The 144,179-nt window shown below is 43.0% G+C and overlaps 5 protein-coding genes, 2 long non-coding RNA genes and 1 pseudogene across 12 annotated transcripts in view; 5 read left to right on the top strand and 3 right to left on the bottom strand.

Moving 5' to 3' along the window:
• Positions 1-28,125: 28,125 nt before the first annotated feature.
• On the top strand, positions 28,126-29,931 carry LOC307078895. The gene is made up of 3 exons (XR_013812015.1): positions 28,126-28,382; positions 28,969-29,507; positions 29,590-29,931. It is a non-coding gene; the product is annotated as an uncharacterized lncRNA (long non-coding RNA).
• A 6,260-nt stretch (positions 29,932-36,191) lies between these two features.
• On the top strand, positions 36,192-38,260 carry LOC307079625. Its single transcript, XR_013812063.1, has 3 exons — positions 36,192-36,246; positions 36,373-36,533; positions 38,109-38,260. It is a non-coding gene; the product is annotated as an uncharacterized lncRNA (long non-coding RNA).
• Positions 38,261-40,573: 2,313 nt separating this feature from the next.
• LOC307079098 (uncharacterized protein) lies at positions 40,574-43,496 on the bottom strand (the record flags this gene model as incomplete). The annotated part of the gene is made up of 7 exons (XM_079741190.1): positions 43,148-43,496; positions 42,895-43,028; positions 42,160-42,307; positions 41,808-42,056; positions 41,425-41,695; positions 40,993-41,097; positions 40,574-40,633 (listed from the first exon to the last, which is right to left on the bottom strand). The coding sequence occupies exons 1-7, from the start codon at positions 43,201-43,203 to the stop codon at positions 40,574-40,576; spliced, it is 1,023 nt and encodes a 340-aa protein (XP_079597316.1). The 5' UTR covers positions 43,204-43,496.
• A 26,740-nt stretch (positions 43,497-70,236) lies between these two features.
• LOC307079486 (abl interactor 1-like) lies at positions 70,237-85,231 on the top strand. The gene is made up of 9 exons (XM_079741857.1): positions 70,237-70,338; positions 71,061-71,206; positions 73,850-74,020; positions 74,286-74,465; positions 74,931-74,983; positions 75,073-75,123; positions 76,301-76,509; positions 76,702-76,827; positions 84,757-85,231. Exons 2-9 carry the CDS (start codon positions 71,075-71,077, stop codon positions 84,810-84,812), a joined length of 978 nt encoding a protein of 325 aa, XP_079597983.1. The 5' UTR covers positions 70,237-70,338; positions 71,061-71,074; the 3' UTR covers positions 84,813-85,231.
• Positions 85,232-87,844: 2,613 nt separating this feature from the next.
• On the top strand, positions 87,845-120,267 carry srpk1b (SRSF protein kinase 1b; the record flags this gene model as incomplete). 2 transcript variants are annotated; one of them, XM_079741856.1, is made up of 16 exons in its annotated part: positions 87,845-87,917; positions 88,720-88,774; positions 109,772-109,899; positions 110,013-110,121; positions 110,209-110,296; positions 110,822-110,909; positions 111,936-112,042; positions 112,701-112,866; positions 114,645-114,670; positions 115,029-115,248; positions 115,674-116,033; positions 116,134-116,228; positions 116,629-116,736; positions 117,010-117,079; positions 117,328-117,420; positions 118,600-120,267. In XM_079741856.1, the coding sequence occupies 16 exons, from the start codon at positions 87,905-87,907 to the stop codon at positions 118,782-118,784; spliced, it is 1,911 nt and encodes a 636-aa protein (XP_079597982.1). In that variant the 3' UTR covers positions 118,785-120,267. The 2 variants fall into 2 exon arrangements, with proteins under 2 accessions (XP_079597982.1, XP_079597981.1); XM_079741855.1 differs by lacking the exons at positions 87,845-87,917; positions 88,720-88,774 and adding an exon at positions 96,041-96,111.
• LOC307079754 lies at positions 89,971-92,466 on the bottom strand (annotated as a pseudogene). The gene is made up of 4 exons: positions 92,007-92,466; positions 90,556-90,761; positions 90,432-90,448; positions 89,971-90,131 (listed from the first exon to the last, which is right to left on the bottom strand). The product of its transcript is annotated as an uncharacterized misc_RNA (transcript).
• A 507-nt stretch (positions 120,268-120,774) lies between the features above and the next one.
• On the bottom strand, positions 120,775-125,747 carry lhfpl5a (LHFPL tetraspan subfamily member 5a; the record flags this gene model as incomplete). Its single annotated transcript, XM_079741189.1, has 2 exons — positions 120,775-121,061; positions 125,345-125,747. 2 exons carry the CDS (start codon positions 125,745-125,747, stop codon positions 120,775-120,777), a joined length of 690 nt encoding a protein of 229 aa, XP_079597315.1.
• A 7,747-nt stretch (positions 125,748-133,494) lies between these two features.
• The window catches only part of kif21b (kinesin family member 21B), a 71,016-nt gene continuing 60,331 nt past the window's right edge, over positions 133,495-144,179 (top strand). For all 4 annotated transcript variants that reach the window (XM_079741854.1, XM_079741853.1, XM_079741851.1 and 1 more), the window contains exon 1: positions 133,495-133,870. In XM_079741854.1, the coding sequence (XP_079597980.1) occupies positions 133,833-133,870 (38 nt within the window). In that variant the 5' untranslated portion in view covers positions 133,495-133,832. The remainder of the gene's footprint in view (positions 133,871-144,179) is intronic.

Below are 144,179 nucleotides of genomic sequence, written 5' to 3'. Positions count from 1 at the left end.
ATTTGGTTGATGCTGAAAAGCTGGTCGATTGTACCTCTTATTACACAATTAGCAGCAAGAGCCAAACGTATGTACAAGTAAAATACCATCTTGAGGATGTTATGGAAATGCACAACCCTTCAAACGACTCATAGTGTGTTCCCAAGATACAAAGCTTTTAAAGCATCTTGGAATTTGAGCAGGGTCATATTATATTGGGTCATAGGATATTCTAGTAGCAGATGAAAATGTTAGATGTTTGAATTCCAGAAGTGTTTTGCATTTGTTTTTGTACTGTACCTAAATACTGAAAATCAACTCTTTCTTTGATAATAATGGCTTTCTTTGAGGTTGTTTCAAATGTTTATTAGACCACGTGTTAAGAGCCATTTAGGTGTCAAGAATGATCACAATGTTGCTCCTGTTGTGTAGTGTCATTGCTCTGTACTGTATTAAATATCGGGACATTTGTAATTGCTGTGTTTTAAGATTGACAATTAAACAATGAATTCCATTTTATTGTTAACTGTTTTTATTATGTTAAGAGATAAGATGCTTGAAATAAGAAATTCAAATTTTGATTAAGCAGTTTTGTACTTGTCAGTATTGATGTAACACCTTTAGAATAATGGTAACTCTCATTTTAAGCATTAACATACCCAGAACCAGTAATTCAATCTCAATAACAGGTTATAATGCCTTATTAAGATAATTCAGGAAAAAAACACTTAAATCAAGTGAAATGCTCCGACGCAAAACTGCCTGGTAAGAAGAAATATCTTGACAGACAAATAACAAGAATATTTTGCCTTGATTTAAGATATTTAATCTTTGCTAGATTTCAGTTTTTGCAGTGCAGCCAGAGGCATGACGTGACTCGCTCAGCAGGAAACATGTTCGGTGCCCATATGTTAACATTGATAAATGATAGATTCTTGAACAAAAGTGAATTCAAACTTCCACATGCTGTTGTTGGGTGTATGCATGGTATGAGATTAACTGATCATAGGTGAGGTGGTTTTTGAGACAAACATATATTATGATAGATTATCCCTTACAGCAGAAAAAGGGACTGCCATTATAAACAAATACAATATTGTGTAACATACTGGTCCAATAGAACAAACTCACCTGTGACAAGTGGCACTTTTAGCGGACACTGACGGCAAAAGCTGCAGCAGATCTGGCAATATCAGGTTCTTCCTTTGGAGAATAATAAGAAGCATTTTTTTCATAATCTAGGAGACCAACACAATTATTATGTTTGACTTAAACCAAAGCCGTTTGTTTTAACTTATTGTAAAAAAGAAAACATGAATAAAATAGCCAAAAATAATATTTACAAGATCGTTTGGGTGACCAAATTTTAAATAAATCAATGATTTTTTGGAAAGAGTCCCATTCCATTCACAATTTTGCTCATTACTTCCAAACTCATGATGTCTCTCTGCAGACACTAGCTGTTATTACATTTTTTTGTGTAGTTCTTTGTGTAACTGTTATAATCCAAAATGTTGCTGTTTTCTACTCCATTTTGTGTTGCCTTTGCTCTGCACTTTGTAGCATTCAAAATTAATTTAGAAATAGCAAAATCAGCTAGAATTAATTTACTTAGACAACAGAGGTCAAAATACATTGTAATGTTAAGTTAGTTTGACACTTACAACCTGAGGCTGCAGTGTTTCATGCTGAGATGGGTCAGGCGGTATTTCAGTGCTGGTAGCTGCAGACAGAGGTAGTACAGGCGGTGTTTCCGCAGCGCTGGCTATTGCATCAGTGATGCTGTTGGAAAAAACCGCCAGACCAAAGTTCTGCAACCCCAAAGAGTGGGATGTGGGGTTCGCTCTCTATCCGCTTGGCGGGCACGCAGTCGTCAAATACAGAGGGTGCCTCCATTTAATATGGCGAAAGAACGAGTTGTAAACTCTGAAGTCCTGGTCACAGCCATCAATTCCACAGTAAACCCAAAAGTCCGGACTACGACTGTGAACTGCATTTATGTGGCTAAGGAGCAACTTTACAGTTAAAGCAACAAAGACCACACATACCATGCATCTCCACGTAGCCATGATGAAGCCTCTGCACGCTTTCGTCAACTTCCTCTTCGTTTTGTTTCTAAGCGGTTGGCAAACACTTCTTCTTCTCTCGTGTTTAACGGCGGCTGCATGATGGGAAGGATCAGGTATTTATTTTTCTAATGACTATTTTATACTAAATTACATACATTTACATGAACAGATTTTAAGGCTCAATGCGGTATTTTAAAACGTAGTTTTAATATTGTGTGTATTTTTTGTATTTTCTGCGCATGCTCAGTTCATGATGTCAGTCATTTGCGCCTACAGCGGTTGAGGCGATTTCCGGCTGTTTCCCGCTTTGAAAGAGAAGTTCTGGGTTGGATGGGAGGCTCCTACAACTATAACCCTCACATTGGAGGTGACTGACTGTAGTCTACCAAAATGTTCCACATGCTTTGAGACCCTCCTTCTTCCTGCCTGCTACCAAGACTTTACTAAATTTAAGGAAGAATTGATTGCCTGCCTTCAAACAACTGACACGGGATTTGGATTGGTGTAATGGCTGTGCTAAAATGTAGCTTCTTTAAAAGGCAGTTCTCGTTCTTGTTTTCGTTCAGTCTTTTGGATGTACAATGAATTCCACGCCGCCTCCCTCCTTCCCCTCCACAAACAGGGTGGGGGCGAGGTGCCGGTTTGTGTTTTCAGAGGTGTGCTGTTTCACAAACACTCTCCCGCCATCATCTTTTTTAAAGTCAATTACTGCAAACATGGGCTTTTTTTTTTTGCAGGACTTGCTGCTGAGCTTGATTGCATCTTGTGAAAAGATCTTAATTTTGGCTTTAATTATATTTTTTACAGTTTCCAAGTCATGAAAAAATGTCTGGCAACAAAATGTTAGGGAGTTAGTGTTCTGCTGGTTGGGGTTAATCTTCTGAAAACAACTAAAACTTGTAACCAACTGGTAAACTTGTGGTACAACCATTCAACAGTGGAACAAACATTCAAGGTAAGTACGTTAACCTACTTAACCCTGAAACGCCTTGTTATTCAAAGACAAAACCGTGGTTAACACAAGTAGCCGCACTGTAATGCATGAAGTCTGCTGGTCGCAAGCTAGCTATCATTAGCCTTTGTCCGCTTTTGCTAACGTCAGGCCTCTGGCCGTGTATTTTTTCAGGTAAGCGTGCGTGGAAAGCGAGCCCCCCCCCGAGAATTTTCTCAGAAGAAGCTTTGGGATTTTATCAATCAAAAGGTACATTGGATGGGATTTACTGTACAAATGTTCTCACATGATCAATGCTCTTAATTGTATTTTTTTTTTATCACCATCAATTGTAATAGTGTGAAGGAACTACTGACCGAGATGACAGCGCGTGTGGAAGTGAAAGTTGGATTTTACCCTCAACTAGTGCCATCCCACCATGCCAGCCTCAGGCTTCCACTCCCATATCCAAAACTGCTGACAAAACATTGAAAATGCCAGACCCACCAGAGTATGTGTTGTACACAGATTCAGAGTTGGATATGGTGCGTAGTCCGTACTTTGCATTGCTCCACATTGGAAAAGAAAATGACTAAGCTGTCTAAGGAGCTCTGCTGCAGACTCATCCGGAACACAATCACCAGCATGGTTGCGATCCTGCATGCTAGTCCCATGGGAGAAGAAGTAAAATACCCCTCCAAAGCTGAGATGAGAGCAATGGCACAGAAGATCGTTAACTATTACCCCATGTTACGTGATGCTAACACTAATATGCCATATGTAAGTAATGTTTTTTTCTCTCTTTAAAAAAAAACAGCTATGAGTGGGATCCAAGACAACAACTTAAACATTTTTTTTTACCACAGGTTACCATCTTCACCAAAATGCACAAGAGACTTCAAAATATGAGGTCCCCAAGGAAGAGGCAAGGCTCCATGCCGCAACGAGGCTCGGCCAAGAAGACTGTTCAGGTCGACAGGGACACATGGTGACATAAGCTGTGATGCAACTGGTGAGACAAGCGGCGACCCAAGTGGTTCCAGTGCTGACACCATACTATTCGAGAGCAACGATGACCTCAGCGAGGACAACTCCAGAACAGGTATGTTCTTAAAGTTGGAAAAAAAAAAAGTGTGCAGTCACCATACTGGAGGTTTCTGTACATCCATAAAAAAACGGATTGAGACTGCATTAATGTGCTTCCCTGTTAGTTTTCAAATACTTAAGATTTAAAAAAAATTCAATTATTTTTCCCACAAAAAGCTTCCCCACTCCAGCTACCCTCCGGTGTGCAAAGGAAGCCCAACAATAGCAACCTGACTTCACTGCTATCACCCACATTATCCAGGACTGTGACAGCTTCACCAACTACATTTGCAGAGGATGATGGTAAGCCCGCCTTCACCCTTTCAGCCTGCTATCTATGATAGATCTTGATTTTTAGATTAGATTAAATTACTTTCAAAAATATATCCATCGGCTCACAGTCATCGGCTACATTGATGTTAACAATTTTAAACAAATTACTTTTTGGCCTAACTGAACTTTGACCCATTATTTTACAAACAAGCATTTCAACATGCATTGAACCTAAGTTGTGCATCATTGTGCTGTGCATGTATTTTATATTAGGGCTAATGAAATTAATAAAGTCAATTTAAAATTTCTGTACATTTTTAATACTTCATTAGGAAATTGCTTTACTCAAGCTTTTATTGCCTTTAACACTTGAGTTTGGTAGAAATATTACTTCTGATAGTGTACCTTATATGGATTTTGTGAAATCTAGTGGGGGTACTATTTACAGATACAAATAGATAAAGATACTTTTAAAAATAAAGCAGTATGATAAAAGATGATGTGTAAGAAAATGAATAGAAAACAGATTCTAATAATCCATTCTCAAGTCCAGTTAATGGTTACAGATTTGGAAGTTCTCCAGTGTTTTATTACTATGCCTAATACTGACTGCTACAATTACTATCTGCTATAATTGTTTTGTAATTGAATCATATAAATGAACTTTGATTGCCCTTCTCTGATGTCAGTGTAGTGTTTACTTTGAAATGTCTTTGTCTGACTCTCCCTTTTTCCTGTGTTATAAATTTTAGCACACAAAGACAGTCTGAAGATGCAGGCGAGGCACTACCGAACTTTTAACAACATGTACAAGAAGCCCAATGCAAGACCCAACTTCAGTGATGTAGCTCAAATATTGGACCTTGAGTGTCAGGCCAGACGGGCTTTCATTGATGCAGATGTTACAAGGGAAGAAGACCGACCCAAAAAAATCTTTGAGGCATACCCATGTTTTAAAGACATTCAAAATGTAAGTTTCTCAACTACTTTGGCATGATTGATTTGCTTTTGTCTGTCTATGCTGCCTTTTTTTAAGCTTGGTCAGTGTTTGAATAACTAAGCACAATTTTGTCCCAGGCAATGGATGAGCTGCGCCGCATCGTTGATAGCACCAACCGCAAATACACAAAGGAAATGAAAGGGAGACTTTTGTGCTAAGGTGCAGTTCTATGGCGTGTGGAAGAAAGCCCTGAAACCACCTTTCCCCTTGGATGTACGTGGAGGTAAGTTGCTGTTCTATATCAAATGTGTCATCTATGTTCAAACCATTTCATTAAATTCCATTTCTTTGTTCCATAGTGGATTTCTCTATCGCCCTCTTCAATGCACTCCCGTTACTTTTCCCCTCCCCAACTCCACCGCCAAAGCGGCTTGGAAATGCCAGTGAGGCTCTTCTTCATATCCTCAAGGTGAGAATTATGTTGGTCCTTTAACAGCCACTTTAATGTTTCCTTCATTTACTCACGTTGTGCATGTTCACACCTAACAAGGGTTACTTAAAACTTCAGTGTAACTAGAGATTAAATACAATTATTCATGCTCACAGTTCGTTTATTTCGTAAATGTAAAATTTCAACAAAGTTCAGTCCTCAACTTGAAGTAATTCATTTTAATTTCAGTTAAATAAACTAAATTTCAGTTAGTTTCAACATACATCAGTTTGAGCATTCTGTTGATATTGCACTTGATGCCATTCATTTGTTGCAGCGTGATCAGTTAATCAGTGACCGTGTTCAGTGAACATAGTCTTTTAAGCAGTTTTGATGCACAGCATGTTCATACTCTCCACCATATTGTCCTTATGGTTCTGTTCTAGCCTGGCGGGGACCCTGGGTTCTACCTGGAGAAGCGGCCTCTCTCCTCCCCGGTGCTGCTTTTTGATGGAACGACCTGCATCGTTGCCGTGGGAAACAGGCCAGTGTGCAACCTCCCCCAGGGGGATTTTTGGGAAGGAATGTTGGTGTTAATGGCATACTACTACACTTGGCACTTGACATACCCCAAATGTATTGCAACCGTCCTCTCTGTCATTCAGACCGTGGTAATTCGTGATGCCATCCACGATCAAGACGCCACTGGCGCGTATAAAAAAGCAATAGATGAATGGAACTCGTTCATTGAAAAATAGGTGAATGGTGAGAAGGATTTTGTCGGGTCAGTTGTTTTGCTGTTTGTTTGCTGTGTCCTAGCTTGTTTTGTTCATAACTTGGTTAGCATTTGAGCAAGGTTACCATTTGACCTTTCTAAGGTACCAGACTGTAAAACTAATTTTATTTCACTGACATATCACTATAGGTATTCATTCCATCCAAATTCAACAATTTTGACTTGTTTTGAAAATTCACCCAGACCTCTTTACATTTTCCCAGTCAAAGAAAACCATACAATCGAAATGAAGTTCAACTCCAACTGGAACAGATATATTTGAGAACATATAATAAAACCAAACTGTAAAAACAAAGGTAAAAACACAGCTAAAGACTACAATTACTATAGGGATAAAGAAATATATATATATAAACACGCTGGCAGCAACTTTGAACAAATATAACTAACTAACTATATACACTAAGGGCTGTCATGCCACTGCTGGAAGCAGTTCTTTTTGGAAGTGAAGCACAAAGGGACCTGACACTTCCTGCAGTACAATTAATCTGTGTCCGGTTCTGGCAACAGCAAGTCACTGTCGTCAGACGAGGACTCGAGAGGGACTACAGTAGCCCCACTGTCGCTAGTAATGATAGCAAATGCCTCCGCAAACTTATAGGACTTTCTCCTGCCTGCCATTATTTATTTGAAAAGAATAACAAATGGAACAAAAAGGCAAGAAAATACAAAATAACTAGCTAACTACTAGGTAACTAGGAATGCAAACGTTGTAAGAAGCGTGTTGTAGGATCGTATGTCTATCTAGCCAGAGTGTCTGCTCTGAGAATGTTCTCAGTGCTTCTGGCGCGAATTATGCTGACCTTCCAGTCAAACCCGGGAAGATATCTTGGGTATGCATTGGTCAATTTGGATGATTGACCCCTCTACCGAACCGTCAGAGCCAATAGAGTCGAGGGACAGTCAAATCGAGGGACCCAAATCCGTGTAAAAAAGCACCATTCGCCAATCAAAAGTATAACACTGTATAACGTTTTTTATTTGTTTATTTATTTTTGCTCTTCTTTGGCTGCTATTTCAGTGAGTTGTAGAGTGATGGGAGTGAGTAGAGTGATATCATTGGAATCGGTGGAGCCTCAGCTTTCATATAACATATAGTTTGTGTGGGTGGCATGGAGTAGCGAAATCGGCGGCGGCCAGAATGTGCGCATGCACGTTTTGCGTGTTTTGCTACGGGCTCATTTAGTTGCTTGGTGTTAGAATTGTGTTTTGTTTAGGTAAAAATGGTTATCATGGGCTTTTAGCTGAGCTTCTCCCCGTTACGTGGGTATGCACCATGGACATGTTGGAGCATGGTGGAGCTGTTTACAGCACACGTTGGTGCAGCTGCCCCCGCCCCCGGGGGCGCTCGGGTTTAAGAGGTTAACAGCTCTCGTTTTGAAGAATAATCACCGCGCCATTCGTTTCAATGGGAATCGCGACGGTCTATACTTTCAACATGAAGTGTACATATTTATAATTTGAAATTCGTCCCAGCCTTTATACGACAGATTCTATAGGGCAGGGGTCGGCAACCCTAGGCACGCGTGCCACCACTGGCACGGGGCAGCATAATCATTGGCACACTTGAAAAAACAACAAAAAAAAAAATTCACAGCACAACGCGGCAGCATAATCATTGCTACCATTTCTTTTTTGCACTTTATTCTGTTTTGGGCATTTCCTCCCAGTGCAAATATGTTTAAATCAGTTAGAGAAAGCAGTGTTCTGAAACGGGATCAATTCATAGTTTTTAAACCTATGTTGTGAGTAATAGAGAAGAAAATATTTAAAATATTGTTGCAAGTGGCCTGTATTCATCGCCTTCACATGGTTTTGCAAAGCTGTACATGTCTTAAAGATATTGATGTGGATGGTTCCAACATTCTCATATTTTCTCGTTTTTTACATTTCTCACAGTGCAAATATGTTTTTGAATGAGTTTCTGATATGTAATTATAATTTGTAAGCCCATGTTGCAAATATAACAACCCATAAAACATTTAAAATGTTGATGCGTGATTGTGGACTATATGGAAATAGTACAATTCCAGGTCTTCTGGAAATGTTTTTGGTCGCTGTGTCATAATTCAGCTTAATTTTTAATATATTGTTGCTTAAGGCACACTCATTAACGAGAAAATGTCAAACTGGCACTGCATGTTGAAAAGGTTGCTGACCCCTGCTATAGGGTATATAGCATATAACCGCGTTTTCTGAATACAGTTTAATGTAACAGTAAGCTGACAACACCGCAACTGCAAATTAACCACACAAAGATAACCATGGCAACCGGTCAAACAACACGGCGATCTGCGTGCGCATCCGCCGTGTTGATAAGCAAATAACCCCCCTATTGAACAAAGTTAAACCAAGTGAGCGTGCCGCTCACAGACACCAGAATGAAAGAGTTCACAGTAACGTTCATCAGACAGTAATACACTACTTTCAGTTCACGTTCGCCAAAAATATGATCGAGTTCATGAACTATCGTTCAATGAAGCGTTCAGGCACAACACTGGTTGCAGGTTAACCGGAAGTTTTGATTAATGAGAACATAAAGCTTTCAAAATATGTATATCATGTATAAAATGTCTCAAATAGTGTTAAAGTTCAGATTTGTCGTTGTTGGCAGTAACAGGTGTTTTCTAATCTATTCGGCGATGACGTCATGTTGAGGAGACGTGGTGGAAGGTAGCCTCAGCCTAGTACTAGAACTATGGCATCTAAGAGGTGGCAAGAACCAGAAAATAACATGTATGATGGCCGTATAATTTCAAATCTGTAAGACGTGAGAGGGCGAATGAGGAATTGCCGAGAACTGATGGCGGTCAAAGCCAATTAAATGCATGGTCAGAGGAGAATGATTGGAGGGTTGTAATCATTTAGCAACGCAGCAACGAGCGCTGGAGCTAGTCAATGAAAAGCAGTGCATACAATAATGATACTTTTATTTACTTTTACTGTTAGTGAATAGCACCGAGTTAAAGTCAACGTTTTCTTTATATCTAGTGACAGCGATTATGTCGTTGTTGCATTATTTAGAAAAGGTACTCGAGTCAGGATCGCTTTTAACTGACTTTTTTTGTCAGTTTCGGTATGGTAACTATGAAGCAAAAGGAGGGGGAATCGTGTATTCACGTGCGGCGCGATGCTTAGCAGAGCATCCGAGGTTGCCCTGCCTCTAGAGAATCTCTCCCTCTCTTCTGGGTCCTGCTCTGTATAGATATGGAGTAGGCGTGGCCTATATGATGTAGTACGTGCTCTGATTGGCTATGGTTTTGAGAGCCCGTCTCCGGCTTCCTCATATGTGTGATGATGCTGCCATCTTTTGGCCATGAGCAGTTATTACAGCTTATGTTTGGTCCTGCTCCCTAGTGGCTATGTGCGGATATTGCAGTTTATGTGCGTCAGATCGTTCAGATAAGTACCGGTAAACTTAGTCAGAAGATCTAGAAATAGAAGGCATAATGCTAGCTATGGGCTAACTTGCCCGTCCCACCTGTGAAATCGCCCCCAAATAATCCCTAATTAAATCTTACCCCGACGTAAACAGATTTCCGATTAGTTATCCCACGTTTTGACGGTAGCCTACTAGCTCCAGTAACAACATCTTTGCGTAGTGTTTATTTCTAAGCTTTATTTTACCCAGTGTGCGAAATACCCGTCAATATTCGGGGGTCCCCATCTCCCGATTGTTGCGCACCGATATACATTTTGCATTAGGCCTATAACATTACAATATTTCATGGATGCAAGCCAAGACAATCAATATTTAGCCTACACACACGGTGTGAGAGAGTTTCCTTGACGCACAATGTTGTTGGTAAAAAGCACATTTTTTACTTAAAACAAACAATAGCACAACAGTCGATTCACTTGCACAACTCCAGCCTCCCCCAATCTAGAACTCTGGCCCTCTTAAGGAGCACCAGAATGGGTGTGGCTCAATTAACCTATGAGCCACAGCTGCAGACTATTACGGCTAACAGCCGGACAGGAACATGTGCATCTTTTAAAACATGGTTTAACACAGTGAAGATGCCATTCACATCTTCACACACGGACACACAGACACAAATTTTGATGATATGGTATATATTTCAAAGCAACACTGACATAGGAAGCTGCATTGACTAAAGTTGTTTGGATGCACGTTGATTTATAACAAGGAGAGGCAAAGTTGTGCATTACAATACAAACACGACAATAATTGGCACCAATCTGGCGCACTTAGAAGAGCAATCAACTGAATAAATGGCAGGTATCGGACACGCAATCAGTGCACTTGCAAATGAGTGCCTGCAAGTATGACCGATCGAGGTGTGACATTATTTAACCATCAATCAGTGGTGTGTAATCAAATGTGATAATGACATTTATCCTGGGACAATTGTCGAGGTCAACGAGAGCCATGCAAAGGTCAAATGCATGCACAATGTGGGGAGGGCAAGGTTTTAAATTACATATTGTTATTTTACTCTATATAATTGACCCAATTTGTCTCTAACAAAGTTGACCGACTTTACTGTTAGTATGTTGTTTTTGAGAATAAATATTTTAAACCATAAAAGTTTGAGGTTAGAATACAATAAATATACAACACTAGGATTGTGTTCTATCAGGATAAAAAAGTTGAATTGGAAAAAAATAACAAGTGCTTACCGTATTTTTTCAATACCTGAAATGTGTCCCCAATTCTGGAATGAGCCATATACTAGACGTGAACACTCACAAAAATAAACAAGATAACACTTTTTGCCGGGATTTATTTGTTTTTAATTAGAGGACATTTTGCGATGAAACAATATCGAGTTTGAGATGTCAATCATGGGATATTGCCCAATATCCCGAGATAGCGAACCAATCAAATTGGAGATTCACGTGTTGCATATACTAACTATATATAATATCTATGTATTTATTTATGTATCTGTATAATCTGCTGAACACTCTCTAACTAGTCTCTCCTCTCAAGGGTCTCAAAGCGGCTTTCGTCCACATCTCCCCAACGTGACGTCATGCAATGCATTCTGGGGGAAATGAGAATCAATACCAAACCGCTAAAATACTACCTACTTTTTCATATGACATTCCATTTTAATGATACCTAACAACATTAAATATAATGGATTACAGTTTAAATCTTTATTACCAACAAGTAAATTGCACAAATTAGTTGGAAAATGAACCCTGCAACACGGCCTTTAAACTCAAGAGTTTGCAAACCCTGCTTCCTGAAATACCCCCCTGGTGTTAATACAGAACAACTGGTGGCGTGGCCTTAGTGTAAGAATACGTTAAATCATATAGACAAGATGTGTGCTGCATGTGTGAAAGGGTAAAGATACCCTTATTCTCCGGGTCAGATTCTCAAAATAATTTCTTGAGTTCATGTGCGAAAGGGGCTACAGGTGTTGCGTTCTTGAAGAAAGTAGTCTAATCCGGATCGCTTTTAACTGACTTTATTTGTTAAAGTATTTCGGTATGGTAACTACGAAGCAAAAGGAGGGGAATTGTATGGACACGCGTGTGAGCGACAAACAGCAGGCCTCTGTACCCAACTCCCTAGTATGGACTGCCGGATGTTTCTGATCTCGTTGGCTTCAGGCCCTGTTTTAGTACAGAGTAGGCGTGTCCTATGTGTCGTATTGGCTCCGCCCTCCTCACCTGTCTAAAGGTGCTGCCATCTGTGGCTGGAATAGTTATTGCAGCTTATATGTCGGGTCCTGCCCCCCTTGTGGCTATGTATGGTAATTACGGCCTAGGTGTTCGATCCTACTTCCTAGTGGCTATGTATGGTAATTACGGCTTATGTGTTCGATCCTACTTCCTAGTGGCTATGTATGGTAGGGCTGGGATAAACGATTATTTTTTCGATGCATGGACTAATCTAACGATTCATTTTTTCAGTTCGATTTCGATTAGATTATCTCCCCATTAATTGACTAATAGCAATTTATACATGTTGATTTACATATCTGAATGAAAAAAACAATAATTCCTTAACATTGCAATACATGATTATTGCCTTAAAATTCCAAAATAAAAGTGCAAAGTAATGCATTCTTAGAGGTCAGAGGTAGCATTCAATAAAACCTTGAAGCCTTGAGGCCTTGAAAACACAAAGGCCTTCCGTCCTTTCTGAACCAACAGAATTGAACATTTATGAAAACACAGGCTTAGCTTACTGGAAAAAAAGAGCATATTTTAATTCCTTATTCACATAAAAATAACAAAATATAGTAAAACACTCTGCCACTCACCATTGTCTTAAACTCAAAATACAAAAATAAAATTCTAGTTAGAGTGTACAAGAGCAAAATAATGCATTCTGATGTCTAGCATTCAATATAAAAATAAAAAGGTCACCCAGCCACCCTTTCGTAGAGCTATTGAAAGAATACAGTAACTTTTGTAAACTTGGGGGCTTTAAGCTAATATAAAAAAAGTGCTTTTCCAACAAAAAATAATAAAAGTAAATATTCAGAATTCAACATGTGTTTTTTATGAACTTATGAACACAGGCCTAGCTTACTGAAAAAAGCATCTTCATTCATGCAAATAACTGTGTGTGTGTGTGTGTGTGTCATTCAAGACAAAATACAGTCATATATTGGAGTGGAGGAATGTAAGCATTTCCACATGCTCAGGAGTCAGGCTTGCCCTTTTTTTTAGAAACAATGTTCCCAGCAACTGAGAAAAGCCTTTCAGATGGCGTTGATGTGGCAGGTATAGACAAATAAGATTTGGCTACTGCAGCCAGGCCGGGGAACCTTATGGCGTTATCCTTCCACCATGTAAGGGGGTTATTATCCCTTGGGACAGGAATTTCCCCAAAATACGACACCACCTCTTTCCTGACTGTCTCACTGTCCCCGTCACCATCCTCCTGGTCCATGTTTTTTTCATCTTCCCCCTCAGAATCTGTGCCCAACAAAGTGTCCAACAAAGAGCAGGACCTCTTCTTTGGTGGGGAGCTTGCTGAGGCTTCCTGCCTCACAGCTGCCTGTAACAATTTCTGCTTCCTTCTGATATCAAGAGCAACAGTCTGTATTTGTACATGCAGTTTGAGTGCATCATCTGCTGGAAGGAACTTCAATTTCCCAAAACGGGGATCAAGTGCAGCAGCAATGACAGACACATTTTTCCCACCCTCTTTAAATACAAACACCTGCCACCTTGACAATATCTCCTCTTCTGCTTTGGTCTGGAAAAAGGTCATGGCAGCAGAATCAAATGATTTTTTTCGGGTGGATTTCAGGAGACCGTTCAGCAGGGGGGGAGAACAGAGGCTGTGACATAAGATTAACCACTAAGGAAAACCGTGGCTTGCTCATAGGGCTTGAGCACATCTTCCAGTTCCTCCAGAAGAGTCCATTGATCGTTTTTCAGATCAAGATAGTGCTTTCCGCGCTGTGTGATTTCTGGATCTGATAGCGTCGCAACCACTGGCCATCGCTGCTCTAAAACACGTTCAATCATGTAGTATGTACTGTTCCAACGGACTGCTACATCCTGTATCAGTTTATGTTCAACTGTGCCCATCTGTTTTTGTTTAAGCTTCAGCTTAGCGGTAGCTGGCTCACTTTTCTTTATGTGTTTTACAAGGCACCGTGTAGCTGAGAGTGCCTTGTCAATCACAGGGTTCTTCATTGCATTGTTGACTACCAGTTGTAGTGTATGCCCAGCACACCGATGGGATACCACCCCAAATCTCTCTTCCAAGATTCTGAGAGCTGCCACAATGTTACTTGCATTGTCATGGACAATAGAAAGGACATTCTCAAACGAAATGTTGAATTTTTCTGCCACATTCTCCAGCCATAAGGCAATGTTTTCTGCTGTGTGGCGTTCTTCAACTGGCAGTGTTGTCAAATTGAAGGAGACGAGCTCCCAATTGTCATCAATGAAATGACAAGTTACCCCTAAGTAGGCTTCTGTCACCAGACTGGTCCAGGCATCAGTGCTAAGAGAGATTTTGGATGTGGCCATTTTAAGTTTGTTTTTAAGTTTCTCTACTGAAGTTTCATACTTCTTCTCGATCAGAGTAGTGAAATGGCGCCTACAAGGCAGAGTGTAACCTGCTTCAAAGGTGGTCAGGATTTCTTTAAATCCCTCGCCCTCAACCACAGAAATCGGCCTCATGTCTTTACAAATCATTGATAAGACGCTCTCAGTAAGTATGGCCGCCTCTTGGGGGGTGCAGGGGGTTGTATTTTTCTTGCGAAAGTAATTTTCCACACTATTCTTATCCCTGAAAACATAAAGTACACACACACATTAAAATAAATATAATAATAAACCAACAACAAAGAAACACAATTTACGATTTTTCTATATATCCACCTCAGCCTAGGCTATGCCCTTTGATTAAATATCAACAAGTAGGCTAATCAAATCCTATGTGTGTAACATAAAAGTCACTTGCGCAGTCATGGCATGACAGTGAACAGTTACTATTACGCACGCCAATATTTCGTTTAAAAAACCGTTTAAAACCAGCACTAGTCCTGGTAACTGTGCTCACTGACATGCCGTGACTTGCTTAAGCGTCATTTCACACGTTGAATACACGACTATATTACATGTAGTAATTAATTACACAGAAAACATACACTGTAGCCTAAAACTTTAGATTTCCACAATGTATTATAGCCTACTTCAACATCGAGTGCAAAGTAGGGAGTTGAAAAAAACTTACGATGCTCGGTCATCTGCAGCTGCTCCCGGGTGGCGCCTCTTCAGGTGCTGGTGCTTTGCCGTGGTGCTAGAATGGAAAGCCATCTCCATTTTGCAAAGACGACATACCACGGAATCGTTTCCTTTTGAATTGAAGAATGCCCATACTTTCGATGAACGAGTGCGTGGCGGCTTGCACTTTTGAAATTCTGGGGAGCCACTCGCGTTACTACTTCCATCCGGCGCCGCCATCTTCGTTTTGGGTTTTTCGAATCGACGCGCATTTTTCGCGTCAACGTAATTTATGCGTCGACGTCATCGATTACGTCGACGCGTTGTCCCAGCCTTATTTCACACACCTGTACGTTCTCGGTTATCAGATACTTAACGTAACATTTCACTGAAGCAAAACCATCAAAGGTGCATTGTGGGGACGTCGTGAATTTCCCAGACTACAGTGACATTTTGACCCGGGAAAATGACTCATCAGGGTTTAGATGTGTCCTAAATATCCCTTAATCATTAGCCTTATACAAGAATTACAGAAAACTGTTTGGAAGACCTGATGCATAACAGATTCCCCTCCTAATTATCATATTCTTTTCATTTACCTGCTTAAAGAAAACAGAAGACGCCATCCTTACCCCTACCCGGAACTAATAAATATGTTAAAACTAATAATGAAAAACATTTGACAAAAGGAAAATAAAAAAATCAAACATACCATTTGGATCTATTTCATCCAGGTTCTTTCCATGGAAATCCGGCAAACTTCATTGCTGAAAAGCCATCAGGACTTTACTGATTTTCGTAAGTTGCAGTGTCTTGTCTGGGAGTCTATAGAACTCATGATGAATCCGAATATCATGACCAAGAAAGTTGGCCAGTTGGCCCATCTCGGTATAGGTCATGTTTAGGACTGTAGAAAGTGTCGCAGCATGCTTCGTTAGGAGAGGTTGCATCCTTGCAACCTCTCCTTCCCTGCTTCTGTTGGACAGGATGGTCTGCGTCAAACATACCTTTGCAAGGTCTGTCCAGGCCTTTGAAGAAAGACTTTAAGTGCACTTCTGTACACCCCTTGCATTTTATCGAGAAACTGGTGCAGTTTTTGAACATCCTCTGTGAATGGCATTAGAGTGGGTGCATTCCATTTTGCTTCAGCGAGGTTCCTCAGTGCTGTTGCCGAAATGAGTGCATTCCATTTCTCATGTGCACGTCTTGGAATTCAGTAAAATGCTTCACAAGCACTTGGTTATTGGCTATTAGTCCCTGAGCTTTCAAGAGCTTGCTGACTTTTACTAAAGCATTTCCCAGTTTGGTTGCCAGTGATGGCAACCAATGATAGTTTCACTATCATAGCCACAGGTAATTTTGACAGCTTTGATCATCTGAAGGTCATTTTTAAGGATAATGAATTCCTCCAGTGTATTTAACTGCCTAACTTTCCTGGCATTGACAACCAGTCACACATTCTTTCTGACACACTGTTCATTTGTTGCCGTTATTCCACCCTTACTGAGCATGAATGAATGATGGGCCACACAAGTGGCCCATCCCACATAGGATTACAGGACAACGATATAACTACACAAAGCGTGTAGTACATAAAGAATCAAACACTATACAATACATTTCATCCAGCACAGAATAAACACACTAAATATAAATAGACATATTCCTCTTAGCCTACGCCTTTTCAATAAAGTCAGCAATCAAAAAAGTTCTATATTGGAACAGCCAAGCTAACATATCTGCATCACACATATAATGAACTTCTTTTGCATCAACTTTCTTGAACAAACTTAATCGCAAATCATGATAAATCAGACAATACAAAATAAAATGAATTTCATTTTCCATTTCATCAAGCTCACAAAAATGACACAGCCTATTCTCCACACTGGCGCCCACCCACCGGCCTGATTCAATGTGTAGAGGGCATGTGCTGCCCAACTTCCATAATGACCTTGTCACGTTTTACTATGTCTGTGACCGAATCTGGATTCATTACACTGACAACTTTCCACAGTAGCTTACTCATATGTGACGGCACAGGCCCAGTGTATGTGCATAAAGCCTGAACGCGGTTTTGACCAGGTTTGGGGTTTTTGTTGCAGGCTTGAGTGTGCAAATCCGCATGTGTCACCAGAGTCTTTCTGGAGAACAGCCCTTGGCAGTATGCAGTGCATGAAATCTACTCCCTGTGCTTATTTTGGTGGTCGTTTACAAGAAACAAGTTGCCCCTTGCCCGTCTCCATTACAGTGGCATTCTGACCATAGTTGCCTTTTTTTACAAATGACCAATTGTCTTTTTCTTTCCTTTGACCCCTTAGGAAAACTAAGCACTTTTGCCGCATCCATTTTGTTATTGTGCGCACTTTCAAGATGCCTTGAAATTTTGGCATATGGCTTGCTGCAATACACACAATGCTGTCTCTTATTGTACACCCTCTTGCCATCGTTCTTGTGGAATGCCCCAACAACCACATCGTCATTAGGGTCCTGACTTGAGCAGGGTTGTGCCTCTTCTGTGATTTGACAGTCTGTACTGCTGTTGATGTCCACATTGGGTGTTGTAATATCACATAAGATGGGACTGCAGTCACTTAGTAAATAATCAAGAGACTTGCGTGCTGTTTGTTTAAGAGGAAGGCTAGCACCACTGTCCTCTTCTGCGGTGGATTCTGGAATATACTCTTCTTCACTGGCTGAAGTACTTTCGTACAGATAAGGATCTTCCAGACGTGCGTCTTTCATCTAAAACATTTCTTTTTTAAATTTGGTATGTTAATCCCAGTAAATCAGGTACATAATAGCTTATTGAACATTTCTACAATGTTGATCCAGCCATATAATGAGAACTCACAATGATGCTTTTTGTCCGCCTGAGTCTTGGCAAAATGCTTTTATGTTGGAATTCTCTTTCTGTCTGTAACACAAGAAACATTTGAGGTCATTACGCAATTTTGCAATGAAACAGTAAGTTCAAAACGCATTGGAATATGCTGAATTAGACATGAAAATTATTTTTTTGAAAAAGTACAATGCATTGACACAAATGTTATATTACACTGCAACTTAAAGGTTTGTAGTGAAGTTAACAGTCTTTCCAAAGAATAGGAATGAAAAACAACGAGAACATCTTTATAAAGTATTGATGTTAATCATTAATTGATAAACTGCCAATAATGATTTAAAAAGTATTAACCAATAAAAGACAATTTGACAATTGCTTTTAAATTTTCTCCGACCAGTATTGGATAAAAAAAGTTAGACTAATGTTTTGCAATTTTCGAGGATCAGGGGCAGGCATTTTCAGCATCATCTGGCTCGGCTGGGTCTGACTCCGGGGTAGTTGGTCAGCCCCGAGCGTGTCTGCATCTGGCTCCTCCTAACGCTGTACATGGTACCAGCTGGATTTTCTAGGTCTGTGTTGTCTCCGTAGTTTCATCCTTCCTCTGGATCTGTCCTTGAGCCAGCGGTATCTGCCCAACCCGTAGAGGATCAGGAGCAGGCTCGACATTTTCAGCATCATTGTGTGGCTGTTGCTCCTGGCTCGGCTGGGTCTGGTCCTGGGGTAGCTGGTCAGCCCCGAGCGTGTCTGCATCTGGCTCCTCCTCACGCTCCTCCTAACGCTGTACATGGTACCAGCTGGATTTTCCAGGTCTGTGTTGTCTCCGTAGTTTCATCCTTCCTCGGGATCTGTCCTTGAGCCAGCGGTATCTGGCCCAACCCGTAGAGGATCAGGAGCAGGCTCGACATTTTCAGCATCATCGTGCGGCTGTTGCTCCTGGCTCGGCTGGGTCTGGTCCTGGGGTAGCTGGTCAGCCCCGAGCGTGTCTGCATCTGGCTCCTCCTCACGCTCCTCCTCACGCACTTCCCTTGTTTTGGGTTGAGCGGCTTTTGTGCAGTGGTTGAGGTGATACCACGTGGCACTTCCTTCCACCTGGATGGCTGTTGGTGTTGCGTTGGTGACTTTGTATGGTCCTTCTCTCCTGGGCTCGTTCCACTTTCTCCTGAACACCCTTAGGTACACTTGGTCACCTGGCTTCACCCCTCTTGGTGGTGCCTCCTCCAACTCTGGAACTCTGTGTTTCTTTTGCTGGAATTACAAACTTGTGTAGAGCAGTTAGTTGTCCAGACATAGCGTCTTAATTCAGTTTCCAACTGTTCTAATGAAGGTCCTTTATGGGGCCCTCGAATGACAGGTGAAGGCATGGGTCGACCCGTAAGTATTTCATGCAGGGTTAGATGCGTCGTTCTGTTAGTTTGCATGCGATTTTGTTAATTTTTTTCTTGAACATCCCATTCCTCTCTCCACCATACCTTGTGATTGAGGATGGTAGACGCAACCTAATCTTTGTTTGACATGCAAATGCTGAATCACTTGCTTTAGTGTTTTCTGAATAAACGCTGCCCCATTGTCTGAGTTTATTTCTGACGGAATTCCAAACCTTGGCATGACTTCTCTGGTCAGGAACTTGATTACTGTAGCCGCACTTTGGTCTTTTGATGGGACTGCTTCTACCCATCTGCTGAACCTGTCAATGATAACTAACATGTACCTTTTACCACCTATACTTTTAATCATATCAACATAGTCCATGACCAAATGTCTAAATGGTCCTTCAGGTGTGGGAATGTGTCCCAATGGAGTAGTGATTGTTTTTCTTACATTGTTTTTTGCACATACTTCACACTCATTTAGCTGGTTATCAATCATTGCTTGCAAGTATGGCGAAGAAAAACCTTGTTTTCTAATTCTCCTCAATACCTCCCCCCTTGCTCAATGGTCGAAACCATGCGCATTAAGTGATAAGCAAACTAAACCGAACAATGCCGTTGGTACAACCAACGTTGAAACGCCTAACCTTAACTCTCTGTAAACTAAAACCAATCTATTGGGAAGGAAAATCGAAGCCAGTTTATCCAAAACCAAAGGTTGATGATGGTGGGTTTACCATCAGCCGCCTTGAACCCACGCTGTTCCCAAAGTTATGCACTAAACTGAAAACATTTACATGTTTTAGTGGCCTTTATACCACAAGGGTTAAAATAAAATAAAACGCGACATGCCCCGCTCCAATTCCACCACTTCTGCTGCCAGAGCTGACATATCTGACTCCTGTTCCTCCTCCACCTTTCACCAACCGGCCCTTCCTATGATGGTTGCAGTTCGTCACTTCATGATCGAGTGAGCCAGTGCTCACAGTGACCCTGCCGAGTAATCGTGACTGTGCCTGTTTTAGGTCGTCCTCTTCTCCCATTTCTCAGATCTTTTTTATCTCACCTTTGAGCAATGTATTGTCTCTACTCAAAATTTCTGCTGCCGTCTGTACTATATTCATCTTTTTGGTGTTAAAACACTTATTAATAGAATTTATTTGAGTTTATTCTACTCGTTAGTTTAAATGTTCTATTTTATCTCTGTGGCTACAAATGTGTCCTCCTCCCCAGCGCTGCTCTCTCTCCCTGTGATTGGAATGTGGGTCCCTGCTGGGCTATTCTTAGTCCAGCTCTGCTTCTCTTTGATCACGATCTGAGTCAGCGCAGCAATGTTTAAATCAAAGAAGGTTTACACATTTACTTCAAACAAATTAACTATTCTCTGTCTGTCTAATTTATTTAAGACAGAATAAACAAAAAGGAAACGGGCCGTACAAGTCTCCGAGGTAACTTAATCCTATCGCGGCTTGAATACAGAAAGAAAACGATTTATACAACTTTTTATAGTGCATCGTAAAAACGGCCGAATTTGTTGTACAAGATGCTGAGTGGGACTAGTCACTACTCGTCTTTAATTACAAATAAAAGGTTGACCAAGCGTTTAAAGCTGGCCTTTTGCTTAAAAACATGAACGGTCGGAGTGCTCCAGCTCTGAGCTACTCAACCAGAACTTTAAAACGAGAACCCTATTTCCTCAAATAAAATGAATTCATCCACAGTAATGAATTCTTATTGACAACCCAACACTCATTCTGGGATATTGTCCTCAATCCTACAGGCCTGTCCTTATAAACCTGCGGGCCTGCTCGCACTGTCCTATTGGAACTTTTTCTCTGATTCGTTCCTCTAGAAGACAGCCACAGGACTTACAGTCGGCCTACTTATTGTTATACCACAACAATAAGTCATATAAATTTAGAACCACAAAGCGTGTTAGTCAGTACAAACCACAGACATGTATGGTTATGTGCGCGCGCACGTCAATCTCTCCCGGAGCTCCCCTATTTCTCTCTCTCTTTATCTATAACTTTGGTTCGTTTAATTGAAGAGACACTTTACCTGCTGCTCAGCGTTCGGACGGGGCAAGGACAGATCAAACAACTTTTCATGAATAATGGTAAGTCAGCTTACCTTTGATTTTATGAGTTGTAGTTGTGTGATCCGCCAGCGCCCGGTCCTCCGGCCCGGAGCTGGTGTGTCTCTGTTCTTTAATCCTGTTCGTGACGCCAAATATGTGGTAGAAAATAACCGCGTTCTATCACTTCAACTAATTAAGAGAGCAAAAGAAATCGAGGGGTCCGGAGCAAGTATGACAAAAAAGACTATCGTTAAAAAAGACAACAACAAAGCCGAGTAGTTTGCAAAGCACTGCCGATCAACAGATCCCGGCCTCTTTTTTATCCTCACGCACAAAGTTGTTTCTTGTGAGGTGTCCGCCCATGGCCGATCAATCATATATTCCTTTCCACGAGTGGCCGGCGACACTAATCTTAACCCCTGGCTTGGGGTCAGTACACTTTGACCCCATAGCCTCCGGTATTGTGTTGGCTTCTCAGCTCTCAGCTCTGAGAAGCCAACTCAGCTCTGATCAGAGTCCCTGGCACCGTGCCAAGTCCTAGATGAGAGTTCAGAGGCGCTTCTAGCTGCTTTCTACCATTAGATATATAGGTCTAATAATAATCATGGTTTGCCTTAGATTATAGTCATTAATTTCTTCCATAATAGGCGAAGGAAAACTCGAGTGTGTCACATAAACATGTTAAAACGTTACCATCCTAGAGGCGACATGCAGCCTGAGAGACGCAGCACGGCCGCTGGGGGGGCTGTGGTGCCAGCAGCTGTGAGTTCTAGTCCTTCTACGCTCAGTGAGTGATGAGGATGGTCTGAACGGTCACAAGGTCCAACAACAAACTCCTCGGTTATCCAACTCTGAGATGTTGTTGAACCTTCCTTCCTTAATGCCACATTTAAGTAAAGAGCGGGAAGCTGACATGGTGGGGCTCATTCATAATTTTCCTTGCCTATTTGGAGATGTTCCTACTCGCACTACTGTTTTGCAACATGACATAGATGTAGGTGATGCAAAGCCGATTAAGCAGCATCCCTATCGAGTGAACACAGTGAAGAGATCAGTGATGAAGCAGGAGGTTGCATAGTTGTTGGAGCATCACTTGGCACACCGGAGTTCAAGTCCATGGAGCTCCCCATGTCTGTTGGTTCCAAAGCCTGATGTCCACAAAGTCCTCCTCCTCCAGAGAGTGACTCATCTGACTGGTAGGCCTACAGCTTGAGTCCAGGTCCATCACGGTCACTTGAATGGCACAAAAATGGAGATCCGAGCTTCTCTTCTTCAGCTCATTCGGCCCCAAACTGATGCCACGTCCCGTTTCTGCACAGAATATCGTAAGGTAAATGCGGTCACAATTCCTGATTCCTATCCCATGCCGCGTATTGATGACTGTATAGATACCATTGGGTCCGCCTCCTATGTTACCAAACTGGATCTTTTGAAAGGTTATTGGCAGGTGCCACTTTCACCTAGAGCCTCAGAAATATCTGCCTTTGCTACACCTGATAGTTTCCTCCAATAGTCAGTTATGGCGTTTGGAATGCGAAATGCTCCGGCAACATTCCAACGGCTAGTAACTATAGTGCTGGGAGATGTGCCCAACTGTACAGCGTACCTTGACGATGTGGTACACTCAAGAGAGTGGTCTGCTCACATGGGCTCACTGAGAACAGTGTTCCAGCAGTTGGCAGACGCTTCTCTGACCTTGAACTTGGCCAAATGTGAGTTTGGGAAAGCAACAGTGACCTACTTGGGAAAACAGGTCGGTGGTGGAAAAGTGCGTCCCCTTGAGGCCAAGGTAGAGGCCATCACATCTTTCCCAGTGCCAACCACACGGCGGGAGTTGCGCCGGTTTCTCGGGATGGCCGGTTACTACAGAGGGTTCTGTAGGAACTTCTCCTCGGTTGCAGCCCCTCTGACTGACCTGATCAGTCCCTTAGTGTCGTTTGTGTGGTCAGATAGGTGTCAGACAGCTTTTGAAAGCTGTAAAGCCCTTTTGTGCAATGCCGCAGTCCTTAGCGCTCCTAATTTTGATGTACCTTTTTCTGTTGAGGTTGATGCTAGTTGTATTTGGGCAGGTGCAGTTCTAACCCAGATGGATTCCGAGGATTTGGTCCATCCTGTAGGGCAGGGGTTCTCAACTGGTCTCACTCTGGGACCCAAATTTTCCCATGGTCATTAAGTCGCGACCCACTTTTATAGTCCTTCAAACCAAGCAAATGTATTTTTTTTAAAGGCTTTGAAAACTCAAGTCTTTAACATGTATACTCTTTTTTTATTGAGCAAAGTCTATTTCAGAGCACCAGAGAACCATGACAACTGCGTACAGAAGTGAATGAAATAAGTATCAAACATGAAGTAACAAAATGGAGACCAACAAAATGAGATATTTGACTTCTATCTCTGCATTCAAAGAACATTCAGAAGAACCTGAGGAGGACCATGCAACAGCATGCAGACAAAAGTGAATATCAAATTGCACAAAATAAAGACCCACAAAATAAAACAAGGTCATTTCACTGCATCCAGGCCACATTAATAAGAAACTGAGGAGTACCATGACAAGTGAATGAAATAATCAAAAGTGTACAAAGTAATTATGGTCACAGAATTATATATTTCACTTCTATGTAGGCCTATTCAGAAATAATAAGGAACTTAGGAGGACCATTACCACTGCATGGACAAAAAGTATAATAAAATAAATAACAAAAACAATTAAAGATCTACAAAACAGATATGTTCACCTAACCTGTCATTTGGGGAAGTCAGTGAGACAGCTGGGCATGTGGTTTGTTCTTAATGAGAGTTTCAAAGTCTGGGAGGACAGTAGACAGAGTTACCCTCAGATCATGCTCAGTGTCCAGTCTGTTTCTCTGCTTTGACTTGAGCTGCAACAAGGTGGAAAAGCCACTTTCACACAGATAGGTTGTGCTGAATGGTAGGAGCGTTTTGACTGCAAGAGTCGCGAGGGATGGATACTCACTCATCACATCGCTGCACCAGAAGTGGGAAAGGGCTACCTCGCCAAATCTCTTTTTCATCGTCTGGTCACATGACAGCTCCACCAGCTGATGCTCTTCGTTGCTCGGCAACGTGATGCTTTCCATGTCAATGCGGAAGGGGTCGCGTATCCAAGCATCATTATCTCTGTATTTCTCAGGGAAGTAGTGGTCAAACCGAGCTTGAAGTTTAGTAAGATGCGCACTGAGGGTTTTTTTTAAATCACTTGTGGCCGCGGTTTCCAGCTGCTGTACTTCATGGCAAGCATTGGGAAACATGTCCAGTCTGTCTTTGGATAAATGATTTACCCACAGTGTGATTTTTTTCTTGAACGCAGCGATTTTGTCGGACTGTTCAAAAATATTGTGTCTTCTTCCTTGCATAGAGACGTTTAATGCGTTGAGATGCTCAAACACATCAGCAAGATATGCAACTCGTGCCAGCCAGATTTCGTTGTCAAACAGTTCAGCATATGGGGAGTTATTCTCTGAGAGGAAGGTGGCGATTTCTGTTTTAAGTTCATAAAAACGTGACAACACCTTACCCCGCGATAGCCAGCGGACTTCTGAGTGATACAACACTTGCATGTGCTCGGAGCCCAAATCTTTACACAGCTTTGAGAAGCAGCGGCTGTTTTTTGCACTACGTTTTATGTGGTTCACCACTTTGATTACATCTTTCATGGCCTCGTCGAGCACCGGCACCATATCCTTGGCCGCCAGCGCTTCACGGTGCAAAAAACAGTGGTTCCATGTCGCATCAGGTGCTCTCTCCAGAATTTGCTTCACCACACCGGAATGTTTCCCGGTCATGGCAGCAGCGCCATCAGTTGTGATTCCCACGCAGTATTCCCAGCTCAGGCCCACTAAGCTCAAATACAAATCCACAGTGTTGAAAATGTCCTCTGCCTTTGTAGTGGTAGGGAGATCTCTGCTGCAGAGAAACTGTTCCTGCACATCACCATCCCATACGTGTCTCACATAAACCGACAAAATAGCATGGCTAGCTATATCGGTGGATTCGTCCATCTGCAGGGCATAGTAGGGGCTTGCTTGGACGCGGGCTGTGGTCTGTTCTTTAATATTACAAGACATGTCCTGAATACGTCGAGCTACAGTATCATTGGACAGCGGTATGGTTTTCAACCTGTCTGCCGCTGATTGACCCAGCACCTCTCTCACCATATCCATGGCTGCAGGTAAAATAAGCTCTTCGGCTATTGTGTGGGGTTTCTTCGCCTTCGCAATACGGTGAGCTACGTGGTAAGAGGCACGGAGAGCTTCCTCTTGTTTGGAGCAAGACGCTGTCAGACACTTCTGTGAACTCTTCAGCTTCTGGAGGTGTCTTTGAAAAAACTCCACCGGCTTGTCTTTACATGCAGGATGTTTAGTATCCAAATGGCGCTTCAGTTTTGATGGTTTCATGCTCTCATTTGCAAGCACTTCATTACATATAACACACTGGGGTTTCTGTCCCTTATTATCCTCAATGAACGAAAATCCGCATTTTAAATACGCCGGGTCATATTTACGCTTCGCCATCGCAACACAAATTTAAAGTGAGCGTCAATCAAATGGTTACCATGGCTACCGCGCCTAAGCGGCTGCACGTGTCTGACGCGTGCCTTTCAAAATAAATAATTTTCCAAAATAAAAGACATGTCACATCAGATGCGCATTAAATATTATTTACTTTTTTTGACCAGCTGTCCGCGACCCATCCAGAACGGGTCTGCGACCCACTTTTGGGTCACGACCCACCAGTTGAGAACCACTGCTGTAGGGTACTTCTCAAAGAAGTTCAACAGCAGCCAGACACGCTACTCTACAATAGAGCAGGAGACGTTGGCCTTACTGCTTGCACTGCAGTTCTTTGAGGTATATGTGGGGTCTAGTGTGGAGCCTGTGGTTGTATACACAGACCACAACCCACTGGTTTTTTTTGCACCGTATGTATAACCACAACCACCGCTTAATGCGGTGGTCTCTGGTTATGCAAAGTTATAATTTAGTAATCCGCCATAAGAAAGGCGCTGATAATGTTTTTGCTGATGCCCTTTCTCGTGTTTAGCCTGTTGCAGGTGGTTATTTTGTGAAAGGGGAGCAATGATGGAATCTGGTTACATGGGGATGGTGTGGGTTATCGTCAGCCATGGGCTGACTCTTTATGGGGGGGAAGTGTTACGGCTGGGGTTTATGTATGTTTGTAGGCATGTCTTGTTTGGTTCTGTTTTGTGGTGTTTTTGTCTCCCTCCTGTTACTTCTCAGATCTACCCCTGGTTTCAGTCACCATCATTCACCCCACCTGTTCCTGATCAGCAATCAAGCTTCCCCTCACCTGATATATAGTCCCCTTTGTGTTCAGTTCGGGAGGAAGTTTTTTGGGGATCAAGTGAGGACAGGAGGATACACCACTACATCTTGCATCACGTAGGTTTTACCCGTTGTTACAACCCTAGATTAGAGTGTGCACCACCCACTGTATTTTTGGGTGCTTAGCACCTGTCAAGGGGATGGGTTTTTATTTATTTTTGTTTACTTTGGTGCCACTGTTAGTCCTCCTTGACCCCTGGGTTGCTTGTTTTTTTTTGTAAATAAACATTATTGTTTGATACCTGGTTTCACGGTTTTGTGTCATTGCACCCTCACCCTACGTCTGTTGCCTTATGTTGCGCCCTTCTAACGAGTCACCACCAGGGGGCGTAACACTGGGTAATGAAATTCTTAATTTGCAAGTTCCCTTCACACAAAATATACTTAAAATAAAGTAGATAAACTAAACTACTAATAAATTCTGTACAAAGAGCAGAATTTAGTTAAACAAAAACAGTTAAATATAAAGAAAGGTAAATATAAGATGCTGTTTAGCATGTGCAATGTTCGCATACAGCAGAAGGCCCTGAAATACATTGAAGTATAGAAGTTTGAATATATACATTGGATATTGAATATTATTAGTATTACGTATTTTAAGCACATAAGCTACCCCCGCATAGCCACAAGGAAGCAGGATCGAACACACAACCTGCATTACCTCCACTTAGCCACAAGGAAGCAGGATCAAACATAAGCTGTAATTACTATACATAGCCACAAGGGGAGCAGGACCAACATATAAGCTGCGATAACTACTCCAGCCACAGAGGGCAGCACCTTTAGACAGGTGAGGAAGCCGGAGCCAATAAGTCACATAGGCCACGCCTACTTCACATAGACCACGCTCAGAGCTATAGAGAGAGAGTTGCGACACGCTATGATCTCGCCGACAGGGTGGTCACGTGGTTCATGTAAGCCTCAATAGTTCCAAACACGCCGCGCTTTCAATGTTATTCTATGGGACGACAGCAGAGATTTCAATATTGAATGGTAAATATGAATGAAAAAACACATACAAGTATTTGTCTGACTGTTATTATTTTTTTATTGCATTATTGCATATTTGTAAATGTCTGTTTTAGAGTGGTAGGTGGACAACTGAAAGCTATTAGATACGTTTTTAAGTTTTGGGGGGAAAGCTTCACGTTCGTGTTAGCATACTGGCCTAACCTTAACTTTTACCTTATAGACGGTGGGCCGAGACGCCGTATCAGCTTTAGTTTTTGAAAATAATGATCCCCATGGAGGGAGAACCTGGATCTTTGAAGTTTTAAAGTTTATTTTTTTCTCAATCAGATTTTCCTTGTTGGCACTCGTAATTCTTGCACATTTTTTCATAATCATAGTTTAAAGTTCGTTAAATTTTCAGGCAAACGCGGCAGCCTACTATGTCAGTGGAACCAATGGCACGCAGCGCTACAAATCACGTGATGTTATTAAACCAATCAGACGGAGATGCTAGGAACAGCTGTTGATCTAAACATTTACCTGGTGGACACATCACGAAATATTATAAGCTAAATAAGAAGCTTACACGTGTGTGGGTAAGTATTAATGTTGTTGGAAAATGCTAGCTATGTGCTAGTTATTTGTATAACCTTTGCGAGGCGGCGTGAGCTTCACGCGTGAAGCGTAGGAGACCTGAATCTATATTTCAATATCACTGACTATTCTCATCGAGTTTATATTAACATTATTCATGTCACACGATGTGAATAACCCAAATTGTTGGAGGTTAAGCTGTGGCAATTTGGCAGCTGGCCAGCGTCATTAAGAGCTTGTTAAGCCACGCACTCAGTATAAGTGTGTGAGTATAAGTAACGTTACTTGTTATTATATTGGTGTTGCCGTTATACCCAGAGAGAGGGATAACAGAAGGAATTTAAATGATCTAAAGACATGGTTCTCTGTGGTATACCCCAGTCAGCAAATTTCAAACAGTGAAGTAAACCCCCCTGAAATGTTGTTGAGCATAATGGCATGTTTTAATAGTTAGGCTAATAATGTATTGATTCATTAGATAAAAATGGACCTTTCTGTCTAAGTTTAAATTGTATTTAAACCAGCTTCGTGCCATATCAATTATGTGAAAGATGAATTCAACTAATGGAGTAACAATATTTCCACTAGGTGATACTCCCATGGCAGACAATGAGAAATGGTGCTCAAACCATACACTGTTGGTGAGTTAACTTTTATTCTAATATCTAACTGTTAATAAATCAGAATGCTTGGTAACATATTTACAGAAACAAATAACATTAACATGAACAGTACTCTTGTTTTCACCATGTGTTCTTGAACACGGCACTGGTTGATGAAGGGTGTTAGCCTCTCATGCTGGCCCTGGAACCACTAGTCATCTTCAAATGACCTATTGCCACAGTTTGTGCATTGGCACAGGTTTGTACATGGCAGCTCATGCATTTTGCAAGTGCACCTGCCCTTAACACAGTTTGTTTTTTTACAAGAGCAGTGCACCAGTTCAAGGATTGCCTCTGGAGCTGGGGGAAGGGTCATCCAGTCCACTTCTAAGAATTCTCCTGCCATCTTCCAGCCATGACATTCAGGGGCAGGAATATCAGGCCTACAGTCAAGGCTCCTTCTGTGGACTGCAGCCTGATAGTTAGCACGCTGGATGTGCTTGTCCAAGCAGTCTTTGTTTGGAGGTAAGTCTCTCTCAGAGCACTTTCCTGACTTGAACAGCTTAACTCTTGCCTTGTTAACATCCATACACTCCTGATCATACAGGTCACATGTGAAAGCCTCCACTGCCTTGCAGAACTCTGGGGATGGAGAGAAACTTGTTCCTAGTTCTCTAAACAGGGTGATGTATTGTCTCTGGGAAATGAGCTTTTTATATGCTTTGGTTTTCCCCACCCCATATATAGCGCTCACAGTGTCACATCCAGAGAATGCATGCAGACCCACAAGCGCATCACATTTGTCTTCCCCGAGGTGGGCATGAAGCCTATTGATGTCAATAATATGTGGATTTCTGCCTTTGACTGTGTGAAAGTACAGGTGACCATCAATTTTGCTGCAGAACCCAAGAGCCAGCACAAAGACATCGGTGTCTGGGCTCTTGATTACCAGGTCACTGCTGTATTTTGCTGCATGCAACAAAAGTCTGGTGTCTGCTTCCTCCTGACTTGTCTCCAGGTCTTGAACCCGCAGTATTTGAAGTTCGTTTTTGCTTCCATTCATCTTTATAGCATGACATTTGTCCCCATGCCCAATAATGACTGTCGTGTTTCCTATTATTTTTTTTGCAGATGTGCTCCAGTGATGGAAGAAATACTCCAACAAGTTTTCTTTATTTTGCCCACATGCCAGGAATTTTCTCCACTGTTTTGGTGTTTTTTGATCATCACCATATATTTTAATTTTTTGATAGCCTTCTTCTGCTCGCCTGTTTCGCTCAGCATGTTTGATGCTATGGTGTTTGTATGTGTCACACACAAAATGGAGCTCTGTTGACTTGGTTTCCTTGGCTGAGTTGACCAGTGTCCTCAGTACATGGTCAGCATATAGGCCAAATGTTGGCTGTGGCTTTAGCTGCTGCACCAGAGCCTTTCCAACAACAATTAATCTGGCAAACAGGTTTCGGTGTGATTTCAGTGCGATTTCTTTTCCTTTGATTTTTGTGCTTGTACTGTGGCCAGTATCTTTGAACGTTTTCATTTTCATTTTCTTTATAGGGTCATGGAATGATCTCTTTGTCGTGGCAATCCTTGTCTCACAGAACTCAGTGAGAGCTTTCATACCTCTTTCTTTCGCCACCAGTAAATCTCTGGCAACACTGTCTGGTGCTTGTTGGCCAGAGGAGAGTTGTTGAAGAGGCTGTAGCAGTCTCTGTGGTAGCCACAGTTAGCTGGAATAGCAGCAGGTTCCTGAAGTTTGAGGTTCACAGTTAACTTATTTGAAAGGACAGATAATGAAAGCACACATAATAAATAAAAAGATATATAGTCAAAGTTAATTTCCATTTTCAGTCTCTTGGCAAGCCAAAGCCAGCCATATAACTACTATATAGTATGACGACAAACCTGGGTTCTAAGATTAAATCTCAGCACTGCCTCTTCTGCCACAGTACTCTCTCTGGTACCAAGGTCTTTCCAGAGAAACAAGGCAGCAATAAATTTCCTCCATCCTGTGTCTGTAAACGGGGTTACAGGACCATCTTTTTCCGAAACATGCATACAGCACTCCATTGTTTGCTAGCTAACGTAGTTTCAACAAGAGAAATGAAGTGTGGCTAATTGCGAAGTCATTTTTGTCGGATTGACAGGTGGAAAGAACTGTACTCCGATGCCGGTACTGACAGCAGTTAAACAAAATATCCCTGGTAACCGCCAGCAAACAAAGAAAAAACTTAAACCCCCGGGAAATTTCGAGGCTTGTCATTGGACAATAACTACAATGACATCATACATGTCGGACCCCGAGCATAGCTGCCCGCTCAGTTTGCCGGAACCAGTAACTCAGACAAAGTTACCGATAAACAAAAAATGTGCAAGAGGTAAGAGTGCCAACAATTTTTGTTTAATTTGTTGAAAAATGAAGATGTTGTACACAGAAAATTACGTCCTCCCTCGGTGGGGATCGTCTGAATACACGTAATCTCCCCTTGGCCCACCATCTATTACATCTGTTTTTAAATCAAAGTATTCAAGATGTTCTACCATGATCATTTAAAGATATAAGCCACACAAAGTATCAAATATATTAAAGAATAACAACTCATTACGCTTGGATGAATGAAATTGTATTTTTTTATTAAACAATTAGTGTGACAACAAGAACAAGTGATTGCGATTGTGTGAACAGATTCAACAATGGACACAGCAGGGAACACTATATACTTAGGGCAAACCATTAACATATAACGTTGCAAATATACTATACTTTATGCAATTACAATACTGATAATAGCCCTGAGCAAATTCAAAATGGGTTTAGGAGGGAGGATCCTCGTTTGGTCATGAACTAACCTATTCTCAAAAGTCGGGGCATAAGTGGTTGAGGAACAGTTGTTACCCGCTCTGTGATCTTCAATGGTGTCATGATTCATTGGTTACAACTAACATTTTATAGATAAATGGTCATACCATGGTTAATCAATTTGGCACTAAGAAAGAGAAACAATTCAGTCAACAAGAAGTTAAAACGAAAAAGCCATACAGGTTAAATTGACTGCCCATCATAATCAGCATTGTTGAAGCGGCGGCATCTGTAGGGCTTCATGTGCTGAACATCACCCTTTCCACGATATAGTTAAACAAACACTGTTTTTTCTACTAGCTATCGCATCATAAAACCCGTCCTTAAATCAACCTAAATTATCCTAGCAATCCAACATAAATAACTAACTAACTAAAAGTTAGATTCACTACTGAACTTTGTAATTGTTGGTGTAGATACCATCACACGGCGAAGTCGAGCTAACAAACCAGCAGGCAATCGGTCGTCTACCAAGATAAAAATATATATAATTACGCTGTGCATATACAAATAAATATCAGTATATTCCTCATAAAGGTCCTGATACAATATAGACAGCTGAAATTTCAAAAGAGGTAGCTATTTAATCAATTTACCCCTGGAGATACCTTCACAGATGGCGAAGTTGAGCTAACAAACTAGCAGGCAAACGGTCGTCTACCAAGACAAATATATATATATATAATTACGCTGTGCATATACAAATAAATATCAGTATATGCATCATAAAGGGCCTCTGATACAATATAGACAGTTGATAATTCAAAAGAGGTAGCTATTTAATCAATTTACCTCAGAAGTTACTCGGCGGCCAGCAATGGAAATGAATGATCTCCTACGCCGTAAAATGGTTGTTTGGAACTATTCGAGGCTCCATACCCCGGAAGTAGGCGCTACAACGGAGTCCAATGGAAGTGTCGCCACTCTGTTATATCTACCACTCTGACCACGCTTACTTGATACAAACGGGGAGCGGGAGTCAGATGAGGTCAGAGACATATGGCAGCCCCGTTCAGAGCCCCCCGGGGCTGTAAGATAGCTCTGCGGTATTTCTCTCCACGCGTGTTAAATACAATTCCCTCCTTTTGCTTCATAGTTACCATACCGAAAATACTTTAACAAATAAAGTGAGTTAAAAGCGACCCGGATTTAACTACTTTCTTCAAGAACACGACACTTAGGCGGTTTATTTTTGTTGTCTATTTTCTGGAACGATGGCTGGGAGACAGGTGAGCAATTTTATCTATATATTTTATCTATAATATTTTCTATATTGAATGCGTTCTAAATCGCCTTATTCACTACGAAGGCTAGTTATATAATACAGGGAACCTTACAGGGTATGCTGTAAAATTTGTTTGGCTTAAACAGAGTCTTAATGTATCCTATACTTTGTCTATGATGGCGACTTGCAGCGAACGTAGCAGACTAGCTTCCAGCGATCAAGAGTCTGATTCTTTATTATTTTTTCCCACCATACAAGCCCTTTTTAAACATGCACTGTGATTCTGAATGTATCTAGAGTTTACCCGGGTGAGCTGTAGGCTAAGTATTGGAACACGTGTCCCGACTCTAGATTGTCTTTACCCAGGCTGCAGCCCATTCTCAGGGTCAGCCTGGTGTGTATGGAGGACTAAAAGTGCCACAATTAAATAAATAAATACACCATTAAATAAATAAATACACCATTAAATAATTCCTTAAATGTGTCATTAATTAATTAAAATTGGAATTAAATACATAAATGTTTTATTAAATGTGTCATTAATTCATTAATTAAATACTATTTAATTAATTTACATTTACATTTCATGATTTACATTTACATTTCAGGATTTACATTTACATTTCATGATCCTGTGTTGCAGTGCTTCATGAAATGTCAAACTGTCAAACTCGCCCATCAAAGTTGGTAGGCGGATCCTAACGCCTGATTGGTTACCCTGCGCATCAAGTCAAGGCAAATCAATTCCAGATAATGCATTGACGCAGAGCGAGTGAACACATTCGGTTTACAAAATGTCTAAAAGCTGCCCGGAGCTGCTGCGAGAAGCCGCTAATTTAATAGAAGAGGCTCTAAGCAGAACTCCTCCGGCTCCGACGGCTCAGTCACAGCAGACACCTGCTGCTCCATTACGTACACCCGTCCAAGGTAAGCTAAGTAATTTCATGTTAGCCGGGTGTGCTACTAATCACAGCAAGGGCTAGCTAAATTTGCTTCGTGTGTAATACGTTCGTTGTTAATGGTGGGAGCATAAAACTAGTTCGCTAATCGGCTAAATAGTGTGAGCTGATTTTTGGCGGGAGCGTGTCTATGTTCCCCGGGTCCTATGTTCCCCGGGTCCTATGTTCCCCGCTTTGTATGAGACAGGGGAACATAGGACCCTTTTTTTAAAAAAAAAAAAAAGGGTCCTATGTTCCCCGCTTTTCCCAAAAAGGGTCCTATGTTCCCCGATATGTATGTGACCGGGGAACATAGGACCCCTTTTCTGAAAAAGGGTTCTATGTTCCCCAGTTGCGGCGGGGAACATAGGACCCTTTTTTCTGAAAAAGGGTCCTATGTTCCCCTGTCTGGAAGACAGGGGAACCATTACTGGACCATTACTTCCACCATTACTGGAAGAGGACGTCTGGTTACGGGAAACCCATTTGATACCTGTTCCACTGTTAAATAGCGGCCCAAATTGGTGGGCGCTATCCTGGTAATTTCTCTGCACAATTTGATTAGCTAAACATTTGTTTAGCCAATTCATGTAAAACTATGAGGGTTTTGATTGACCCGACCCTATATTTCCCTATCCTCGAGCCGGGTCGGGCCGGGCCTTTGATCGAGCGTTTGTGTTTTTTTTTAATCATTGCTTTATTGGCCTAATCTGAGGAGAAATCTATGCCATAAACAGAAATATTATAGGCCTTTATTGCACGGGTCTTCTCAATGCCGTGGAACGCTCCGTTCACTTGCATGGGTAGTGGTCCGGTAACTTCAACCCCAGCGTCTTCGGTTGCTAAGCGACGTCAACGTCTTTGGCAGACTATTTCACTGCTGATCAACACTACGAATGCTGGTAACGAATAATTTGTAAAAAGACACACCATGTGAAGTTATTTTTTCGTTTTGGCAAGTAGCTGTGGATTGTGTAATAAGCGGGATAATGTATAGAACGTCGCCGGTCATTATCGAAAATAAGCCCCTTCAGGGCGAAGCAAGACACCTCCGCTGCACGTCGGTGTCCTGTTCGCCCTGTCGGGGATTATTTTCCCAATGATGACCGGCGTTCTAGATTCATTATTCCTTACATATATATTTAGCAGAGTAGGCCTACGTAACTAATGTGTACAAAGTTACACATGTATTAAAAAAATGTCGGGTTGAAATCGGGCTCGGGCTCATAATATTACATAATACAGAACGTGCTCGGGTCTATTTGGGCTATAGAACCCCCTAGCTCCGTCGTAGCATCCCAAGATAGAAGTTGAGGCTGCTTTAGCTGTCTGGTGACCATTTTTATCTATGTTGCAGCTGAGGTAGCAGAGATGACACTTTTGCTACATATAACGCCTGGCTCCGCCGTATAACGGCGGAGCCAGAAGAAATATCACGAGACGACCAGCTCAAGTCCAAGTGAGTCGAAGAAGCTATACACACACTGTGTGTTGTTTGGCTGACCACAAGGCGGATAAAGTCCCAAGCGTACAGCTTAAAGCGGACCTTCATACTTCAGGACTTGGAGAGCACAAAGTGACATTTTCAGGTCAGTGCGAAACTAGGCATTTACCAAAACCAAAATAAGTTTGTACTGTCCGGCTCGTTGAAATGATTTGCAGTTCTACTCAGCATTTCTTTTTATAGTTATAAATATTTCCTGTTCATATTTGACTCAAACTTAATTGATTTTCATAGTGTGAATAATAGTTATCACAGGCTTATTTGAGTCAGTATGAGTTATGATTTTTTTTTTTTTCTCCAGGGAATGACAGCGATCCCATGGTCATAACAAACAAGTTGATGGAAGTATTTCCGAAGCTCCAAGAAGGGGGAGGCTTCGAATTTTTAAAAATTGCAGGATCTACACGGAGTCGAAATCTGGCATTGGTTCAGTGTCCCAGCACTGGATACACGCTTGCCTATCTAAAGGATCCAGCTTCGATGATTGGACAGGCTACAATCTTCATTCGTCCGCTTCAACAGGATCTACCCTTCGATTGTGTACATACATTTACAGAGACCTAGTTCAATACATAATCAAAACAAAGCTTACTGGTGACTTTCAATCATTAATTAAACGCTATTTGTTGTTGTTAGGAGAGCTCAAGTTCTGCCTCTGGTCCAGTCATCCCCTGCATCACCTGTCAGAAGGAGGTTCCCTTTTCAGAGATGAAGCTGCACAGATTGAGCTGCAATGGGTATGTACTTCCTAAAGCAATGCAAGGGTCGCATATTAATTTTTCTTTGGGAAAATGTCTCTCTTAAGAGTCTTGTGCACACAAATAAGGGAGTATGACCATAATTTAAATTTTGTTAACTTCAAGGACACCCATGCAGGAATCAGAGAAAGAACAAGAGGGAGGCCAAAGTGATAGTGAGACCGTCAGTGACAGTGTTCCAGTGAGGCCTGGAACATCAGCTGAAAGTGCAGAAGTGCCAGCAGTGATGGTCAACGAGGAGCTGGATAGTAAAGAAGCAGACAGCGGTTTGTGTCATCACGATAGGGTTGCTATAACTGAGCAACTGAAACAAAGTCAATAGAAAAATAACACGATATAATTAGATAAGATAATACAGTTACAGACAATTAACCTCTTAAACCCGAGCGCCCCCGGGGGCGGGGGCAGCTGCACCAACGTGTGCTGTAAACAGCTGTAAACAGCACCACCATGCTCCAACATGTCCATGTTGCATACCCACGTAACGGGAAGAAGCTCGGCTAAAAGCCCATGATAACCATTTTTACCTAAACAAAACACAATTCTAACAACAAGCAACTAAATGAGCCCGTAGCAAAACACGCAAAACGTGCATGCGCGCATACTGGCCGTCGCCGATTTCGCTACTCCATGCCACCCACACAAACTATAGGTCATATGAAAGCTGAGGCTCCACAAATTCCAATGATATCACTCCCATCACTCTACGACGAAAACTCACCGAACTAGCAACCAAAGAAGAGCAAAATAAACAAAACAAATCAAAAACGTTATACAGTGTGATACTTTTGAATGGCGAATGGTGTTTTTTATACATGGATTCGGGTCCCTCGATTTGACGTTCCCTCGACTCTATTGGCTCTTACGGTTCGATAGAGGTGTCAATCATCCAAATTGACCAATGCATACCCACGATATCTTGGGTATATCCAGCAGTGGCATGACAGCCCTTAGTGTTTATAGTTAGTTAGTTATAGTTGTTCAAAGTTGCTGCCAGCGTGTTTATATATATATATCTCTTTATCCCTAGTGATTGTAGTTTTTAGCTGTGTTTTTACCTTTGATTTTACAGTTTGGTTTTATTATATGTATTTCCCAAATATATCTGCTCCAGTTGGAGTCAAACTTCATTTCGATTGTATGGTTTACTTTGACTGGAAAATGTATAGAGCCCTGGGTGAATTTTCAAAACAAGTCAAAAATGTTGAATTTGGATGGAATGAATACCTATAGTGATATGTCAGTGAAATAAAATTAGATTTACAGTCTGGTACCTTAGAAAGGTCAAATGGTGCCCAAATGGCACCATTTAGTCCGCCTGGACCTACCTGTACTAAAACCTCTCTAAAATCACTTTATTCACTTTATTAGCATTTATCCTGGAACAGGGTACTCATTAGATGTTGTTATATGTTTCCCTAAAGGTTCTGGGCTACTATCCCATAGTTTCAAGGTGGTATTCACTCTAAGTAATGTGTTTTCTCTAGGCGAAAATTTAAAATTGACATTTCTTACTATGTTCTAGCAGAATTTACTCTGACACAGTAACATCTATATTGATTCTGACACTTCTGCAGTCCCCTCACAGGTGTTACCTTCTTTTTGAAACCAACTTTATTCATATAGCCCTTGTAGTTGTGGAGGCATACTCTATTCATTTTGGGCATGTCATTTCGGGCAGGAGGCCTGTGAAATAGGCCTAGGGCTTAACAGGTTAATAACATGCAACTGGGTTATATTTTCTAACTGTTCCTATATTTAAATTTTGTTCAGAATGCTGTTTTGCCGTTGTCTTGGATGTCTCTCTGGAATAGATAACATTATTGTTGTTGTTTGTTTAGAATGGAAGCTTATTGAAGAACCGTCTCAAGCTGCCAAAGTTTTCAAAGAGAATCTGCTGAAGGAACATGCATCTGGGACACCACTTCGAATGAAGATGGATGTAAGGGACTCTGAAGAGGACAGGGAACGGGAACTTCTCTTGTTCTATAAACAGCAGCAAGAATGGGCATGTCCACTTCATTGTACTCTTGTTGGTAAGTAATATAAAGTTTGTAAAATAAATGTATAAGTAAAGTTTATACCACTCAAGTATCTTATATGGAATTGTTAAATGGGAGAATGGAATCCAAACAACTATATAATTGATGACCACTAATGAAAATATACCATGCACAATATTCTCCTGTAATCTGAAAGAATCAATATTAAGGATGCTATTCTAGAATTACAGCCAATAGAATATTGACTATTTTTTCCCTTGCTTGTTAAATGTTAACTTATCCAGTTACCTGTATTAGTCAGCCACTGTTTTTCCACTGTGTTATTCTCAGTATTTTATTTCAGGTGATGCTGCTGTCGGAGAGGGAGTGATGAGGTACTTTCTGACAACGGTGATATCCAAACTCCAATTTGGGTTCAGTCTAGATCTTGGTAAGTCTCTTACTATTTGAAGGTTAATATGTACTTTTAAAAATGTATTTAAGTGGTTTAATTGTTGTGACTTTATCCCCTGCTCTCTTGATATTTTACAGGAGGAATGGGCCGAACACTGCTGTTTGAGGGTGAACCTGACCATCTTGTTCCAGCAGCATCAGAGGCACTCATTGAAAGCAATCTCTTCCGGGTTGCAGGAAGGATGTTGGCCCACAGCTTTCTGCATGACGGTCCCCATGTCACAGGATTAAGTCCTGCTGTGATTCATGTACTGTTCAATGGGGATCCTGAAATGGCAACTGTTGTTACAGAAGACTGTCCTGATCTGCACATCAGGAGTATCATAAAACTGGTATGTAACATATAAGAAACTTTGTCTTGCAAAAAATATTGTTTGGGCAAATATAATAACTTGTACGGTCTTGATTCTAGCTTGAACAAGAAGAACTCACACCAGAACAGAAGGACACAGTTTCAGATCTTTCCATGTCTTGGGATCTTCCAGCAGTCACCAAAACAAATGGGAGATGTCTACATAACAAACTTCTACTCCATGCAGTGAGTTCCTGCTGGTTAAGTCACATAATTCATTGCTGTAGTTGTTGAAATTATAGTTATAATTATAAGTGTTGTAAACTCTGGCTTGTTATGTTATCACTGGCAGAGATGGAAAAGGCCAAATTTCAGTGGTGAAATTCATGCTATGAATACTTAATGATATTTAGTCTTTGCCTATTGTCATGTTAGTTCTTCAAAACCACCATTCAATGTATATACAGTTTTAAAAAATCACACTACAGTAAATTGAGAGCAGCTTAACAACACATGTCTGGTTATGTGAATTTGCTTTTTGATAATCTACTTTAAAAAGGTGATACAGTCAAGAGTTCACCACTGTTAACTTCTTTCATTTACAGTTTTTAAACATTCGCAATAGACACAAGTTGCTGAAATTTAGAAAGTGGAATTCCCCCATTTATCCATTAGTTATGTCTTAAGCAGAACATTTTTGTCAAGTGTGCATGAAGCACCGCATATTCTCAATCACAGGCAAACTGGGACTGTAGACAGGACAACTAGCACTCTTTAACTTGTCATCCAGGTAGAATGTGATTTGTTGCAAAATGAAGGGAAAATACACATGTAAATAGTGGCATACATTATTTTAAAATGTGTAAATGTCTTGTAAAGGGTTGCTATATTCTGTACTAGAGTTTGAATGGATTTTATAAAGCACTTTATTGTGCTTTTATGAACATTTTCCCTACTATGCCAACTTTTGTAAAATTTGGGTTGAGGATTTGGACTGTAATATGGGTCGGTTCTGTCTCTTAGGTCATTGGGAGGACCATGCGCCAGATCAAACAGTTGAGAAAGGGACTGAAAGATGTGATGGTATGGCCCCTGCTGACATCTAGGCCAGATGTTGTCCCACTTATTTTCCCCAAAATGGCTGAAATGCAGTTCACACCCCAGGTAAGTCAGTAATTTAGTTATATTTGTCACTTTACTTGATGAATTTACATGTATTTTCAATGACTGAGCTGGTTATTTTTCCTTTTACCAAGAATGTGATCTGCATATTCCTTCACCAAAATAAATTCTCCCTTTTAAAATAATTACGGTTTGTGTTTTCTTTAAGATGCTCCTACAAAAAATCACATGGCCAGTTGAGGACAGTGATGATGAAGACTTTGACTTAGAGTCCACGTGCCGCGTCACTGGCTTTCTAAGGTTGTTCATTGAAACAGGTATAAACACCTTATTTGGCTAATGCAATGCTCTCTTTACAAATGCTTCTATGTCTCATGGATAGATGTGATCAATTAGAACTAAATGTCTTGAATCCATTTTATGACTTTTAGCTTCATCAGGTACCCTGGCCCAGCTGTTGACATTCTGGGTTGGCTGGGAGATGCTTCCTCCCAAACTGAGAGTGGAGATTTCTGGGGGAACCCTTCCTACGTCCTCCACATGCTTCGAAACACTAAAGCTGCCAGCTCATTTCAAAACCTACATGGATTTTGAGGAAGCACTTGTCTCTGCCATAAATAGTGCACAGACTGGATTTGGACTTGTTTAATTTTTATGTCATTTTTATGATGTCATTGAATGCACTGTTAAGTAGGTCAGGTCAATTGACACAAGTTCAGTGTCTTTGAAAACTAATAAACAAATAAAACACTGGGTTGGACATCAGTCTGCTATGATTCTTGATAAAACTTGCACAGTCTCTACGTATAATCTAAGTGCATCAGTTAAAGAAACTGGAGCTGGCAAAATGGCAACCTCTTCATCTGAGAGCTCACGGGCCAGCTGAACCTCAGGGACTGACACAGTGCCTCCATGAAGACTGTGAGGTCCGTTCCAGTCGATCCCATACTCTTCAGGAACCTGAATGGAGGACAAGCATGATCAATCTTGTACTTACAACTAGTTTGACATGTCATTACACAAGGTAGTTAAGATTGTTATTTTTGGTCACCAAGTCGTTGAGAAATTAAATGTTGCCTATTCAATTGTTGTTTTGTAAAATAATACAGTTGTGCATAGTATGCACCATAAAAATTACAGCTCAGAGGTTGATCTTTGAAAGCTCAGGAGACTGAAGAAACTATAACCTATGTTTCATTTGAAGTAGCACGTTTAGCACAATATCTTATCCCATTATTCCTTTGGGGAAACAGACAGTGAAGTGTTCAAAGTTGATTGTTCTTTAACCTCAGTAGGATCCTCCATAGGGCCTTGCTCTCTGTATCTTCTCCAGAGTTGCTGTGGCGACTGATTCCTTTCAGTTCTAAGACCATGAAAGTTCCAAGCATCTCGGAAAGAGTCGAGGCTTTGCTGAATTAGTGGAAGGAAGATCCGGTGCAGTGCGAAAAGATGGACTTCATTGTCTGGATTCAGTGTTCCCTGATCTTGCAATGAAGTGAAAATCTGATAGAAGAGGTCCAGGGCATGTTCATAAACATCTCTCCACATCCTCTCTATTCTGTGTTTAGGATAAAATTGACAAATTGTTAATTTACGTGACATATGCTAAAGAAGTACATTAAACTGGTACGTTTGTTTTGTGAGCCTAGTTGTCAAACATATTTATTTACCGCTGATTGTGGACACTTCTGCCTGTGATGTGTGAATTCCTGTCGGTACCTCTGCTTCTGATCATGAATTCTGCTACATCTGCATTCTCCCCCCCTTTATCAGACCGTACCCTTGATGGCAGCCCATACTGCTCGGCAGCGGCAATAAAGCTCTGTAAGACCGTCTGAGCACGATTATTGCCAGCCACAGTCAGGTAGACCACTAAACGACTGAATCCATCCACCCCACCATGGACAACAAATCTCCACCTGTCAGCCAATTGTGAACACATGAAAAATAACAACTTTATTGTAAAGCAATTCTAATGAAACATCTAGAAAGATGCATTGTTTATCTACTTATATCACTGACCTGATGAGCTTATGGTGGCCATCTATATGCCACAAAGAGTTTGGGCCAGGAACAGAATACTGTCGTCGTCTTAATACACGCAGCCTTAGACGTCTCATGTAGACTCCCTCTGCATCGACTCTGCGTAAAGACTCTTGCAGTCTTGAGACTGAGGGGAGGAAAATAAAACGAATAACCACACACTCACTGGCTACTTATTTTGAGGAAATAGTGGTGTCATAATGAAAGACATGACGTGTGTATTTTCTATTTTGGATTTTTGAATGATTTTTTGTTTAAGAAGACTCATTCCCCCTGGGTTGTATGCAGTAAGCGAGGTGTGTTTATTTACGTTGCATGTCATGTTAATTAGGTTTGTTGTCCCGTTGTCATGGCGACCACTGCGGTCCAAAGAAAGTCCGGTTTTCGCTACGGCTAGGATACTTGTTACAACTGTATTTGTGTTATCGCTCCTCCAGTGATAAGCCAGGTCTTGATTTTAAATACAGGGCTTTAATGATCGTCAACCCGTGAGAACCAGGTCAAGAAAGAAGATATAAATGAACAAAAAATAATGCTGTATGAATGTCTAATAAAGCTTGCGTCATAACATAAATACAACTAATCATCTGACACTGGAGGTCTGCAGCCAGACCCCTCGCAACGTCTTTCCATAAGCGGACTTCCTTCACCTTTCAAAGGGCAGAGCTCTGTATTAAAAATAAATGTAAATAATGCTCATATTAATATACTCACTTGGAACACGCACACCTCTTGCATTCAGATGACCGCGCATTAGCTTGTAGCCGGTGTTTGGATGTCTTCTGTGAATTTCACTTACAATACGGTCTAACTCCTCATCACTCACAGCTGAATAGAGGTCTGTCTTTCTGCACATACAAAATATCAACATCAAGTAATGTTACCTTAAACATAATATCCTTTCTGAGTGGATGAGACCAGCAATCCCTAAACTGAATTTAAAAAAAGAAAAAAAAAGTGTAAATACCTTAAACCGTTTTGTTTCATGCGCCTCCTGATGGTCCTCTTTGACACTCCGAACATCGCTGCAATTTGACCCGCGGGTAAGCCACTAAGAACTTGATGCTCCAGAACTGCACTCGGTATGTCAAACGCCAAACGCCCCGGTCCCTGTGTGTGTTGGGCCTGATGCTCCCTGGTACCAGAGAAGCGGTGGACTACTTCTTCTAAATTTGCAGTCACTCTATAATCAATATCTTGGTCAGAAAGTGCGGAAATAACTCCAAGAACTTCAATAAATTCCTCTGCTTTACTCGCTACATGCTCTGGGTCAGCAGGTCCTGCTTCCACATCCTCTGCTAAATCTAAAACGTCTCTCACCAACTCCCTAGAAAGTTCATGAAGATCCTCCATCATCATCATCATCATCATCTTCTTCTTCTTCTTCTTCACACTCTAGATAAAGTTTAAGTTCAAATCAGTTTGACAGTTGAACAATTCCTCTTCTTCTTCTGCATTACCGCCACCTACTGGTATGGAGTGCTCCATTTTCTTTATCCAAGCACTCTACTTCAGACCAAAGCAATGGATCAGACTCGATTAGCGTTAGCCCCACCCACCGATTTTGATGGGCGAGTTTGACAGTTTTACATTTCATGAAGCACTGAAACACAGGATCATGAAATTTAAATGTAAATCATGAAATGTAAATGTCAATTAATTAAATAGTATTTAATTCCAATTTTAATGAATTAATGACACATTTAATAAAACATTTATGTATTTAATTCCAATTTTAATTAATTAATGACACATTTAAGGAATTATTTAATGGTGTATTTATTTATTTAATGGTGTATTTATTTATTTAATTTTGGCACTTTTAGTCCTCCATAGGTGTGAGCCTAGTCCGAGTCGGGGATGGGCATATATTGAGCTCGAAAAAACTTTTCTAGGAAATTTGTACTCATTGCGCGTTCCGCGAGCGTCCTGCGGCTCGCCAAGCTGTAATCTGTGGCTCGCATGGCATAAATAATAGGGAGATATGACCACGTAGCCAATAGGTCTACAGATAGCCTATTTCATGAAAACACTAAAAACTAGCAGGGCTTTATCATGTAGGCCTAACCCATTAAAACCAGAAGTGTGTTCTTTTACAAATAATTCATGAAAATACCCAAAACAGTGGCATTGCAAGGTGGACAATAGATATTTACAGGCATACTATGTAATTCTGGAGAATGGTTGACACTTTTTGTCAAAATCAGTGAATATCTCATGATATGCCACCTATCAGTACTGTATGTGTGCCTAAAAAAAACCTGGGGGGTATTTCAGGAAGCAGGTTCAGTGCAACTCAAGAGCCAGTTACTGTGGCAACACACGCCGTCTAACCTGTCAGATTGTCCTCTGCATTGATGTATGCCTGAAAACGAGGGAGGCGTCTGATTGGCTACAGAGAGTTCCTTGTTGAAAAAAATGCATTTGTGAATCCAGCGACGTCAGGAGTCTCAGAAATCCACATATAAATCCAGACCAGTTCACATACAAATGCAAACAAGTTCACAAATGAAAAGCGTCTTGTAAATTCAAGTTTAACAGTTTGTATATAAATGTAACAACGTCCAAATACATTTTTGATGAAAATTGAAATATTTATGGATTTATATTACATTTATTTAAAACAAGACACATTTGTGTTACGTATTTTAAGCACTTAAGCTGCCCCCACATAGCCACATGGGAACAGGATTGAACATATAAGCTGTAATTACTATACATAGTCACAAGGGGAGCAGGACCCAACTTACAAGCTGCAATAACTACTCCAGCCACAGAAGGCAGCATCTTTAAGACAGACGCGGATGCCGGGGCCAATACGTCACATAGGCCAGCCTACTTGATACAAACGGAGCGGGAGTCAGATCAAGGGGTCAGAAACATATGGCAGCCCGGAGTTACTAGATAGATACGAAGGCCCTGCTGTTTGTCGCTCACACGCGTGTTTATTACAATTGCCCTCATTTTTGCTTCATAGTTACCATACCGAAATACTTTAACAAATAAAGTGAGTTAAAAGCGACCCGGATTGAACTACTTTCTTCAAGAGCACGACAGTGTGTGGATCAGAAATGTGTTTGTGAAACTTATTTTTGTTTTTATTTTACATTTATGTGTGCATTGAAATGTATTTGTGAGAAGAGTAATTTATATATAAATCGGAAAAATATATTTGTGAATCCTTCTCTGTGCATTCATTATTAATGAGACTGTTCTGACCCCATAGAATATACCTGATGCTTTGTAGCAAAGACAGCCTCCAGACAAGTTCTTCAACTTGGAGTATTTCTCCTCAAGTTGACTGACAATCTAAATAAAGGTTTTACATAAAGAGTGATGTGAAGGGCTGTCCGCAATGTTACGTATTTTAAGCACATGGGCTACCATACATAGCCACTAGGAAGTAGGATCGAACACATAAAGCTGCAGGGCGTTTTTTTTGTCTCGAGTTTCCCATCTATAGAACCCTGGAAATTACCTGCAAAAAAGGAAAAAACCAAACAAAATTTACACTGAATTTATAAAATCAATATATCCTTTAAATATGTGTTATAATAACGAACCAAGTTATATCAAAGCATGCATGCTATTCATTAAAAACTAACTTGCGACATTGCATTGTACTTTTTTTTTTTTTTTTTAACTTTTCATCTAGTCTGTAGAAGACATTGATGCTTGTAGGCATTGTAAATAAAAGTATTATGTGCTGTTACGTACAGTGATGGGCAGTAACGCGTTAGAAGTAAGGCGTTACTGTAATCCAATTACTTTTTTCAAATAACGAGTAAAGTAAGGGATTACAATTGCAAAAATAGTAATTCGATTACTTTTACTTTCCTGCAAGCAGCCTGCGTTACTACGTTACTAAACCGTGATTTATTTTTGCCATAGACAGTAAATGAATTTGGGATTTTGCCGTATTTGCTTTGTGAGACTGTCTCGTGACAATGACGTCGCCTATAGCGGCGCGACGTCTAGAAGTAAACAACAGACACGAGTGTGCAAGACATGGCGTGCGGGAGAGAGAGCGAACATGGAGCATTTAATTCATGGAAGTTCAGACATTACTTTGAGTTTGACTCGGTAAAAGATGCAAAAAACATTAACATCCGCTGTACACTCTGCGTGGGAAGAAAGATTTTGTCTACAGCGAAAAATTCCACGTCAAATCTGAGCAAGCACCTAGCAAGCCGGCACAAGAATGTGAAATTCAATGACACCCCGAAATCCCGACATGACCGCTGCAGCAACAGAGGGACCCTCTCCTGCTAAACAGGTGAAAATAGACTTAAGAGCGTCAGCGACAGGACTTAGTGCCGCTGAACTGAAGAGGCTTGTCACTCGCTATATTGTCGAGGACATGTTGCCCATTTCCACTGTAGACTCTGATTCATTCCGGAGCATCCTAGAAAAAATACCAACCAAAAGCGGTGTCAAGCTGCCGCAGAGAAAGTCATTTGCAGGATACCTTGAGAGAGAATACAACATAATGGAGGGTAATTTGAAGGCTGCACTCGGAGATGTAGACTTTGTTTCCACTACTGCTGACATTTGGACGAAGAATAATAAAAGTTTTATGGGAGTGACGGTTCACTGGATTAATTCCACTTTACAACGCAACAAGGCCGCGCTAGCATGTAAGAGAATGAGAGGAAGGCACACCTATGATGTAATTGGAGCAGAGATCAAAGAAATTCATTCATCATATCAACTGCATAGCAAAGTTGTTGCCACTGTAACGGATAATGCATCAAATTTTGCCAAAGCATTCAGAGTATGTCAGCCCTGTAATTTGGAGTCTGAATCTTAAAATGATGAAGCAGGTGATGACGAGGAACCAACTTTTACAGATGTAGTAGAAGTTCTTTCATCTGGTGATGGACAGTTTAGCCTCCCTCCACACTACAGATGTGCATCACACACAATTAATCTGATTTCAACAAGCGATGTTGACAAACATCTAAATTCCTGTGCAGACACCAAGGCTGTAAATAGGAGTAGTATTGCAAAATGCACCGCTCTCTCGACTAAAGCAAGTCAATCAACATTGGCCTCTGAACAGGTGGAGGAAGTCAGCCGCAGGAAGCTAATAGTACCCACATCCGTAAGGTGGAATTCCCTGTATGAGGCCATTTCCAGAATCATCACAATTCCAATGAACGAGCTGAATCCCCTGTGTGTAAAACTGGGAATCAAGTGCCTTAATGAAAGGGAGTACCTATTTTTGCAAGAATACTGCACTGTGATGAAGCCCTTGACAGTAGCACTCGACATCTTACAAGGGGATGAGTGCACCTATGGCACTTTACTACCAACGCTCACAAGCCTGATGTCAAAGACACTTGCCCTGAAAGATGACCTCTCCAGAATGACAGCCAGCTTTCCAGATGCCATTGTAAAGGTAAGATTATTGTTTAATAATTGATTTGGGTGGTTTTGTTAAATTTATTATACCATTCATGGTGGGCAGATGTTACACTTTGTTTGTTTTAAGCAGTAAGTACTATTACTAAAATGATAAAAGTTAAATATCAGTTCAATATCAGGGATATTGATCATCATTAATCATAAATATTAATCATAACATCAACAGAAGATTAAAATAAAGATCTACCCCTATCGTTGAGGTTAAAAATAACCTCAACGATAATTAAATCTCATACAGTATTGATAGGGCATGAGATGGTTTAGGTCAGTTAAAATAGCAGATTATATAGAAAAATAAATATATTCTTGTTTATATCGTATTGTATTTTACAGGCCAACAAGATTCGTTTTGATCCTGTACTGGATAGCCAAGAGGGACTTCTTGCAGCGGCCACTTGTCCCAAGTTCAAACTTAGATGGCTGAGAGATGAGCGTAGGAGAGAGCATGTGAAGGAGCTTCTGATAAGAGTGTCGTAAAGTTGCTCCTGCAGCGGACAATGCTAATGTGTCCCAACTGCCAGCCAGCCCAGCTGAAATGGACTTTTTTGATTTTGAGAACCAACCCACATTCTCAGCATCAAAATTACCTGTGGCTATGATAGTGAAACTATCATTGGTTGCGATCACTGGCAACCAAACTGGGAAATGCTTTAGTAAAAGTCAGCAAGCTCTTGAAAGCTCAGGGACTAATATCCATAACCAAGCGCTTGTGAAGCATTTTACTGAATTCCAAGACGTGCACATGAGAAATGGAATGCACTCATTTCGGCAACAGCACTGAGGAACCTCGCTGAAGCAAAATGGAATGCACCCACTCTAATGCCATTCACAGAGGATGTTCAAAAACTGCACCAGTTTCTCGATAAAATGCAAAAGGTGTACAGCAGTGCACTTAAAGTCTTTCTTCAAAGGCCTGGACAGACCTTGCAAAGGTATGTTTGATGCAGACCATCCTGTCCAACAGAAGCGGGGAAGGAGAGGTTGCAAGGATGCAACCTCTCCTAACGAAGCATGCTGCAACACTTTCTACAGTCCTAAACATGACCTATACCGAGACGGGCTGTTACGTATTTTAAACACATAAGCTACCCACACATAGCCACTAGGAAGTATGATCGAACACACAAGCTACCCACACATAGCCACTAGGAAGTAGGATTGAACACATAAGCTGTAATTACGGTACATAGCCAGTAGGAAGCAGGATCCGACATATAAGTTGCAATAACTATTCCAGCCACAGAGGGCAGCACCTTTAGACAGGTGAGGAGGGCGAAACCAATACGTCACATAGGCCACGCCTACTCGGTATTAAAGCAGGAACTGAAGCCAACGAGATCAGAAACATCCGGCAGTCCATTCTAGGGAGTTAGGCACAGAGGCCTGCTGTAAAGTCCTGATGGCTTTCGAGCAATGAAGTTTGCCGGATTTCCATGGAAAGAACCTGGATGAAATAGATCTAAATGGTATGTGTGATTTTATTTTCCTTTCGTCAAATGTTTTTCATTATTAGTTTTAACATATTTATTAACTTGGTCGGTTTTCTAGAGAAGAAGTTCTGGGTAGGGGTAAGGAGGATTCGTGCTGAGAGGAAGAAAACCGTTCATCCACTCTTCATGGTATGTGTCAGTAATTAAATGCCAAAAAGAGGTCGTTTTGTCTTTATAGTTTAGGTTTGTTGAGGTACTTCCTGTATAGCTGCTGAGGTTTGCTACTAGTGTAGTATTCAAGGTATGGTGTCCTCATAGTGTTCTATTACAAAAAAGTAATTATTTTAATAATTAGGGCCTTAGCCCTAATTATTCCTACCGTCGCACCGTGGTTTAGACCAGTGGTTCCCAAACTGTGTGCCGCGGTACACTGGTGGGCCGTGAGGCAAGTCCAAGTGTGCCGTGGGATTTTGTGACAACCATAGCCTACTGCAATATAGTATACAACTAGACAAAAATAATCATTTTAATTTACTATATCTGAACCAGAGGCAGCAAGACCGTTTGTTGGATTGTGTGAAAGTGTCTGAAAAGGCAATGGAGGCTAGTTACATGCTAGCGGAGCTTATTGCAAAGCAAAAAAAGCCTCACACAATAGCGGAGACACTCATCCTCCCTGCTTGCAAAATAATTGCAGGTGTCATACTGGGTCCAAATGCCGCAAATGAGCTATCCAAGGTGCCGGCATCTGATAACACAATCAAAAGAAGAATAGATGACATGTCAGAAGACATTGAACAACATTTAATAGAGAAACTGCAGGGGAGCGGCAGATTTTCTCTTCAAATAGATGAATCGACCGACATAAGTGGGGCTGCCCAGCTCCTGGCAAACGTCAGGTATGTTGACGGTGACTCTATTAAAGAGACTTTTTTCTTCTGTAAAGAAATGGCAAGCCATACAACGGGAGAAGAAATATTCAAGGTAACTGATAACTACTTAAAAGAAAACAATCTGTGCTGGAGTATTTGCGTCAGTCTGTGCACGGATGGTGCGGCATGCATGACGGGGAGAGTGAGAGGCTTTATTGCAAAGGTAAAAGCACAAAATCCACAGATAGTGACCAACCACTGCATTTTGCACCGAGAGGCATTAGTTGCCAAAACCATGCCCCCGGAGTTGACTGAGGTGCTGAATCAGGCTGTGCAGATGGTGAATTACATCAAATCAAGGCCCCTGAAATCTCGCCTTTTCTCCCAGCTGTGCGCTGAGATGGGAGCCGACCACCAAAGCCTGATCCTCCACACAGAGGTACGATGGTTGTCTGGGGGGAAAGTCTCGTAAAAAGTCCCGTTTTTATGAGCTTCGGGAAGAGCTTTTGGAATTTTCACGTGAACACGCTGTCCCACATAAGGACAGGCTCGCGGATGAGAGCTGGTGCGCCAGGCTGGCTTACCTTGCAGACATATTTGGGCATCTCAACGAGTTAAACGCCAAGCTTCAGGGCAGGAATGAAAACATTTTATCATCCACAGACAAGATTCGGGGCTTTATGGGCAAACTGACCCTGTGGCGCGAGGCTTTGGAACAGGGCTCCATGAACATGTTCCCGCTGGCATCAGCTGCGCCACAGGCAGCCAGTGAGCGCGCTATATATGCCGAACACCTTCAGACCTTAAAAGAGAGGTTTGAGCGCTATTTTCCACGTGTGCCGGACATCGAGGACAATGACTGGATCCGAGACCCATTCAACCAGGAGTCCGAGTCCTCAACCGAGAAGCTCACTATGAAGGAGAGAGGAGAGCGCAGAGCTCCGTGCGGACCGCACGCTGAAACTGAAATTTAGTGAGCTCACACTCGATCAGTTTTGGTTGGTTTGTGCATCAGAATATCCAACCATCTCCCACCACGCTATCGACCAACTTCTTCATTTCCCCACCACCTACCTGTGTGAGTTGGCGTTCTCCACTCTTGTTTACATGAAGAACAAGACCAGGTCACGGCTCTCTGTTGAGCAGGACTTGCGAGTGGCCCTCTCCTCCGTGCCACCAAGGATTAAAAAAATCTGTGCGCCCCGACAGGCACATGTGTCCCACTGATTTGTTAGTAGGCAGAATATTTACAAAAAAAGCCTGATTCTAAATGTTACAGTTATAATTTGTGGGTCAGATTCAGGACCATGCAGCTTTCTCATGGACAGTTCTCTGCTGAATTTCTGTTTCCTTTGCCTCACCTGTCTGGTTGAAATGGGTGTGTTTGATTAAGCCCAATTTGATAAAGTTTAAATATTTTTGTGAAGTATTTTGAGTAGATGATCATGAGTAGAATAGTTGTCTTTGTCACATCTTATTTGGCATTAGTAAATAATTATAAACTTAACAGATAAACAGATGATATTAGTGATAACACGTGTTATAAGGCTATTTTGCACAATAGGTGTGCCTTGAAATTTTTATTTGTCCTTTGGTGTGCCTTGGGCACAAAAAGTTTGGGAACCACTGGTTTAGACTACCAGGACATGTTACCAATCGATTTTCTGAGCTACAAGCAAGACATGCTTGTCCTAAAGCTCTTTCTGGTAAATACCTTCTGTTCTATTTTAGGAGTATATATCTGACATTTGATCAGAATCAGCACAAAGAACAGCACTACAATTACAATATTGGACTGTCTGTTCCACTCTGAACTTTTTTTGATTCACAGAACATATTACGTTAGTATGTGAAAGACTTAACACTCAAACATGAATTTCTAAAAATCAGCAGACAAAACTGTATGCATGAGAGAGACAAAAAGAACAAGAGACAGAGTGCTCTGGCTTTGACCATCAAGAGACTAGAGATACGGATAGACAAGAGGTGAAACTGAAACTTGTATCAGGTAAATCGGGGATGTAATTCTGTGACATCAAAGTACCTCAAATGGATCATTAATCAGTTCTATAATGTTCAGATATACTAACAAAATAGAAATAAAAAAAATAGAATCTAGAGTCTCTAATCGTTGAATTGATTAATTTAAATGTTTTAAAGCATTCTTACAGCATTGTTCTTTTTTGTTTTTGGTCTGTATTGTTATAGTACATTTGAGGTATCTTTTTAAAAATATTAAATTAGTGCAGCAGATAAATGCAATTTTCTGAGGAATGGTTCAAATGGTGATACAAGCACCAAAATTTGCAAGCATATACCTTAAGAGCCACTCTATTGGAAAAGCACGTTAGCCATGTAAAGAATTCAAGATGGCTGCCAAGATGGCAGCCGACGGACTGGGTCTAATGTTTAATGTTTATCAATTTGGATTCAAAATGTGTATTTAATCAAATAAAAGTGTTGCATTTGTAAAAAAAATAATACAGCGAATGAGGTTTTCAAGTAAATAGTTAACTGAAAGTTAACTGACATAGTAAGCTAGGTAGTGTTGTAGAAAATAACCGAGTTCTATCACTTCAACTAACTAAGAGAGCAAGAGGAATTGAGGGGTCTGGAGCAAGTATGGACTTTATCGCTGAACAAGCAACAACAAAGCAGAGTAGTTTGCAAAGCACTGCCGGTCAACAGATCCCGGCCTCTTTTTATTCTCACAAACTAAGCTGTTTCCCATATGATATGTCCGCCCACGGCCAGGCAGTCATAAATTCCTTTAAGCATGTGGTCAACATCAACTAATCTAAACACTAGGTTGAGGTCAGCATGCCTTGACCCCAGAGCCTCTGGTGTTGTGTCAAGCCTTAGCTATGAATCCAGAGGTGTTTTAGATGCTTTCTACTATAAGATATATAGGCCTAATAATAATCATAGTTTGCCATGAAATGTAATCATTAATTTCTTCCATATATTCTCCCTTTTGGGACCGTTAAGATCCCAACAAAGAGAAAGCAGTAATACTTCCCTTTTTACTTAAACTATCACTAAGACTACGTGCCAGGCCTTTAGACCAGATTAGCACTACATTTGGTTATCAGTAAAAAAACCTCTAAGCATGTTCAGGGCTTTCAACCTGCAAAATTCTCAGCGATTTCAGCTTGTTTTTTAGGTAAAAAAGATTTACCAAATGTACTATATTATTTTAAGATTTTGATCCCTGCAATACGTTCATATGGAACCATAAAACCTTCTAAATCATAACACACAATGTTCCACATTCAGCATGCAATTATATCAAATGTGTACCTAGAATTCCCACATAGTAATCATAACATAATATTTTCAGCATGCATTGAAAATTGGCATTTCCAAAATATGTGACATAATAATACACTCAAAAAATATAACATTGTCTGCAGTCTTGCATGAATTTGAATGCCTCTGGTGATCTTCATGTATTGGTGTGCTGGATACATGTGGGGGGTTTTGGACATTTTGAATGGCTCAGGTGATCTTCATGTATTGGTGTGCTGGATACATGTGGGGGATTTTGGACATTGTCGTAGTTTCTGCTCCTGTTCGCAGTCATCAGGCCCTGAAGCCCATGAGTCCAATGTTCATTTGTTCACTCTGTCTGCAAAGGGTGTGGCTCACATGGAGAGGTCACCAGTATGACCTAAGACCTCCTCCTGGTGTCCGATTTTCACATTCCGCTCTCCTCTCTAGTTTCATTCTGATCTATCTCCCCATAGAGCTCCCAATCATCTGACTCATCTATGCCAGTCACCATGAGGGCCATTTCCTTAGAAAGCCTGTATGCTATCAGAGATCTGACTATGGGAATACAACAGCAGAAAATCACTCCTATCACAGTTAGTACTATCAAAAGCACTATACCCAATTTGGCTAGCACCATTCCCCACATACCAAACCTCATTTCTAGCCATCCAAACATCCTTTACCTCCTTTCTTAGACGTTTTAGGTTATCCATCACGAGTGTGAATGATCCATCTGGAGCAGTGTTATTTGGGATGAAGGTACAACACATTTCACCTATAAGAGCACAAACTCCTCCCTTTTCTGCTAAGAGCCAATCCAAGACTTGTCTATTTTGCCAAGCCACAGCGCTTGTGGCTGTCAGTTGTCTGCCTAAAGCATCATCCGTGTAGTTAAAGGCCCCATGCCATTAAAATCACATTTTTCCTATTGTTTGTTAAATAACATAGGTCAGAATAAGTTTGTGACCTGTGGTAAGTTTGAAATCTACGCAGTTTGTCTGCTGTATGCAATAGCCAATGAAAGGGAAAAGACAGAAGAAATGAGCCAATCTGGATAAGGTGACACTGTTACGTAGCGTTGTCAAATTATTATTCATGGCCCTGCCCACTTTGTTGGTTCGTAACCGCCCACAGAAGTTTTGAAGGAGTCGCGATTGAGCTAGTGCTAATACGTGTGCGTAGTAACAGGCTAGTTACAGAATTTTGAATGCAATGGCAGAACGACATCGAACCTGTGTGTTATGCCAAGGCAAAACGTCCGCATTGCATCTCCTGCCAAAGACAGAGGAAATAAGGGAGACATGGTTGCAATTTATTTTTGGAGAAATTCCGAAAAACTGGAACCAGATTAGTGCTGTGTTCGGCGCATTTCAGAGACGATGACTTTGTCAACTTCGGGGAGTACAGCAGTGGGTTTGCATCAAAGTTGGTTTTGAAACCTGGAGTTGTGCCGTCACGGAGGTTGCCCACTTCTCCAACAGCAGTAAGTAATTTTATGTACACAATGAAATCCTATTTAAAAAGTTAGATGTAACTACATGATCTATATGCCCATTTTGGACAACACTAGCATGAACAGTCAAAGTAGCACGTGCAGCTAGCGCTAACTTCATTTGATGGTAGCCGCCTAGTTATACTGATATGGTTGACACGTTTCGACCGTATAGGTCTTGGTCAGACCTGATGAAGACCTAGCAGCTATACGGTCGAAACGTTGTGTATCTAATACAATCACTGGAAGCAGAAGCGACAGTGTGCGGGTATACTTTTTCTTATTATCTGACGGACTCTTTACCATGCACCTGTACAGAGTTGGATGTGCTTGCACTCTCTACTACTATCAGCGAGTTATAGCCATTAGGGATTTTCTGCCCATACACGGTATCAAAATTTGTATGTATGTGTATCATTTCTGCATAGTTTTCTTCATGTCAGCACAACCGTCTTGTAGTTATGGTTACCAAACTAATCTGGCAGCTATCAGGATAATTTGCCTGTAGATGAGGATAACTTGTAGGCTAGTCTACTACTCAGATAAGTGAGTTATTTTATTACAGTGTAAGTTAACATCTATGTACAATTTTCCAGGACTTTATTCATTTGGCTTCAGGACATGATTTAGCTTTATGTATTACTTGGTGTCTAATTGTCTCTTGTGTGTATCATGTCATTTAGAGCACACCAGGAACATCAAGAACATCCAACAACCATACATCTAGCCAAACAGACCCACCTATTCTGTCATCCAGGGGCACACAGCTTTCTGTTGGTACTTTAAGCAATCATGTGAGAAGCAGAGGTTTGTGATTTCATTCATTTTTCAACTGCTCATGTGCAAAGTAACTTCTGTTCCGATCATGCAGTGTTGATAATGGTGGCTAAACCAAGTAAACTCAGTTCATCCACATGTCATATTTATACAATAGGGTTTGCAAAAATCGAAATAGTTCATCCACCTTCTAGTAGATTTTATGAACTAATTTAAACTTCAAATGTTTGCTACGGTCTGTGTACTACTATCAGCACAACTTGCCAGCCATAGTATATACACATAATTACTCTACTCATTTTTTAACTCTACACACCTGAGGTAATCTATAGCTAACTGGATGGCCTCTGTTGTTTTCTTTCGTAAATGGTGTAACAAAACAGTAATATGCAGTAATATTCCTTAGGCACACAAACTACAGCCTGCTCTGTAAGTGTGAGTACAACTACCGATGATGCACCTTGGGGACCCTCGACCTCTACGCCAATCAAGCCAACGCCAGCTAAAAGACCGTTGACTGACTACCTGACTACCTCCAACCAAGTTTTGACTGATTTTTTTTGTTTTTGTTTGTTCATTAGGTCTGTCTAAGAAATTGGACAAGGTGTCGAAAGAGAAGGACTGTGACATTGTTAAGAGCTGGCGGCGTGGCATCAGCAACCATGTCTACTGGGCAGCAACATCATCATCCTCCGGGGCTGAAAAACTGGCTTAATGGACCTCATTAATTAACCACATTCAGAACATACACAGCCACGACAACCCAGCTTTCCCCAAATGCCTCCACCCTGTTCGCCGAACAAGAGATCGTAAAAAGTGGTTTCAGCCAGGTGTGTAAACCTCCATTTTATGTAATGTTGTTTGACTATCTTGCTTGTGTTTCTCTAAAAATAACATATATCTTTCTTTAGGCACCAAAGCCCTCTATAAAGTGGAAAAAATCCTTACAAACAAGAGGGTCCTGACTGATGTGGAAAAGCTGAGCTCAAAGTACCAGACCTCAACACTGGAAGCTTTCCACAGTGTTATTTTGCGTTTTACACCAAAAAATGTGGTTTTCCCTTTTATTGGGATGTTGTGCAGGTATGTTTACATATACTGACTAACAACATATACTTTCTTACACTGCAACAACACAGACCTAAAGATATGTGTAGATATCTTTGCTGTGGTGACTATGTGGTTTTTGTTTGATAAAGACCTGATGCAACCAGTGTTCTGCTATGACAGTTTTATTACCACACCCTATTTTCTCCTTCACTGTACCTGGCAGCCATGCATTTTAATGAGAATGCTGGCCGTTCCCAAGCGAAGACAAGCTCAGGAAGACTGAGGTACAAACTCAATTTCCCAAAAGCAAAAAAAGGAGCGGATACGGTGAAAGCAGTAAAAACACAACCAACATACTGTAAGTTGTAAGAAAATATTTATTGATGTATGAAACACTTTGTACATTGTTACATGTAGAGTTTACCTACATTGTATTTCTTTTAGGCTATACCTTCAGCCTGATGCATCTCCTCTTTGAAGAGGTAGGCCCTAACCCCCTGCCCTACTTGGAGGAACGTCAGAAGATTCCTGTGCCCAGTTCCCTATCGTCCCAATACGAACGTCCACCATTAGAAGATGCTATTGCGGCCTATGTATCTCGCTTTAGAGTGGAGGAGGTTTAAAGCCAAGACATTGGCCTTCAGCATCAGGGAACTCCCTGCGTATGTGTTGGACCACACAAGAGGGGATGACAACACGTGTCTTCCTGCCAAGATATCCCCAGCACCAGCTGACAAATGACCTGTAGGCCAAGTACCTGCAACGGCTGTCAAAAAGCAGAGGACATTCTTGTTTATGTACATATGGCCAAGGCTGAACTGTATATAGTGTGTGAGTTATATATGACATGTTTAGTCATGTGTAAATAGAATAAAAAATTATCCTTATTTGTATTGGTATTATTGGTAGGTACAGCTCCATCACTTTGACTTTCACTATACAAAATAGTGTATGAGCTTGGTAGACATGTTTGAATATGCTGATGTGCCGTAGTGTAGCCATTTTTTCATCTCACTTACTCATTGCCTCTAACTTACAAGTTCCCATAATCACGTCGATAAATGTTCAGGGCATTTTGCTGGGAATATCTATTGAGACAAACTGGATCTAGTCCTGGGTGGAGGGTCATGCATAATACTGGTGGATCCTCGTCTTCCATTATTCTTACAACCTGTGCTATCAGATATGTTTGATTAATATAATTGATTTTACAGTATAACCAAAATGAAATCCATATCACCCATCGTGGCACTGTCTTACCGTTGGTGTCTCCCTGCAGCATACATTCTCCACCTCTGTCTGCATTGTAGAGCAATTCCCACAGGTACACCTGAAGCAAAAGGTAGGCAATGTGTTTGGCAGCCATCAATAATGAAACACAAATTAGGCTATAGGCCTACCTAATATAAAAAAAATCAGTCTGATTATATGAAAATGAAGATGCTGTAGGTCTTTGCAAATGACTAAATTGGCCTACAACACATCTTTGAATGCCAACATAAAAAATAATTATGACTCCTAAGCCTAGGCCTATTTGAATAACCTGGTTGCTCTGTTAGAATGTCTATCAATAAAGCAATCACTAACAAGCTATTTGATGGAAAGGGCTAAATGAAAGTGTGTAGGCCTAGTGGTTTAATAAAAAGCACAAATTTGGTTATCACAGCACGTCGTGGTCCACCGATGTCGTTGAACACTTTTGGTATGTATTTTCTTATCATCTTATCTTATGTCGTGATGACGTGATGATTAGAAAAGACATACTGTGGCAACCCGTTTCCCTGATTGTCAATACCCGGTAGGAATCACACAGGAATCAAGGGTTAAAGCCGCAATCGGCGTTTATTTTGAAGCCGTGCAACACACTAAGTACGATAATGCTGTGCTAGGGTCTCCGCGAGCCTCGTAGTCTCTGGCGCCTTCGTGTCGTCCTTGTCTCCTCCCCTTTTAGAGGTCTGTGCCCACGTGTCCTCCCTCTGGCCAGGTGTCCCTCATCCGGCTGATGGGGTTGAGGGTTGTGCTGCTCTCTGTCGCCGGCTGGTGGATGGCGGTGGTACACGCCTTCCACCACAAGCCCCCGGACCCTCCCGGTGGGGGTCAGGATGCCACACTCCTTCACCGCTTGATGAAGCCCCCGGTTGGCTGGGTCCCAACCCAGGCAGGCATCCCGGCGTGACAGGGCATCAGCGTTGGTGTGCTCCTTGCCCGGTCGGTGGTCCACCTTGAAGTGGAAGTCCTGGAGGGCCAAGAACCACCTCGTCACCCGGGCATTGGTGTCCTTGGCGCTGGCCATCCATTTCAGGGGGGCGTGGTCGGTGACCAGGGTAAACTCCCGACCTACCAGGTAGTACCGGAGCTTACCCACGGTCCACTTGATGGCCAGGGCCTCTTTCTCCACCGTTGAGTAATTCCTCTCGTTGGGCAGGAGTTTCCGGCTGATGTAGGTGATTGGGTGCTCCTCTCCGGCCCGGACCTGGGACAGCACTCCCCCCAGCCCTACTTCCGAAGCATCTGTGTGCACAATGAGGGGGAGAGAGAAGTCAGGGGTTATGAGCATAGGGCTTCGCGGAGGGTCCCAAAGGCCTTCTCGGCCGCCTCGGACCACCGGACTCGGTCGGGCAAGGCCTTCCGGGTCAGGTCATTGAGGGGGCTGGCCAGCGTGGCGAAGCCGGGTATGAACCGCTGGTAATACCCTACCAGCCCTAGGAACGACTTCACCTGCTTTTTCGAGGTGGGGCGGGGCCAGTCCCGGATGGAGGCCACCTTGCTCTCCTGTGGCCGGACGTTTCCCCGCCCTACCCGGTACCCCAGGTAGGCCGTCTCCTCCAGCCCGAGGCGGCACTTGGCCGGGTTGGCGGTCAGACCGGCCCTCTGTAGCTCCCCCAACACGGCCCGCAGCTGCCGGAGGTGGACATCCCAGCTGTCGCTGTGGATGATTATATCATCAATGTAGGCGGCGGCGTAGGCCCGGTGAGGCCGTAGGAGCTGGTCCATCATCCTCTGGAACGTGGCCGGGGCCCCGTGGACGCCAAAGGGGAGGACGGTGTACTGATATATGCCCCCCGGGGTCGCGAACGCCGTCTTCTCCCGGGCGGTCCGGGTCAGCGGCACCTGCCACTACCCCTTGGTTAGATCCAGGGTAGTGAGGTATCTGGCTGGCCCGAGTCGCTCGATCAGCTCGTCCACCCTGGGCATGGGATAGGCGTCGAACTCTGAGACCTCATTCAGCCTCCGGAAGTCATTGCAGAACCTGACCGTCCCGTCAGGTTTGGGCACGAGGACGACTGGGCTGGACCAGGCGCTGCGTGACTCCTCGATGACCCGGAGCTTGAGCATTTGTCCCACCTCCTCCTGGATGGCCTCCCGCCGGGCTTCTGGGATCCTGTAGGGGGGGACTCTCACCGTTACCCCTGGTGCCGTCCGGATATCGTGGTGGGTGACCGTTGTTCTCCCTGGGACCTCCGAGAACACGTCCTGGTGTTGCAACACCATCTCATCGAGGTCCTGCTTCTGGGCCGGGCTGAGGTCCTCCCCTACCGGAACCACCGGGAATTGGCATCGGGCCGCCAGCGCCGGGGGTGCCGGGTCTGGCGGATCCACTCCCCCCCTCCACTGCTTCAGAATATTGATGTGGTACAGCTGGGTGGGCTTGTGTCTCCCGGGCTGTCGTACCCGGTAGTTCACCTCCCCCACTCGTTCGACCACCTCGTATGGCCCCTGCCATTTGGCCAGGAATTTGCATTCCGCCGTGGGGACCAGGACCAGCACCATGTCTCCTGGGCGGAAGGTGCGCAGCTGGGCCCCCCTGTTGTAGACCCTCGCCTGGGCCTGCTGTGCTCGCCGTAGGTGGTCCCGCACGATGGGCCACACTCTGGCAATGCGGTCCCTCACCTGCTCTACGTGGTCCAGCGTGGTGCGGTGGGGGGACGGCTGGCTCTCCCACGCCTCCTTGGCAAGGTCCAGGTTTCCCCGGGGTCTCCTCCCGTACAGCAGCTCGAACGGGGAGAAGCCGGTGGAGGCCTGGGGCACCTCCCGCACGGCGAACAGGACATGGGGCAGCAGCTGGTCCCAGTTCTTCCCGTCAGCATCCATGGCCTTCCTCAGCATCTGTTTCAGTGTCTTATTGAAACGCTCCACGAGTCCGTCCGTCTGGGGGTGGTACACTGACGTCCGGAGCTGCTTGACCTGGAGGAGGCTAAGCAGTTCCTTAATCACACGGGACATGAAACACGATCCCTGGTCTGTCAGGACCTCCCTGGCTATCCCCACCCGGCTAAACAGAAGCATGAGCTCCTTGGCTACCGCCGCGCGAAGGGGTAGGGCTTCGGGGTACCTGGTGGCGTAGTCCACCAGCACTAGGATGTACCGGTGCCCCCGGCTGGTTTTGGGGAGGGGCCCCACGATGTCGGGGGCTATCCGGTCGAACGGGGTTTCTATGATGGGCATGGGAATCAGGGGGTTTCTGGCCGTGGCTCGAGGGGTTGCCCGCTGACACTCGGGACACGCCTGGCAGTGCTGTTCTACGTCCCTTTTTACCCCTGGCCAGTAGAACCTCGCTAAAACCCGGTCCCGGGTTTTGTCCATGCCCAAGTGGGCTCCCAGGAGGTGTGTGTGGGCCATAAAGAGCACCTTGCTGACATACGGACGCGGGACCACTAATTGTTCCCTCACCCCTCCCTCTCCTGCCACTACTCTGTATAGCAGCCCCCCCCTGGTGCTGAAGTGTGGGTGTGGTGGGTAACTCACCGAGTCCCGTGCCTGTCCGTCGTGGGCCAAGACGTGGCTCCACGCGTGTTTTAGCGCCTCGTCTCGGAGCTGGGCAGTGGCGAACTGGCCGGGTCGGGTCGAGCCTTCCCCCCTTTCCGGCAGGAAGTCCGAGAACTCGGTGAGGGGGGAACTCTCCGGCGCCGGTGGGTCCTCACGCCGCTCGGATCGGGGACCCCGGTGGAGAGGGCCCGTTCCCAGCCGAGTCCTGGTCTTCCTCCGTTCGCCCTCCGGGGGAGGACGGGAGCCTGGTAGCCCCGTAGGCCTGTCGCGCTCCCTTCAGCCCTCTGCGGGGTGGTTCTCTCCGGCTCCGGCGTTCGCGCGCGGGGTCCCATAGCCGGTGGAAAATCGGGCAGTCCCTCCCGATCAGCAGCGGTACCGGGAGGTGGGGTACGATCCCGGCCCGCGTCGTGAACGTCCCGTGCGGGGTCCGTATGACAACGTGGCAGGTCTCGGGTGTCCCCGTGCACGCAGGCCACCTCCATGGGGACCCCTTCCTTCCCGCCCGCCAAGTCGGGGCGGAGGAGAGTGACCAAGCTCCCGGTGTCAACGAGGGCCTGCGTGTCCCGGTTCATCACCCGCGCCGGTATGGTCGGGCTCCCTGCGCCCAGCAGGTCGCCAGCATGCAGGGCCGGTTCGCCCCCGGATCCGCGTCGGCCGACGGCATCGACACATCTCGGTTCCCCGGGCAGTCGCGAGCGAGGTGGCCGGGTTGGCCGCACCCGTAGCAGCGCCTCCACTCGCTCCTCTCCTGTCTCCCGCTCGGCGGGTCGGGGATGTGTCTCGCGGCCCCAGCCGCGGGTCCTCGCGGGTCTCGGCGCGTCGTGGGGTGGTCCCGGTTCGGGCGCCCTGTTGGGCCACCTGCCAATTCTCCAGTCGCCGGACCAGGTTGTCGACGGTGTCGGGGTGGTGGTGGGCCATCATCTGTCACGCGTCCGGCGGGAGTCGGCGGAGCGTGTGGTCGATGATCACCCGATCGATGGGGCTGGGCCCATCCCCCGCCGTCAGCCACCGCTTCACCAGCCAAGTGAGCTGGGCGATCTGCGTTCGGACAGCGCCCCGGTCGTCGAGCCGCCAGTCGGCGACGCGTTGTGCGCGGGCCGCGAGGTTGTGGCCGTAGTAGGCCAGGATCGCCTGCTTGAGGGTCGGGTACTGCCGGGCGGCCTCCGCCGGTAGGTCCTGGCTCGCCTGCTGGGCGGGCCCGGTGAGGAACGGGGCCAAGATATGGGCCCACTGCTCCTCCGGCCAGCTTTCCCTCTGGGCGGTCCGCTCGAACATCTCGAGGTAGGCCTCCACGTCGTCGTCGGGACCCAGCCTGGAGAGCCGGCTGGTCGGGGCGGTGGCCGAGGTGGCGGTCGCGGCGGCGGTTGCGGCGGCGGTCGCGGCGGACTGCTGGGTGAGCCGTAGTACGGCCTCGCGGAGCAGGGCTAGACTCTCCGCGGTCTCCCACTGCTGCTGCTGGGCGGACGTCGCCGCACTCTCCTCCGGGTTCTGCATGTCGGCTGAGGGGGGTTGCAGAGGGGGTCGTCAGATTGCCCGCATTCTCCACCATATGTGGCAACCCGTTTCCCCGATTGTCAATACCCGGTAGGAATCACACAGGAATCAAGGGTTAAAGCGGCAATCGGCGTTTATTTTGAAGCCGTGCAACACACTAAGTACGATAATGCTGAGCTAGGGTCTCCGCGAGCCTCGTAGTCTCTGGCGCCTTCGTGTCGTCCTTATCTCCGTTCCCCTCGAGTCAGTCCTCCGCTCCCCTTTTAGAGGTCTGTGCCCACGTGTCCTCCCTCTGGCCAGGTGTCCCTCATCCGGCTGATGGGGTTGAGGGTTGTGCTGCTCTCTGTCGCCGGCTGGTGGATGGCGGTGGTACACGCCTTCCACCACAAACCCCCGGACCCTCCCGGTGGGGGTCGGGATGCCACAATACCAAAAGTGTTTGAACAGGTAGCCTGATTCCGGGAAAGTTGAGTGCATTGGCCTATTGTTGGCCTACTATATTATACGTAGCCTAAATGTGGATAATACCGTGTGATTTTGGAATATTACAAAATGCATTGGGTTCATAAATGATTTGGAGGTGCATAAACTTTTTCGTAAATAAAAGGTGGGAATAGGCCTGCACTCCGTTTATTCGCGTATAGCCACAACTAAGCCCTGTATGCCAGTTAAGTTAGCTCACATTACCATTCTGAAACGTCCATCATTGTACGTGTTTGTGGTTCTTGGTCTCCTTCAGTCTCATCTTCCGACTCTGGGTCAAATACGTAGGGCAAAATTCCTGCCATCGTTTTTGGTTTTGCTGTGCCTCGGTAAGCCTGTGGACAGCTGCTGTCGTCCGATCAGAGCAAAGCGAAATTTAAATATTGAATATTCATGAGAACAGCGATCCAATCAGAGCAACGCTCATTATTACATGACTATTCATGAGAAAAGCAGTCGTCTTTTCTACCAGGCTTTTCAGACATGCTAGAATAGTTTGAAATAAGCTATCCAAGGCATTTCCAACACAAACAATGTTACAAACTCGATCAAAGGACATTAAGGATTATAAAAAAATGAATGAAATGGGTGTGGCATGGGATCTTTAAGACTCTGTTTAAGCCAATCAAATTTTACAGCATACCCTGTAAGGTTCCCTGTATTATATAACTAGCCTTCGTAGTGAATAAGGCAATTTAGAACGCGTTCAATATAGAATAAAATTGCTCACCTGTCTCCCAGCCATCGTTCCAGAAAATAGACAACAAAATCAACCGCGCAAGTGTCGTGTTCTTGAAGAAAGTAGTTCAATCCGAGTCGCTTTTAACTCACTTCATCTGACTCTCGCTCCCCGTTTGTATCAAGTAGGCGTGGTCTATGTGAAGTAGGCGTGGCCTATGTGACTTATTGGCTCCGGCTTCCTCACCTGTCTAAAGGTGCTGCCCTCTGTGGCTGGAGTAGTTATTGCAGCTTATATGTTAGTCCTGCTCCCCTTGTGGCTATGTATAGTAATTACAGCTTATGTTTGATCCTGCTTCCTTGTGGCTAAGTGGAGGTAATGCAGGTTGTGTGTTCGATCCTGCTTCCTTGTGGCTATGTGGGGGTAGCTTATGTGCTTAAAATACGTAATACTAATATTCAATATCCAATGTATATATTCAAACTTCTATACTTCAATGTCTTTCAGGGCCTTCTGCTGTATGCGAACATTGCACATGCTAAACAGCACCTTATATTTACCTTTTATATTTAACTGTTTTTGTTTAACTAAATTCTGCTCTTTGTACAGATTTTTTTAGTAGTTTAGTTTATTTACCTACTTTATTTTAAGCATATTTTGTGTGAAGGGAACTTGCAAATTAAGAATTTCATTACCCAGTGTTACGCCCCCTGTTGGTGACTCGTTAGAAGGGCGCAACATAAGGCAACAGACGTAGGGTGAGGATGCAATGACGCAAAACCGTGAAACCAGGTATCAAACAATGTTTATTAATAAAAAAAAAAAGCAACCCAGGGGTCAAGGAGGACTAACAGTGGCACCAAAGTAAACAAAAGAAATAAAAACACATCCCCTTGACAGGTGCTAAGCACCCAAAAATACAGTGGATGGTGCACACTCTAATCTAGGGTTGTAACAACGGGTAAAACCTACGTGATGCAAGATGTAGTGGTGTATCCTCCTGTCCTCACTTGATCCCCAAAAAACTGCCTCCCGAACTGAACACAAAGGGGACTATATATCAGGTGAGGGGAAGCTTGATTGCTGATCAGGAACAGGTGGGGTGAATGATGGTGACTGAAACCAGGGGTAGATCTGAGAAGTAACAGGAGGGAGACAAAAACACCACAAAACAGAACCAAACAAGACATGCCTACAAACATACAGCATACATAAACCCCAGCCGTAACACCCAGTGCAAACTATGTTTCCATTGTGTATATGAATATAAACGATCTTGTACCTTGTGTATCTTTTCCTTTCAACAACCAACAACAACCAATACAGCGCGAGGTTCGTAGCCATAGCCAAACGAACTGCAAACATAGTGCATCCACATCACGTTAAGCACATTCTGGCGCATAATGTGACGCATGAGAGATCCTGACGGGGATCTCGTGCATTTCGCGATTGCTTATTCTCGTGACCTAAAATACAGCGGCCATCAAGGGGTGCCGGCGGCCCACATTAGTGGACCGGCCCACATTAGTGGACCGGCCAACCGGGAAACCCCCGATCGCCCGATGGCCACTCTGCCTCTGCATTCAGCTACATTCTGTTGCTTTCAGTATGAGAACCAAGGAGCTTCATCAGACCCATGTTAAACAAGCCCAAGATACAGGTACAAGTTGTTGTGGAGTGAAAAGGGAATGCATCTTCTCAAAAAACAGTTTAAAGATAAGTCACATTTTCATGTCATCTTTGGCTATCCACCCGATCTTGCCTATGATCTTTTTGAGGGTATAATCCCAGTGGAAATCACTTGTTTAGGAGTGCTTATATCCATAAAGCTGTTCACATTAGCTGAGCTGAACAATGCCATTCTGAAGTTTCCCTACAAATGGACTGAAATGGCAAACAAACCTCATGTAGTGTCACAAACTTTCTCCAGCAGGAATACAGTGGGGGGAAACACTCATGAAAACTTGAGCTTTCTCTGGTTCTTACCTTTTTTGTTTGGATCCCTTGTCCCTGAAGATGAGTCTACACGGCTCATTCTCATGGATTTGAAGGATATCACAGAGCTTGTTGTTGCACCTGTGCATAGTGATGAATCCCTGGCTTTTTAGAAGGTAAAATCCTAGAGCACAGGCAGAGATACAAAGAGTTGTTTCAGATACGAAGATTCTTGTTGCTACAAGAATGTGAACCTGTCATTAGCCTCAAAACATCGGATGATGATTGCTTACCACAGGGCTCTCAAGTCTCACGCATTCGGCGTGAGACACACGCAATTCAACCCATGCCCACGCTCACATGCCACACTTCGTATTTCTCACTCAGAGAAATTACCAGGATAGCGCCCACCAATTTGGGCCGCTATTTAACAGTGGAACAAGTAGGAATCAAATGGGTCTCCCGTACGTAGGGTAACTAGATGTACTCCTTTGCCCGGACATGCCCTCTTTTTGAGACACTTTTAAAAAAATGTGTGGCGGTATTTCAAAATCGTCCGGGATTTTATTAAAGCCTCATGCATGTTAACATTGAATTTGCTTTGCATTTCTCTGGGTCGTTCACAAACTAGTTAGGCTGCGCCCTCCCCTATTCAGCTCTGCTTGCTTTGCATTGGTGGAAGTGAGTAGGGGGAGTGGTTAAGTAGAGCCTTCAGATTGGACGGTTTGACTTACTTAGTTACCGTCATGTTTTGTATTTATTTTTTTACCATTATTGTTTTATAGGAACAAACATTAACACATTTCTCCTAAAGGGGATTGATAAAGTCTATCTATTGAACAGAAAGAAACACTTGGTCATACTTTACACACTTTACCACAGCATTGACCTACTGAATGCCACAGATATATTTTAAGCATTGGACTGAATGCCACATAAATATATTATGTTTTTGCACGTTTATAACGTTTAAAAGTTCAGGGAAAAGTATATGCCTCTACTGGTGTTGCTTAAGCCAATAGCCTTTTGAGGCAGTGTTGTTTCTGAATATTAGTGTTAAGGGCTAATAATGCTTACTATCATACATTAGTCACCATGTCTGTGGACACATTTGTATGCAGTCACATGTTAATATACCCCCCCCCCCCCCCCCCCCCCGACAAAATCTCACTGATCACAGTTCAAACCTTGAGAGCCCTGTTACCATAAGAGCGCTCCATGTTTGACCAAGCCTGACCTAGACGTCGCAGCTGTATCCACTCTACCAGTGGACTTGCTCAAAGAGGAAATAGCACAAGAAATCAGGCAAAGGTTCTCAGACACACACGAGGTTCACCTTGCACAGTGTGTGACACAAAGGGAATAACTACAGGAAGGGTATCATACTGGCCCACAGAGTAGTAGGTGGATTGCCTGAGTGGAGCTTATGGGAGAAATTAACCTTTACTTTTTAAATAAGAACAACTTTCCATTTATTCACTTGCTTTAATGAACGACAGCAGTGAAATGACAATAACCAAACATGTCATGAGCAGCTGAAAGTGCCGGTAGGTTTACATCTAAACAGTCATTAACTTCCTGTTCCGCTATGTGCAACAACATAGAGGTCCGTAGTGCAACAACATAGAGGACCGTAGTGCAATATTCCCTACTTTTTATATTAAGTATGAGTATTATCAGGCCTATATATAATATAAATTCATAGGAGAGCCTCACACGGCGCCAGAGAGTCTGGGGCCAAGGCGTACTGACGTCCGCCTATTGTTTAGATTAAATGTGGATGATGACCACATACTTAAAGGAATGTATGGCTGACCGTCCTTACCATAAAAGGAGATCTTATGTGCATGCTGAGGGCGGTCATACCATATGGAAAACAGCTTCGTTTGTGAGAATAAAAAGACCGGGATCTTATGACCCGGCAGTGTCTTTGCAAACTTCACTCGGCTTCGTTGTTGCTTGTTCGCAGGTAGCAATAAAGTCTCTTGTCATACTCAATCCGGACTCCTCGATTCCTCATGCTCTCTTAGTTAGTTGAAGTGATAGAATTCGGTTATTTTCTGCCACAAGCTCTGTGGTTGGTAAAGAGAACATTATAGAGCAGGGGTTTTCAAAGTATGAGAGAGTGAGGCCCCCCTCAGAGAACAAATTTCAGCTGAGCCCCCCCCCCCTCATTTTTTTTTCTAAATCCCTGCGTTTTGAAAGATCTTTTAATTAATTTACACATTTTAAACATCTCTGATCATATTTTAAACATCTCTGATCATATTTTAAACATCTCTGATCATATTTTTTTGAAACATTTTAAACATATTTTTGAAACATTCTTAACATCTTTGTGTGTTTTTAAACACATTTCTTAAAACATTTTAACATCTTTATCTAAGCATGTTTTTGCTTAACGTTTTTGAAATACATTTGAACATCTTAATCTGTAAACTGCCAGTTTAGCCTCCTCTTTAGCTCACCTCCACTTTAGTGGGAGCAATGAGTTTGCGTAGCTGTGTTCGAAATCGTTCCCCATCACGGATATAGTGCACTATATAGGGTGCTCGCCATTTTGTAGTGGTGTTCGAATTCTCAGTGGTAAATTTCACGCACTATAAAGTGGACTTAAAATACCCAAAATTTGAGTGAACGTATGATGTTCCCTATATGTTACTCCCGTATACCACAATGTAATGCAGTCATGTCTTTTCCGGAGGAGAAGAAGCTGAATAATAACGAAAACGAATACATTTAATGATGGAGTCTCCAGCTTTCGTTTAGAAATGTCAACAATTTATTTGGGATTTAACATAGAAAATGTAACATTCAAAATGAATAAAAAAAACCTTCTTCCCTAACCCAACCTCTTCTCCTGACAGCTTTTGAGTTGGTTACTGTAGCGCAACCTATGTACAAATCATAGTCAAACTCAAAAACAAACCTCTGCCCAAAAGTGCATTAGTTGTCAGTGTCTATGGAGGATGATGCGTTAAAGAATAAGGCTTCTCTTCCTTTTTATGAGGCCTGCCACTTATTGGGAGCGAGGTTCAGTATATGGCATCTAAGTTGGCTAATGCTCCAGCATGTTTGCAGAAATGTGTGATCTTGCTGAGAGACAGACACAGGTTTTCCTTCCACTCCTGCAGGGATGGCAGAAATAAGAATTATGATAATGCAACACTTTTCTCACTATATATTTGCTATTATTACATTATGAACTATTATAACATTATGAGCGGTATCAATAAGGTTCTTAATGTAATAAGTTATTACAGTATTACATTATGCGCAAAGCCCTTATTACGTTATGCGTCCGAGATTTTATTACATTATGAGCCGATTATTACATTATGAACTTTTATTACATTGAAATTATTACGTTATGAGCCGTTATTACATTATGAGTCTTTATTACATTATAAGATGCAACAGGGTGCCAAGGGAAGCCACCGGGCCCTTGGCTTCACACATTAGCACGTTTGGATTTTATCATATTATCGTATAAGCAAGTGCAGTTATGGAGGGTGGAGATTTAGAGTAGGCCTATTTAGTAAAATTTAACCAAACTGCCACATGGGCAGCAACTAAAAGTTAAATCTGACGGCAGGCCAGTGCCGAAGCTTCAGCTGTATGTGGACAGAAAGAAGAGTGGTTATCGCACTTTCAATGAGGAGAACTATGTCCGCACCGAGTGGCTAGCTGGTAGCGCTAAACCTCAGCTACTATTTTGCTGGCCATGTCTTCTTTTTGACCAAGATTCATGCTCCCTGAACAACCCCTGGGTCTCTTATTGATCTTTGTGTTATTATATTTCTAATTGTACCTTGATTGCCTGGAATAAGTTGCGTTGGTCTATCAAATGAAGTTGTTTTATTGCGGTTGTTAACGCTGAGAATAAGCCCCAGGGACAGCAGGGCTCACCTGGACAGGTGCGGCTGTGGTTGTTTATAGCCGCTTGTTCTGGGCTGTCCTTTAAGTAGTGTTGTATGAGGAACATTGTTTAGGAGGACTGTGTGTGTGTGTGTGTGTGTGTGTGTGTGTTTGAGAGAGAGTGAGTGAGAGCGTGAGAGAGCGTGAGAGAGCGAGCGCGTGTGTCGTGTCGGTCAGATTACAGGTGTGTGTAAATCCTGGTAAAATGACCAGGCGCTCAAATAGCTCTTGTAGTTACATTAAACCCCCCCCCCCCCCCCAGCAGACAGTCTGGAACCGGTGTGGGGGGAGAGAGAGAGAGAGAGAGACAGACAGAGAGAGAGAGAGACAGAGAGAGAGATACAGAGAGAGAGAGAGAGAGAGAGAGAGAGAGAGAGAGATACAGAGAGAGAGTGAGAGAGTGAGAGAGAGAGAGAGAGAGAGAGAGAGAGAGAGAGAGAGAGAGAGAGAGGGAATGCACAGACAAAGAGGGCGACACACAGACATAAAGAGAGTCCTATGAAGAGAAGGAAGAGACAAGTATTGCATTTCCCTTAATTTCTCTTTTCTGTGGATCTCGAGGTAAGGACATTTATATCGAAGCCTATTTCATTCAAAGAATGTGTCACGTAATGACTCTTTAATTTAAGGACTGTTTCATTTATTAACAGTTATAGGCAGGCCCGCCGCTTCCTATACGCAGAGTAGGCAGAGTGCGTAGGGCACAAAAAATTAAGGTTTGTAAAACATAAAAATAAAAATAAATAAAAATTATTACATTATTGAACTAAAAACTATAAATTAGTTATGAAGAGGCCCACCGTTGTTTTTTCTTAATTGTATAACCTATCACTCAATTTCAGCAGCGGCCCTGGTTATAGGGTGACCCGGTATCCTACTTTATACAGGATTTTTGATTGGCTCTTGTTTTTTTCAAAAGTCAAACAACTGCAGGGCACTTTTCTAAATCCTGAAGAAAGCAGGGAGGGCTGTCATCATTGGGCTGTGTTTGATGGCCATAGAGGTTAACCTGTACCGTATAGCTGAGTGAAGCCACGTATGGCTGGGTGAAGCCCCATATGTCTGGGAGAAGCTCCGTATTGCTGGGTGAAGCCGGTCCATGGCGATTCTCCCAACTTTTGGGGATTACAACTACGTGAATGTCAAAAGTTAACAGGACTTGTATCAAAATTGGTATTGGTAATGAGTCCCACACAAACATAATCTCTGTCTGACATTAGGTTTGTTGGGATCTTGTCACCCTAACTGTTTCATTTGAAGGACGGTTTTCCTTTCATTGATAGTCGAGTGTCCAGTCATGAAGGAGCAGAAGTTGAAACAGGAAGTTAGCAGTATCCAACAGGAAGCTCCAAGTGCTCGGCAGGCACTGCTCGACAACTTCACCAACCTACTGAAGGTTGCCGATTACTGCCATACAAACTACCTACAGGTACTCGTACTACTACTAGTAATTATATTAGTACTATTACTACTGCTAGTACTACTTGTACTACTACTACCTCCAATGCTACTAATACTACAATACAAACTACTTAAAGGTAGGGATGTCACGATAACCGATACTAGAACCGATACTCGGGATGTCACGAGTACCAAGTCAATGTGACAATTCTAGAAACTTGTTTTTCTACAGTATCGTAGGTACCGTAAGTACCGGGGATGCAATTTCTCCGGACGTCTCGTGGGCAGCATATACACCTACAAGTGTTGTAGTCTGCCGTTAAATGCCAAAGGAACACGGAAGATGGCTGCAGCGGGTGCGACAGATCCACCTCGACTGGTCGAAAAAAATAATAGAGAGAATCGTGTCTGGAAGTACTTTGCCTTTGAGGTGGATGATATGGGATTAATAATAGATTCTCAAAAACCTATATGCAAACGGTGCCATCGAGGCCATTTTCAAACGAAAGGAGGAAACACTTCCAACTTATTGAAGCACCTCAAAGACAGACATCCAGATTTATTCCAAGAATTCAAGCTGAGTGAGTCTCAAGTCATGTTAACCTTACAATAACACCGTATCCTGTTACGTATTTTAAGCACATGGGCTACCATACATAGCCACTAGGAAGTAGGATCGAACACATAATCTGTAATTACCATACATAGCCACTAGGAAGTAGGATCAAACACATAAGCTGTAATTACCATACATAGCCACATGGGGGGCAGGACCCGACATATAAGCTGTAATAACTACTCCAGCCACAGATGGCAGCACCTTTAGACAGGTGAGGAGGGCGGAGCCAATACGACACATAGGACACGCCTACTCGGTATTAAAACAGGGCCTGGAGCCAACGAGATCAGAAACATCCGGCAGTCCATACTAGGTAGTTAGGCACAGAGGCCTGCTGTTTGTCGCTCACACACGTGTCCATACAATTCCCCTAATTTGCTTCATAGTTACCATACCAAAATACTTTAACAAATAAAGTGAGTTAAACGCTATCCGGATTAGACTACTTTCTTCAAAACCGCAACAATCCAAAGTGTTATCTTTGTTATCCTTATCCTGAAATTCACAGGAAAGAATTTACCGTGTAGCCCCCTTTACTGTTTGCATACACACATAGCGCCACACCACAAACAACCACCACACACGTCAGTTTAATCCACTTCATCTTCTTCCAACGCAACGCTTACGTTCATTATTTTATAGTGGTGCAAAGGATCACGGATTACCCGTGAACTGTACGGATCAACCCTCACGTTTCCGGACGCAAGTGATCCGCAAATCGGCTGACGATGCAACAACAAAAAAGTTGTGCGTTCACGTGATCGGCGCATGTTTAGAGGACAATTCCAGTATTAAGCACATTGAGCCCCCTTTCTGGTTTGTCTAGGATGAAATATAGTGGTTGACACAGAAATGTTGACTATTGGTCCTGTCTCATGTATTTGGCTCATTTCAAATCGCCCCTGCCTGCTTCACAATGGCTGGCTACGGGAATTTACAAACCTGTCCTTAAAATGACCCTAAACGTTTGTTCTCAGAAATGTGCAACTCACCGAGTGCTAAGTGGTGTTCATTGATGTTCCATATCAAGTATCGTAGCGAAATACAATTTCTGTCGTGTTTTATGTGGCATTTTGTAAATCCCATTGAAACGGAAACCGGACCGGAAACGGACAGGGGTTTGTTTATGTTTTGTTGTCTTTTTGCTCGGTTCTCCATCTTAACCGTAGGGCTAGAACCGAGCGAAAAGACTACAACTAAACTTTCCGTTTTCGGTCATCGAGTAAAGAGTCCATTGATTTCCAACAGAAATCAATGGAAGAAAATGCCAAATAAAACACGACAGAAACTGTATTTCGCTATGATACTTTTTCTTTTTGTGAATGCAGGTCTTCTGTGATTCCTTTTGACACAGATAATTATTATTTTTTTACTATCCATGTTAAAAAGAAGAAGGAATAATGCCTCAGACTGCACTTTATTTTGTTTTAAAATATTTTGCGATTTAATTTATACATTGGATGGATATCTTGAGTTGAGTTTATATTTTATGTGGACACAAGCTGTTTCAATATATTTACTATCCGTGTTTAAAAAAAGAAGGAATAATGCCTCAGTTTGCACTTTACACTGTTTGCCACCGTTCTTTTTTTGTAATGTTATAGTGGTTTATTTGTATTCTTTACTTGAAGGCTACATGCCAGTGCCACTGTTTTTTGTAATGTTTTTAATTACTGAGTGTGTGTTGAAGTACTACATGGGATTTATTGCTTTGTTTTTGTGTTTTACCTTGGTATCGAATTTGGTATTGAGAATCGTGGAATTTCACTGTTATTGGTATCGACTACTAAATGTCTGGTATCTTGACATCCCTATTTACAGGTACTGCTACTACCTCCAATACTGCTAATACTGTAATACCGATTACTAACAAGTACTGGTACTACCCCCAATGCTACTAATACTGTCATACCACCTAATTATAGGTAGAAGTACTACCTTCAATACTGCTTTTACTGTAATACCAACTACTTACAGGTACTACTCACATACTTATACATAATAACGACATACATTTCAGTGTGTTTCTCTCTCTCTTCCCCCGGGCCACAGTCGGGAGTGAGCAGCAAGAAGGCATTGGAGGAGACCAAGAGCTTCGCCAGCCAATCGCTGGCCAGTGTTGTTTATCAAATCAGCACTTTGGCCAATAGCCTGCTTGGTTTGCTTGATGCTCAGACAAATCTGATTGGTCACATGGAGTCTTCCATCAACCTAATTGGTCAGGTAAACTGTAAGCACCCACAACAACTTTCTCATAGATTTGTTTAAAATGATTTAAATTAGTAAGCACAAACAAATAAACGCAAACAAATTAACACATCTACAAATAAACATGTCCGTGTAGCTTTGTCCCCTACTACACACCAGCTACACTGTGGCTTTAACATGTTAAATTAACCTGTCTACAGATGGACATATATCTACAGATAGACACTAAAAGATGTATAGAAGACTGATAATGATGATGTTTGGATGTACGGACGGTCAGACTGTGGAGATGCACAGGGAGAAAGTCGCCCGGAGAGAGATTGGCATTTCCACGGTTATGAAGCGAGTTCCCCGTGGAGCAGCGATGACCCCGACGGACCCTGCGGTACACCCCCCCACCGAGTACCACCGCCGACCCATCGACTACTCAGTACTGGACTCTGTTGGCCACCAATACACAGTAATGCACAGTAATGCACAGTTATTCAGAGTAACACACCGCTATACGCTGTTATACACAGCTATACACAGTTATACACAGTAAAAGACAGTAATACACATTCATTCATCCATTTACCATTGAATACAGTTATATACACCTTGATACACAAAATGCTCAGTAGACAGCTGTACACAGTTATAGACAGTTATAGACAGCGATACACAGTTGTACTCAGTAATACAGTTATATTCAGCAATAAAAAGTCATACACAACAATACTTACTGGACTGGACTCTCTGTGACACGAATACACAGTAATACTCGTTAGCACTCGTTAACACAAACACAAACAGACAGAAGGGGTGCTTTGTGAGCGTGGGAAAATGCCTCAACAGGAGCCTCAATTCATTTATTCAATGAATCTCTCTCTCTCTCTCTCTCTCTCTCTCTCTCTCTCTCTCTCTCTCTCTCACTCTCTCTCAGACACCAGGGAAGCAGCATTCCGGAATGATTCGTAGAACTGGCAGCTCAATCAGGTCAAATGGTCTCTCCATTCTCTCATCTAATTGGTCTAAGTACTGGATCGAACCGGATTTCATGTATTGCGTGTACGTGTTTGGTGCAGGTCCTTCAAAGCTCCTGGACCAGTGATATGTCCACTCCCTCCGTCTCTTGGGTCAGTGTGTGTGTCTGTGTGTGCTTGTGTGTGTGTGTATAATTAGGGGTCCTACAAAAGAAAGTAGGAACCCAATTGTATTCGTTATTATTATTATTATAAGGGGTCCTACGAAAAACTTAGGAACCCTTTTGTATTCATTAGTATCATTATTTTTTCCCTGACAAATTCGTCCATAGCTCAAAAGATGCTAGTTCAAAAGCAGAAAAATTGGCAGGCTTGAAGAACTCGCAAAATTAGTAAGGGATAAAAAGGATGGGCTATAGGTGGCGCTATAATAAGCTTTTGAAGTGCAACATACTCAACAGGCTGCCATTTCCACTTGGAAAGTGCAATATGCATGAAACTTGTTATTCATGCAACATTTGTCATGATGAACAACTTGCAAGGTCCAACCCATATGGTCAGACCATTTGGATATAGTGCAGTGTACTTGACCAAATGCCAACATTACAACAGATTTGGTGCCAGAAATGGTAAAAGCTGCAAACTCGGCACAAATGCAACAGGTGACTGTGGGACTATATGGTGATCAATTCATAGGATAAGGCGAAAGACAGCAGAGATATACATTTTATTGTGAAATATAAGAATATCTCTGTTTAAACAGCTCCAACAATGTGTCAAAACACGTAGGCTCGGCTTTCAAATATTGCTACTAAGAGGAGATTCCATTGTATACCAATGCCAAATTTGAAGTCTATGTCTGAAAAAAAAAGGATATATTTGTTCGTAGTTGCCTTTCCGAACCGCGGCCTCTCTTCAACACAGGTTGAGCCTTAAAGCGGTACACATGTCATTTTGCAAACGTCAGTTTTGATGATGGGTTTCGAAAAAGTATGCTTTAGAAACTTGGTTGGTGATTACCATACAAACCAATCTCACCATAAATCCTTGTACGGTAGACTTCTATTTCTCAAAATATACTCAAATCTGCCTTAAACAGTCTATGTGCATGTAGTGTAGTGGTACTGCATCAGATTCATGAACAAGGGGTCGCTGGTTCAAGTTCAACATCAATCAACAACCCTGTGGGACATGGCATGAAATCAAATAATGTTTACCATCATGTCATTAGGCCACCACCATACTCGTCATACAATAGGACCCCGTCCTGGTTGCTTTAAACTATATTTATTATTATTATCTTGTACTTTAATTACACAATTTTCCCCAGCTTTGGCAAGCCTGAGGAACCACCCACTGAGAGTGACATCATGATGAACAAGGCCCCGCCCACAAACAACAATGTCACAGGGATACCCGTCCCTTTGGGAACTCCCTGGTCGAATTATCCAGTGGAGCCGGTGGCCCAGCCCACTTCTAAAGAGCTTCTGTCCAATCACAGCCTTCGTACCCCCTCCACGCCCCCCAGCCTTGAGCCTGGTAGGGAATAACATAAAGATACTGCAGTAGTCCTACACGTAGTCCTTCGCATAGTCTTACACATTGTACTACACACAGTACTACACACAGTACTAAACACATTACTACACATAGTCGTACGTATACTACTGTGTAGGACACTGTGTACATTTCGTGGTGCATATTGGGCAACAGTGTTTATTGTTCTCTCAGTGGAAGAGGTGACCGTATTACTGCCCACTCCGGCTACGCCTAAGCTTGAGGTCATCTCTAATTCCGCCATCGAGGAATTCAGTCCACCATTTCTGCCACATCCCGACCTTATTCAGGATGAAGAAGGTACATACCTGTCTGTCTGTCTGACTGTCTGTCTCCCTTGCCGTCTGTCTATCTGTCCATCTCTTTACCTGTCTGACTTTCTTTCTGTCTTTTACTGAATTTTTTAAACGGTTCCAATAATCATTCTCTGCAGTATCAATACACAAACACCAGCTTTGCTTCCTGGCTCTCTTCTCCTGAACAGCGAGTTAACTGACACACATCGCTACAGCGCTGACATAGAATAGAATATCTTTATTGTCATTGTAACAAGTACAACGAAAATTAAGTACAGTCCTTGTTCAGTGCAAAAACATCACATTGAACATCACAAACGTATGCATAAATAAATAAATAAAAACTAAATTATAACTATAAAAATAGTCAACTATAGTCAACTCAAGTGATCATGCCACAGTAAACTCTCTAGGGCAGGGGTCAGCAACCTTTTTGTCATGCAGTGCCAGTTTGACATTTTCTCGTTAGTGAGTGTGCCATAAGCAACAATGTATTAAATATTAAGCTGAATTATGACACAGCGACTCCAAACATTTCCAAAAGACCTGGAATTTATTTATTTCCATATATCCATATATATTGTAGCGGCGTCCAAGAAGCACACAGAGTCAGGCTTTAGTAAATTGTAGTTCTGCGTCCCATACACCGCACGACTGCAAACTACCTGTATTCATAACAAACCATACAGAAAACAGCACACCCAACAAACAAACATGTCATTCTCAGTGACAGGGGTGGCAACGATACACACATGTTAACATTCAACAACACACACAACCAATTATCACCCCAAACCCATTAACCCCACGTAACCTAACAATTACAATAGGACGACAAAGCAACAGGCAACACAAGTTCCATAAGTCCACCAGTCAGTGTGATCCCTGACCCTGCTTGGCTTGGCTAAGCTCCAATATCTGGGGGTTGTAGTTTGTGACTTTAAGCTGCACACATGCCTCAGAGTGCTCCGTCGTTAAACAACTGCGGGAGGGCCTGATCACGTATTTCATGTGTGAGAATACCTGCTCACAGAGGTATGTCGACCCGAAGACTGACAGCAGAGCCAACGCAACGTTCCGGAGACAGCTGAACTTCTCTGGTGCAGACGCCCAGCAGGCGAAGATGCAGGCTCCGTGATCTTCGACTGCTGTGGTTTCCAGTTGTTTCCGTAGCTCTGGAAACTTAGTCAACCAGAGTGTTGAGCTCTTCAGCTCAATCAGCTGCATTTCCATGTCCTGTGTATCCAACCAGTCTGTCAGGGATGAATCCAGTTCATGTCCATCAAAGCTTTCGGGCTTGATCAGGAAAGAGAACATGGGTCCGAACCTCTTAAAGTCCCCAAATCTTGTTGTGAACTCCGACTCAAGCTCGAGCATACATGCGCATATTTCAGCATTGCTGATGTTGCGCTGGGAGGACAGCTCTCTTAAGTGTCGGAAGTAGCGGAAAGTGGAGGTAGCAATATCACTTGAAAATACTGCTAACTTGCTGACAAAAGCTGTCCATGTGTCGAACATGTCCTAAACAGTTTGCCCTGTACCTTGCAGTCGGAGATTGAGCTCGTTGAGGTGTCCCGTTATGTCCGTCAGAAATATGAGTTTCACCACCTACTGCTCGTCCGTCAGCTGTGGATAGTCTTGGCCTTTTTCGGACAGAAAGGCCTTGACGGCATCGAAGCAGCCGACAAACCGCTCCAAAACCTTTCCGCAGCTTAGCCACCTGACAGCTGAGTGGAGAGGGAGATCGCTGTATGCGCTGTCCATCTCCTCGAGCAGGGACTGGAACTGTCGGTGCGTCAGTGCAGATCGCTTCACTATAAAGTTGATCACCTTCGCCACAGCAGCCATCACCTCATTGAGATCCGAATTGGACATTTTTGCACACAGGTTTTCTTGGTGTATAATGCAGTGAAGTTTCATTATGGGGTGAAACTGCACTGCATTATATGACTTTTTCTTCAATCAACCTGACAGCTCCCCTGTGTCTCCCGACCATGGTGGGAGCGCCGTCCGTTGTTATTGCGAAGATTTTGCTGATGTTGATCCCCCGCTCGTTGAAATGATCCATAAACACCGTGGCTAAGTCCTTGCCCTTTGTCGCGCCAGGCATTGGCTCAAGGCAGCAGAGTTCCTCTCTTACAGTTGAATCACAATATCTTGCCATGACTGCCAAAAGTGGAATGTCCTTCACGTCAACGCTCTCGTCAAGCGCAATGCTGAACACCACAGCATCTTTTAACCCCGCTGTTTGCTGCGCTCTGACATTTTCGGCCATTTCATCAATGCGTCGCTGGACACTTCTTGCTGACATGGGAATGTCCTTTATTCTTGCCGTAATACTTTCTTTGTTTGGCAAGCCTTCGAACAGGGCATCGGAGCAACTGAGAAAAGCTTCCATAATATACTCGCCATCCGTGAGGGGCTTCCCATGTTTTGCGATGCAATGAGCAATGCGATAGCTAGCTTCAGTGGCATGGTTTTTAGTGGTGACAAAGACTTTGAGGGCATTTGCTTGCTTCCCATACCTAGACACTGCACGCTTAATTGATTCTGCCTTATCTGCATTATCTTTGAATGTTTTCCTGTGCTTGGTCTCAAAATGACGTTTCACACTGGAGGTTCGGCATACAGCATTTTCGAAACATAAAGTGCACACAGCACAGTCTTTTTGAAAAACCAAACAAGTCTTCTGTCCATGATGGCTGAAATGCCCTCAAATTGACTTTCTTGATGGCTTGATGGATGATGGCGGCGCCATCATCTTAGACAAGTAGCCTACTGCCGCCGCTGAAATGTTAGCACTGAGGAAAGCGGCCATGCGCAGCGCAAAGCGTCCACCGTGGGAAATGTGCACGGGAGGGCTCAGTTAAGACAGACATGTCTCGCTTAAAGCCGTTTCTTTTAATTGCAGGGGAGACGAGAAGAATATTCATTTATTTTTTGCAAGGTTGCAAATGATTATGCTTCCGTACTACGGAACCCGTAAAGGGACATTGGGTAAAAAAAAAAAATTGTTAAAGTTTCTCTTGAGCTCGAGAAATAATAACCAGATACTTTCTCGTGCGCACCAGATGCTTTCTCGTGCGCACCAGATACTTTCTCGTGCTCACAAGAAACGTAAAAAAATATTTTTTTACCCCATGTCCCTTTACGGGTTCCGTATTATGCTGCAACATTACAGCGAGAAAAATAAAGAAATATAGAGAAAAATATATATATATATATATTATATATTTATTTATTTTTTGCAAGCATTCCAATGATTATGCTGCTGCGTGCCAGTGGTGGCACGCGTGCCTAGGGTTGCCGACCCCTGCTCTAGGGAGATAAATGGGCTGACATTTGATAGTCACATACTCCAAGTCTGGGGAGCAATGACGGTCTATAGCCACTGTGTGAGTGCACCAGATGTTGTTGACATAAACACACAGTCCCCCTCCTCTGCTCTTACCAGAGTTACTCGTCCTGTCCTGGCGTTGTGCTGTGTAACCTGCTAGCTGTATAGCTGAGTCCGAGATTAGTGAGTGAAGCCAAGTTTCTGTGATAAACAGGATGCAACTGTCCTTGATGGTGGTGTTGGTTGCAACCTGTAGCCTCAGTTTGTCCATTTTGTTAGCGAGGGATCTGGCGTTGGTAAGGAAAATCCTGGGAAGAGGAAAGTCAGATGAGACGCTCTGCTCGCAGCAAACTCCAAGCTTCAGGAGATCCTGCCGGCTGTAGTTGTTTTCCGCACAGAATGTAGACCGGATAGAAAACAACATGTACACACACATACATAACAAGTACCGACAGGGAAAGCACTGAAGGATTTTTGACAAAATAGTACCGCCTCCTGTCACTCACTCGCAGCACGGTCTCTCAAAGTAATTCAGTGCAGCGCCTCCACGACCGGTTTTGGTAGGGAAAGAAAACGGCAGGAGTGCTGTTCAGAAGAACTTTGGATTTGAGGCAAATTACTAAGGACGGTCAAAAGAAGCATGTTTACCAATATACAAGAACAAGGTTTTGGGTTTCATAACTCTGCACAAGCTGTCAGAAAAGGGTAGTCTAATCAGATCTAATCAAAGTTGAGTTTGATTGCATAAAACCACCATGAACAGGTAATCCATTGTCTGGGCCGAAATTTGCCACTAACCACGGTGTTTACAATCAATGACTAAGCGAAGGTTTCTGAGGAAATAAGTAAATTGCCTTCAATCAGAACACATGGCCATGGTTGCTATCTGGTGGCCACATTTCGAGTGTTTGGCTTGGTGTCATTCAATTAAATTTTCCCTGACCTTTCAATAGAGGGGTCAAGTGTCAAAATTTAACAATGGGTTTGATGAGCTTAGTGCGTTGCGGTGGAGATGTAATCGAACCCTCATCAGACACATTTTACCTTTAGCCTTGTGGGCATATTTATTATATCTACAGGCGGGAGTAACGCAGCTGTGCTGCCAATCTCCTCACATGTAATGAACTCAGACACCGGAACAGGTAGTGTAGGTCTCAGGTAACACAGAGGTAAATTCAACACTGCCCTCTAATGGACACGATGAGTAAGGGCGTACAATCGTACTACACTTAACAGGGTTCTCAAGATATCTACCTGTTTGTGTCTCAAAGTACTACAGGGCTACCAACTAATAATGATAATTATTTCAGGTGGAAATCTTCCACTAATAATGTGTTCCAGCTTTATCCACTCTAACCAAAAAGTTTCCACATTGAATATTTCACTTACACAAAAGTCTTTCTTTTCTTTTCCCTGTGGTATCAAAAATGGTTTCAAATATTGATATTTTCAAGTTATCGAAGTGTGCCTTCAACACTAGTATTGCCTACTCCTACTGTTAAGTCAAATACATCCAGACTTTCAACTTTCTGTCTGTTGTGTTGGTACAGGCCAGACCTAGGCTGGCTTGTGCTTAGTAATTGCACCACGCACATTTACTCCAATAAATGTATTATTGTAAAAACGTTGCCCTAGGCTGTCACTGGTCAAAGGAGTTTTAAAACTGTGCTGCCACCAGAGATGTTCACATGTCTTCAAAAACGCAAGCTTTGAACAAGAATGTCTCCTAACCCCTTTTACTTACAGTCAGGACACTTTGCCCACATATGTACATCCTTGTTGTAAACAAATCTGTATCAAGAACCTATGACTTCCGTCTAATATATTTTAGCCATTGAATTTTGAATGGAAAACACAATTCCATAAGGATCCTTGTTTTTTGGTCAAAAATCCTTTCTTAAATACCATATATAGATCAATTTCATCCATCTGAGCATAAGGGCGGTCTAAATTAAAACGTTTATCTAGATAAGGCCATAGGGGTGCTTTAGCAATCAACTGATATGGAGAGGGGTTAAATTACGGCAATCGTCACCAAGCTTTAGTAGTAGTTAAAGGAACATAGGTCAAGGTTAACAAGGCTAAAGTTAATCAAAATAGGAACATACAGCGATCTCTTAACCTCTAAGAAGCATAACTCCTCAGCCTGTCGAAATATGGTCATGAAAGTCTTTACGCGCATCACCAGACTGGATGGCCTAGCTGAGGCTATTTCAGTATCGTCAACAGTATACAATCAAAAGGTTTGGCCCCTGTTATAGGCTGCTTGAACTTTGATTTATATTGTTGTGTAACTTTTTACTTCATGTATAGCTGTAACTCTGCCTCCCAACCACACAATTGAGGACATTCATTTAGGAACAGAAACTTGAGTCACATGTTAGCCCCAATCCACTGGGCAGGTCCTAAGCGCCGCTTTCGTTAGCGACTTTGATGGAATACCCCTCAGCTCGCCCCTCCCTTCTGTGTTTTGTGCATCCAGTAAAAACTATCATGAACGCAGCGCAAAACCCCACAACACCCACCCCTTGCCAGTGATTGGTTGGAATACTATTTATTTTGGTTTTGAGTGGTTGGTTGTACAATTTGTTTTTGTGTACGATCTCGAAGCATAGGCTGCCTACTTAGACTGCCTACTTTTTTACAGCCAGCAGATTGTCAGGAAAGATCAGATGAATGTGAACATTTATGTTTCGGCCTATCATCACTGATACAACCTTTAAAAGGAAATTATGGCAAACTTAATATCGATTTATCTCTCAAATCCAGATATCATATCGTTATCCCGATGCACCCTGGATTTGAGTTGCCTTCTCTGCATCCTGGACCTTAGAAGTGGCTAGCTCTTCTAGCTGGACCTGAGAAGGGGCTAGCTCCTCTAGCTGGACCAGAGAGGGGCTAGCTCTTCTAGCTGGACCTGAGAAGGGGCTAGCTCCTAGCTGGACCAGAGAGGGGCTAGCTCTTCTAGCTGGACCTGAGAAGGGGCTAGCTCCTCTAGCTGGACCAGAGAGGGGCTAGCTCTTCTAGCTGGACCTGAGAAGGGGCTAGCTCTTCTAGCTGGACCTGAGAAGGGGCTAGCTCCTCTAGCTGGACCAGAGAGGGGCTAGCTCTTTTAGCTAAACCTGAGAAGGGGCTAGCTCTTCTAGCTGGACCAGAGAGGGGCTAGCTCTTCTAGCTGGACCTGAGAAGGGGCTAGCTCCTATAGCTGGACCAGAAAGGGGCTAGCTCTTTTAGCTAAACCTGAGAAGGGGCTTGTTCTTCTGGCTGGACAAGAGAAGGGGCTAGTTCGTCTAGCTAGACCCCAGAAGGGGAAAGCTCATCTAGATGGACCTCAAAAGGGGCTAGCTTTAGCTGGAAACCTGGCATAGCTCTCCAAGCTAGCTGCAGTCTGTTGTTCTGTATTTAAAAGCAGTATTGGGCAGCATTTTATATATATATATCTATATCTATATCTATATCTATATATATATCTATATATATCTATATATATATATATATATATATATATCCAAGTCCTTGTAGTACTTCTCCCGTCAAAGAGTCTGAGGACAGTTTCTGCTTAAGGAATGAACAAAAAAACAAGCATCCATTTCTGACCCTCTTCTAACTTTTCCCCCAACTTTTCCCCCAACCTCAGGTTGGTAACTTGACCTCCCGGCGATGGCATTGTCCAGTTTTTGGGATATTGCTGAGGAGAAGTCTATTAAAACTCCAGGAGTAGCAGGGATCTGCAAAATGTTTAAAGCATTAAGATTAAAAAGTACTTACTTACTTACCTAATTACTGTGGTAACTTACCTTAAGAAGAGAAATTACTGTACCAGACAAAGGCTTACAAACACTTCTGCGGTCCATAAAAAGGAACATTATAGAGTAGTGTAGTATTGGATCTTAATTTTACAATGCAATAACATAACATAAATACATCTTATACAAAAATAAAAGCAATGATATGTACATTTAAAAACCCTTTATACATGTGACACAGCTTGTTGCTGATGGAGAGATATTAGACCTATACCTATGCCTTTCTACCTGCCTGCATGTCTACCTGCTAGTCTATCTGCCTACCTGCCCGTCTATATACCTGTCTTTTCTTTCTCAGTTTCTTCCACAACTCGGAGGAATCGCATGCGTCGACTGCCCCCCATCTCCCGCTCTCTCTCTCTGAGGGGGAGGGCTCGCCCCCACGACACACACTTACTTCCTTCCGTCCAATCATGTAAGATCCTGCTTTGCCCAAAGACAATTGTTACTGAGCATGCAAGCATTTGATTGACATAAGGGTATATATTCATTATTTTAATATATATATTATATATATATACATGCTTTCCCTGTTGTGTCAGTTGTTTAATCTCCTATCTCGCCTTCCTCTCTTCCTCTAGTGATGATCCCGCCCCCTCCTCCTTATGCTCCTCCTCCTGCTCCTCTTCCTCTCTCCTCTGCTCTTCTTCCTCTATCTGCTCGTGTCCGCTTAAATGCCCGCCTACAACACCTGGGTGAGACTTACGCATGCAAGCGTGAACACACAAACACTGACCTAGGTACATGGATACATTTTGATCAAATCTTAATTCCCCTCAAATCGCTTTAGACCTGGAGCTTCCAGCCCCGCCTCCTCCTCCCCTGTTGGACGACAGCATGCAGTGATATCCCTCTGGGCGCTGACATCACATCCCTCTGGGCGCTGACATCACATCCCTCTGGGCGCTGACATCACATCCCTCTGGGCGCTGACATCACATCCCTCTGGGCGCTGACATCACACCTCCTACAGGCTTATGGTTGTTTATTTAGAACAAGATAAATATGTGTGAGTTTATATATAAATATATATTTTTGTGTGTGTGTGTATATATATATATATATATATATACATATACACATAGTTAATAAAGTTAATCATCAATAATATAGGTCATGACTGTGATATACATGTGAGATAGATACTATATATATTCAAAGATTCAAAGGTTTTTATTTGTCACTTACTCATACATGATGTGCAGTGAAATGTTAGTATACTCCGTGCTTAAGAAATAAATAAAATAGAGTAAAAGAAATGAAATATATGCACAATTAAAACTGGATAAACAGGGAGATGTACAAACTGTATTGTGCAATATGGCCATTGTTAAAGTGTTAAAGTGCAGGGGGAGGGATGGGGGGATTCTCCAATAGTTTGGTATCATTTATGTGTGTTCAGATATAAAAACACACACACACACACACAGACGTATATATGTGAATAAAATATATGCTGTTGAGTGGATTTGGCGTTAACTCATTTGTGTTGGAAACAGACGACGAGCAACAATAAACAATAGTATTGTCAGCATAACAATTATATTACAGATTAAACAAGAACATATTAAAGGGGACAAATTATGAAAACAACACTTTTCCTGGGATTTGGGTTGTTTTGGGTCTCTGGTGCTCCCACACGCATACAAACTTTGAAAAAAGTCTGTACATGATTTAAGTGAAATATGCATTTCACTTAAATCATGTACAGACTGCCATTTCCCTCTATAGAATAAATGATCAAAAAGAAGAGTCATGTAAAACAGCTCGGTTGAGTTTCCCATTGTGATGGCTCTTTAGAAAGTTCAAAGGTGGCCCCACGTTCAACATAGGCCTACATTAACCTTGGATAGTCAAGTGCCGTGTTGTCCATTATCCCTTACATAACCGCTATGTCAGTGACACAATTAGGCCTAGCCTTAGTATGGGCAACCGTGTTCCCCTTGGCTGTGATTTCGCCTTTGAATTCCTCGTAGGAATTCATAATAATACACTGCTCGCCTTGGGTGAAATACACCGCTCTCGCTCGATTCATTTTGCATGAGGGTGAGTCATATGACACGATAAACGCCCATTTTATGTGAACGCGCATTGAACCTAAAGCGGAAAACCTGGTTCGACTAATTGAATCTAAAGTGAGCGTCGTGGTACCATTTAACTCTGATTGCGAGTTGCGTCTCTGTCAAGCCAGGTTTTCCCAGGAAAGCCTGGGTATGTTCAGCGAGGTTCGTGATATACCCCCCGGTATGGTTGTTGTCGTTTTTCTAACGTTTGCCAAGCCAAAAGAGCGTTAATCGCGCGATAAAATAATTAACGCCGTTAGAATTGGTTTGCGTTAGCGCCGTTAATAACGCGTTAAACTAATAGCACTAGTTATAGTATTTCCCATCTTTGCTGAGCAAGAGTTTTGTTTGAAAGTTCAGTGATTGAAACAAATAAAAGCCTGGGCAATTGAAGTTCGGTAGGCCTACCACTGTCATGCACCTACCCCGATGTCAAGTGGACCGGGTTGAATTCACTGCGGGTCTCTCTTCTTACTATCCTTCTCAACACTCTCTGATCTCACTTAAAGGCTAGCAGCACGAAATCAAGGGATATTTAGAATACAAAAAAATGTGTGATTAATCACGATTAATCGCGAGTTAACTATGACATTAATGCGATTAAATATTTTAATCGCTTGACAGCAATAATATATCAACACAATATAGTTAGAAGAACAATATTAAGTCTTGATTTCACTTCCCTGTACCAGTTCAGCTGGCCCTAGTTGCACAGGCTTGGAGTTCAGTAAGAAGTTGCGTGTGAAGTTGTGAGGGCTCGTGAACATTTAAATGTATTACCATTATTTAATTCACAAGATGAGACAAAAATGTATACAGAATATTAAGTATTATTATTACTCTTATTATGTAGGATTGTATTTACATTTAAGATACGAAAATAAACATTATTTCCCAAAGAACTATATTTTGGCACCAGACCTGATCCTGATCCTCATGACGCCCGCGCCTAGATCAGGCAGGCGCAGCAAATAAATGTATTGGTTCCCAATGGCTCGTAAGGAGGCGCCATCGCCATCTTCTGAACATCCCAGAGAATGCAGGCAAAAACAGTTAAACCATCACACACATGTAGGGCTCTATAATCTTGTTATGGCTGGCCAGGCCAGCACTTTACTTTATTAATTTCTTTATTGTTAAAGATTATTCTATTTCTTTTAGTAAGTAGACCGCTTGGTATTTTTCTTTTGATATTCATATCGTCAGGTGAATTTGAGAATTCCAGAACAATTTCAGAACAACAAGTTCGTTGTTTTGGTTTAACTCCCAAATAGGGAAACATTTTTGTAGTATTTTAGTAGTGTAGCTTTTTATTTATTTGTTTTTAAATTTGAACTAAGGGTTGATCAAAATATAATTGCATTGCTTTGGGATTAGAATATATATATATATATATATATATATATATATATATATATATATATATATATATATATATATATATATATATATATATTAGAGTATATTGTTCTAAGGTTTTCCTGACTTCCAGTGTAATGAAGTTTAATAATTCTGGATAGATAGTAAACTGCTATCACATCCCTGAGTCAATTATGTTTATTGGTTACATTTTGCAGTGCAGAACTCACCGCATTTTCTGCAGGAAATCCATTTTCTAGTTTTATTTATCCCTCTATAAAATGTATATGAACATGTGTTGTGGATCAGTTTAAAGATCCAAATTTTAGAAATACTGTACTTTTCAGAAACACTCGAAAAATCCGTTATAGATTCACACGCGCCGCTATGGTGTGTGTGACTGAAAGGTGCGTTCAGTTCAGAGAGGGCTTTTGGAGCACAATAACACGCATGCGCTCTGAGATGCGACGCTCTATCGCCACAGTTTGACAACAGACTGTCTATCCCGCCATCAGTATGGAGAGAAAAGGTGAAGTATGACCACAAAGGCTCTTTCAGGGTTAAATACAATGGGGGGTAATTTCTCTTATCCAACACCAGTTTCTGAAAGTTTGCCGACGCGATGTTGCCGCTAAACAAAGAAAAAGGAGGACTAAGCGCTTTAGGAGCTAGCAGCTAGCCTCTCCCAATGTGCTGGGATGAGGCTAGCTGCTAGCGGCTACTAGTAGCATTCACACTGGAGAAGTCCATGCGCCCGAACTTTATGCTAACAGTATGGAAACTTGGTTGGCATGTTTTTGAGCCACCCGCTGCACGTTGCTTGTTACAAATAAACGCTAACAAGATAGTGGCTGGTTTGAACAGATATGCTGTCAAGGCCGATGTTACAGCGACATGTGTGACACACCGCACTGTGCTCGGACATCAGATCTCGTATTGACAAGCATCTGATCAGAAACCTGGACATGTGCTGTGGTCAACTGCGTGTATTCAGCCTTCACCTAAATGCTCCCTCCGATTATCTTGTTTAGTAATAGACCCATATTAGTGTCATTATATTGAAGTCCTGTTTAGAATGGAGGCTGATAAGCGGTGAGCTGGATGTTGTATGAATCGCACATGTTGGTGTGCAAAAGGCAGATAATACTAGACTTAGTATAGCTAATGGCATTGCATATACATATATAATATAGGCGGAAAGCCACCGTGTCTCAGAAGTGAATGCTCCTGCATCCCAGCCAACTCTTTCTCCATTCATTTATGCAGGTAATACGCCCTCGTTTTTGCAAAAAAGTAATTGACACTTTATCATCTCTATCCAATTTTATTAGTACTTGCAATGCAAGCGAGAAAGAAAAGGACCAAGCCAAAGAAGCCTAGTAAAAAGTAAGTCAATCTTTTTTAACATACATATTGTTTGTATCTGTATATCTTTTAATATGCCAAACAATCGTTTGATTTCAGATCAGCAATTAACATGGTCAATGCATCACACTGCGTGTGATGCATAATGATAAGGGTTGAAAACATGGTGTGTGTGTGTGTGTGTGTGTGTGTGTGTGTGTGTGTGTTATCTTATGTGTGTGTTGTATTATTATTATTATTATTTTACGATGCAGTAAAATATTTATAACAGTTAATGAAAAAATCAGCAATGAGTTGTATTGTTTTGCAAATATTGTGGATTGTAGTTACAATTCTAGATACAGTTCTTTTCATTAGACTCAATTATTTCGGGGAAGGATAGTTTAGCGGCTCCAAGTCTAAGGTACTGAGTTTGATTCCCATGTCCGCCACCTACCTTTTAGGCATGATTGGGCAAGAGGCTGACCTCTGCCTGCTCCTTAATGACAAGTATCTAAAGTCACTGTTTGCTGTACAAGTCTGCTTAATCAAAATGATAAGTAAACACAAAAAAAACTAGAGCTGTAGGTGGGGGGTAGTTCAAACCAATATCACAATGTAATAGAAAGCAATTTTTCAAAAGGCAAGGGCTGCGATAAAAATATAAAATAAAGTTTTTGTTTCAATGTTACACAATCGAACCAATCAGAGGGTCGGAATCGGGTACTTCATGTGTGCGCTACTTTACCCTCCACTCTTGTGACATGCGAGTGAGAGCAGTAGATGAAGAATAGAACTCCGTAAGGCTTGAATTTTAGAATTGGCTTCAATTCAGGAATTTAATTGGCACCGCCCCCACAGGATGTTGAATTGGAATTACAGGAAGTGGAATTCAATTCATGGCAATTCAATGAAATTCAGAGGAAATATTCAGAGGAAGTTATAAATGATCCATTATCAATTGGATTTGTTTTACTGTATTTTGATTACTTTATCAATGCAATGTAATTTGTTGACCTGATTAGTTTGATTCATTTTAATAACAATACATTACATGTAACTAGTAACTTTGCATACATTTGCAACCCTGCATGCATTTTTTTATTTTTCAAAATGTATAACGATGGCAACTTCTTGGCAAAAATTAGTTTAATTTGTTTTGATCCAATAATATTTTAAAGTAATTAAATGACATAAAGTCATGGTAAATGCAAATATCATTTATTCTGATGCAAATTTCACTGAGCAACACTATTGCATCTAATTCTAAATAGATCCTCAAACGTCTCATCTTTGAGTCTGCACCTTTCTGGTCTGAATATCTTTCCTGCAACACTAAAAATTCTCTCAACAGGTGCAGAGAATGCAGGCATGGCAAGATATTTACATGCAAGTTCAGCTAGGACAGGGTAAAGACCATGGGTTTCTCTCCAATAGACTAATCAGTAGGATCAGAATCCTCTGGAAGACAAGGGTTACTCAAGTACAAAGGGACCTCATCTGAGGCTGTGTCGGCTGGCAAGACAATTGACTTTCCATGTAGGAAAAGAGTCTTGGCCGTTTCTTTTGTTGAGCACTGCCATTCTCAGTTGCTTTCCCTTTTAGGGAGGCATAACTTTTGCAGTCAGCATATTTTTTGTCATTGCTCCTCATCTATACACCAGTATAATTTAAAGCGTGGATCAACTGTGGCAGCAACCTGGGAGCTTTCCATGCCTGAGGATTGTAGAGTTTACACAAACCTTTTATTACAAGTCATCTTCTTGTTTTTTATAACATGCCAAAGGTTTCTGACAGAAGGAATGACGAAGCTAGAGGTTAACCTTATCTCAGCCTGACATCTGTCTGTAGCCTCTTCAAAGGGTTCCAGTACCTCACAAAGCTCCTGCATTATTTTCAGCTCATATAATATCAGCTGGATGGGGCAGTGGAGCTCAGCAAGTACATCATTAGAAACATTGAGAACAGATCTCAGCGTCTTTAACTTGCTAGAGGGTGGTATTGTCAGGCTGAACTCTGTGTCCTCCCTCTAGGACAGAGGTCTTCAACAGGGGGTCCGCGACCCCTAGGGGGTCCGCAGAGGTACTGCAGGGGGGTTGCGAAAGTTTTGGTTGATTAGACATTTTTTTATATTCCCCCCCGCAATGTTTTCCACAAATTGAAATGTCTTTAAATACACATCAAACACACTAGCCGCGTTTACATGGACACTTTTGATCTGATTTCTAATCGGAATAGATCTATTACTATCATGCGATCCGAATGTACTATAGATAGGCTATGGCATTTACAAAAGTGGTTAGTGAGCGTCTGTATGGCTCTCGCGTACACCTGACACATCTGGACTGGCTGCGACATTTTTATGTATTTGATTTTAATGAAAGCCCAGCAGGAGAGAGCTTTTCTCTGCCTGCTCCTTCCATTAAGAAGGACAGCACAGCGACATCAGTTTCTCGTCCGGTCTTTATATCTACCCCCTCCTCCGCCGCAAACAATACGAATTTGGATGAGACTGTGCAGCCAAGAGTGCTGGTATGTGAGGGATAATGTACAGAACGCCGGTCATTATCAGGAAAATAAGCGATCAGCAGAAATAGTCTGCCAAAGACGTTGACGTCGCTTAGCAACCGGACAAGCTGGGGTTGATAAGTTACCGGACTACTTGCGGAGTGTTAAGAAAGACACTAACAAACATCACTACTTTTCGGTTCCACATTTGTTTTAAAAATGTCCATTTGAATAGCTTTTATGCAAGTTTACATGCAATTGACAGACATTGTTGATCTTGACAGGTATCAGTTTATTATGTTATGTTTATGAATGGCAGTGGCATGGCCACCCTTCTCACTGTACCTTGCACATGTTTAAAATAAAAACATGAATATATGAACCTGTGTATTATTTGAATATCTTAGTATTGAATGCAAAATAACAAGGTACATTTATACATGGCACTATAGGCCCAGTTTAATATAAAACACAATTTTACAGTAGGGGGTCCCCGCTCCATCTCTCCATCAGTTTGGGGGTCCTTGGCCTGGAAAACGTTGAAGACCGCTGCTCTAGGTTGTCAGTACCAAGTGTGGACTTGTGACAGAAAGAAACACATTTTTGGACCTTGTCCAGGTGATTTTTTTTTTTTTTTTTTTTTTTTTTTTTTCATGGAGCCAGTCTCATTCATGGCATCACGAACCAAGTATGCCATCTCCTCTTTGACATCCAGTACCTCGAAATCCGAAGTGTCATCCTGCTCCTCCTCCTATTCACTGCCAACATGCATTGGTGGGAAAAGGTTGAACGCTTTTATCATGTTGGAGGCATTATCTCTCACAATAAATTAGATTTTTTTTCCTGAACGATGTCATTTTCAAGAACATCATCAATTTTGTAAATGTTTTCAGCCATATGCCTCCCATTAAAACGCTGGCAGCTCAGTACTACAATCTGCATCACACAATCTATTAGGAAATGACCAGTCATTCCAAAAAATGACCTCATTGATCGGTTTGACCATAGATCAACCTTCAGGCAAATATCCTCAGGTTTTCTTTCCATTAGTTGAATCAGATGATTTTTTTATAATAGCTGAGCGCTGAGGAATACGGTCCTGGCTGGGAGCTCTTCTGGAGGGCATTGTGAAGGAGGGTTTGGCCAAATGCAGCGTGTTTTTGAAATCCTGAAACAGTGGAGAGAGGGAGGAGACCATTTGCAATGTATGTAATGACCAGAGCCATTTCACGCCGATCAGTGATCGACCAATTGCTAGAACCTTGTGTTTCTGAAGGATGACCATGCTGTTGCTGGATTCTCTGAACGCTGGTTTAAGAGTCCATCAATAATTCAGGATGTTTCTTCTGTGGGGATGAATAGTAAATTAATATTCCCTCGATGTAGATGAAGAGCGCAATGATTTCTATGCCACAATTGACGCAATTGTCTTGATTTACAAAAAGTTTTAAGTGTGCTTGTATGCTTTTAAACACATAATATCCCTTGTCTTTGGTAACACCTTACAAAGTACCTTACATAATGTAATATTTGGCTGAGTTAAATAGAACATTCATTTTAATGTTACTGTTGTGAATGTGAGTTAAAGTTGTGTCTAGGCCCGGTATCCCTGGCTCTTGTCCTTTAGTAATGCAACAGGTAGAGTAATGAGTTGCTATAGAGAATAAGAAGTATCCTATGGTAATGCATCACGTTTTTATTATAGAAATTGGTAATGTGTCATACACCGTCTTGAGTGGTGACCCCTGCACTGATTATATCAATAGCATAATACCGTCACAAGATGGATTTCAAAATAAAAATTGGACAAGGCTGAAAAACGTACATGTAGATGCCTTTTTGAAATTTGAAGTAGCCTTGATGGAGCCACAGACTGCAGCACTACAGCTCTCTGGTTTCCTGGTGTTGTACTTGGAATTGGTTCATTTAAATTAACTAGTGAAGATGGCTGTTAAGGCTTACTATACTTTTACATGTAGCTGTTATTACACTTGTCAATTTGTCAAGTATATCGTTATGAATGTACTGTATGTAATCAGTTGTAAGAAACTTCAGCTTCGACCAGCAAGTTTCAAACAAATGTCCACCATTTTTAATTGGTTAGAGTAAAGTATGATGGGAAATTGAGTCTTCTTTAATAGAATATACTTTGTAATCTACAGTAAAGCTTCATTGTTAAATCAATGCACTTAAATTAAGCATATGAATTTCTTTGAATTTCAATTCTGCTTCCTTAATTCAAACTAAAATTGTATTTCTACATCCTGATTCTGACTTCAAATTAAATTCCAAACTCAAGAATTTAATTTGAATTTTGGAGTCATTTTCAATTCTGAATTTTGCAGAAGCCTGAACTCGATATGAACAAGATCAAAACCACGAAATGACTCTGGCGACAGATGAGTTAATAGGGAAGGATATGATCAACGTGACCATGGCTTTGGTAAAGACTGGATAAACGGACTGGACTTATTTGTTGTCTCAGACCTATCTTGGGCTTGTATAGTATTTGCACTCAGACTGAAAAGAAAACTTTCGCCAGTGTGTCAAGTTCACCGAATACCACCTGACAGCAAGTTCAAAGTTGTATTAATCCAGCTGTTTTGACGTCTATTAAACTATACGATTATTATAACAAACTAGGGAGCCCTGAATATTATTATTCATAATAATAAATTTTACACAATATAGCATTACACTCATAATTAAAATACATCAGTCTGCATGTGTCCCTCCTGCCCCAGAAAATTATGGATTAAGAAGCGCTTTTTTCCTTGTCAAAGAAATGCCAGCGATTGTCCGAACAGGTGCATATCGACCAACCGACCAAAACTTGACAGCCCTTATCACATCCCATCCAGTGCTGCCCCAACCCTTGGTTATTTAGAAGTTAGCTTCACTTCACTTCCTCCTCTACAACCATCGATGTTCCATCGATGAATGATCAACGTGAAGTGGCCATCACGATGAGTGAGCTGCTATTAACTTCCATGATAGCCCAGTTATAATGACTGTGATAGGGACATGGAAGAGAAGAGGGGTCCATTTGGTCTTGTAAATGGCAATTCAATTAGCTGCTGTAATGGATTTGACTTCTACTGCAGTAATACTTCTACTGTACCTATGGACATAATTGTTCATCTTGTCAATTGCTTAATTTTTGGGGTTTCTGAATTAGTTTTGCAATTATACTTGATTTGTTGAATTATACTATTTCCATCTGGTGCATCTATACAGTTTAGTCCTCACCTAATCTTGGATCCTTTAGTCCTATTATGTTATTACAGCAATTCTGGGTGGATACGGCACAAATCCTGTCAAGAAAAACTAAAAGGGGTATAGTTGGGCTTTGTTTCATTAAGGAAGTATTCTACCGAAGAAAACATTTCCTTCCGGCTATTCATCACACCATTTACTAATATTGGTGGAGATGGTCGTAGCCCAACCAAGCTTATCATTCTCAGCCTCCAGCAGCATGATTGGTCAAAAATAATATGAAGAGAAAGGAAAAGACACCCAGAGTTTAACTTCTTTGCTATCAGACCATAGATAATCGATCCAAAGTCTGATTTGTGAGACTAGTCCCCCTGACCCAACTTACTCATGCTTTCGGTTTAATTCATATTGCATTGATTTCCAGCTTGTGTTCCTCCCAAATAAGCTCAGTCTATAACCAATAGTGTTTTCAAAAATATATATATTTTTTGATAATTTTCTATACTGAATTATTTTAATGTACTTTGGCTCTGAGGGAAATTACCATGGAAAGTCGATGGACGCATGCACATGCACAGCAAATGAGATCTTTTTCACAAAAATGTATCCTGCGAGAACTATACAGTATATGAAAGATGAGCCTCCACTGATTCCATGAGTCCAACCATAACCCTAACCCTAACCAATTCACTGTGACTAAAACTTGCAATTAGCAATGAACAAACTTGACCTTTTCTTTGTACATCAAAAAATCGTCCTCTTCTTACCTTTTGTTTTTGTTAAAGATAAGTTTGATCGCATAAAACCACCATAAACAGATAATCCAGTGTCTGGGCCCAACTTTGATACTAAACATGTCGTTTACAATCAAGGAGGTTTCAAGGTTTCTGAGAAGATAGGTAAATTGCCTTCAATCAGAACACATATTCTTCAGCACTATCTGGTGTATTTGTCAGCAGTCAACAGTTGGTGCTTTTGTCACCAAGATGATATATAACCCTGCCGTTTTAAAGAAGTTTTCCCTGTGGTATTGAAAATTGTATTGAATATCGGTATCTTTCAAGATATCCAAGTTAGAAAAACCAGTAACGCGAGAACACTAATACCTAAATGAAAGTGACTTACTGTTTTGTTCTATTATTTCATCTGTCAATTACTACCATGCGGAAGTCTAGATGTTGTCATCAAATCTCTGTGTTCTGCGGACATCTAACGGCATCACATTTCTTACTGTTCTATGCATCACTCGCAGTCGACTTTGGGACTGTGAAGTGCACTACAGCTTTCCCCTTTCCCAGCGTTGCTCCTCATCTCCCATTCCCTCTCTCCTCTTTCCCCTCATTCCTCCTGTCTCCTTCTTTCGTTCTCCTTTACACTCACACTCCTCCCTCCCTCCTACTGTATGTTGCCTCATTGGCTCTGTTTTGATAACAGAACAGTGAGTGGGACTCAGCCAGAAGACAGTGAAAGAGAACTACATCAGAGAGCAGAGAGGACGCGGGCCGAGACCCTATTCAAGCGCACTCATCTAACTTATAGCTCAGTGCCATTACAACATAGTCCTAGCCAGGTGTCCCCTGGGAAATGTGGTTACTGGACTGGATCTTCTCCATCAACACAGCTGTGGTGAAGCTAGCCAGCGGCCTCAGGTGCAAGTGAGTTGCGCACTACTGTGTTTATGTTTATGCAGGTACGTGCCCTTTTGGGTGTATTAGTACAAGCCTTTACTTCATGTTTGAAGTGTGATCTATCGCGGGGAGGGGGGGGGGGGGGGGGGAAGGTGTGTTTCTGCAAGTGCATGCATGCATTGCGCGAGTCAGCAGGCTACTGGGCTGATTTATTGATGAGCGGATCCATATTAAATAGAGCAGCACAGGTCGGCTCCTGCTGCCTCACAAGGTTGCAGGTACAAGAAAGCATGAGCCTGCAGCTGTGAGGAGGAAAATATAAATTATTAATCTGCCAAAAAACAATTCCATTCTAGTTCCCTCTTTAATACATGTAACCTGATTCATACTTGGATCGTATTATGTTCTCTTCACTTTGAGGGCTTCCTGTGATTCTGTCCTGTGTTGTTGTTTGCCCTTCCGTTATGGCTCTTACTAAAGAATCCAGTGCCTAAACACACAGTTTTCTGTCCGCTCCCAGGAGATTAAACAGAAATAGCTGATGTTGCTTGATATTTTCCCTGCAGTTTTTTCTCCCCCTCATTTCATTTTGGTCGTGTGTGCTTTCCCAGCTACAACTGCGGTTGATTACATAACCCATCACATCTTTATCTGCAGCCTGCTCTGGCTCTTTCTCCCTGTCCTCCCTCCTATTCTTTCTTTCTTGCTCTCACTCTCTTTCACCCAACACCCACAGCAGTTAATGTAGTCTTGTCTAAGAAGGGAAAGAAAGGATTTGTATGGAATAATGGAGGTCTGAAGTCTGCTAGGCTCGCCATTTCTCGCTTCCAGAGATGGGTCAGATCTTATTTTAGCCTGAAGGTCTACTTTATACACTCTGAAAACCAATTACTGGCTTTATGTTGACCGACAAAGGGAATACCTAGGATTTTAAATAATCCCAGTAGAGTGCAGATTACGTACAGAGATGCAATGTGCATTTTCTTTTGACATCTGCCTATGGCCATGTTTGTAGTGTTGTGATTGTACACCTCATCAGCTCCTATCTCCATCAGCCCTAATGGCTGACACCTGCAACTGCTGTCCAGGCATTTGCTGCTGGATTTATTAGTCTATGCTTCACATCCAGTTGGGATGGTTACTAGGGTTCGCATGTAGACCTAAATAGGTTTCCCTGTTTTCTTTGATATGTCTAGGAAGGTAGAAGCGAACCAGAGGGCATTTTGAGCGGACAAGGTTCAATAAAAGAAAGCAGTCTTGGGCTTTTCAGCAAGTGAATTTTTGCTTCTGCTTGAGTGAAGTTTATAGGGAAACCAGTCAGCAGTCAACGGTCAAAGAAACTGGCTTATTGAGCACTAAATTACTAGTTGATTATCTCAGAATTCTCAAATTAGACCATAGTACATACACTTTAGTCCTTTATTATGCAGTCTATTAATGATGCATGTAAATTATTTTCAGGGGGAGGTTAATTGTTGTTTGTTCGATTAATAGCTATCTTAAATAAGGTTTTAGTGGCATTAAAAAGTCAAATGAAGTATGTTTTGAAAGTAAGAAATTCCTTACCCAACTAATACCGAATTCCAAAACATTTACATTCTCTTGCAACTCAGCATTGTGTAATTGAGTTTTGTAGTAGGTGATATGTTTTTGGTATACAGATCCAAGTGATTTGCCACTTGAAAGCATCAAGCATTATATCATATTTTTATAATCATGAAAAAGAAAAATACATTATGTGGATATAATAAGTGGAACAGAATAATGAGTTAGGTAACTTTGTCTTACTCCCTGTCTCCTTCACCACCATTAAGTGCCTATTAATGAAGGTTCCTAGGTTATTTAATTGGCAGGAAACAGCCCTGTGAGGTACTCTTCCACATGAGTGGGAGGATCAACTGTCAACAACAGCTTTTTTTGAGAATCGACCGTGAAAAAAGGTGGACTCGGTTTTGTCTTGAGATGAACAGCAGAACTGCTGTTGTCCTCCACCTGCAATGCAGTGCTGGAATGCATCATCCAATCATGCCCCGGTTCTGAGTTAAAGGGGAGGTGCCTGGCAACTGACGACAGCCAAGGAGAGTTGTCGGTCAAACAGAGGGGGCCGGTGAGCGAGCGAGGGAGGGAGAGAATGCATGTGAACCAGAGAGAGAGAGAGCAGTGGTGTCCTGCGCTCCAGCTATCTGCCTGCGGCACAGCCTCTTAATCTCTGTTATTTTCTTCTCCGCTCATCTCCATTTTGACTCATTCTTATTCTCTCCATCCTTCATCTTCCAATTTATGTTCTTTTACTCTGTCATCTGCTGATTTGCCCCCCCACAAAAAAAATGAAATCTCTGGCATTAACTCCTGAGCACCGATTGGCAGACTACGCTTCCCTTGTGCCACTTCTTTCTCGATTTCTAGTCCCTCCTCTGATCCTCTAACTCATCTTTCCTCTCCTGCTGGACACCCTGTGGGGAGGGCTATCGACGCCCCCCTCTGTCCTCTCTGTGAACCAACGTATGGGCATCCGCGCATCTCACAGGTAGGCATTCGGAGTGTGCATGTGTCTCTTAGTGGGTCTCGCTGTACCCGTATGCTGGGGTCTCTTAACGCAACAAGCATTCTTTGGGAGACATTGAAGCTTGATTGTTGATGTAATGTGTAAGAAGTGTAATGTTTGTTGAGAGGGAATGCCTCCGCTGTAGCGCTTCCAATATGGATATGCTTAATTCAAACGCAACCAATGGCCGGATATAAAAGGATGTACAAATACCTCCGTATATGTTAAAGAAACTGTGATGGCACGTGTACATTGCGTTCTCCTTTCATATCCACAAGGTCCTGCAGTGTCATCTCATTGACTACTTGAACAGCAAAGAACCAATGTACTGATGTTATTTTATTGTTGGTTGTTCGTCTTGGTACATGCTGGGTGTTGGTGAGCAATGTGTGGGGGCGAGCAGTGCTGAAATTAGGTTCAGCCATGTCCGGTCCAGTGTGAGAAAAGAGTAGACACTCTCGAACTCTCGTTAACCTGCATCTTTGCCTGCCTCTCTCTCTCCCCGTCTTTCTCTCTCTCCTTCCCTCCTAGCAACGCAGTAGCGACTGATCCCAGACCTTTTCTGGTGAAGCAGTACGTCAGTATGACTTAGTCACACAGGAAAAGATTTATTCATAACTGTTCAATGTGTTGCATACCCTAGATCTGGGCTTACCTTGTTAATGTTTTACTTGTATTAAATCTTGGTGATGTTTATTTTCGTGTCATGCCACCCAAGTGGCCCATCCCACACAGGATTACAAGACACTGATGTAACTACACAAAGTGTAGTTTATGCACAATCACAATGCATTACACAATACAATAGTGTTGTCAAAAATATCGATTTTTCGATAATATCGATACTGAATTTTTGAAACGGTTTCGATAATCATTCTCTGCAGTATCGATACTCAAATACCAGCTTTCTTCTCTCGCACAGCAAGTTAAAAGTCACACATCGCTACAGCGCCTCATAGGCCCGCCTCATGTCATTCGAACGCGGTCTCTCGCATTGATTCGGCCCTAGTCTCGATGCACTGTGTGACGGTATTAGCCTAAAGTTAGCCAACAAAGCTAGCATGTCAGGTGCAGTACCTCCGCGACCAGTTTGGTAAAGAAGGAAAACAGCAGGAGTGCTGTTTAGAAGTACTTTGGCTTAGGCAAATTACCAAGGAAATTCCAAAGACGCATGTATACCCATATACAAGAACAAGGTTTTGTGTTTCATAACTGTGCACATGCACAGCAATAGCCATCTTTTTCACGAAATCTGACCTACTCAAACTATATATTATATTAAAGCTGAGTCTCCACTGATTCAAAGAGACAAAACCATATCACTCAGTGACTCAAACTCAAGGCAATAAGCAATCCAGAACCAACTTCCCATTTTCTTTAATGATGTCTTACCTTTGCTATTTTTGTCCCCAAAGTTGAGTTTGATCGCATCTAACCAGCATAAACAGTTAATCCAGTGTCTGGGCCCAATTTTGTCACTAAACATGGGGTTTATAATCAATGACTAAGAAGTTTTCTCAGGAAATAGACAAATTCAATGAATTATATTTGCCAAAATTGTACAATTGGTTCTCAAGATATCTACCTGTTTGTGTCTCATAGTACTATAGGGCTACCAACTATAATGACCTACTGATTATTATTTCAGGTGGAAATGTAATCCACATATGGGTCAGGGTTAGATCCAGTATCGTGACCAGTGGCGGCTCGGCTCCTTAAAAAAATCTCAAGTGGTGCTATTTTTCTAATAATGATTAAGGTGACCCATTCAATAGGTGCATTAAGCAAGACGGTATCAATTTGTTTTTAGATGATTACCTCATACAGAGATCCTTCTTGTGTCCACTAGATGGCAACTCCATTAACAAAAATGATGTACTCCACAATTAATTATTTATATTAATCTAATGTTGTATGTTGTAAAAAAGCTAAACAGGAGAAAATATGTCCATTTGAAACACGACTTGAATCTACCGAATCTGATTGGACAATGACAGTTCCTATGTCTAGAACACTGATAACTACTATTGCTGTGATAGAATTGGTTAGAAAAAATATCCCTCTTTCTCCCCGTTGGTAGTGCGTCACCCAAATTGCCCCTATACACCATCCGACCCTGATCGTGACAAAACTACAATACAGCCGCCCTGCATCGGATAAACACTAAATATAAATTGACATATTCCTATTAGCCAACGCCTTTTCAATAGTCACCAATCACAATTGTTCTATATTTGAATAGCCAAGCTCCTCTTTCCGATCCGACTTTACTGGAGCCAATCACCAAGCTGGCTCTTCCCCCTGAAGCCCTATTGGCTGGTTTAACAAAATGACGAAAGGGAAGCGACGACAAGCAGCAAATTGTGCACAGTCATTTGAACTACGCCATTTGATCATGCCTCTTGTGCTGAAGAAAATGAACAAATAGCAGTCTCCCCAGACCAACGTGCAATCTACCACTGAGCTTGGTCTGGCAATAGCCAGGTTAATATCCAGTGTTATCCAAGTCACTATGTCTATTGTATATCAGGCCTCAAGGTTATATTCAGGTCACTGTTTTTATGATGTATCAGTGATCAGGGACTGCCCCAAAATGGTAGCATTTGAAACCATTAATTATTTTGATGCTAGGTATTTTTTTCCTAGGTTGCATTAGTGTCAATAAAATGAATAAATATATAGATTTATTTGGGCTGTTGGTCTTCCCCAAAAATGTACTAGATGCACAGTGTCACATTTCAGAACAGGGCTGTCGCCACATGGACATTAGTTGAGGTCTAGTCTTTGATGAGAACACGCTTCAAAAAGTACAAACTACCTCATCACGAGCTTGCGGAGCCACTGGCTTTCGTATCCTCTTTTGGTACAACTCGACATGTTACGGTAGAGCCTCAATGTAAAACGAGTCACACACATGGTGCACCGTAGTGTAGAAGGATAAATGGAAAATTGCATTGAAGGTCTTGATCTGTGTGTTATGATGGGTGGGTATGATGGTTTTGAGCAGTGCTGGATGCTGTAGTGTGCGATATTGTGTGAGTGCTTTCATTGGAAAACAAAACACACCTCAAACGCTGCAGGGCTCCAGACATACCTTTTTCACTAGGATCACTGTGGCCCCTAACTGAACATTTTAGGGGCACAACCAGAATTTTTAGGGGCACACACCGTAAATCAACATGCCAATGTGATTTTCTCATTTGTTTTTCACTGTATTACTAATACATATTTTGATAATAGATGCGGAAATTACAATGTGCGGTTTCAAATTCAGTGTCACATTTTATTGTGATTCTCATCTATACCAACTATTTCCACATGTGCGCGCGTGCGTTCGTTGAGCACGGCAGCGGCAGTTTCACGGGAGTGCGCCGGCTTGTCGTGCCGCTTGACAGGACGCCTCCTCTCTCGCCTCTCCATTGAGAAGGCAGCTGGCGCGACAAACGCCTCCCGTGTGAAAAGCCCTTTATGGCACATGAAGTCCTGACCGGGTTCGGGTACCGCTGGTTTTGCGAATGCGAGCGAGACTTCTCTCGTGCTGGATGTTATTCAGGAGCGGAGGAGTCGACCGTGGATGATGTGCTTCATTTGCACAGCAATCTAAAGCACCAGGCCAAGCACCACATAGTTTAATTCCACGACGTTCCATCTTATGTGGGTAATTTTCCGTCAACATGAATTTATAGTGTGTCGGGTGCGGAATGTAATTCGCGCTACTGTGGGAACACGGGTCGGATGCGGTTTTAAGTATTGCAGGTACGGGCGGGGGCGGGCTTTCAAAATAAGACCCGTGCAGGACTATGACACTGGCACACTAGCCGCAGGTCCGAAGAACGAGTCAATAGTTTGCTCACATAGACGTTTACGCGCTCGATATTTAATCTCTAGCACCCTCCCCCTCCACACATTAGTCACTAAGAGTGGCCATTCCCTATCCTTCTCAAACTCATTGGGCTGCTACAGATTCCGGATTCGTTGACGCATATGAAGGTATTATTGTAGCAAAAGTCTTTAGCACCTGTAACTGCAGTTTTTGAATGCGTACACTAAAGTCACAGTAAATTTGAAGTCGTATATATTTATTTTGCATGTGTTTTCTACCATTGTAAACACAAAATAGGGTCTACGAACAGTGTTGGGAAAGTTCACTTTCTACGTGAACTAGTTCAAAGTTCAGTTCACAAATTTTAAAATGAACTAGTTCAGTTAAAAGTCAAAGTGTGCAGGGCCAATCCCTTATCTGAATGAAGATCCTCTGTCATTGGTCACATTGGTCTCTCCCTGGTGGATCTGCTGTTTTCTGCTTCCTGTAAAAACAAGATACAGGTGTGCTGTTATTTTTATGCAGCTCACCTCTGCACATCAATATAGTAATCTCCATTGGCAATACTTTATACTTCTATAGCCCAATAAACAGATCATAACAATTTTTAATATACCTTCAAAACTTTTTGTTGGCATTCAAGATCAGCTGCTTCTCAAAGTTGGCATCTCCCAGCCGGTTTCTCCTGAGTCTGAATGAGATTTTCACATGATTATGGCAAAAAATGGTTACAGTAAGGAATTGTGAACTGAGGCAATCACGAAAATAATTTGACATTTTTTTTATTTTGAAAACCAGAACTAGAATGATATCACCAAGAACTATAATTTGAGGCTGGGTATTTACTGTACTTATTACCAAAGAATAATTATGTAATATAATCAGTTTATTCCTACCTGAAAATTAGACCACCGATGCTGAAGAGCCTCTCTACTGGAGCGCTTGAGGGCAGAGCAGTGTTGTGTTTTATGAACAGCCTTCTGAGCTTTGAAAACTGCATGTATTCATCAAACCCATCTGTGGTTGGGGCATCCAAATAGGGTCCACTTCAGATTTTTGAATAGCCTCAGGTTTTTGATCAAATCTGAAGAATGACACTGCAGGATCTTTCTTGTCACATTTACCACTGGACTTGGCTTGACCTGAGTCTCTTGCAGCTGAGTCATCAGAGTTGAGGGTTTGAAATTCTCTTTTCAGCATCAATCTGTACTGCATTTGTTTCTCCTCATCTTGGACCCAGTCTAGCTTGAATCTTGGCGCCAGCATAGCGGAGAGTATGTGGTCCCTCTTCTCCAGAAGACCTGCCAGCCTTTTGCTCAGTGATTCCAAGATACTCTTTATGAGGGGTCTGCATGTAATGAGACCCTCTGCTGCAGTGGGCTTTATGCTCTCATCCAACAGGTCGTTCATATGACATTGCAACTGCACAATTGTTGGAGCCAGGTAGCCAAGAAAGATGTTCTTCTCTGCTTGGAGGGTGTTTAGTGCAAGTGCTAAAGGCCTCATCACATCCACAAACTTGTGAATGAATTCGACTTCGTGTGGAGAGAATCTGCGAAAGTCAAACTCATCTCTCACAGTGTGCAAAATCAGCTCGTCATGTAGGGGAGTGGCATCATTTTCAGGGGTGACCTCAGCCATGTTAATTTCGGCCTTGGTAATTAGTGTTGCTATGCGAGACAGTCGCTCCATCGCAAGAAAAACTGAGTTCCATCTTGTGTCATTTGTCACAAAAAAACCAATCCCAAGCTTTTCCTCCACAGCATCAGAGGCCTTTGTACTTTGCTTAACCAGGTTCCACAGAGCCGATGCTTTTGCAAAAACAGCCCTTGACATTGTTTTGTAGCGTTTTTCAGTAACCTTTTCCGTATCTTTGGCCACTAGATTCAAGGTGTGAGCCATGCACCTTCTGTGAGGGGGAGAGAGGGATGATCCAGACCTGAGAGAGGCTCAGGCTCCATCCGGTCATCTTCATCTGAGTCCTCACTGGCGGCAGCAAAGGCTGACACTTCATTGTCACTTCCAGTTTCATCAAAGTGGACCACTGTCTCTGGAACTTCAATAGCAATATCCATCCCAAAACAGTTGAATGCCTTGACAAAATTTGCAACATTGTCTGTTACTGTACACACAACCTTGTTGTGGATTTTGAATTCTTGGTGTACTTCTGACAATAATTTTGCCAACACATCATGTCTATGTGCTCCTTTAATCCGCCGGCATGCCAGTACTGCAGAGTATCTCTTAGAAACATCAGTTTTGTTTAGCCAGTGTCCAGTGATGCCCATAAATGCCTTGTTCACAGCTGACCAGCAATCTGCTGTTGTGCACACAGCATCGACCTCAGACAGTTCAGTCTTAAGTTCACTTATGTTTTCTTTAAATTTCTTGTTTAACAGTGTCTGGGTTAGGGTTAGGGTCTGTAGTTTTTTTCTCGATGGCACCGTTTTGGATGGCTGCAACCCCTGTATTAGGTTTATGAAAGCTAGGCTTTCCACTTTACTCAAAGGCTGCAGGTCTCCGACAATATACTGCACCACCAGGTTGTCCAGCTGCGGCTGGGAGATGAAAACGGAGCTGCTGTACGCAGTTAATAGGATTTGGGTCGAAGTCGAGGATCTGTCTTGACTGTCTTTGGATTTTTTATTTGCTTGCACATACCTTGAAGTCGGGTGCTTCAGTTCAATATGCTGTTTCAGGTTTGCTCTGGATGTGACTGAAGTGCGAATTTTCTTTTTGAAAGCCGGCGGGCAAAGTTTGCACAGAAATGTTAGATTGTTCCCATCCTCACCGACCTTTTCATTTAATTCATTTAAATGATCATACGAGTACGACGCCTCCTTTCTGCTTTGTCGCCTACATGCTGCTGTCGTAGCCATGCTGTTTTTTGTTTTGAAGACGCATGCGGCGTGCGTCACTGGTGGCTGTGTTGCCAGGCAGATAGGGTGTTTTTCCCGCTACATATTTAAGTATATGGTATTTTGAACATTGAGCCCCCTTTCTGGTTTGTCTAGGATGAAATAGAGTGGTTGATTCAAGTATCGTAGCGAAATACAGTTTATATCGTGTTTTATTGCACATTTAGCACATTTTATGAATCCCATTGATTTCTGTTGGAGGACTCATTGCTCGTTGGCCGGAAACGGAAAGGGGGGGTGTTCACGTTTGGTTGTAGTCTTTTCGCTCGGCTCTTGCCCTACTGTTGAGACGGAGAACCGAGCAAAAAGACTACAACCAAACGTAAACAGCCCCCCTTTCCGTTTCCGGCCAACAAGCAATGATTCTAGGAGGTATTCTAGTCCGCTGAGCTATGAGCCAGAGAGCTAACATTATGGATTGTACATATTTATAATTCGAAATTCGTCCCAGCCTTAATACTGTAATGACCTCGTCGGTGACATAACAATGTCCAGTCATGAGTACTTGAAGGAACTTTAATGTAACAAACCAGGTCACTGAAACCCGTAACCAACGGAAAAAAGCCACACTAACAACCACCGGTTACCCGGGCAACCCCCAACCCGGTCCCTTCAACGTGCAAGCCCCCACCCTCCTGTTCTCCCAAGGCCCTCCCCCAGCTGACCTGATGATTCGCCCCCACACTGATTAACAAGAAGAACATTCCAATACATGCACATAGAACAACTGGCATAACGGACATTGAAATACAATGCAACACATAATACACAAACTCTTTAAATGTCCCAGGGTCGCTACAATACCACAGATACTCTAGGGTCTATCATATAACCGCGTTGTCTGATTACAGTTTAATTCGTTTTTCACAATTAACAAGCTCTCGTTTTGAAGAATAATCACCCCGCCATTCGTTTCAATGGGATCGCAACAGTCTATTTCAACATAAATTGTACATATTTATAATTTGAAATTCGTCCCAGCCTTTATACGACAGATACTATAGGGTCTATAGCATATAACCGCGTTTTCTGATTACAGTTTAATGTAACAGTAAGCTGGTAACACCGCAACTGCAAATTAACCGCACGGTGATAACCATGGCAACCGGTCAAACAAATGTTATCTTTGCGATCCTTCTGCGCGCGCATCCACCGTGCTGATAAACAAATAACCCCCCTATTGAACGAAGTTAAACCAAGTGAGCGTGCCGTTCACAGACACCAGAATGAACGAGTTCACAGTAACGTTCTTCAGGGAGTAATACAGTACGTTCAGTTCACGTTCGCCCAAAATATGAACGAGTTCATGAACTATCGTTCAGTGAACGTGTTCAGGCACAACACTGTCCTACGAGTACGCAAGTCTGGTTTACAGGTGCACAAATCCTTTTGCTACAATCATTGCAGCGCAGTTGGTGCAAAACACATTTGCACACCCTTGTTTCATAATCTGAGAACATGCCCAAAATGTGTGCATTCGTAAACCCAAATTTTGAACTAATGCATCAGAAGTTGCACATCTGTGAAAAATTTCCTCACAAATAAAATGATATAGAACGCTATGTTGATTCAGCATTTTAATGAGCGAGCACAAGTCCATCGTTACAACTGTTCGAATCTGCTCCTGCAAGTCTCAGCTGTGGGGTTTTTTGCAGGTAGTTTTGCAACACGTCTAGGTGGTACATGTGTAGCAAAAGTGATTTGTACCCGTATGAGGCAGAGCGTCCGTGGGTGGGACAAAATTGCAGCACTAACCAATGAAAGTCGCTGGCAGGGGGTGCATTTTTCAGACTACACTTGGACCATCCAAGCAGACCATTAAAATACATAGAAGGACACTTGCGGAATTTTAATGCAATAAGTTGGAAGGAATTCAGTTGAACTAAGTAATTTAATTTGACATTATGTAAGATACCCAACTCCGTCGTGTAGGATGCCCTCTTGTCTACTTTCAAGACTCCAGAAAGTAAGAGTTTGCATGAATGGTCTCAGTGTAGGCATGTTCTCAGATTATGAAACACGGGTGTGCAAATGTGTTTTGCACCAACTGCGCTGCAATGATTGTAGCAAAAGGATTTGTGCACCTGTAACACAGACTTGCGTACTTGTAGACCCTATTTTGTGTTTACAATGGTAGGAAAAATATTTACGACTTCAATTGTACTGTTACACATTTGTGAATTTAGAGTACACATGCAAAATAAATATATACGACTTCAGAATAACCTTAAGTTAATCGTAACTAGTCAATAACTGAAAAAAATGTCTATGTATTAATAACAGGCAGGTAATATAGAGGAGTGCAAATAGTTGGTTTGTGAGTAAAGAGATGTCAAGGCCCTGGCGGTAAAATTAAGTAAAAGTAAGTGAATGAACACAGATTGATGGTTTGTGTCAAAGGACATGCCAATGCTGTGACAAAGCGGCGAAAAAAGTGGCGTGACCAAATGTGTTGGTGCCACCAAACTAAAAAGTGGCACCAGTGCCATCAGTAGACTCATAGCCTTGAGCCCTTTATATCATTACCTCTTAAAATCGATTGTTTATTATGGCAATGCATCATGCGTTTACGGTCCCCTGTATTATGCAACTAGTTCCTATGCTATTTGTTTTTCATTAAAGCTATTGCAGGCTATGTGAAATGCTTGAACCGCTGCAGTACCTGCAGTTCAGAAGAGTATTTTATGTTTCCAGCACCACGGACAGCACCAGTGTGTGAGACAGGGCTCTGCAGTACAGTTTGTATGACTGATTTAGCATTTGTGTTTAGCCTTTCTTTTCTACCTTGCTTGCTTGTGAGTTTTTCCTTAAACTACGCTTGTGGTCTCGAAGGTATTTTCCAGGGAGCTGTTGTGTAGGAGCAAGTGGGAAATTGGCTATTTAATAATTCATTCCTCCATGTCGTGATTCTGTTTATCTAAGTGTCCGATCCCCGTTGGATTGAACCATTTGGTTAATGTATGATGTTTATCTAAGTATTTTCCCGTTGGATTTAACTATTTGGTTAATGTATGATGTTTATCTAAGTATTTTCCCGTTGGATTGAACCAGGTGGTTAGTGTATGATGTAGGTCTGGGAGATTAATCTAATTTCGATCTCGATTTCGATTTTAGCGTCAAACGATCACAGAACTAATATAATAGAGTTTTCGATTTTTTAAATTTTTTAAAATTATTATTTTAAATGTCTCATAGAAAGTGCAGAACAGCTGGATACATATCTGTACATTATTTTAGATTTGAACATTTTCTTTTTGACCATTTTGTGTATCCTTTTAGGCAAAATTTCAGAGTTCTCAGTTACTGTGTTTTTGGGAGAGACATGCTGAAATAATACATCCTGTTTGCAAACTCAAAAATAATCGTTTGAATTATCGTGATTTTCAATATTGACCAAAATAATCATGATTATGATTTTTTTTTTCCATAATCGAGCAGCCCTATGATGTTCATCGAAGTATTTTCCCGTTGGATTGAACCAGTTGGTTAGTGTATGATGTTCATCTAAGTATTTTCCCGTTGGATTGAACCAGGTGGTTAGTGTATGATGTTCATCTAAGTATTTTCCCGTTGGATTGAACCAGGTGGTTAATGTATGATGTTCATCTAAGTATTTTCCTGTTGGATTGAACCAGGTGGTTAGTGTATGATGTTCATCTTAAGTATTTTCCCGTTGGATTGAACCAGGTGGTTTGATGTTGGGACACGCAGAGTCCCACGGTGGATGCTTTGCTTGGGTTCGTGCGGGCGTGGGCTTAGTGTGTAGTGTTGTTTTGTTGAATGAGATGCTACATCTCTGAGGGGGGTCCTTCCACATATAGCAATACATATTCCAGTGATTTGTAATCTATTTTTGTTCCTCCATTCTTGTTGAATACTGGACCGAGCCTCCCTGTCAAAGGTCAAGTTTGGTACTAAATCGAAATGTGGATTCTAAAGAAGAAACTATAGCCCTTTTGTGATACGAAGAGGGAATAGCATCTGAAGTGAAAGCTCTTCATCCTTTCATCTATCTTTAGGGCTGGGCGACACAAAACATTTATTAAAAAAAACGTGGGGAAATTGACGATCATGCTGGATATCATGATAAGCATGAATTCAAAATACCATTCTAAACGGTCTAAGTGAGGGTAATTAGATTTAAAGTACTACAATTTAAGATTTAAGACCATTTAAAAGGCATATATTATCGTAATTAAGTTAGACTACAACTATCTAACCATACTATCAAGATAAGTCATTATCTTAATTTCATGACAATATAATAGTCAGAATTATCGCCCCGCTGTACCGATTGGCAGATCCAATTATCCCTTTTTTTAACCATTACTGAACCAAATGAACCTTGATTCTCCCTCTGTGTCCCCCCCTCTGTCTTGCTCTGTATCCTTCTCCCACCAGGCCGGAGCCTCATGGTCGTGGAGGTGGATCTCAGTCAGGGCAGGCAGACTCTCCCCCCCCAGAGCAGGATGAGGAGATCCTGGGCTCAGACGAAGAGGAGCAGGAGGACCCAAACGACTACTGCCGGGGTGAAGGGCCTTCTCCCCTCACACACACACATCTACCCGGGGTCTTGCAGGCACGCATAAACACAAATGCACAAACACCTTTGTTGACGTTCTGTTTGTTGTGTGTGTGTCAGGTGGATATCATCACGTAAAGATCGGAGATCTGTTTAACGGTAGATACCATGTGATCCGTAAGCTGGGCTGGGGACACTTCTCGACGGTGTGGTTGGCCTGGGACATCCAGTGAGTTGACTCACAACAAGTCGTACAAGTCTAGGGGACTTCTAATTGTTTTCATGTTTTCATGATGTGTGTGTCTGTGTTTCTCAGGGGGAAGCGCTTCGTGGCGATGAAGGTGGTGAAGAGCGCGGAACACTATACAGAGACGGCCTTGGACGAGATCAAGCTGTTGAAATCTGTAAATCAACACACTAGCTCTTGGATACATTTTGTTCATAAATTGAATGTCTATATTCTGGTGCTTTATAAAGTATAAGAGAAACCCCTGTGAAACCTCAGATTCCAACGCCATGAGACAAAACATATGTTTTGGGCTAGAGCACTGGGTTGTTATAGTAAAAGTGTCTGGGTAGTTTACCCCCCCCTTGGACGTATTCAGTATCATCAACGCCGCCCAGATGGACCTCAACACATCCATACACACATGGATGTGTTCGCCATCGCTTATTCTCGCGCCACCGGTGTCATTTTGCATTATGTTGACGTAACAACTGGCAATGTCTGTCAAATTGTGTTTATTTAAAACTCTTTTCTCTAATTGCGGCCCATTGTTAGTAACGGTTACAAAAAGGAATAGATCAAATTGTTGAAGATCACATGAGACGTATTTTCACGTATGAGACGTAAGTTTCAAACAAGACAAAACCATTTTTGGGTTCAATGCTCCTTTTAAAAAAATGAATTGTTTGTTTGTGTGTTGTAGGTCAGAGACACGGATCCCAGTGACCCCAGCAGGGAGAAAGTGGTCCAGCTGCTTGATGACTTCAAAATATCCGGAATGAACGGCACTCGTATCCTTTGCAAAAAGAAAACCAGAACCTAATCACACGTCCTGCTTCTTAGTGATCTCTTTCCTTTCCAGCCATCTTGCTGTCAATACTTTCCAATCCCTTTATGAGAACTCTCGTTGTGGAAATGAAGACGTGAGTGTTGGGGAGGCTTCTCTCTTGACACAAGAGGGAAAGACGTAGCTGTGATCTATAATTGAAAGATGACCGTTAATTGTCTTTCCATTATTTTCTCCTGTCGGTAATGGCAAAAAATCCAACGAAAATCATGAATAACACTATGATGCCTCTAGCTTAAACCTTGGATTAATTGCTATGATGGAAGTGTTCATTGGTATGACCCACACAGACAGCTGGTCAATTGCCTCCCGACCATTGCTATTTTGGACCCGATATCTGTTGCAGCTGCATCTAATTACACACACTTGTTTGACTATGTTGGTGAACCGTGTAGCCAAGCCAAACCTCTGTTTCTCTTGTTTGAACATCGGTACCTCAGATCGCCTGATGTCTTTCTAGAAGACGTGCTCCATAGTATGGTGGTGTCATCTTACCTCCATGTTGAGATTGAGTAGTCCCTATTCTTGCGTTGGGTCTTTTCTCGACTGGGTGGGGGGGATCAATTGTGTTCTCATTTGTCTTCTTATTGGTAAGCGCAACAGAAGAAAGGATTGAACCTACATCAGGATAATTATAGTACAGCTACCACTGCCTCAATCACAGTGCATTAGGCTTTATAACCACCAGCAATAGAAAGGGATTAAAAACAAACTGCCATGTAGGAAAAGATAAATGCAGAATGATATCCTTGTAGTATTTGTAAATAGAACTATAAACTGCATTGACACAAGGCAGATTATCAGAAGACTGTTCAAGCTGTTATGTAGGATGCTTTCAATGGGAAGGTAAAACATTGTACAGCAGACTGGGATCCAATCGGAATTCATCTTGCCCACATCAGTATCTTGAGGGCAAACTAAAACTCTTTGTTTGAAAGACTGCCGTTGTCCTTGACTCCCGTGTTGCCAGATGTGTGCATGGTGTTCGAGGTGCTCGGACACCACCTGCTCAAGTGGATCATCAAGTCCAACTATCAGGGCCTGCCACTGCCCTGCGTCAAGAGCATCATACGACAGGTACCACTTGTTTCCCACCCAACTATCAGGCTTGGCAGGAACTGAGGTTACCTTACTTAAGAACACGTTGGGGAAGTATTCCATTCCGCTCAGAAATTGAAATGCTTGACACTCGGATTAGGGTGTGATGTTGGATATTTTAACGTAGATGTTGTCATGGAAATTTCCATAAGACATCTTTGAAAGACAAGAAGGGAGAAGTGGCACCCCTATCCACAGCTGTCCCCTCCAGGACTTTTTTCTGCTATAACACTTGATTGTGCCCGTTGTTCGGGGCACACTTCAGCGCTTCAACCTCTGTATGCTTGTCGTGGTGCGTGGCCAAGCTGCAGAGACTATTATCTTGTACTATTTTTACCCTTCATTACAATAAACTCATAGTTTATTCTGAGTTGCGTTGTCAATACAGCACAGTGTGTCTTAAGTTTTACTCTCTCTCACTCTTTGGTTTTTACAACTGACCTCTATAAACAATTTGCCACCACTTTTAGACATGACCTTAAGGTAATTAGAGATGGATAGATATTATTAAGCAGTTATGGCATGTTGCTCAAGGTGGCTGGCTATGGTTACGAGTCCCAACAGTCCAGCCACTACACTAAACTGCCCCAAGGACAGTTGCTTTGGCGAGGCCTATCGAGCGTCTTTTATGTCGTAGGTCCTGCAGGGGTTGGACTACCTCCACACCAAGTGTAAAATCATCCACACAGACATCAAACCAGAGAACATCCTGCTGACCGTCAATGAGCCCTACATCAAGAAAATGGCGGCGGAGGCCACCCAATGGCAGAAGAGCGGCGCCCCCCCACCCTCCGGTTCTGCAGGTCAGAGACTCCTCACTCTCTCAGTCCGTGTGTCTCTCTCGGGTTTTCGTCGCTGTATCTCAGTCCGTCAATGTCTCCCAAATGGAGACCTTGAGCCAGCATGGTGGTTTGTTCGGCGCATGGCTGACTTGACGAGTTATTGGGTTTCTTTATACAGCTCCCACAAGTCCAGATCCTTGCATTGCGCCGTTTTGAAGACCTGTGACCAGGGGCGATTCTAGGGTCAGAGCTTTAGAGGTGCTGAGCACTCAATGAGCCCCACTGCCACACCACCCGCCCTTTTTTCACACAAAAACAAAAAATATTTCTATTGAAAAATAACTTCATAATTTTAACATTGGTTCAACTAACTCAAAGGATTTTATGTTTTGGACATTATTTAACAATTTCAAAGACGAACAAATATAATTTTTAGAATAACATTTCTTACTCCCAAGTTTTAGGGGTGCTGAGCCCCTTTTTAGGGGTGCTTCAGCACCCCTAAAAATGGGCTAGCCTCGCCCCTGCCTGTGACTATAGTGTACTGGTAATGTCAAATAAAGTGAGGTCTGCTTTATTTTATCGATGGATCGGGTTATGTTCACTGTACACCAGAACCAGGGATGAACATGTAGGGACATGAGGAAAGATATGTTTTTATTGTCCGCCCTTGGGGAAAGTGGGGATGTAGGGGGGAGGGGAGTCATTCAATGAGTTGCCCTCCACTTTACCACCAGTAATGCTTAACATCCTTATGTTAGCTCAATGCTGTTTCTGATTAAAGAATCGAATGTAAGCGTTAATTAAGGATCCCATGAAGGATTTTATATAGCTGTTAGTGAGCCCCTTATGCAGTACTTGAAGAAGTTCAAGAAATTCAGCCTTGTTGCAGAATTGCAGCCATTACGAGCCAGTCCCACAATGAGCTTTCCACAAATGTGCCGTTTTTTAGAGGCGGGTCAAGGTGGAGGTTGGGGGTGTGGCCCTGAGCGGCTTGCGGCCACGGTACCATGCGCCCTGTTTACAGTGGATGTATTGCAATGGCGAGGTGCACACAGCTTTTGGCCGTGTTCTGTAAATATTCTTGAACACTTCGGGTGCTCCGGCGGGAGTCCTGGAGCTCTATATCTAAATAATATATTATACATAGGTACTATATCATATAATATATATATTATCACGGCCAAAAGATGAGTGCGCTCCAGACGATATTATGAATCTCAAACGACTGCGTCGGGTTCTCCGACGTCTCTGGTTCTTCCACGTCAATCTGAAGTAGACTGAACCGCGACATGGAGGAGAAATGGATTGTTGCCCGCGCTCCACCGCCTCGGCAGCGCCTCAATAGCGGCGGTGGTACCTCGTGGTGGTGGTGCCTTGTGGCAGCACCAAAGCCAAAGTTCCTTTCCCCCAATTCCCTCTCAACCATGGCTGAGATACCCCCCACTTCGAGTCTCGTTGCGGAAATACCAAAGACGTCAGAGAGTCCGACGTGTTATGGGCCATAAAACCAACAGCAGAATGGTTATCCAAATAACAAAGAAGTGTACAACACTTGCGTTACAGTTTGTGCATTCACACACACACACACACACACACACGTGGCGCTGGTACGTCGTAGCTCATTGTCTCATTGGCGGGCCAAATTCTCTGGGCGGGAAAGGCAGAGAAAGGGGAGGTAACGTGGCCCCTTATGACGACATATGGGTGAAGAAAGTGAAGTGATTTTCATGCCATGGGACCTTCAAAGTCTATTTAGTGTGGAATATAATGTGAACTCTTGTCCTCTTGTCTTGCAGTCAGCACGGCTCCAGCCCCCAAACAGGTTGGTTGGTCTTTTCTAAATATGTTTCCATGTAGCGTCACGAAGGATGAATCATTTAGCTGCTCATCTGGTTCACCAAGATAACATAAGGTGTACCTTCTGAACCCTAGATGGGTGTCACCGCAGTGATAGGACAACAGCGCGGAATTATAAGGAGGATTATGAGAATGTGTACGATTATATGAAATCATAACGTATGAATATACAAAATAGAAATAGAAATGCGAACACAGAATGTAAATGTACACATCATTGACAATTGATGTCCTTCCAAAGCTTCGAAAGGGATCAACATCGCGGTTATTGGTGTTGGTATCATTCCAAAAGCTAAAAACAGAACCCCCTGCCCGGTCCCCAGGTGGTGAAGATGTCCAAGAACAAGAAGAAGAAGCTGAAGAAGAAGCAGAAGAAGCAGGCTGAGCTGCTGGAGAAGAGGATCCTGGACATGGAGGGAGGCGCCGGGGCCGAGGAGGACGAGGAGGAGGACGACGACGAAGAGACCACAGAGGACACGTCTTCCTCAGCCACCGTGTCCACGTCGGCCACTCTGCAGGACATCGCTAACCACGCCCCTGCAGGTGACTGGCCCCAGCTAGGACGCCGAGTCTGAAGAAACGGGGGGGCTAGAGGTCTTTTGCTCAAGGCATTTGGGCAAATCAGTCTAGGCACTGCCTCGACCAACTTTATTAATGTGCCTCGAAACACGCTGATCAGAATTGGAAGTACGTAACATCTTATTTTTTAAGTACACCTCAACAGAGCAGCAACAGTACAAGAACATAATCTAGTAAAAATATGTAAAACTAATTAGCAGAAGATGTAGTGGTACCAGCCACGGTTGATTCTAGCGCTAAAATGTCGTGCAAATTACAGAAATATATGTATTTAAATAATCGGTCGAGTCATGGCTGTATGAGAATGAACCGCTGGCCGATCCTATCAAGAGTCCATGTATGCAGGACCCGGGTGAAGTCTGGTCCCTTACCTGTTCCACTTCCTCCAGACGGTGAGTCTGAGGCCCGGCAGAAGCCCGAGGGTAAGGAGCCGAGGGAGAACACGGAGGAAGGGCTCAGGATGGAGGTGAACGAGAACGGCCGCGCCTCGAGGCCAACGGGCGTTGAGGCGCAGGAGGCGAAGGAACGGGAGGACCAGCCGGAGGAGGAGGGGAAGGAGACAGAGGAGCAGGAGGACGACAAACATGACACGCACACCTGTAACGGCAAGCTGGAGGACGGGGGGAAGCCCGAGCAGCAGACCCTCCAGCCCTCTGAGCCGGACAGCGGGGAGCTGACGGGGGAGAGGAAGGAGGAGGAGATGGACACGCAAGGCACCCGAGGAGGCAGCGATGTTGACTCTCAGAACGGTACGTCAAGACATATCGCTTTCCTTGCTGTTTTGAGATAGTTACTCACCTAAAGTTCTCAATCACCTCCCTTTCCCCTTCCCGGTGTCGCCCCCTACAGGCTCCTCCTGCAGCCTACTGGTGAACCCCCTGGAGCCCCTGAATGCAGACAAGCTGCAGGTGAAGATAGCCGACCTGGGAAACGCCTGCTGGGTGGTGAGTCCTACCAGCGCCATGCCAGGACGCACAACAGCTGGTTGCTACTTGTCATGGGCTCGGTCGGATGGACCCGGTCATTATCCACACGGGCCTATTCACAGACAAAGTATTTGCTCCCAACATCAGTTTTAAGCCTTGCTTGTTAGAAAATGAAGAGGTTTAGTCATGTGGCGTTCCTATCTACAGCCAGCCTGTCTTCCTATGCTAAAGAGAGCTCAAGCCCTGTTCTCTGACCTAAGACACATGGTGACTGTTGATACAAATGGCCGTGCTGCTTAAATACTTGACCACACTTCTGCAATTTGTTCTACGTGGTTGATAAGGTCCTTACACGAGCTGAGCCCACGTTGCTCCCTCACTCTGCGTCTGTCTTGATGCCTACCTCCCCTCCCCTCAGACCAAACACTTCACAGACGACATCCAGACCCGGCAGTACCGCTCCCTGGAGGTGCTGATGGGCGCCGGCTACTCCACCCCGGCCGACATCTGGAGCACAGCCTGCATGGTGGGTCCTCAAACAGCCCCTCCATCGCGGGCTGTAGTGGGAACGTTTACATGTTCCGATTCGCAACCTCTTATTGGAGTTGTAGCTATTAATATGAATTTCAGTTGTCGGTGGTTGGGGATCAAATGGATCAATTATCAACTAAATGTATCGATACATGTGTATTGTGTAATCTATACACAACACAATGACAATGATTCTTGTCAAGTCCCAGCTCACCGTTGCTGAAACAGTACGATAGTGTACTTCATGTTGTGTTTGTGTGCCTCCCAGGTCTTTGAGCTCGCTACAGGAGACTACCTGTTTGAGCCACATTCAGGAGAGGAGTACACCAGAGATGAAGGTTTGTGCATTGTGACGGGATCTGAAGCAGTTTTCACAATAAAGAAATAAAAAAAAGGCTAGAAGTCCACAACTGTGGATGTTAAATATAACTTGTTCATAGTTTATACCAAAGTTGTCTCTGCAGAACCAGGCTGTGTATCAAAAAGCTATGATTTTGATGTGATCTCTTCTATTGTACACAAGGCTCATCCCAGGCTCCACCTGAACATAATCACTCTTAGCGGCGGTCTCTCTCTCTGCTTTCAGACCACATAGCCCTCATTATCGAGCTGCTAGGTAAAGTTCCCAGGAAGCTGATCCTGGCGGGGAAATATTCCAAGGAATTCTTCAACAAGAAAGGTAAATAATCACATGTCTTCTATCCACTGCTCCAAGCGATGTGCGCTTATGAAAACTGGCACCTCCTGAGGAGTTGGGAATACTAGCCTCATCGGTGTCCGTTGGTCCGTCTGACTGTGGCATCGGTGTGATGCTGGAGGCATTCACATGGAAGTTAAGGGAAGGACTGCCACAAAGTCTTCTGTCAAGTATCTCTGTAGGTCAAATCGTGGAGTCCATCATCGTCAATATTTCACCTTGAAACAAAGTAGAACAGAACCAATATGTCTATATGTTGTCTGATACCTTATCATGCTACTTCTACGATTTTCATACCAATACTACTAACTATCATACTAGTCATTCTACTATTTATCAGACTCATAGGCCTACTTATAATAAGTCTATCATAATACTACTTCTTAGTTATACTTCTGGTACTTTTCATGCTACTACTGGTACTTTTTTCCACCGAGAGTACCAGCTCAACTCGCCACGACTTAGTTTGGCACGACTTGGTTTGGTTCCAGGCAAGTCGTGTTTCAATCTAGAAAGAACCTCTTCAACGTGGGCGGGTCCCGCGTTCGTTATCGCACGCATGCGCGAGACTGCGGCACAAACGCGACCACGCGACACATAAACAGACAGGGTTACGCACATGAGCGTCTCCACCTCTGTCACGCTCCACGTTGTGTTCTTGCGCGCTGATCCTGCTCATGTTCAATAATCAATCACTATTGTTGACTGAACGCTGATGCTAGTATTTAAAGATGCCGGGTATCTGGTGTCGGGTTTCGAGTGTAAGGCTCGGATGTCGTGCTCATCAATATGTCTCTCTGGCCAATCAGTGGCCAGCAGCCTGTTTACGTCACGCAAAAGTATCAGTTCAGCTCTCTTGGAACCTCGACGGAGGTGAGACAAAAAAAAGTACCAAGTACCAGATACCACCTTTTGGTGTTTGAAACACAAAAAAAGGCGGGTCGAGGCGAGTTGAGCTGGTACTGTCGGTGGAAAAGGGCCATTTGAGAAAGTGCCACGTTTGATCATGAGTAAATAACTCTGAATTCTGAGCCCCTCAGTGTCTTTCACATCTGAACCCACCAGGGAACCCTAGTGACACTGCTGTACCGTGACTCCTTGACATAAGCGAAAGCTCCCGTCCTTCCCCGAGTCACCCAGGTTGTGCTCCCGTCCGTTCAGGAGAGCTCCGCCACATCACAAAGCTGAAGCCCTGGGGTCTGTTTGAGGTGCTGGTGGAGAAGTACGAGTGGGACAAGGAGGAGGCGATCTCCTTCAGCACCTTCCTGCTGCCCATGCTGGACCTGGTACCCGAGAAGAGGACCAGCGCAGCCCAGTGCCTCTCCCACCCCTGGCTCTCCTCATAGGGGAGGGGGCGCCCCCTAGAGGTCGGCTGCATGCACCACGCAGCACAAGGCCACAGGAGGTTTCGCTCTCCCGTTTCTTGCTGTCTTTAGGTTAAAAAATTTACATTACTGGAACTGACATGACTGATGGCCACTGTAGCACACACACACACACGCGCACACACACACACACACACACACACACACACACACACACACACACACACACACACTCTCTATCTCTGTATCCTGGCTGTGGATTACACTGGTAATAAAGGAAATTTAGGAGGTTTGATATAGAAAAGTTTATTTTCCTTTGGCTGCCTATGAGGATTAGACATGTTCACATCTTCCCCTTGCCTATTTTTCCTTATCTTTGTGTTGAATGAAACTATTTTGCAATATTTCATTCAAAGTCTATGTGCTGACTATCTTCAACATGGCCACCAGGTAAAATATGAATACACAATCATGGTATATTTGAACTGTACTTTGTTTGGTATATTAAAACCCATTTGTTTATATTTTTTTGTATTATAGAAAGCCATGTTTTTCTTTTAGTTTTTTGTTTATTATTTTAGTGCTGGCAGTACAGAGCTAATGTGACTAGGTGGGTCGCTAACAAGTTTGCCCTGTTCCCTTGAGATGGCCTGTGTGTGTGTTTGCAGCAACAATACATACAACTGAACATATGAAACAGAATAGTGGAAAAAAATGTGAGATGTTCAACAACCAATCTTTTTTCAACATGCTAAGTTATTTCTAAGACAACAGAAGAGACGAATCAGAACACTTGCTGTGTGGGGAAAACAAAACGAGCTGAAAAAAACACTTGGCACAATCTTTTGTGAATCTCGATCTCTAATTCCTGCATGAGGCTGCAGATGATTTCCCAATAGAGTTGAGTTCAATGGCTTTGTATTTTACACCATCTTGCATACTGCATCCACCAGCCACATCTTCAAACTATCTAGACGGGGTAAACCCTAGCTTAACTGGAGTTTGGGGTTTACCAGGTTCCATTTTCAGCTACGATAGATCATTCCATATCTGGAGCTGTGTCTACCTGTTCTGCGTGCAGCGCACCAAAGAATTGGCCAGCTGTCTCCACAACGCTGGCTTTGGACAGGCTTTCGCAGTGGAACCCTCAGTTGAACGCAGGCTTCATCAGAGGACTGGCCTCATAGACTTTTAAGATGACATGGTTTGCGGGACGACATCTACACAATTTTTTTTCACCCACCGAGATACCTTTTTAAATGGTTGCCTGTTCAATTGCAGAGGAGGAAAGTTGTGAGCTCATTTTATTACGCTTATCTTGATAACCTCGCATTGGAACAGCTGGGCGCGAGAGTTGGTTTTTGAAGGGATCCATTGATTGTTATAAAATATTGCTGTAATAATGGATTAAGCCCCCCGAAATATGCTCATGACATTTTGTTGACTCATCAGCTGCCAACTCCCCCTCCCCTTTGGTAACAAGAATAAACCATTTTCGAAATAATTCTAGTTGCAATCTTTTCTGAAATTTTATTACAGGCTACAACTTTTGTGTAATTATTAAAAAACAAGTCAAGCAATAATTCACATCAAAATCTTCGTCCCCTTGACTAATCCCATGTTTACCGAATATTTTCCGTTTTCAGAAGGCAGCTTACGCGTCATCTACGGGAAAGAAGGAAGACATAATGAGAATCACTTGAATGAAATGTGCGCCTCCTTTCAAAACCTCCTGCCCCACAATATGCTTTGAATTAAATTAATTAAATTCTAAATTAATGTGTATTAAACTGCAGCTTAAGACCCGAAGTCAAGTTGTAGAACAATTCTTCAGGTAACGCCTCTCAGCCCTACCTAGTCCATCCCATCCCTTATGACGCCTCCATGTGTTTCCCTGCTATTCCTCATTATCAACTCCCGCCCCACTCTCGCCTCTCCCCTACAGATCTTAATGTCGGACTATCTCACCCCCTCCTTAGGTCTTATTCCTCTCTAGCCCATCCTTTGCCTCCTATCCCATTCCCCAGTCCTTGCTTCCCTTCACACCCGATCTCCCCTCACCTTTGCCCTCCACCTTGAAGTCCTCGGGCAATAGCTTGTCCTGCCGGTTTCCCAGGCTGAAGGCCAGGAAGGAGAGAATGAGGGAGTCCATGATGCTGATGATGGCCAGGATGTAGGCCCAGCGCACAGTGCAGTTGCCCAGAGTGTACTTGTCCGTGCGCTGGCCGCACATGCGCTTCACCTGCTCAGAGTCCCATCCGTCTGGGTAGATCATGCAGCCAATCACCATGCAGGTGGCTAGAGGGAGGGGTGGAAACGGTAGCTGTCAATCATTGTAATCGTTTTATGATGGGAGATTGGTTGCGGATACTTTGGTGAATAAAGCCGGCAACAGCAGCGCCGCGGTGCGCATTTCACGCGCGTCAATTACGGCCCTAGCACCAATAGGAAGCGGCGTGCTGCAGCACCGTTGTGAATGTTTTGAAAGAAGCAGATCAACAAACTTAGTCGGTATAGGCTACCATAACGTTATACCAGTTGTTTTATGACTACATATATTGCCCTAATGCTCATGATCCTCTGTTTGTGCTTACAAAGACACATTCGTTCATAGTTATAGGACCTTGTATCAAGCCGGGATTTACAGCTTTAACCGGTGTGTGTTGGGCTTCAGGAAGGCAGGTGGCCTTTATTGTATTTAACATGGCAATTAGTAATAACACACATATGTATATATATATATATGTATATATATATATGGATTCATTTCGTTATTTTTTTCTATAAAGGTCCCATGGCATGCTTCCTTATGGATGCTTATATATAGGTGTTAGTGGGCCCTTAATACAGTATTTGAAGACCGTTCAGCCTCTGTGCAGAATTAAGCCGGCCGCACACCGGTGCCGAAACGGCGGGTCAAAAAGAACGCCCCCATTATTCCGTACGTACTAGCCCACACCGGCGCCGACTAGACGCGCGGCAGCGCATCGCGACGCCCGACTAGGCTTCAGTCCACTTGTTCTATTCCCTAGCGTCGCCGCCCCTTAAAAAGCGCTTTTTTTTAATGCTGTTTGGTACATCCCGGCTTGATACAAGGTCCTGTACATATGGAGATTGTTGATGCAGATAAATAATTCCACAATGCAAAAGCAATGAGCAATGAAAGTAAATAAAGTGTGTAAAGTGACTAAACCGTAAACAAAGTTCCCGACAGTACTTAAAGTAACTATTAATGTGACTATCATTGTAAGCACAAACAGAGGATCATGGGCATCAGGGCCATATATGTAGTCATAAAACAACTGGTATGATGTTATGGTAGCCTATACCGACTAAGTTTGTTGATCTGCTTCTTTCAAAACATATCACAACTATTCTGCAGCGCTCCGCTTCCTATTGGTGCTAGCGGAGGCTTTTGACGCGCGTGAAATGCGCACCACTGCGCTTCGGCGCCGGTGTGTGGCCAGCTTTACAGCCACTACGAGTCAGTCCCACAATGAGCTTTCCACAGACGTGCCGTTTTTTAGAGGCGGGTCAAGGTGGAGGTTGGGGGTGTGGCCCTGAGCGGCTTGCGGCCACGGTACCACGCGCTCTGTTTACAGTGGATGTATCGCAATGGCGAGGCGCACAGAGCTTTTGGCCGTATTCTGTAAATATTCTAGAACACTCCGGGTCCTCCAGAAGGTGTCTTGGAGCTCTTAATTTAAATAATATATTATACATAGATATCTATATCATATAATATATATTATCACGGCCAAAAAATGTGTGCGCCTCGAGACGATATTATGAATCTCAAACAACTGCGTCGGGTTCTCCGACGTCTCTGTTTTTTCAGTCCAGATCGGCGGTGGAGCCTCGCGGCAGCGGGCAGCGCTGTATTTGAAGACGTTCTCAACCATGGCTGAGATATTTCCCACTACGAGTCTCGTTTTGGAAATACCAGAGACGTCAGAGTACCCGACGTGTTAAGCCGGCCACACACCGGCGCGTCAATTGCCGCCCTAGCACCAATAGGAAGCGGCGCACTGCAGCACCGTTGTGAATGTTTTGAAAGAAGCAGATCAACAAACTTAGTCGGTATAGGCTACCATAACGTTATACCAGTTGTTTTATATATTGCCCTGATGCCCATGATCCTCTCTTTGTGCTTACAATGATAGTCACGTAAATTCATAGTTACTTTATGTACCGTCTGGCACTTTGTTTACGGTTTAGTCACTTAACACACTTTATTTACTTTCATTGCTCATTCTTTTTGCATTTTGGAATTACTAATGTAGTGCATAAACAATCTCCATATGTATAGGACCTTGTATCAAGCCAGGATGTAGCAAACAGCTATAAAAAAAAAGAAGTACTTTTTCAGGGTGCACTTTAGGGAGTCAAAGCCAAAGTTCCTTTCCCCCAACCCCTTCTCAACCATGGCTGAAATAACCCCCACTACGAGTCTCGTTGTGGAAATACCAGAGATGTCAGAGAACCCGTCGTGTTATGCGCCATAACACCAACAGCAGAGCGTTTAGCCAGATAACAAGTGTACAACAGTCGTAGCTCATTGTCTCATTGGCGGGCCGAATTCTGTGGGCGGGCAAAGCAGAGAAGGGGAGGTAACTTGGCCCTTTATGACGACATATGGGGCCAAAGCTGAAATCGGAGCGTCTGAGCTTTCATTTTTCAAAGGTGGAGCAGGATACCTAGTGGTCGTTTTACACCGAACGCCATTCCTAGCTACTGGGGGACCATAGGCAGGCTGGGGGAACTCATTTCAATGTTAGAAAACCTCATAAAGTGACATTTTCATGCCATGGGACCTTTAGTAATTGCCCTATTAAATATTGTTTGAATACCATGTAATATACAAACTATTAGTAAACAAACATTAGTATATGATAAATTATCAACTGTTAATTAACTAACTTGTTAGTTAATTAACAGTTTATTACTGCATTAACCAAAATACATTATCGTACCCTAGTTTGTATAGCTGCTGTGTTAAACAGTGTGACTCAGAAAGAAAGGAAATAAACCCAATGATCAGGGCCCGGTTTCCCGACAATGTCCACTCTTAGCGCGCTAAGATCACTCCTACGTTTAGACTTATCAAAGTTGTTTACCTCTAGAGGCGTGGTTCCCGAACAGTCTCTTAGGAGTCTTATCAGGAGACACTCCTTACGTTCTTCGTACACTGCGCTGTACAGACAGAAAGTGCTGAAATTGATTGCTCAGAGTTCGATTTTCCATTTCATGCGCAGGTGCATGCCCAGCGTTATAAAAAATGTTGCAGTCTTTGCGAATAAAACATTGCTCGAAAACATTCTAGTAGGCCTAAACATTTATTTAACCATGGGCGAACATACTAGCATAGCCTACACTGATATAGAAAATTATAAAATATAGAAAAAATATATAGAAACAGCGGAGGGCATTTAGGCAATTACATCCTTAATGTCATCCTAAATTCAAACTCAATTGGCTACGGATGCGAACTTGCAATGAACAATTAAACAACTTGCACATTTTATTTTGTGCTTGTGTGTTTCCAGCAATTATTTTTTTCATGAATGACTTAAAACATTGGTGAAACACAACACTGCCAATGTGGCTGTTCCATGTGCAACAGTTTCTAAAGGTGTGCAGTGGCGGTGACTAGCGTCAGGAGCCGAAACATCAGTACGGTAGAGAGAAAATGGTTCTACGAGCGCTTCAGACCAACCTTACCAACGAACGACGTACGAAAGAGATACGTAGCAAAGAACGTTTCGGGAAACACGCGGAATGTTAAGGTAGAGGTTACGAATGACGTCGCGTTAAGGAGGCTTTAAGAATGTTTCGGGAAACCGGGCCCAGTTGCCTCGAAACTCTACTCTTTCCCTCTGTAGAGAGGAGCTCATGTATATTTCACTTAGCAGGGAGAGTCCTCCCCTTGATCAACCATAAGCCAGAGCCATTTGTCAGATCAGGTAACTACATGGTGAAACACTATCCCTCCTAAAGAAAACACACTTTTACTTTCTGGAAGTGCTGCATGCCGTCTCAATCTCTCTTGGTACTCATATTCCATTTCTCAAACCTCCTGTGGAGTTCATTATGAGTAAGACGGATAGTTACATTTTTGCTCAGGTCACCCTAAATAAGTGCACTTCTTGAAAAGTCATATTTTCATCAACAAAAGTAAAGAGGAACTGTAACTGCAGATTTCAATTTCAGAATGAAACATATCCAGCAGCATCCTGTTCTTGTTATCTTCGAGATCTTGGTTTCTCTTCTCATCAGTGGCATCCAAAAATATGTACAGGGCTTATTGATGACATCAGACAATTCCCTAGCTGACAGAAGGCAGTCAGCAAAGCAACACATTGAGCTTTTCATTGCTTCATCTGAGCGCTGGTTGTTGCGGAGTGAACTTTAGCAGCATAATTTGTACCCGAATATTCGCCAGTAATACAAAAGATGCAGAAATTGGACACAAGACACACATAAAGACGCATACAGTCACACACCCACACAGTCACACACAGTCACATTCCAAATTTCAACCCCAAGTTATATTCAACCACAGAGCAACCTTCACCACTTACAAGAGGCCAGCTGCATCCAGGCGCAGATCTTGTAAACGCTGCCGGCGTTGAAGAAGAAGAAGAGACTGAAGCAGACGATGCTCCCCACCACCAGCAGCATGGAGATCCCCACGAAGAACATGGCCGTCTTGAAGGCCCCGGACGGGATGGAACCGAAGTCCAGGGCACTTCCTTTGCAGATGAGCTCATTGGTGAGCGCGTTGCCAATGCAGTAGTGGAAGAGGCCGAAGTATCCGGCCTGGGGGGTGTTGACGCTGTCGCCTATCCAGTAGGGCTGGATGAAAATCACCACTGTGATGACTGCGAATGTGATGGTGAACACGATCCACAGCACGCCCACGGCGCGTGCGTTGCGCACGTAGTTGGTGTGGTAGATCTTGGCTGCTTCCTGGGCGGGGAGCATGGCTGGTACTGTCTCCTCACTAAGAGAAGGTGGCTGTTACTGCCTCCTCCTCACTGATAAAAGAGGCTGTAACTTTCTCCTCCTCACTGATAGAAGAGGCTGTTACTGCCTCCTCCTCACTGATAGAAGAGCTTGTTACTGCCTCCTCCTCACTGATAGAAGAGTCTGTTACTGCCTCCTCCTCACTGATAGAAGAGGCTGTTACTTTCTCCTCCTCACTGATAGAAGAGGCTGTTACTGTCTCGTCCTCACTGATAGAAGAGGCTGTTACTTTCTCCTCCTCACTGATGGAAGAGGCTGTTACTTTCTCCTCCTCACTGATGGAAGAGGCTGTTACTGCCTCCTCCTCACTGATAGTAGATGGGGGCCTGATCCTTTCAAGAATAGACTGTTACACATTTAAAATATATTTTTTTAAAACACCCGAATTATAAATACTTCACTCTGTTTGAGAAGTGTTCCTCCAAAATAGGGGTCTTTTAGTCGCTGAGGTAGGTCCACTATTCCCAAGCTGTGTCGCTCCTCTTGCTGAGAGAGATGGGGCCACCACGGACAGATCCCTGTACTGAAACGGATTAGTCCACTGAAGCACGCCTGTTTAAAGGTAATAAGTATCAGTCTGTCCTGAGCAGCAGTGGGCTGACGGGTTAAGGAGGTCATGAATGATTAATGGTCAGAAGATACGCTCCACAAAGTGGCATCGTCCAAGCTTTGCCAGATGGCGGTCTAATGTGTGATTATTTCATTTGGAGCCACACTTGTAGCAAGTGTGGCTATGAGGAAAAGTAGGCATGATGCAAACGGATCTTTCTTTGTTTTTAAGATCATCTTTTCACACAATCTTTTAATAGGATTATGTACTGAAGAAGTAGGCTGAAAAAAGGTAAGACAAAAAAAAAACCTTGTGCTTGTGCTGCATTTACTCTAGATGACCAATAGGCTGTGCTATAACTGAGGCCTACATGATCTGGGCCTAAATGGATTGAAGCAATACATGACTGATTAAAAATTTCGGTCAATCAATCGGTTCATTAATTTATTAACAACTTGACACAAATATGAACAAATATGTGGCCTACACGATGGAGTCTTTTTTTTATATGTCATGTTTCTCTAAACCGTATGTGTTTATTGCTAATATTTCCTTCCCTTTTAGTTTCTCTGAGCGAAAGTTTCACATATTTAAAACAAAAGGCTTTATGGTTTGTTCCTCAAGTCAGATTCTAAAAATGAAACGATTGCACGTTAATATGAAAAGCAAACAATGTTTTGTGTTCATACTTGATTCAGCTACCCATATGTCTTCTTTTGGTCACATGAGCGTTATTCCACATTTTCAACGTGGATCTTTGACAATGGTTATGAAGGACCCACTGTGTATCAGTGTATGAGCGTGCATTTCTGTTTGTGTGTGTGCATGGGTTTGTTTGTGTGTGTGTGTGTGTGTGTGTGTGTGTGTGTGTGTGTGTGTGTGTGTGTGTGTGTATGTGATACTTTGTGTCAATACATTTGGCTTAATTAAGTGATGCCAACCCCGCGCTAGAGTTAGGTCGTTTATAATCAAGTTATACAGCAGTGGCAATCCAATTTACCCATGCAGAATGGAGTGTGTGTGTGTCTGTGTCTGCTTGTGTGTTTGTGTATGTGTGTTTTCGTTTTTCCTTCCTGTTTTTACAGTTTTTCTGCAGCTTGGAAAATAATATGTTTTGAAATGCTTTTATTTTCTTTTTCCCAAAAGTGTCAGATTTACTATTGCAGCAAAAAAGATTTTAATAAACATTCATGGCTAGTGCTACACCTGGGTGTTTGTGTAGTCTTTTTGTGTGTGTGTGTGTGTGTGTGTGTGTGTGTGTGTGTGTGTATGCCTGCTTATGTGCATGTTAACTGTTAACATGCACACTGCCACTCTCTCTGAGGAAAACCTCTGGGCGAACGGGGGCCTATTCAAAGCCCCTATTAAAGGACTCATTTGGACGTGTGTTATTATGTGTGTGTGGGGGGGGAGTAAGGTTAGGGTTGTGGTAAGGATAAGGATATAAGGGAAGGCAGCGGAAGTAACGTTCTGAGCACAGAGCTGCTCTTTGTGTCCGGGGTCACATTACAGGGGCCGGAGAGGGACCCTTTTAAAACGTCAATTTTTTTTATAAGGGGCCGAAAGAAAATATTATTTTAACACCGTGACCTCCATACAGTCAGTCAGGGGGAGGCTGACTAAACACGGCTGCAAATGGAGCATTCAATGGTCTCTCAATGTAGACCCTCAATGCCATTGTGTTATCCACTAAACGTGTGAAGAAAATACGTGTAAACATCCATGGCAAGTCTGACATATTGGGAGGAGGGGGGGGGGGGGGAGTGTCTCACCATGTTGTTGATGGGACTCTAACCTTTACCATGGGGAGACAGCACCCCACCCCCCATTCCTCCTTTACACCCTTTCTCTAACCAATGAGGTGTCGCCAATCCAGTTACCGGTCAGCTGGCACAGATGGCTTCCATTAGTCTTTTGATGAGTGTATCTGTGTGTGTGTGTGTGTGTGTGTGTGTGTGTGTGTGTGTGTGTGTGTGCGCGCTTGTGCGTTTGTGAGGATGTGTGTGTGTGTGTGTGGGTGTGAGTATGTCGTTATGAGCATAGTGGAGGATGGGTCCAGCACTGATATTTGACCTCTTATTCACCATCCCCCGACACACACACTCACACACACACACTCACACACACACACACACACACACACACACACACACACACAACCACAACCACACGTGGGCACAAAGTTCTGTGATGTGGCATTCATTCAATCAATGAGTGTCACCGGCCAAACCCTCCATCCCAGACGCACCCATGTCTGTGTCAGCCACTGGTTTAAAGCCTGGCCCCATCCCAGTAGGAGGTTATGTAGCCTGGGTAGGGGAGAGGCAGAGTGTGGGTCAGCCTGTGCCTCGGGGGCAGATTTCTAGATATAGGTCCTCCTCTGCTACACAGAGGCCTGTCTATCACTTATAAATGCTGCTTTCTGAGCACACCCATGCTGGAGGATGGATTTATGCTGCATGTGCTCGCTTAAGAATACACAGACGCAGCCACACACACACACACACACACACACACACACACACACACACACACACACGCACACACCTTATTGTTTGAGACACCCAAACTAAAGGAAACAAAGTATCAGAGAAAGAAGATTTCCCCCTGGAACGTAAAGGAGTGCTGGTTGGGCACACACCCTCCCTCCCTCCGGGTACACACCCTCCCTCCCTCTGGGCACACACCCTCCCTCCCTCCGGGTACACACCCTCTCTCCCTCTGGGCACACACCCTCCCTCCCTCCGGGTACACACCCTCTCTCCCTCTGGGTACACACCCTCTCTCCCTCCGGGTACACACCCTCTCTCCCTCTGGGTACACACCCTCTCTCCCTCTGGGCACACACCCTCTCGCCCTCCGGGCACACACCCTCTCTCCCGTCCGGGCCCATGTGAATGAGCTCTGGCGTAATCCGGGCCGATGAAAACGGTTTTATTACGGTGAAGAATGATCAGCTTAGAGAGCTTCAAAGCCGAGCACTGGGAATGTGTGGAGGGGATTATGGAGACACAGAGACTGGGGAAAAGGAATAGATATGAGTGAGCTCCATCTTATCATTCCCCCTTTTACCTCCTTTTGTTTTGACTTGTTGCTCGATAAATGGGGTCGAAAGCAACGGTTGAGTATTTTTATCTAAACTATAATTTGGAGCATTTTTTAATGCTTTCGATACACATATCTAACTCTTTTATTTTTTATTGAGCTCCCAGTTTTGTATTTCAGTATTTTATTGACTTCTGACCACACACATTTAATTGTTTATTTAATTATCATTTAATTATCAACTTTACATGGCTTAACTTTTCATAAATACATATTAAAGGAGACATATTATGGTGTTTACCCAACAAGTAAACATAGTATATGAGTTTCCGTAAACATGTTTTTGAAGCTGTTTGCAGGAAATAGGTTTCAGGAAAAAAAATCGTACCTACCGCTATTCCCCATATCCCTCATATTGTTTCAGTCCCTTCAGAATGCGCTGTTCGTGGTGTCTGTAGCTTTAATGCAAATGAGCTGCTGCCCATTGACCAATGAGCTGTCAGAGTGAACCACAGCATGGAGGAGAAGTGATTGTTGCTGTTTGCGGACTCCTGGAGCTCTATATCTCTATAATATAATATAAAATAATAGGTATTTATACAATAATATACCTAATTTCACGCCCAAAAGCTATGTGCGCCTTGGATGCTATTATGAATCATAAAGACTTTGTCTGACGTCTCTGGTACTTCCACAACAAGTAAAGACTCGTAGTGGGGGTTATCTCGGCCATGGTTGAGAAGAATTGGGGTTAGGGAACTTTGGCCTTGACCTTCTGAAGTCCATATTGAACTGCGACATGGAGGAGAAAGGGATTGTATTCCTGGAGCTGAGCTGCCAGACTGCCCCGAGCTCCCCCCACCGGAGCTGTCGGAATGCCGCCGAGGCTTCGGCGGCATTCCGGCAGCTCCGCTGGACTCCCTTCCAGGCAGTCACATGGCAAACTGACAAACTTGACATCTATTTTTGTATGGAATATCCCTGCTACTGAAATGCGCGAAAGTCTCCTCCCAGAGCTCGTCCGCTGGTCCACAAAATCTTAGCTATGCTCTGATTGGAGGGGAATTGGGAAGTGGGAGGTGATATTCAAATGTGCCCCCTTCCTACGTAGGAGGGGACGCCGAAACTGACTCGCTCGTTTGGTAACTGTAGGTGGGGTACTTTCAGAAATGCTTATCTAACTATTATTTTCAGCTACAATTGTTTTAAGAAAAATTATGACACAAGACCAAAAGGGATGCCATTTAAATCCATCGTGCTCTGAATCATTCACAAACATCCTTTCCACACTATCAAACGGAACGGTCAGAGTAACAAACAATTAAAAAGAACAACAAGAACATTATTTCGCAACTATTTACATGGGCTGTAAGCCTAACATTGTTTGAGTCAAATGTGGATGTTAATGGATGTTTCAGAATGTTGGTCATGGTGTTAAGCCAATTAAGATTGAGGGACTTCATTTATAGATCAGGTCAATCCTCCTCACGGGCTCCACAGCTCGGCCGCGGGGAGCCCTTCCACAGACTTCGCAGTCCGGCCGCGGGCACGCAGCCCGGCCACGGGCTCCGAGGCCGTGGGTTACTGAAACACCAATATAAGCGAACAGAGCCGCACTGTACCACAACGAACAGCGGCGCACCGCTCGGTGGAAACGACTGAGCGGTTTTGTTGGTTCTCGTAGCCTAGACTTGAAGCAGGGCTCCTGCTTATTGGTTCATAGCGCAGCCAGGGCTCCAGCCTATTCGTGAGTAGGACTTTCCTCCTCTCTTCCATTGAACCCCATGTTATTCACCGGCCGCTAACACTTTCGGGGAAATGAATGGGAGTCAACGGAGGCTGAGAGAGGAACGTCCTCCCCGAAGTAATTGTCAATAGGCGATAGGGGGTGCTAATGTCCCTTTACCCAGGGAAACGAACATTACATATACAAAGGCATTAAAGTAGTCATATTTAAGGGCATTAATTCATTACAGTAGTATGGGCAATTTACATTTTTTATTCTCAACAATGTTAAGGAGGAACTTCCTCCCTCTCCTCACTGGAGAAGCCTATAATATAATATAATATAATATCTAAATATCTATATAATATAATATATAATTTCACGGCCAAAAGCTGTGTGCGCCTCCGGATGATGTTATGAATAGACTGTGGCGGCTTCTCCGACGTCTCTGGTACTTCCACAACAACTCAAATTTCTAATACACGTGCTACTAAAGTTGCGTGATAAAACTTGCACAAATCACTACCGCAACGGATTTGTGGTCGCGCGACCAAACTCAGGCGACACCGTGACCAGAAGACCACTGTGGCGTTTGGTGTGAGCGCAGCTTTACTCTACGTTCACACCAAAAGCGACGGGTTAATGCAACTCCATATAAAGTCAACCTAGAGACGCTTATCAGGCGACTTTTGTCGCCAGAAAAACCTGCGGTGCGACATGATGAATGGCGCAGCATGGACACCCCGGTACGGGCGAGTGCGTTCACGAGGATTTAGTAGCGCGACACAACGCGACACGTCGCTCGAGCTGAAATATTTGAGGGGCGGTGAGGCTAGAAACACCATGTCAAGCTTAAACAGTTACGTTATTTCATGTTAGTGGCGCTTAAATGATTAATCGATTAATCATAATTAATATGATTGTTATATATCGGGTCTTTGTCTGTGGGGACCCCTGTTTATATGGCTACAGGCTTGCTGCTTGCTACATATCTGGGTGTTCTCCCGTTGGTAGCTAAATGCTAACAAAGATGCTTGCCTGTCTGATAGTAATAAGGGGCGAGGGAGGGCCATCAGACCTGTCACTGGAACCTCCGCGGCAGTCGTAAGGAGATTTGATTCATGATGTTTAGTCGAGCTGGCGTTGACTGTAATGTTGATGTTCTTTAAGTTTCTGGACGATTATTTCCAGTTGAAGTTCTACACAAATGTAAGATCATTTACATTTACTTTTTTTTTTTTTTACTTTTTTGAGGGTTGTTTTATTTTAGCTCATGTACCAAACAAACATTTTCTGTGGCCTTGTCCCTGCACATGGAGTGCACGTGCGTGTAACGTAAAAGGTATGTAGTCAATTAGGTCACATTCAGGTGTTTTATTGTCCTCACCATTGGTCTTTGACATGCCTATTTTCTGCGTTGTGTATTAATGTCTTCTTATTGACTGTCAGTGTGTTCTTTACACAGTCCTTTTGAGGTTTGTGTGTGTGAGAGATAAATGAGAGGTTCCTTGTATACCACATAACGTCATAGTTAATAATCAGGTTGCGTTTAGGTGTGTATTTGTGTATTTGCCATTGCAGAAGTATATGATTTATCAGATTTCTGGCAATATACGTTTTGGGCGGGTTTTTGGTTGATTGGACGGTTTTTTGTCTATAGTTGAGCTGGAAATTGCCAACAGAACAGCTCAGCTTTTCTATATATTATCTCAAATGTATTCAAACTTGACCACATTAGCTATTTGTTTAACACTTCACTTTATTTGTTTACAACCATTTTAAATGTTTTTTTTTTAAAAAAGTGTGCATGTTTACATTGTTTACTCAATTTAGACCCCATTTAGACTTCAAATCCCTTCACTTGATTTAAGCCATTTAACATTTCTTTACATTTCTTAAACTATGTGGTTTTACTAAAACATATTTTCAACCTCATTTTGCACTACAGCACTCACTGCATTTTCTGCAGCAAATGCATTTTCTAATTCTTGTCTGATATTGTGATTAAATCACTTTGCTATGCAATCCCAACGACTACATTATAAAGCAGTTTTCCTTGTGAAATGATGCAATAAACATGTTCACCTTGTTCTACCGCTAGTGCCACGTTATAGCGCATTCTGTCTGACCTTTGACCTCAACGTGTTTAAGTCAGGCCTTTGTTTCTACCTCTCCCTGGGAGCACGCTCTGTTTATAGGAGCAGTTCAACCGATCTGTCCTAGAGCCCACCTGCGGTGTTGTGAATGAAGCAACTTGTTCAGCCATCTGATTGGCGGGTTGTGCTCCATGGGGGCGGGGACGTTCCCTCAGTAGGAGGAGGCGCCTGTCAGTCGGACTGAGTTGTACCCGCCCACCTCGCCCAGTTCACGGCTGAGGAGGCTCCGTTGCGTCGTTGTGATACTGGTGTCTCTGTCTGTTAAACTGGGAGAAGCGGTTCGAAGTCGGCGGTACGGTTCGCCTCTGTGACTCTGAAGAGGATGCAGCGGACAGACACAAGACGGGGATAACGAAACACAGCGAGGAGACAACGGCGGGCGTGAAATGAAGGCGGGAGGTGAAAAACGAAACAGACGAGATTTATAAGGCGGTGTGTGTCGGCAGGTCTTCATGGCCAGCCTCTCTACCCCACAGCGGCGTCTGAGGTGCAGCAGCGAGTCTTCATCATTTGGGCACATTGATATAAATCAGATATAGCTTGAAGTTCTCCCCTCCGGCTCCAGGATGGCTCAGAGCGACTGCTCCGTCAAGGTCTCCCTGAGGTAGGTCCGCGTCTCCCTCCTCTCCCACCGCGTCCGCCGACCTCTGCAGACCATGAGCTGCTTGCAACACATAGACCTGCACGACCGATTTCATCGGCTGGTTTATTTTTTACCTTGGGGTGCTTTTGTGTTTTGGCAGCAGCAGCGTGGTTCACCTCTACAACGTGGTGGTACATCAGTGTGTTGTAGGCATCCCTGTTCTGCGATATGGGTGCTGCTCCGCACACTATTGATAAGGCAGCATGTGCCCAATGGCACAAGCATCTTCAAGAATGCGCTGTTTGTATTGGTTAAGTGGTTATTTCTATAACATATAGGTTATGTCTATAACCTTTAGGGCAAACCTTGTGAAAAGAGCGATTCTACACCGGGCAGTGAGTTGACAGATAGGCCCACAAGCACAGCTGAGAAACGGATCAAAGCCTTCATTTCTAATTTGGCCAAGCCTCTTATTTGCATTCCGCAAAATCAACATGCATCATAAATGTAGGATATTCTATAGTATCATATAGTATAATAGAGTAGAAAATAGTGTTTCCCAAGGACTACAAGTAGCCTACATTTGTAGGCTACTTTTAACAATCTGCTTTGTCTGCTCTTCTGTAAATGATTCGATCACAAATACATGTCCTCCTTCACAGCAATGTCATTCACCACAGAGACATAAGGAGACGTGGTTAGCCCATAGTAGTTTGATCAATACAATGGGGTTAATTTCTATTAAGAATCCCAACGGTTTTGGGATTCACATGTCATAGTTTGGAAGTTGATACACAAGAGGAACTGAGATATGAGTCCAAGTCTTTAACTACAGTCTTTGTGGGCGGGAGTCAGATCTGGTCTATATTCATCTAAATGACCTGAGGGCTTTTACAGCCAACATCGTGGGCCAGAGGGTAGGGCTCTGTGGTCAATTAGCCATTGAGAGAGTTTTTCTGTGTGTGCTCACACTGTCACTAAGAGGAAGTGTTTTACTGATCTGAAGCCCCCAAAAAGGGGAAGGGAAGGTAGACAGCAGCTGGTGACCGGCAGCTGACTATCACAATGAAATGCTGCGACGTGAGCTATTGATTGAAGACACAACTCGTTTGCACTGTAGTTGCAAAGCAATGTAGCGTGATTATGAGACGTTGACTGGTTAAGAAGATCTAATAACAGATATAACACACAAAGACACACACACACACACTTTTCTCTTATACAATAACACAATCAAGCAAATGGGCAAATAAAGCCACCTCCCAATAGGAGTAATACAGTAACACAGTCATTTTCTTTTGAGATAGACCAGCTCTCGTGTTAATTACATGGCTGCAGATGTGGAGCAATCCCATTCCGAGCTCTCTCCCACCGTGTGTGTCCCCTCTCTGTGGGCTTTTAGTCATGCTGCGTAAATGGCATTAAACCTCTATTTGTGCGTGTGTGTATGTTTCTGAATGTCAGGAAATGGGAAGCCCACAAATAAACAGGGCGAGCGAGATGACTTCCTGTGGAACGAGTGGCTTTTCCCGATGACCTACAAAGTCTTCCCTGAGAAGTTGTCCCTGGTGTGGAGGGGTTGGGGGGGGGGAGATGATAAGAGGGAGGGATGGTGTGTAATTGCTCCCACGTTGTGCCTCAGGGCTGATTCCTTGTGGCTCAGCCTCAGCTCAGCCAGCTTCACTTCCTGAATGCCTGCCTTGCCTTTAACCTCCACAATGCCGTTGCAACCGATGACATGACCTGGATTCTGGTGGCTGGAGAATCGGATGGGAATTGACATACACGTACATCCACCACTTATACGCCACACAAGCACACACAAACAGAACCACACCGCACACACCAAATGCACACAGAAAGAGCGAGAGAAAGAGAATGGGATTACAGCATATATCCTGCTGACCCACACTTAATTCGCTGGTTGTGTGCACTGCGGCCCGGCCAAACAAAATGGCACATCTCCTCTAAGTGGCTGTCATTAAATTGCTTATCGCTAGCTGGTGCATCAATAAAGAACGGGCTGCAGCGGCAGCTTTCACTTAGGTTATAGCCTCGAGTGACAATCACACAGGAATGTAAAGACTCTCTCATTCACCCTCAAATTTGACATGTGACCACCTCTGTCCCTCCACAAGATCCCTCTCTCGCCCTCGCTCCTTTCTTTGCATCTCATAATGACCTTGCAGTATTCCCTCGTTCTCTGCGTAGCTCCTAAGCCTCAAGCACCAAATTGGGAGCGTGACAGAGACCACGTTCTGCAGAGAGGTGTGGAAGAGCCCACTGGGGAACGGATGAGACACAAAGACCTGATCTGTTGAGGACCAATGTGCTACTCAGGTGGTGGGAACTGGGTGGTGGGCGGCCATACAAAACGCTATCCGACCATCTCTTTGGCCTTGTGCTTAGGATCTGGATCAAACGCAGCCAAAGGGTGCTGCACACGAAATGCAGATAGGTGGGAGGAGGCTGGATTCAGTGGGCCTCCCGCCAACAGGTCCTGATGCGTTCTTGACAAAACAAGCCTGTGTACGTCACCTGTATGAACCGGACATGTGGCGGGTCAAAACACACTGGCCCGTCAAAACAAACAGGAGCAGGGAGACACCAAGGGCCAGAGAGACACAGAGGGCCCCTGACTGCTGATATACAAAGGCATCAGGTGCCTGTAAAAAAGAGAAAGAAATAAAAAGCCGTTTTTATGCCAGCGGCCCCATGTCCTTTGTGGGCCACCAGTCTCGCCTGCTTCCTGTGGGGGTCAATACCTACCCCACACAGCTCCCCAGGGGGGCACTTTTTGTTGTGGTCTGATGGTAAGTGGTGTGTGTGTGTGTGTGTACATTAGTGTATGTATAAGAGTCTAAGTGGGTATGTTTGTGTTTTGTGTGTAACTTCTGATCCCACTCTCTGTGTCTACTTTGTGCGCACCGACAATTACAGGTCAGTGAAAGTGAAGGCATTTTAGCTTTTGTAGCAAAAAGACAGTTCATTCTAATCAGTGGATCTGACCTGAGTGAGGAAACTGGGCAGGAAATGACACATTGAGCACACCCAGGCTAGCCCCTCACCGCTAACATCATCACTTCCTGTCACTGAAGCTGAGCGACGTGTGGGACTGGAAACGCGTTTCAGATACGTTTTGGAGGCGAAACGCTGGTCGTCCGTATTTGTTGATGTGTGGTATATTGGATAGCTCATGCACCCACAATGGCAGCGGTATTGGCTCCCGATGTTAGATTAAGGGAGGCTTGCTAGACAAGATTTAGCAAAAATGAAAATAACAAAATAAATACACCCATAGGAAAATGTAGGCCACTGAACGGCAGCATTTCGAAATGCCACTCCGACCGATCAGCTTGATGTGTTTGGTGCTTGCAGCAAAAGATTAATAATGTAATAAAATCGACCACTTCATCCAGGGAGTTTGACCTCATTGGATACAGAAACAGCATTACTGTGGTAAATCACTAGAATTTGGAAAGGACACAGTTTTTCTAGTTCAGCCCCCCCATTTAGTTAAGCAGCATACAGTGGAGTACAGTGAGAGTACAGTGGAACACCAACAGTGGTACTAGAGAGAACACCCTCCGGTTTGACACATTGGTTAATCGACGGCAGGTCTGGTTTACTTCGTAAACTACTTCTGGCTGTCTCTTTCTCTGCCAGATGTCTTCAGTTTCTCTTTATCTACAACCAACGGAAACGTGAGGGAAAGCAGACACAGAATTACTTAAGCTGAGAAGAAGGTCATCAAGACGCATTTGTGCCAAAGTATAAACTAAGACGTTTCCGTGGCACTGTTTCATAAGCAAATCATATGGCTGTTTCTGTTTCACTGATCATAAAATGGCAGTCCTCTCTCAGCAGCTGCGCAAGTCATGTGTTGGCACTCTTAGAATAGGGGTATTAATCAAGGGTAGAAGTGCTGTGGTCGTTGGTTGGAGGTGTGGGAAGCGCTTGGAGTGGATAAGACTGCTGAAGCCATAGAGCAGTGAGACAGCTCCTATTGATAAACTGCTCCTTCTAAGTGTATTAGTCGTCACAGAAAGCGGGCTGCTGTTGCGATATGACTTCCTTAACGGCTGCCATGGGGCTATCCCCATATCCTGTTCACTTCCTGTTTTCATTAGAGCTGCTGACAAGCCAGAAGAAGTAACGGTTGTGTCTGTATGTATGTATGTATGTATGTATGTATGTATGTATGTATATATATACATATATACATACATATACAAATAAATAAACACAACCCGTTGTTCGAGCTTAAGATAACCAAATGTTGAGAGAGCTGCATACGACTGCATATTTAACACAATAACAATAACAATACCAAGAAAAATAATGAATTTTTCATGATACATTATTTAGAAGGCCATATCATCTTTGATACAACAGTAAAAGCAATGCTTCTTACTGTTTGTACTACTGAGTGTGCATTTAACACGCTAGCTCATATTTGAATTTTCGCTTGTATTTGAATCGGAACAGGTTTCACGGGCAGTAGAATTTGCATCGGCCTGTTATGAGGTCAAAACTCCTGTGAGTCTAGCAGAGGTCCTCTAAGCAATCCACTGTTGGCTGACATGGTCATTTATCAGCATTCAATTGCCCCTGTATTGTTTGGTGGTCAGGAATTAAATTGCTTCATCCCATTGCACCAGAATTTTGGCCAATTTTGGTCTTCAAATATGAACTGCAGACTGGTTAATGAACTACTCGATTTAGCGTCAATTAGCAAAGAGTTGAACGAAGGATAGGATGCTTTGCGTGTGTGCCTGTGCGTCTGCGATATGTGTGTTGGAGTGTTTGTGAGAGAGAGAGAGAGGCAGAGGAGACATTGAATAGGTCTGATGTCACTGCAGGTCTTTGTGCTTTATGCTGAGCTGGTGCGTGCGCAACACACACCCACACCCACACATACATACACATACACATACACATGCACATGTACACACATACGAGGGAGAGGGGGGCCAAGAGGAAACGAGGGAGAGAGAAAGAGAGCGAAGGCAGGGGGGAGAATGAAGGGGATATAGAGTGAAGGAGAAAGGGCGAGAGAGAGGTAGGAAGGACAGGTAGAGGATCCATGGTGGTGGCGAGTTTATTTAAACGTGATAAAGGACAGGACGGGAGGTGGTAGAGAACCGGGAGCAGTACAGACACCAGGGGAACCAGACCAGACCTGGCCTCCCATCTCTCCTATAGAAGACCCTCCTGTTGGGCACTGTGATCCCCTCGTCATGAAAAGAGCAGTTTCATGCCCTCATTCAGAAGGAGGGGCCGAAAAAAGAGGGCAAAAGATGCAGAGGACTGTCATAACCTAGGCGAGGGAGTAAACGAGCGGGTTTCTCTCTTCCGTTGTCAAAAGGCCGACTGTAGCATCTGAATAACTCCCAACAAGCTATAAAGAGCGTGTGCCTTTTTGGGTGTGTGGCACACGTACATGTGTGTTTGAGCATCTGTACCATCATTCTGTGCATAATTTGAGCACAGCTGCGTCCATTTCCCATATTCCCACAGAGGGGGGAAGACACACAGAATGGCCCTATTGTTCCTCTCTTTAATGATGTCGTATATAACACTATATAAAAGAGCACTACTAAAAGACTAAAAGTTGGGTGACAATAAAGTAGGCCTATTCAATTTTGTAATAGTTTTGAGTGTGTTGTTTGTGTTTGGATGTAAGGTTGAAGATTTGACCCATGGTTGTTATTCACCTCCTACTCTAAGTAGCTTAATTCTTCTGCTGATGTTTGTGTCTGTGGATTGGCTCTGTGTAAGTGCACGTGATTGTTTGTGCATGTGAGTTTTAGGGCAAGCGAGTGTTGGTGCAATCGAGTTTTAGTGCATGTGAAGGTGCACGTGAGAGACAGCCAGCAGGCAGAGGCTTAACAGGGATGTCAGCGCCACTAATTAAATGTGTGCAGACTTAGAACTGTCAAAGCAGAATAAGGCTTTCTCTGATGACATGGCTCATTTGACTATTTTAAGATATGTCTTTTGTAAGTACTGTCTATAATAATAATAAACGCATTCATACTTAATTATAAAACTAAGTTGCAAAATCATGTGGTCATACATTTTTTTGTAATTGTATTATAGTATTATTAGATTGTCTTATAGCTGCGTGTTCTTTTGGATTGTATTTAATAGCACTAGATACAATTCTGCTATTTTGACGTATTGCTATTTTGATTTATTAAAAATAACACTGGGCTACAGTGGAGGGGAAAAGTAGCAGTACTCCTCCCAAACACTTCGATAAACTAGATAAACCAGCCGCTACGTAACATCACTCCAGAGAGAAGCTAATCAGGGGCGAAAAAGTCGGGTGAGAACCAATTTGTTTTTACTTCTTCATTGTGTAGAGTGAATCATTGCCACCATGTTGTAGACTATCATTCAATAACAATATCTCAAACAACTGAACGCGCACACATCAGAGCCTGTCAAATGGATTTAATGCTAAGCGTTATCCCCAGTGCATGTGGTGGACAGGAGAGATGAGTGGGCTGATTCCCTCAGACAGACAGTCTGAGTGGCTGCGGTAGTGCTGAAGCTTTGCGTTGGCAATCAGAATGGGTGGCTCAGGCTTCTAATTCTAATGCTAACCTAGCCTACTCCCCTCGGGTGTCTGTCAGTCCAGCCCAGTCATAGCATCTATGTAGAAGAAATGTGAAGGCTAGACCTTGACCACGCCATAGCGCAGCAGACCTGCTGTGTGCATTTGCGTGTCTGGCTAAGGTAACTGTAGCTGTTCCTTTGTGTTTGATTATAATCTAACCTTTTTAACTTCTCGTTGACAACTGTGTGTGTTTATCTATTGGTTCGCCTGTTAACTATATATTAATATAAAAAGCTGCCACCCAGCTGGGGACATGCACGCACACACACACACACACACACACACACACACACACACACACACACACACACACACACACACACACATTGTCATGGCGTGTATGTTCATTAGTCAGGCGTGAAGAGATGAGTGTGGGTGGATGTCTGGTGAGGCCTCATCTGCTACTGATAAATCAATAGATGTCAGTCCCTTAATGCTGAAGTGTGAAGAATCATGTTTGTCAGCATGTTTGTGTTTAAGCGAGCCAATCATGTGTGGTTTTACTTGTAATACTTTTTGCTTTTGCTCTTCTCTAAATATTGTCTTTTTACGGGGGCGATAGATGCTTAGATACCAGCAAAACCTATTTGAAAAGAGCAGAAACCTTAATAATTCATTGGTTTAGTCAGCAAAAAAGATGAATGCAGATGCAAGGTGGCCCAGTAGCCACCTTGCATCTTTGTAGCCCTGGCCAGTTAAAACGCCTTAAATCTGTATTATATATGAATGTCCATTCATCCATCACTGTCCCTGTGGGACCCAAGACAAAGGAGACAGGGAAAGGCAGAGGGGTTAAAGCAGGGGAACAGAGCGGGGGGGGATGACCTAGAATCAGCTTCGGTGGTGCGGACTGAGTTGTGTCTCGCCAGCAGTGAGCTCCTTTGGATAACGAGGATGTAATTGGACAGTAATAAGGTTCTTATGACTTCTAGAGTGACCAGCACACTTCACCAAGGCACCTCCTCGCTATGCTCTTCACAGATTATAATATCCTCTTATATTATATTCTTACGTTATATGATATTATATTTATTTTATAATATGGTATTCGTTTGTTGTTATTTGTCTTCTTTATTTTATTTTTATTTATTGTTATTATGATACAGACCCATTTTATCTATCGTTAAAAGACTCAAACGCACCAGTTCACCTCGACTCTGAATAGAAACCAATGCACAGCCACCATTGAATGTTGTACGTCCTGGCACTTGTACATTACACTTATTCAAGGTACTTAATTGTGTAGCATCTACAGTAGCTGCTATCGCTGCTTTACACGGGGAATGGGTTAGCCTAGCGATTGTAATACTTGCACTTGGTTCTATGAACATCTTTACTGTACCGACAGCGATATATTGTTTCACTTCTTATGACAAATGTACTTATTGTAACAAATGCACTTATTGTAAGTCGCTTTGGATAAAAGCGTCTGCTAAATGCCCTAAATGTAAATGTAAATGTTAAAAAAGCTGTGTGATACGCTGAGCGATAACAAAACCCCAAGCGATGATGCGATATTGTTAAAGATTGGGATTATTGTCATGGTCTCTGAATGCCCATATCTCCTCCCCCCGTGGCCCTCTGGGTAATGGATTTCATTATGGTGTGGTGGGCGGGATGCCGAACCCTCTCATCTCTCTGTGCTGCTGACCCAGTCCCATGTCTCGCTGCTTTGTCGACGGAAAGGCTAGAAATGTGAGATCTTAAGTGCCCTTCCTATCCCAGCCTCATGCCCTCTTTGTATTTTTGAAGTACTGTGTGTTTGTCACGGGACATGGATATCCATACACTCCTACACAAACCAAAGATACTAGGACATGGGACACAAAACACAAGTACAATAGATTACAGATCATAGTCACTGAACCCTGCCCTGAAATGGGTATTCCTCTTAAACAAACCAAAATTGTAACTACCTTTTCTTGCCTTCTGCGGCTTGGGTGTAAGTTTACATGTCAAGAGATAACTCAGCCAGAACCAGTCACACAGATCCCCCTTCCTCCGACTGTTCCTCTCCTCTGTCAGCCGGTGGTCACCAGCCTCAGGCTGTCGCTCCAGGGCTGGGTCAAGCTATTTAGCGCAGTCTCGCGTAAACTCCATGGCATCTAATAGGCAGCTGACAGTTTTATATTGTTCATTGTGGATGTTCAATGAATTTCAGACATTGGCAAGGTACATTATTTTTGATATAATTTGAACAGAATCGGAAAATTCCATTAATTGAATCGCTTATTGCGAACATGATTCCATTTTAATGCGCCCGTGGCCGTCTCAGGACAGACAAAAAAAAATATTTTTTGATTCCGAGACAAAAAATAAAGCCCAATTAAATCCTACAAATATGAACCTCTCCTCGCGCAACCAAGCGAGGTGGGCTTTAGAAGTCCCACCGCGTAGACGTGGGCTTGCACCTCTGGGGGTGTTAGCCGTGAGTGCTTATGTGTCACGGAAACCAGCTTGCCCTGTCAGCAGGTTGACCCCCTTAGCGTCGCCCCCCACCACGGCCTGCACCGTCCCCACCTCCTGCCAGCTATTTGGCTCCAACACAGAGAGTCTATCATATACCAGTCATTGTCCATTATTGCGTCCGGCGGCCCTATTGGACATCAACCCCATGTCCCTTCTCACCCTCTAATGTTATATGATCCCTAATGTGTTTGGTGTGTGTCCTATGTGCACGTGTCCTACGTGTCGTGTGTGTGTTTGTGTGTCGGTTCTCTTTTCTGCTATGGCCACCCGCTGCCTGATTCATAACTTGATCTATAGCTGCTTTCACACATACACGTAAGTTCTGCTATTCTCCCGCTATTCTCCAAATGGCCGTATATGGGAACGACATATCCTGACATTGGTATCTTGAAAACAACCTGAAAAAAATACTACCCCTGACGTAGTATTTCAGCCGGCGGAAATGTTAATTACCTTATATCTGAATGAGGAGTAGAAAGTCGGCATTTCACACCATTTGAGCGGGTGTGTTGAAGACGCTTCGATCTGCATTTGCGCGTCATTGAGTGGCTCCCTAAATGATAATCAGCCTGTTGCCTTTTGTTCGCTGAATGGTAAAAAAATATTTAAATGTTGGAACTGCTTTTCAGAGTCATTCGTGGTGAAAGCTAAATGAGGTCTTATCGTAACTCTAAAAGTACACATCATACAATAAATTACAATACATGAGTTCACAGCTGCATGCGTATATAGAAGATTTTTATTATTATTATTATTACTTATAACAGTTAACTGAACATTAGAGAGTCCCGGCCTTCCACACCCAGTTTTCTCAGTTAAACACATAAATCACTACATTTGTCCCAGTGTTTGTTACATGTGAAATGAACCAAAAAAAGACGCTGTCTTTCTCCGCTAACGCAGTCGTTGGCGACACCTTTCTTCTTTGTCGTTTCTTCTATTTGTCTCTAACTCATGCTCCAATCTGTCATCGATCGATGCGGGTGTTGTTGATGCAACGGAATAAGATGATCGCGATGAGTTTGCCCGTTCTGCCTCCGTGCTGTCTACGGTCAGACCAAAACACACCTGACTGACACCGGCCGTCCTTATCCCACCTCATGCGAACTCAACCCCACGTCATATCCTGCCCCCTGCAAGCCCTGCCCGCTAAGCCCCCCGTTGAAACTATTGATGTCTGAGCGACACCAATGTCCGCATATCGGGCATCAAGTGTAAATAATGCTGCGATCCATT

The sequence above is a fragment of the Pollachius pollachius genome (assembly GCF_949987615.1).
Source record: "Pollachius pollachius genome assembly, chromosome: 8".
Taxonomy (NCBI): domain Eukaryota; kingdom Metazoa; phylum Chordata; class Actinopteri; order Gadiformes; family Gadidae; genus Pollachius; species Pollachius pollachius.
Note: the sequence above shows the minus strand (reverse complement) of the source record. Positions and strands in the feature narration are given on the sequence as shown.

Coding starts and splice junctions, on each gene's coding strand:
- LOC307079486 (XM_079741857.1), top strand. CDS start 71,075: ATGAAGGAGCAGAAGTTGAAACAGGAAGTTAGCAGTATCCAACAGGAA. Junction 75,124..76,300: donor CCACTCCCTCCGTCTCTTGG/GTCAGTGTGTGT, acceptor AATTTTCCCCAG/CTTTGGCAAGCCTGAGGAAC. Junction 76,828..84,756: donor CCTTATTCAGGATGAAGAAG/GTACATACCTGT, acceptor AAATCGCTTTAG/ACCTGGAGCTTCCAGCCCCG.